Here is a 144,179-nt window from a genome sequence, read left to right on the forward strand (position 1 = left end):
CTGTAAATGGAACTGTATTTGGCACTCTCTAGGCCTTTAAAGATTTAATACAATGATGCAGAGACAAACCACACTTAAAACTCAAAGTGCTGCATGCATAAACAGCTTAAAAAGAACAGATAAAAGAGATGTGATAGATACAGGCATACTTTGAGCATATTGTGGATTCATTTCCCAACCACTGCAATAAAGCAAATATTGCAATAAAATGAATCAGACAAACTTTTTGGTTTCCTAATGCATGTGAAAATTTGTGTTTACATTCTGCTGGTGTCTACCAAATGTGCAATAGCATTATGTCTTAAAAATGCCACAATGTACATACCTTAATTAAAAAATACTTTGTTACTAAAAATACTAATCATCATTTATGCTTTCAGCAAGTCAGAGTAGTAACATCAAAGATCTGAATCACAGATCACCATAACAAATATGATAATAATGAAAAAATGGAAATGTTGCCAGAATTACTGAAGTGTGACACAGAGAAACAAATTCAGCAAATGCTATTGGGAAATGGTGCCAACAGGCTTGTGTGATGCAGGATTGTCACAAACCTTCAATTTTTTTTTTTTTTTAAGCAGTATCTGTGAAGCACAATAAAGCGAAGTAAAATAAGGTTTGCCTGTATATACAATGGAATTTTATTCATGAAAACGAAGAAAATCATGCTATTTGCAGCAACATGAATTGACCTTGAGGGAAGTGTGTTAAGTGAAATAAATCAGACAGAGAAAGAAGATTACTGTATGGTATCATTATATGTGAAATCTTGAAAAGCCAAACTCATAAAAACAGAGGCTAGAATGGTGGTTAGCAGGGGCTGGGGGTAGAGGGGAGAGGAGGATTGCTATTGGTCAAATGTACAAACTTTCACTTCAGTTCAGTTTAGTTCAGTTGCTCAGTCATGTCCGACTCTTTGCAACCCATGGACTACAGCATGCCAGGCTTCGCTGTCCATCACCAACTCCCAGAGCTTCCTCAAACTCATGTCCATCGAGTTGGTGATGCCATCCAACAATCTCATCCTCTGTCGTCCCCTTCTCCCCCTGCCTTCAATCTTTCCTAGCATCAGGGTCTTTTCCAAAATAAGTCAGCTCTTCACATCAAGTGGCCAAAGTATTGGAGCTTCAGCTTCAGCATCAGTCCTTCCAATGAACACCCAGGACTGATCTCCTTTAGGATGGACTGGTTTGACCTCCTTGCAGTCCAAGGGACTCTCAAGAGTCTTCTCCAACACCACGGTTCAAAAGCATCAATTCTTTGGCACTCAGTTTTCTTTATAGTCCAACTCTCACATCCATACATGACTACTGGAAAAACCATAGCTTTGACTAGATGGACCTTTGTTGGCAAAGTAAAGTCTCTGCTTGGACTTCCCTGGTGGCTCAGACGGTAAAGCATCTGTCTACAATAAGGGAGACCTGGGTTTGATCCCTGGGTCGGGAAGATCCGCTGGAGAAGGACATGGCAATCCACTCCAGCACTATTGCCTGGAAAATCCCATGGACAGAGGAGTCTGGTAGGCTACAGCCCATGGGGTTGCAAAGAGTCGGACATGACTGAGCGACTTCACTTCACTTCAGGTTGGTCATAGCTTTTCTTGCAAGAAGCAAGCATGAGTAACTTCCACCTACAGGGTGAATAAGTTTTGGGATCTAATGGTTATTATAGCTAATAATAATGGAGAAGGCAATGGTACCCCACTCCAGTACTCTTGCCTGGAAAATCTCATGGACAGAGAAGCCTGGTGGGCTGCAGTCCATGGGGTCACTAAGAGTCGGGCACGACTGAGCGACTTCACTTTCCCTTTTCACTTTCATGCGTTGGAGAAGGAAATGGCAACCCACTCCAGTGTTCTTGCCTGGAGAATCCCAGGGATGGGGGAGCCTGGTGGGCTGCCGTCTATGGGGTTGCACAGAGTTGGACATGACTGAAGCGACTTAGCAGCAGCAGCAGCAGCAGCAGCATAGCTAATAATACTGTATTATATACTTGAAAGTTGTGAAGAGAGATTTTAAATGTTCTTATAATAGAAAAGAAATGGTAGGACTCTCTGGTGGTACAGTGGATAAGAATGCACCTGCCAATGCAGGGGACACGGGTTCCTTCCCTGATTCAGGAAGATTCCACATGCCACTGAGCAACTAAGCCCAAGCACCACTACTACTGAACCTGTGCTCTAGAGCTGGGCAGCCACAACTACTGAGTCTGCGTGTTGCAGCTGCTGAAGCCTGCATGCCTAGAACCTGTGCTCTGCAATAAGAGAAGCCACTGCAATGAGAAGCCCATGCACCGCAGCAAAGAGTAGCCCCCACTCACCACAACTGGAGAAAGCCCACACACAGCAAGAAAGACCCAGCACAACCAAAAATAAATAAGTAAATATTATATAAAAAGAGAAATAATAATTATACACCCGCTGGAGGTATTAACTAACTCTATGGTGGTAATCATTTTGCAACATACGTGTATCAAATCAACACACTGTACACCTTAAACAATGCTGTATGTCAGTTAAATCTCAATAAAGCTGAAAAAAATGAAAAATGCTGCATATGAAATTATATTTTTCTTCCAATTTATCTACATAAACATTTTGAGTCCATGTAGATAATATAGACAGAGGTAAATATAACTATACAAGTATATGCATTATATAGGTAAAAGAAAAGATGTCGAGAAACACGATAGCTGCCAAATATTTGAAGGGCTGTTATGCAGAAGAAAAGTGAAAATTAATCTGTGTAGTTACTGGGCAGAACTAGGACTAGGGGTGAAACAGATGGAAATTTCAGGGTGGCATGTATCATTTTATCTTTAGGAAGAACTTTTTGACAATTAGAATTCTTGGAAATAAATGGGCACCCTCACTGTAGTTACTGTACAGGGAATTCCAGAAGATTATCCTAGATGACCTCTGAGGTTCTTTCCAACCCTATGACATTGAGCCACGTGTCAAAATTAAACACATTTGGGGGATATGTGTGCATGTGTGCTAAATCACTTCAGTTGTGTCCGACTCTGTGCGACCCCAAGGACGGTAACCTGCCAGGCTCCTCTGGCCATGGGATTCTCCAGGCAAGAATACTGGAGTGGGTTGCCATGCCCTCTTCCAGGGGATCTCTTCCCCACCCAGGGATCGAACTCATAACCTGCATCTCTCACATCTCTGGCACTGGCAGGCGGGTTCTTTATCCACTAGTGCCACTTGGGAAACACTCGGGGGAATGTAGAAGAAGGTAATTGAATTTTACAGGCAAATAATCATTATCAGCTGTGGCTGTTTTAGGTATAGGCTGAGTAGAGTATAGGGGAACTATAGTGTGTCTATGGATAAGTCTGAGATTTTCCTAAGAAGGAGGCAACATCTGAGTAGATTTTGAAGCTTGTAAATTCAAGTCCTGAATACTGTAAAGGGAGTCACTTCAGTACCATATTGGGGAGAATCTGAGTATTGCAAAAGTGAAGTGAAAGTCAGTCATGTCCAGCTCTTTGTAACCCCATGGACTTTACATTCCATGGGGAATGTAGGCCAGAATACTGGAGCGGAGAGCCTTTCCCTTCTCCAGGGGGTCTTCTCAACCCAGGGATTGAAACCAGGTCTCCCGCATTGCAGGTAGATTCTTTACCAGCTGAGCCATAACGGAAACCCAAGATGAGTAAAGCTTATCCCTTCTCCAGGGAATCTTCCCAACCCAGAGATCCAACTAGGGTATCCTGCATGGCAGGCAGATTCTTTACTAACTGAGCTATTAGAGAAACCCTGAGCATTGCAAAAATCAGAGCTAAAAAGGAAGAAATCCTAAAGTAGGCTTATTGAATAAAATATACATGCCTACCATAGAAGGGGTGAGGGTTTGAGGAACATTAGGCAATTATAACCCAGGGTATCCTGGGAAATAATTTTGAAACATCAGGTGAAAATTTTAGACCTTGTACATTATGAAGGGTAGGGGAAGCACAGTCAAAGCAATGACAGGAAGAGGTATTTTTGTTTTAGTGAATTGTTTGGTGCTAAAGGTGAGGAATCTCAAAAGAAAAGGCTAGTAGCAGGAGAATCCAGCAGAAAGATGACCCGGATATCCATACAAATGTAGAGTAAGAAATATGGACTAAGATGGGAGATAATATAAGACTGGCAATACCCTGGAAATCCAGATCAGTCAAGACAGGGATCAGTGAAGCACTGCTTACCTGTTCCTTGCTTCTGAAAATTGTGCTATTACTTCTATTACAGGGAAGGTAAAGATGATGACTATCTTTGTCTTCAATGTGCCTTGTTGATGATGATGGGTTTGATTTTTCCTGCCATCCCCTGGCCATTGCTCAGGTGAGGCTGTCCCTATGCTACTGTGCACCATGCACTCTACTTTTTTTTTCATCTGGTTTCTATACCTGCCTGGTCTTCATCTGGTTTTTGTACCTGCCTGGAGTTCACAGCTGCCCTCAATTTAGGTTGAGCTAGGGTACCCCACTCCAGTACTCTCGCATGGAAAATCCCATGGACGGAGGAGCCTGGTAGGCTGCAGTCCATGGGGTCTCTAGGAGTTGGACACGACTGAGCAACTTGACTTTCACTTTTCAGTTTCATGCATTGGAGAAGGAAATGGCAACCCACTCCAGTGTTCTTGCCTGGAGAATCCCAGGGACGGGGGAGCCTGGTGAGCTGCCGTCTATGGGATCGCACAGAGTTGGATACGACTGAAGTGACTTAGCAGCAGCGGCAGCAGTACTGCCTGGAATAATTTTAAGTGTTTCAATTGTTTCAAGTGTGTAATTCTCAGGTGAGTCACTTGGGCTTGATTTTATTGAGATGAAATAGTGTCCCACACCTAAGTAGGTAGGTTTCTCCCTGGTCTATTGCCCCTCACCCCCATTCTGAAAATTCCCATTTCACTTTGAAAAATATCTCTTATATTTGCCTTAGTTTTGTGCTCCATCGTGTCTGACTTTTTGCAATCCCATGGACTATAGCCCACTAGGCTCCTCTGTCCATGGGATTCTCCAGGCAAGAATACTGGAGTGGGTTGCCCACTCTTCCACCCGCATCTTCCCAACCCAAGGATCGAACCCACATCTCATGCATCTCCTGCATTAACAGGCAGATTCTTGACCACTGGGAAGCCCTTGCCTAAGTCTAGGCAGGATCTTAAGAATCCATGGTAGAGGAATTTTCATATGCTAAACAAAAGTAGTATTTCGCATGTAATAGTTCGCATGTGCAGGTATTAGTGATGACCAGGTAGGGATGCCTAATAAAGTGATATATGATTCCATGTGTTTTTATTGGTAGATTGGTGTTTTTGTTTTTAGTTAAATGCAAGGTATCAGGTGGTGGTGGTGGGTGGCTGACCTGAATAAATACTGTAGAATTTGTTCCATGATCTAAGCATATAGCATTTGAAAAAATTAGGCCTGGAAATTTGATGAACTTCTGAAAACATTACATTTCTTTTGTACTAATAGTGCTTTTATATGCCAAATACTGTTTTAAGTGACTTATTTTACATTAACCAATTTAATTCTCACAACAGCCCTATAAGGTAGGTACTATTGCTATCACCATCACGTCACAGATGAGGAACTGATGCACAAAGAGGTTAAATATTTGCCTAGGAACAAACAGCTAACAAGTAATCAGAGCTCAGTTTTGAACTTAAGCAGTCTGGCTTAAGTGCCTGTCCTTAACCATTGCACTATACTATACCCATCCATTGCATACTGTTAAAGAATTAGCAGAGAACCCAGATCCGTTTCCAAGTGACATTCTCTCAGATAATAAAAATCAAACAACAAAACCAGTTCTGTCTCTATGATCACCTTTATCCTTTATCAGTGATTTCTTTTTTTGTTTTGCAAACACTTTGGGAATTAAAAGGAAAAAAACTATTTAAACACAGGAAAACTTTGATCCAAATGAAAAACTCATATTGTATCCAGCGCAAAAGCACACTGTTTCTTTTGCCATTTGGTGGGCAATTTCAGTTATTTCTGGTGATACCCTGGACGGCAATGGAATAATTTCATAGAGCTTTTATTGTAGTGAATATTAATGGTTCATCTTTCATCCTGTTCTTGGAAAGATGTGCAAAGAAGAGCTCATCCACCTTTTCTCCTGGACCTTATCTTCCCAATGGTTGTTTTGTTGGTTTTTGCAATGGCTCCTATACTCTGCTTTCAAGCAAATTTTTAGTAAGGTAACTCCAATAACTGATATTTTTAATAAAGGACATAGGGAAGCTAATTGAATACCTAAAAATAATTATCAAGTTCTTTAAAATGTAAAAAACTGAATATTAAGATGCAAGAGTGTGCAGTGAGGGGGAGATAAGTGAATATCCAAATATATGTCTGCGTGCCTGCGCTTTAAAAACATTTCTCTTTTCTGCCTGAGTCACTCTCTTTAGACAATACAGGCAAAATATAAGTAAGTTCTGACTCAGAAACAGGGTCAAAGGTAATTTTATTTTTCTCCTTTGTCATCAAAAGAAGACCTGACCGCGTGCACTGTATATAAAGCATGCCGGTGTAAAGATTAGCTTTACTGACAAGCGACATAAGGGTAACAGAAACACATACGTGGTCAGATGGTAAAGAAGTTCAAGAGGACTTCATGATAATACAATAGGAGGAATCGGGTTATAACTGTTTCCCCAATGAGATTGTAAAGTACAGACAACCAAGGTGAGTGCAATTTCCCATCATGAAATAATTTCAAAAAATTACAATGAAATAATGTACTTTATTATGTTCATGTAAACTTTATATCATTTAATTTTGACTGTATGTCTGCTGCTGACAAGGGTGTTTAAAGGAATCCTCCAGGGTATTTTAGACAGCCTCACCTGGATGGCAAGCACCAAACTTCTTGTGCTTTTCCGTCCCAGCTGAGTCGGCTAAAGAACTGTGCACCTGGGGCGCTCAGCGCAACTGATTGATTTGACAGGTGGAGGGGTGACAGGGAAACCTTTAAACCGACCGACCCCCCAAAAGGCGGTAAGCGCGTTGAACCGAACTTGGGAGGGGTGGGCTAAGGTGGATTCGGAGGTGGGAGGCCGAGCTGCCGCGAAGGAACAGAAGGACCTGAAGCAGCTGTACACGTGCCAAAGAGGTGGGTACCGGGGGTGGCGGCGGGGGTGGCCCCACCCTGAGAGGAGGCGGGGGCGCGCGGGAGGGGCGGGGCCGCCGGGAAGCCAGCCCTCTGAGTAGCGGAGATGACTGGTCGGGTTGCGGGCTGGAGACGCTCTGTCCCACGCTCTCCCAGTGCTCGGTGGTTTAAAGATGGCGGCGGCGGCGGCGGCGGCAGCATTGGGGGCGCGGAGCCGCGGGATGGGAAGGGAAAAGGAGAACCTGTGAGGCTTCGGGAGGCGGCGCGGCGCCTGCTGTGAGGAGTCGGGTGCGGAGCCGCAGGCGGCCGGACCGCTCAGGGCCGGGGCCTGGGTTGGGAAGGAGAGGCCGGAGCAGCGCCTGGAACCCCGAGGCCGGAGCCGAGGAGGAATGTGACCAGGGGTCGTCGGGGGCGCGGGAGTAAGCGAGCGCAGGGATGGGGCAGCAGGTGGGCCGCGTCGGGGAGGCTCCGGGGCTTCAGCAGTCGCAACCCCGTGGGATCCGGGGCAGCAGCGCAGCCAGGCCCTCCGGGCGCAGGCGGGACTTGGTGGGGCGCACCGCAGAGGCCGGCTTCAATATCTTCACCCAGCATGGTGAGTGTGTCCGGGAGCCGGCGTGAGGACGTGGGTGAGGCCGGAGGTGGAGTTGGGGCGGGGTGGGAGGCAGACAGGCAGCCCTAGGGGGTCGAGCGGGTGGAGGGGTGCCCGAGAGTGGGGGCGGAATCGGCTGCCATCTGGGCCAGTCACGGGAGGCGAGTCACACCCCTCCCCCCTCCCGTCTCCAGCCTGGCTGGCAGCTCCCGGGGGCGGAGGAGGAAAGAGAAGTGGTCTTAGGGATCTTGGATGGACTGTCGTCTACACTGGACACGACTGTGTGGCTCGGGGGGGACGGTGCCTGGTATCCTCAGGGGAGAGGAGACTGAGGGAGGTGTGAGCTTAATCCAGGTGTTAGCATAAATCGGTTGTTATCGAAGGGACGGTGAATTGTGCCTCGAGGGATTGGTAAATAGGAACTGAATCTCAGGACGTAGTGGCCTGTGAAGTAGACGAACAAGCCAGGCAATGAGCGGTGTTAGGATAGTGAACAGTGCCCTGAAATCCCCTTCTATGGGAAAGGTAAGGATAGTAACTCAGCATTTGAATTTTTTTTTTTTTTCAAAGTGGAAGTTAAGGGTTTTGCCAAACCATCCTCTGTTCTGCTCCTTTTGAAGTGAAAATGAAGTGGCTCAGTCGTGTCCGATTCTTTGCGACCCCATGGACTGTATAGCCTACCAGGCTTCTCAGTCCATGGGATTTTCCAGGCAAGAGTACTGGAGTAGGTTGCCATTTCCTTCTCCAGGGAATCTTCCCGACCCAGGGATCGAATCCGGGTCTCCCACATGTGTAGGCAGATGCTTTACCCTCTGAGCCACCAGGGAAGTCCTTGGTGGGGCTTTTGAGTAGGACACAATTCTGAGATGGCTGGCAGGGGTTTGACGTTGGTGGGCATAGTTAGGACTTCGGGTAGGAACAAGAGTTTTTCTGCCAATCATGTGTACATGTATACAAACATATATCCTCTCTATGGTCTGGAAACTATTACTTTGGCCTCATATAATTGGTATTTTTAGTTGTCTCCAACTCCAGTTTTTAACATCTCTTGATCATATAATACTCCAAGAATTTATGTATATTATATATATACTTGTCCCACTATACTAATGTGTAACGTACAGATGTACACAGAAGCAGAATTTAAGAAAGGATGAGATGAAAAAATAAATATAACGAGTTCTAATATATTCTTTCCTGCAGTCCAGGGAAGAATGGACTTTTTGTACTCTTCTTAGCTGCACCCACACCTTTTGAGGCCACTTGTCTAAAGGAAGAAGGAAAAAAACTGACCTTCATGGAGTTGAGACACTCTAAAATCTGAGGGAAGCTGAAGAAATAGATGTAACTTCTATATAAAGGACTGGATAGTTGAGGTTGGCTGAGCAGCAGCAAACTGGACTTTCACTGAAGAGGCATAAGGAAAATAGTAGAAAAGAGGGTGTTCTTTTCTGCATAGTGTAGGGAAGAAGAGGAAGGAAATGTGAACTGTTCCTTAGAGATGGAGTTTTGGAGGAAGTTAAGACAAATGGTCTTAGGCAGAGAAAGAGATGGTGAGTTATATCAGAGTTCTGTGTTTGGACTTTGTGAACAAGCTGAGTTTCTTAATGGAAGAGAGATAGGTGATTTGGGCCATTCGAGTGTTATATGTCTACTCTTAAAGATGCTAGTGAGCCTCTCTTCCAGAGATATGAACATTTTATGAAGCTGCCATATAAGTTAGTCTTTATTGAAATCACTTCCTGCATTGCGGGAGGAAAGAATGGGTAGTTTTCAGGGAAGAAATTATCTAAGTAGCTTTGCATTATGGAAGGTGTTAGTATGTATTAAACTTGGCCCGGTAGGCAGTGGTGATCCTCTTTGTTTAGTCTCTATTCAAGACCTAAGATTTTCTGAGGAGGAGGAGGTCATGAAGGGAATAGGAAGAGATTTTGAAGGGTGGATAGGATTTGGATCTATGGAGCAAGAAAAAGGGCAGGCTGTGCAGGAGAAACAACTTAAGTGTGGACAATTGAACTTATTTTGTTGATGAAATAGTGAGCAGACGTCTGTCATGAATGAAGTAAATCTTCCAGGAGTGAATCCTTGAACACAAATTGCGGGAATCAAGTTCTGATCCTGGCTTCACCTGGCTCCGTGATTTAGCTGCTTACTGTCTTTGGGTTTCTTGTTAAATGTTAGATTGGATGATCTCTAAGGTACCTTCTGACTCTTAAGATATTATGGTTCTAACTGAGAAGCAGTAGGAAGAAAACTTTGATTACGTTGGGTTATGGACTGAGTTATCGAAAATGTGGCAGAGGAGTTTATATCTTTTCCCTTGATTTGTTAGTAAATAGGATATGTAAAGAAACCTAAGTATGAGGTGCTCAGAGACTTGGCCTTGAGTGGAGGCAATGAAAACAGGTGGGGTGAGCTTGAGAGATACTTCATTAACAGACAAGTTTTTTGAGCACCTATTATGTACTGGACTCTGGGGATGCTGCTGTGAACATAACAAGGTCCCTGTCCTTTGTGGATTTTAAGGAGCTGATCTTAAGGATCAGATCTTTATGATCTGATGTAGAGGATGAAGGAAGAGAGATGACTCTGGAATACTTAAGGTTATGAACTGGAGCCATTCTGTCTGGATTTGAAACCAGACTTGACTGCTTATTATCTGTAACCCTGGGCAAGTTATTTAATCTTTTTGTGCCTTGGATTCTTCATTTGTAAAATGAGGATAATAAGAATACCTGGTAATAATAGTACCTAGATTAATGAGTTAATATATGCAAGGCACTTAGAATATGCTTGGCATGTAGTAAGGGCTGGATATGTTTTGGTCTGGCCATTACTCCTCCTCCTATTATTAAAAATAAGGATGAATCAAAGACAAAAGATTTTGAAATTGGTTTTATTGACAAGTTTGGAAGTTAGAAGTTGATTGAAAAGATGGGAAACATGTTAAGTTTGTTGCCAGAGACTAGTATGTAAAGAACAGAATTGGCAAATAATACCTAAACAAAGGAGAAGTGAGTACTATTTTTAGACAGATGGGTATTTATAAACTTCTATAGCTCAGAGTTTCAACTTCTGCAGTATTGACATTTTGAGGTGGATAATCCTTTGTTATGGGAGCTGTCCTGTGCTTTGTAACATGTTTAGCATCATTCTTGGCGTCTACTATCTAGATGCCAGTAGCACCTCTTTCTGGTAATCCCCACCCTCTCCTGTCGTAACAACCAGAAATGTTTCCAGACACTGCTAGATTGCCCCTAGGTGAGAACCAGTGCTTAGAAACACATGATAAATTCTGGTTTGAATGAATAAATTGAGTTAGCTTCAGAAGCTTCTTAGTGGACCTATTGTTTGACATTTACACACAAAACCTGGCAACTAGTGTGCAAATCACTGTCTTGAATTTCAGTATTGATGTATTAGCACATAATTTCATATATGAAGGCTAGGCCTGACAGACTGTTGAGTTTACATGTAGGTTTCAATGTAGATTAAATATTGTATGTAGTCAGAAATGTGTGTACGTTATAGAAATGCTTTATCAGAATCCATGATTTTTTGGTATTTTCTCATTGAAAATGAGAATAGTATTTTTTATTAAAATGTAAGTTGTTATAACTTGCCAAAAAAGCTTTTTGTGAATGTAATGTAGAAGGAATCAAAATAGTTGGGCTGTTTTTGGTATGAAAGAGGTGAGTGCTGTGACTTTTCTGAACTCTGTTATTGAAAGTTTTCGGTGAGCTGACATTTCATGATTGGTAATCTAGGGTTGAATACTTTCTTTGTCTTTTTAATATCTGACATACCTCACAACAGTTGAGTGATTTCACTTCAACTTTACTTTCTGCTCTCACTTATTTGCTGTAAATGCTATTAAAAATAAACCTTAAGTTGTGATTTTGAATAATAAAATTTTTCCCTTTTTAAATCAAGCTCATCATTTTAAGTGGTCTCATTTACTTATTTAGGATCTGTAGTTCATGTTTTAATATTGCAGAATGAAAGACATAGGCACCACAGGTTGAAAATGATGCCCTAGGAAAGAACAGGAAGGCTGTTTGCAAGGGAATTTTAATTATGGTGACCTAGTCACTGATTCTTACGAGAACTAAACTTTTAAAAGTAAGTCAGCTGTTACATTTTTATTAACCTCCATATCTATGTAAGATACAAGTATATAGTTGTGTGTGTGTGTATTTTTAGAAAAGTAACAATAATTTGTGGCACAGATTCTTTTATTACAGCCCAGTTGACAGTAAGGTCACAGGTAAATTTTGAAAGCTGAAGTTTCTCCTTAAGGGTCTTCAACTTGCTTTAATAAGGAAGTAAAAGCCAAACAAAAGAAAAACTAGTATCTTTACCCCTTCCTATCCCTATACTGTATCGTTGTTTTCTTTCCTCTCTTCACTCTTTCCTATCAATGTCAGTAATGATGATGATAATTTATATTTGTGTAGTTTTTTAAAGAGCTTATGAACATCTTTTATGTCCTTTATCTTATTTTGATCTTTACAATTATAATTGACCCTTGAGCTCCATGGGTTTGAACTTTGAGAGTCCACATGTTGGCAGATTTTTTTCAATAAATATGTACTGTAGTTTTATTGTGAGAGGTTGGATCCACAGATGCCAGCCCCCGATGTGGAGGACCCACCTGTAAAGTTATAAGTGGATTTTGACTTCTTGGAGGGTAGGCACTCCAACCCCCAAGTTGTTCAAGGGTGAACTGTACTCTGAAATAGGTGAGCACAGATACTAATCTTCTCATTTTATACATGCAGAGTAAAGAGAATTGAGTGACTTCCCAAGTATTTCAGCACACAGCTCTTTAAGTTATGGTGCTGAAACTTAAGCCTTTGTCTCCACATCTTGCCATTGTGTAGAGATTTAAAGAACATAAGTTTTAAAATTAGGTAGAGTTGGATTCAGATGTTGCCGTGTCTTACATTAGTAAATGGTTATAACTCTAACCTCAACAGTTGAATTAAATAATAAAATTTTGTAAGGCTTGTAAGTAATAAATAGTAGTTTTGTTGTTGGCACTGTTATTTACCTCAAAATGATTGTGAAAATTCCGAGTCTCATATGAAAATGTTGTAAGCTATCGTAAAGCATTCTGAAGTGTGGCATTTTCTTAGCATTTACATTTTAAATCTGTTTTCTCTGTTTTTCTCTCAAGCTACTCTTAATTATTAAGGGACTTTAAGAAAGCAGCAAAAAGATAGGGAAATTTTGGGACTCTGAAATCACCTTAGGCCTGCCTTCCTTGGGGTTAAATGTTATCCTCTTAGGATGATTGGTTTTATGGTTCTTTTTGTACTGGTGTTTTTCTTCCTTCAGAGAAGCTGAACCAGAAACACTAGCCAAGGCAAATGTAAAGTTTAGGTTGAGACCTCATTTTAAGCTGGCACATTTATTTGCTAGTTAGTATAATAATGACTTTTTATGTTGTAATGTCGTTCATTTAACATCCTTTAAGACCTTTTTGTGTCTCCTTACTTAATGTTAACCTCATGAATCTTAACAGATTTCTTCTGCAGTAGATAAATTTGAAGTTTCACTGTTGATACTTCACCTACTTATATAGAGCTGTTCTCAGATTTTCATGTGGAGACCCAGATTGCTGGGTCCCACTCTGAGTTTCTTACTTAGGTCCGAGGCGGGATTTGAGCATTTGCATTTCTAACAAATTTCCGGTGTTGCTGGATGCTGCTGGTTGGGGCCCCACGTTGGGAAGTGTTGGTAATGTGAGAGTAAGAGGAGTGGGGGATCAAAAGCAGTTCACAGATTGTCAGTTGTCAGAGGGCATAATGTATTGACCCTTCTACTTAAAATTGGTTTATAAATCCCTTTGTTCCAAGTCTGGTGACCGCATGCAAGTGTCCACTGGTCTTATACCACCTTTTTGTGTCAGGAAAAGATGCTTTGGCCTCAACCTTTTTTTTTTTTTTTTTTTAATCTCTAAAAGTTTATATGTTGAAATTCTGTTGAGAGATGCACTTTTGAAAGAATTTTGTGTCAGGAAAAACGGAGGGAAGAGACATCGGGTTCTGCTGACAGACCTAGAGTGGGCCCTAGTCGCTGGAAGAAGCCATGAAGAAATAATTGCCACTTATTGAGTGCTGCTGTGTGGCAAGCATGTTCTAAGTACTTAATGTCAGGGTGTTTTGTTTTTTTTTTCACTTAAACTCCATAAAATCCTGCTTGTCCAAATTGAAAAAGATTTGAGGCCAAAAACAGGATACCTATTTGTGATTCTACAGTTATGGTATAATGGTGCCTAGTTTCCTTTTGAGGTTTGTGTTTATGTACATATGTATTTGTATGTGTGTGTATATGGGAAGATTATTAGTTTTTTTCTTTTTACCCCATCTCTCTTGAGACCAATGATGAGGTTTTCAGTATGGTAGACAAGGGTTGGGCTTCCCAAGTGGCTCAGTGGTAAAGAATCCACCTGCCAGTGCAGGAGACAAGGATTCGATTCCTGGGTCAGGAGGATCCCCTGGAGAAGGGAATGGCAACCGATCCCAGTATTCTTGCCTGGAAAATCAGAGGAACAGAGGAGTCTGGCAGGCTGTAGTCCATGGGGTTGCAGAGTCGTATTCGACTGAGCACAGAGGAGACCAGCACTGGATCTGTATCTTGACTCTGTGACTACGGATTGAGACTTAGGTATCACGGTCTAACACAGTGAGCAGTAGGCAATCACAGTGCGGTTTGAAATCTCATGATAATGTTGAACTTACTACTGGCCTGAGCTCTAGATTTAGTATTACTAACAATTTCTTATTTAAAGACTGACACCCCCACCCCCGTTGATGGATTATCCCTTTCCTTTTCTCTTTGTATTGGTATGTTTATAGCCACTTAAAGTGATCGGTTTATCATTGCAATATGCAACTTATAAGGATGTTTCTCCTTTTTAGGTAACGTGACAATCTTTTTGAAAAAATTAATGTGATATTCCAGAGTATTTTCTATATTTCTATGTTCAGTTAATAGTAATTGCCTGTGTTAATGTTGCAAAGAGAATTTTAGGTACAAGTTAGGCAGAATTGCTGTCTCAAAGAATGATGCTGCTTTAGATCCTGATGAAGATTCTGATGAAACAGTTAAAAAACTAGCCTTGTTTTGTGTGTCTATGTGTGGAGAAGTACATATTTTGTATAATAACTCTTGGTTATTAATCTCTGCATTTTGGGGTTGAGAGCATAACTAGTCTATAAATTTGTGATTATTATACTAATTATAGTGATTACTCAGTTCAGTTATTTTCAATTGAACTTTCACTCAAATGTACAGATTAATATACCCATTAAATATAATACCATGCCAAGTATAATTTTGGTTGCTTAAAAAAAGAACTCTGTTGAGCCTTTTCTGTCTCTTTGCTTCATGGTATAAATGTGCTGAGTCTATGGTGGTGGTACTTCAGGCTCCTCTGTAGTGAACTCTGCCAGTATTGGCTTTTGATCCAGCAGAACACAAAGCTCACCAGCAGGCCCAGGCAATTTATATTCCCTGACTTGCTTTCCAAGGAAAGGGAGGGTCTAGAAACCTTTCAGTTGATGTGGTCAAGGTCAAAGAAAATGTTCTGTTCTGGCTTAATATACAGTATGTACACAGACAATTTTGTTAACATATTCCTTTCTCTATGCTAATTCCAGCAAATTAAAATAATACTTAGTTAGGACTAAAGAGTGCCACTTAGCATCTTGTGGTTCCAAGTAATTACTAAGAAAACATTTTCTAAAACTAACAGTGCTAACCAGCACAATTCTTATCACTCATCTGTTTCTTATGGGGAAGAAAGGTTGATACTTGAAGGTTTTTGTTATATAGTAGCTTGCTTTTATTTTGAAATTTGCATTTTTAATTGTATAAAAATCTGTAAAGAGGTACGTGTGCGTGCTCAGTCACTTAGTTGTGTCTGACTCTTTGTGACCCCATGGACTATAATGTGCCAGACTCTTCTGTTTGTGGGATTTCCCAGGCAAGAATACTGGAGTGGGTTGCCATTTCCTTCTCCAGGGGATCTTCCCAACTCAGGGATTGAACCTGTGTCTCCTGCATTGGCAGTTGGATACTTTACCAGTGAGTCACCAGGGAAGCCTATATATAGTACATATATCTAAAGCATATATAGGTGTTATTTCACACTGTTATTTCTCCATGTTTTGCAGAAAGAAATGTCATTTGTGACTAGCATCTAGAATAAAGCGTGTAATTTATTGTATATTTATGCACTGAGGGAGATATTAAGTTTGGTAAATACATTCCTAATGTTGACAATTCATAGTCAGTGCTACATCAGTAGTTGAAACCTCTGAGCATTGATTTTTGGTAAATGTAAACCTTTTTGCTGTGAAAAAGATGTGTTCTATGGATACTACAGAGCAGTTCCAGATTCTCTCCAGATTGCATTGGGACTTGTGTTTAGCTTCTGAATCAATATTTGCATTTTTAATTTTGATACTCCATTAGCTAACTAGAAGACCAGATTCTTGTGCTATGTTTAATTCTGTGAAACTGAGATTTAACTTTTAAGGAGGTATGAGGAAAGAATATTTTCTTTGATAAATATGTATTTTTATCAGAAGTTAACTTTCTGATACCAATAAACTCTGGTCTATTCAGAAATAGAAATAAAATGTGAAGAAAGCATTTTTTTTTAAAGGAAGTATTTCAAATATACAGAAAAGTTCATATAGCAGAATGTCCAGGTACCCATCCCCCGGATTTAACAATTGTTATGTTACATTAAAAAAAAATTATAGAGACAGTTGAATACGCTTTTCAGACCTTCTCAAACCCATTCTTCTCTCCTTATCCTGAGGTTAACACTACCCTGATGGTGTTTATCCTTCCCTTCCACATAGTTGGATTTTATTCCACTTGTAATTATCTATAGAGTGTATGTGTGTATGAACACCAGTTTGTAACTTTGTATGTTTGAAAATTTACATAAATGCTATGCCAGACATATCATCTTGCAGCTTTATTTTTTATCCTGTGTGATTCTGAGATATATCCGTGTTGAAATAATATAGTTCAGTATTCCATTGTATACCACAGTTTATTCAGTTTTCATATTGATGGTAGGTTGTTTCCAGTTTTGCATAAAATAGATGGTTGGAGCTGCTATTTGTTCTGACCAGAAAGCTCTTTTTAGTTATTTTTATCAGAGAAATATATGCAGACAATTTATAAATAGTCAAAGAATATTGCAAGTTTTGGCGGGGTGTGGGGGGGAACAGCCCCACCCCTCTTCACAGGTCGTCAGTGTCCAGTATGGCAGCTACTAGCCACATGTGACTGTTCAGCCAATGTTCTTTGTCCTAATTGGGAAGAGCTATGTTAAAATAACACTACATTTTGAAAACTCAGTATATAAACAAGAATATAAAATATCACAATATTTTTATGTTCATTACATGTTGACATGATAGTGTTTTATATGCCAGATTAAATAGATTATTAAAATTTAATGATTAAAAAATTTAACTTCGCTGCCATAATATGTAAAGTGACATATTTTTGCTTACATTTGTGGCTCCCATTTCTGTTGGACAGTCTTGCTTTAAATTATAAGCTCTGTGAGAGCAGGAACTTGATCTTGCCCACCACGAGAGCAGTGACAGGCACAAAGCTGATGCTCGATAAATTTAAATGAGTTGATGCATTCAGCAGGTAGAGAGAGGCATTTTTTTTTTTGCATTGTTCACTTAGGGTGCTTTGAGTTTTCTTTGCAGTTACTGATTGGTATAAAAGTTACTTTGAATTTGGCTTCATTATCCAGTGTATGTTTTTCCTTTTACTACCCTATTTTTAGCTTAACTACACTTTCAAGTCTTAGGATATCATAATGTTTTCATTCTGTCTTTATGATTATATTTTTAATTTTCTATTTTGAAGTGAAGTGAAAGTCGCTCAGTTGTGTCCGACTCTTTGTGACCCCATGAACTATATAGTCCATGGAATTCTCCAGGCCAGAATACTGGAGTGGGTGGTCTTTCCCTCCTCCAGGGGATCTTCCCAACCCAGGGATCGAACTCAGGTCTCCCACATTGCAGGCGGATTCTTTACCAGCTGAGCCACAGGGAAGTTAACCCTGTTGTTTGAGAAAATTCTAATGGATTTGTAAGTTCTTTGATTTAATTATTTCAAGTTGTCAGTTTCTTGAGATTATTAGGTGTCTTCAAAGAGAAAAGTCATCTTGGCCATGGCGTGTGTCAGGATGGCTTTAGCTCTGTTAAATTTTCTACCAAGCTGTTACTTTCTCAAGTCTGGGGTCATGGTTATCCTTTTATATTTATCTGTTTATTCTTTCTTCTTAGCATATAAAATCTTTTTATTTTAAAAATTCTTCCTCTTTTTTTTTCCCTCTAGCTTACTGGGATATAATTAACATAATATTGTATAAGTTTAAGGTACATTACAGCTGTTGATACTTTTATGTATTGTAATGTGATTACCATTATAGCATTATCTAACAACACTTCCATCAAGTCACATAATTACTATTTCTTTTTTGTGGTGAGAACATGTAAAATCTACTCTTAGCAGTTTTCAAATATATAGTATGGTGTTATTATAATCACTATGCTGCTGTATATTAGATCTTCAAAACTTGTTAATTTTATAACTGGAAGTTCGTACCCTTTGACCAGTGTCTCCTCATTCCCCTACTTCTTAGGACCTGTTAACCATCACTTTCCTCTCTTGCGTCTCTGAGTGCAGCTTTTTTAGATTTCCACATATAAGGGATATCATATAATATTTGCCTTTTTCTGTTCAGACATATTTCACTTAGTGTAATGCCCTCAAAATTCATCCAAGTTGTTGCAAATGGCCAGGTTTCCTTCTTTCTCATGGCTGAAGTATTCCGTTGTGTGAATATATATACACACGTATTTATCCATTCATCTCTTGATGGACACTTAGGTTGTATTCTGTCTTGGCTCTTGTGACTAATGCTTAGTGAACATGGGAGTGCAGATGTACCTTCAAAATCTTGTTTTCAGTTCCTTTGGATATAAACCCAGAAGTCAGGTCATTGGCTCATATGGGACTTCTGGTTTTAGTTTTTGAGGAACCTGTATACTGTTTTCTGTGGTGGTTGCACCAGTTTACATTCCCACTAACAGTGCAGAACAGCTCCTTTTTCTCCACATTCTGGCCAATCCTTGATATCTCTTGAGCTTTTTTCGGTGGCTTCCCCCCCCCCCCCCGCCCGCTTTGGTTAAATGATAGCCATTCTAACCAGAATGGGGTGATAGCTCTTTGTGGTTTTGATTTGCATTTCCCTGGTGACAGTGATGTTGAGCACCTTTTCATATACCTGTTGGTCACTTGTATGTCTCCTTTGAAAAAGTGTGTATTCAGATTCTCTGCCCATTTTTAATTTATTTATTTTTTTCTTTCTTTCTTTTTTGGCCTCATGGTGCAGCTTGTGGGATCTTAGTTCCAGGGATTGAACCCATGCTGTCATCAGTGAAGCACAAAGTCCTAACCACTGGGACCACCAGGGAATTCCCTGCCCATTTTCAATTTTTTTACTTTCTTTCTTTTTTTGGTTGTGCTGCATGCATGTTATAGCATGCGGGCTTTCTCTGGTGGCAGAGAATAGGTGCCACCCTCTGGTTGTGGTGCACGGGCTTCTCATGGAGGTGGCTTCTCTTGTTGCGGAGCACAGACCAGCTTCAGTAGCTGCAGCACTCGGGCTCATTAGTTAAGGCACACAGGCTCAGTAGTTGTGGCACGGCAGCTTAGTTGCTCTGAGGCATGTAGAATCTTCCTGGACGAGAGATTGAGCCCGTGTTCCCTGCATTGCCAGGTGGATTCTCATCCTCTGTGCCACCAGGGAAGGCCTCTGCCCATCTTTTTAGTTGAACTGTTTTTATGCTATTGAGTTCTATAAAATTCTTGCTCCTAAAGATTAAGAGCTTGGTACATAGATGCTTGAGAAGTCTGTCTTAAATGATTACTTCTCAATTTTTATGTAATGTACTATGTGTCTGTGGTTTTTGGTTGTCCTTCTAGTTTAGGAAATTTTGACTCTTTTCGCTGGTTTCCACATTATTTGCCCTATTTTCCCTGTTTTCCTTATATTTATAGATTGGTCCTTACTGATCTTTTTTCAGTACCTCACCATTTTTTTTTTACTATTATAAAGTTTCATCAAATTTATTTTTAATTTACTTATGTTGAATTATAGGTATTACATACTCTCTGTAGTTACTTCTTGTCCCTTAGTTTTCTGTGGGTAATATGTGTGAGTAGGACTCTTGGTTACAAGTGGGAAAGACCAACTGCAGATTATGTAATACACAGAAAATTTGTGTGGAGATAGTGGAGACTCAAGGACAGGAATGTAGTTAGGCCGGCCCAGAAACAGGAAGTAGAAGGCTGCTAAAATCTCAGGCAGTATTTATTCTGTCTCCTGTTTTGTCTTCTGTTTGCTTACTTTATTATCTCTTAGACATTTAATTCATACCACGATTTCCTTTTTTGTTTTTTGGTAATCTTTTCTGGTCAAAAGGATGGTCCATATTAAACTAAGACTTCTTAGTCTCAGTTGCAGATTCTCAGAATTGGAATCACCACTGTGATTGGTGGTCAGATCACCTCTGTAACATTGACATTTTAGATTGAATGATCCTTTGTGGAAGTTGTCCTGTGCATTGAATTTAGCAGTGTCTTTGGCCCTATCAGCTAAATGCCAGTAGCACTCACCATCTAACTGTAACAACCAAAAAATGTCTCTAGATATTGCCAAAATTCCCTTGGAGGTAAAATCACCCCTGATTGAGAACTTTGATCTAGAGTGTAATTTGACTGCTCTGGGCCTACTACTGTGTGAGAAGGATGTTTCAGAAAAGCCTTGTGAGCTAGACAGGTCCTCAAAATGTCTGAAAAGTATTTGCAGTTTTTTGTAGCAACTATGAATTTAACACTGTTTTTCATTATTTTAGGTGTTTCTTTTTAAAATATTTTTTCTCATTTAAAGTATTTACTATTAATATGTTTCTTACTAAAATCTTAAACTGGCACTGTAGAACTTGCTGTTTTGGTCATTACTCTGAATCTCTAAATTTCTCAATCTCCTGCTGATTTGTTTCTTTTCCTTGAGGGTGAGTGTATATATCTGTGAGGGTGTTGGTTGTTTTAAGATAAAATTTATGAATTTGGTAGCCAGATAGGCATAGGTAGAATATACTTTTTTTTGAGGGGGGGAGGGGACGCTGCACGGCTTGCATGATCTTAGTTCCCTTGTCAGGGATTTAAACCTGGAGTTCTAACCACTGGACTGCCAGGGAATTCTCAGTATTCTGATGTATTTAATTTACAGGTAGATAAACTAATGCTTAGGTACATGAAACAAGTTGATCATGGACTTGTAGCTTAGTAGAAGAGCACAAAAAATTAGGGTCTAGTTTTTATTATCTTTCTAGGTTTAGTTGCTAGTTAATCTTTGCTTTTGGTAGTATTATTTATGTAATAATATTCAGTATTTATGTGCCAAACTCCATGCTTCAGATGTTATCTCATTAGTCCTTGGCAAATAATGAAAATGGGTCTCATAGTAAGAGATGTCTAACTCTTAATGTTATTCTAACCATTGTGCTTTAATAGTAACATAATAGCATTGGGAAAGGATTGGGTGCTTGTGTCCCAGACCCTTTATTCTATGATATCACTTAATCCTCAACACAACCTTGGAAGCTATACATATTTCCTGGTTTTACATATGAAGGGATTTAGCTGAGACGGAGTAAGTATCTTACTTACCTTAAGGCCACATAACTGATAGGAAGCAGAGCCTGACTTTTGTGGTTTTCTCAAGTTTTTGCTGCAGTAGGAGGAAATACTCTTACACTGATGCTCCACTGTCTTCACAGAGCTTTCATGATAATAAAATAGAAGGAAAAATACAATATAATGTGTATAGTTCACTTTATTAAGGATTAATACATATTACCATTTTGTTTATTTTGAGGCTAGTCTTCGTGTACTTGTTTGTGCCTCCTTAGGTATTTTATAGAATTGAGTTTAAAAGAAACACTAATAAAAGTGAGCTAGATAATTACTGTTTACAGGAAATTTTTTTTTAAAAAATCATATTTAAGAGATTATTATTTATCCTACCAGGAATGACTTTTTGTTTGCTCCCTCATTTGATATAAACAGTTTTCACACTTGTAGTTCTTAAAGCTTTTGGATTTTCTAGTTGAGTGCTTTCGATTATAACAGCAGTCAGTGCCATTTGTAAGTATGCTGTTAATATTGTGGTTGCTGGTGTTAGACTATGTAGGTTTAAATCCTGGATTAAATTTATGATTTAACTTACCAATATTTTGATGTGAGTGGAAAATAGCTTGCTGGGGTAATACATAGTTTCTAAGGTCTCTTAGGGTTCTGAATTTTTTATATGTATCTGTTTCCTCATCTGTAAAATAGTCATGTGAAATAGTCCCTGCCTCATAGAGTTATGAGAATTATTATATGTAAAATCCCCAGAGGGTACGTGATAAATCTTAAGTCCTCAAAAACTGGGTTTCCGGGGCCTCCCTGGTGGCTCAGTGGTAAAGAATCCACCTCCCAATGCAGGAGACACAGATTCAATCCCTGATCCAGGAAGATCCCACATGCCTTGGAGCAGCTGAGCCCTTAGGCCATAATCATTGAGCACGTGCTCTGGAGCCTGGGAACAACTACGGAAGCCCAGATGCCCTAGAGCCTGTGCTCCACAACAAGAGAAGCCACCGCAGTAAGCCCATACACCACAACTAGAGAGTAGCCCCTGCTTGCTGCAACTAAAGCAAAGCCCTCGCAGCAATGAAGACCCAACACAGCCAAAAATAAATAAATAAATAAAAATTATTAAAAAAAAAAATTGGGTGTCCCTGATGGCTCAGATGGTAAAGAATCCGCCTGCAATGCAGGAGACTTGAGTTTGATCCCTAGGCTGGGACCTGGTGGGCTGCAGTCCATGTGGTCGCGAAGAGTCGGACACGACTGAGAGACTCCACTTTCACTTTTCACTTTCATGCATTGGAGAAGGAAATGGCACCCCACTCCAGTGTTCTTGCCTGGAGAATCCCAGGGGCGGGGGAGCCTGGTGGGCTGCCATCTATGGGGTCGCACAGAGTCGGACATGACTGAAGTGACTTAGCAGTAGCAGCAGCAGGCTGGGAAGATCCTCTGGAGGAGGGCGTGGCAACCCACTCCAGTATTCTTGCCTGAAGAATCCCCATGGACAGAGGAGCCTGGCAGGCTACAGTCCATGGAGGTACAAAGAGTCGAACACGACTGAGTGACTAAGCATAGCATAGTATGTTTTTTTAAAGTTGCCTTTCTAACATGTTTGTTGGTTAATGTACTTAACAATTATGGTAATGTTAAGACTGAGATAATTTTGATACCTTAATACCAAGCAGTATATTATATTTAGATTTCTTCTGTGTCTAAGTGTAATTCTCAGATTTCAGTGCTTCTGAATATATAGGTAAGTATAATGTATAGTTTTATTTTGGTACAGTTATCGGCATTCTGATTGGATATTTCTAGCTCTTCAGTTAGATCAGTCTTTCTTTCCTCTTTCACAAAGGGCACTTCAAAAGTATCCTGAAATGCCTTCTCATTCATATGAATAGAATAGTTGTAGGGTCCTTAAGAAAAAAAAAAAATGGTGAAGCAGTGGAGTGAACGCCAGTGGAAGCATGTGTTGTATGTGGGTACTCTGGGGATCGTGACACTCCATTGATAGGAATCATTGTAGATCTGGGCCTAATGGAAACTGGAGCTAGTAAACCATTAGAAATCAAGACTGCATACTCCATCTTTCTCTTTTAGGGGCTGTAAGGTTTTGACAACTTTTTTTTTGCTCTGTACATCTGTTCGGTTTTTCTTTCTTCCAGCTGGCTTTCTCTGTTTCAGCTTGTGGTATACAGAGTGTAATGGCTGCTCAGCTTCTTCATCATAACAGCACTCAGTGTATTCTTTTGGCATTTATCCCTGCTGCTAAATGGCTCAGTCTTTTTCTCTTGTAAAATTTGTCATTTATTTATTTATTGAATGCTTAGTACCTTTGTATAGTTCAAAAATCAAATGGTGCAGAAGTGTTTCTGTGACCATGTTTTCCTTGGGCAGTCAGATTTTGGCAATCCAAGCCAGTTTCTTGTGTATACTTTCGGGTGTGTGTGTGTGTGTGTGTGTGTCTGTGTGTCTGTGTGTGTCTGTGTGTGTGTCTGTGTGTGTGTGTGTGTGTCTGTGTCTGTGTGTCTGTGTGTGTGTCTGTGTGTGTCTGTGTCTGTGTGTGTCTGTGTGTGTCTGTGTCTGTGTGTCTGTGTGTCTGTGTGTGTCTCTGTGTGTGTGTGTACATGTGTGCATGTATGTGTATCCCACCAGTCCTTTTTTTCTTTAAGACCAATGGAAGCATATTGTGTAGACTGTTTTGCATCTCACTCCTACCCCTCCTGCTTAATTTGCCTTAGAGATTCTTCCATGCTAATAAATAAAGAACTTGCTTTTTTTTTTTTTTTAAATGCATGGCTTTTCATTGTATGGATGAATTATTTGTTTTCAAATGGTAAGTGAAAAATATTTATCATTTTAAACATATGCTAGGAATAGCTATAGAATAAAAGCCTTGAATTGGAATTGCTGACAGGATATAGGGATTTCAGAATAGCCACTTATTGAATAACTGTCTTTACCTCTTTGTATACTAAAATTCTGTGTGCATTTGGTTTTGTTTCTGGATTTTCTGTTCTTTCTGATTTGCCTACTTATGTGTCAGTATCACACTGTTTTAATTGTGTTTTTATGATGTGCATTATAGCATGGTGGTTAATAATATATAGACTTTTGTGCTAAACTGCCTTGCTTTAAACCTTTACTTCCTTAGCTGTGTGATCTTGGGCAAGTTACTTAATATCCCTGTAATTCAGTGTCCTTATTTGTAAAATAGAGATGATAATACCTATCTAATAAGGTTGTTATAAAGAATAAATGAATTAATAAAGTGCTTACAGATATATAAGCAAAGTGCTTAGGAATAATGTTTGCATGTTATTAGTGCTATGTAAGTATTAGCTTTTTATTGTTTCTACCATCCAGTCTGGCTAGTTCATTTCTCTGTATTTGCAGAATATTACTGGCTATTCCTCCTTGCTTATTATTATTATTATTATTTTGTATTAACTTTAGAGTCAGTTGGTTTGTCTAGTTAGGGTAGAATAGGTTATGGGTTAGTAACAAGCTCCTCCCCACCCCAGTCTTAGGGGATTAACACGTCAAAAGTTTGTCATTCACACTACCTGTTCAGTGAAGATCACTGCGTGTATTGGGGGAGGGGGGTCTTGGCAGAGGTGGGAGAGGGATTCTGCCTGTTTGGAGCTTCCCTGGTGGCTCAGACAGTAAAGCGTCTGCCTGCAATGCAGGAGACCTGGGTTTGATCCCTGGGTTGGGAAGATCCTCTGGAGAAGGAAATGGCAACCTACTCCAGAACAGAACATGTGTCCCATGGATGGAGGAGCCTGATAGGCTACAGTCCATGGGGTCGCAAAGAGTTGGACATGACTGAGTGACTTCACTTTTGTCACCCAGAGACCCAGGCTGACAGTCTTACACCATCATTCTAGAATGCTAGTAATTGCATTGCAGAGGGAAGGAGAGATTGTTAAATCAAGTGCTAGTGGAACTTTAAAAACCAGAAGAGGCATGCATCATTTCTTATATTTCATTGACCAGAGCAAGTCGTTTGTCATCACATCATGCCATGGGGATGAGGAAGGTACAGTTTTGCTGTGTGCCTGGGAAAATGGAAAGTGATAATTAACTACCTTAGTTTGCTTTGTTGGTTGCTAAGTATTCGGTCATTCTTTGTGTTATATGCAACACAGTTTTTGTTGTTTAGTCGCTAAGTCGTGTCCGACTCTTTTGCAACCCCATGGACTATATCTTGCCAAGCTCCTCTGTCCGTGGGATTTCCTAGGCAAGAATATAATGCAATACACTAAGCCATTCCTTTAGAGAGAAGACCCAAATTCTATCAAGTAACTATGCTGAGCTCAAAATCTTTAATCTCTGAGTCTGTCAGTCAGATTCAGGGGAGTTTCCTTTAGTCCAGACAGATGTGAATAAAAGATGTTATCAGCTGGTCTGTTAGAAAAGCATCTTAGTATCTTCTCAGGCTCTTTGGTTGTGGGAATGGAGATGTAAAAAGAACTTCCACCTTCAACTCTATATATGTCTATATTATTTGACAAAATTTTTTTTACAGTTAGCAGATACTGTGTAAAGAGAAATATCTTAAAGACAACCTACCACAAAAGAATCCTCTTATATTCTATTTACATTAATTAAATAATGTTTAAGTGACACAGCCAGAGCTGGACTGTAATGTAAGACTTATTCTAGCCCACTGTGCTTTCCAGTGTACCAAGCTGTCTCTTAATGCATGGACTTTGGTGTTAGAGCTTTTTAACAATAATATGAATAGTTTTTTTTGTTGTTATTTGCAATGAATACAGAAAGGAAAAAAGTTTACTTTGAGGAGGATAATTTTGGGGAAGATAATGAAAGTGAAGAATGATATAAGACAGTTCCCTGTGTTATTTGTACAACTATAAAATGTTCATTTATTACAGAGATCTTGCTTCATCTTTAAACTAGAAAAGGGGGTGAAAAGCCATATATTTACTACCCATTTCCTTCATTTCTCTAAGGGGAAAGGAAAAAAATTAGTTTGTTTTTTTACTGTAAAAGTGGCATATTTCATTATAGAAAAGAAAGAACATGAGCAAAAAGTAAAACAAACCCCAAACCCACCTTCCTGTTCTGGTGTGTATCCTTTTAAACTTTGTTTTCATAGTTTGTGTTGTTAACTAAAAAGTATATAAAATGTGTGTGTCTGACTTTTCTGTGACCCCATGAACTGTAGTCCACCAGGCTTTTCTGTCCATGGGATTTCCCAGGCAAGAATATAGGAGTGGGTTGCCATTTCCTTTTCCAGTGAATCTTCCCGACCTAGGGATAGAACCTGGGTTTCCTGCATTGGCAGGCAGATTCTGTACCACTGAGCCACCAGGAAAACTCTGTATAAAACATTAATGAAGTTTTTTTGTTAATTATTTTTTTACTTTATATATTTCAAAACTTGTAAATTTGTTTCTCTTTCTAGAACTTATGTTTTATTTATCCTCATTAAATTATTTAACTTTCATGCTTTTGTCTTAGATTTTTGTTATTCCTGTTTCTTTAGATAAGTTCTTCATTGAAGCCCTCTTCTTTATTCTTTGGAGCTCATATTAAGTATATTTAAGGCCAGGAAACATTAATGGGAGAGACTAGAGAAAAAAGCAGAAGGCATTTCAGCAACTATTTCGGGGTACTGATCAGGATACAGATCAGTCACTAAATCACTTACAGTCCAGCGTTGCTTAATTTGCTGATATAAACCCAAACTAAGAAAGTGTAACTTTCTATATGTGTACTTAAAAACCTTTCCCCTTTTTAAGCTGAAGTGAGATGTTCCTGTGGTCTTAATTTTACTTTGAATAGCACATACTTAGTCTGAGGAACTGGCTCGAAAATAAAAATGTGGGGGAGGACAGCAAGGTTATGTTCTATTCCCTTTAAAATGTCATGAGTCGTTTAACTTCTTTCAAGAAGAAGGAAGCGTGGGTTTACTGTCTAGTTTTTAGGTGATGATTTATAAAAGAATGGAGAAGGCAATGAAGCACTCCTACAGGGTTAACAGTTAATTTGCAGCTAACTTGTTACTATACATAGCAATGTGTAGAAATGTAATGGAACCGAGGCTTCCTTTTTTCTTTTCCTTTTTAAAGTATTACAGTTTACTGGGTCTGTTGCAGTATAAACAATCAACAATATCAAATTGCATCGAATAATTTTATCCCAATGTGCTAAGATTTAACTGTCTTTAAGTCTTAAAAGGATTTTTTTCTCACAGATATTCTTCTTTAGGATAGATACAGAATTTAATCATAACATTGTGTATCTAGTATGCCTGTGGCTTGTGAAAGAATTTTAAAAGTTGGGCATAGGTAGCTGATGTTATTAAAAAATATAAATCTCAGGAAAGGAAATTTTAGTTAAAATGATAGGAAATGGGGACATACTTTGGATAGAAAGCAGGGATCACCAAAAACAAAACAGCAACATATTGTTTCTAAAGAGAACATCTAAGTGGTACAGAAAAAACTGAACATAGCCGACTTGAGATGATAATCCTTAGAACCCCCTGCTTACAAGGTTGGCTCTTGACTGGCGTCTGGTAACTTGGATTTTGAGAGGGTTTATTTCCACCATTCCCAGAACTGTGAAGAGTAGTCCACTGTCTAACTGTTAGCACAAACAATGTGGTTTATGCTAAACACCTACTTTCCTTCTGGGAGTCCTACGAAGTAGGTAGAGGTTGTCTACGTGACCAGTCCTAAGAAAAACCTTGGATACTGAACCTCTAAGGAGCTTATTGGGAGAAGGCAGTGGCACCCCACTCCAGTACTCTTGCCTGGAAAATCCCATGGATGGAGGAGCCTGGTAGGCTGCAGTCTTCGGGGTTGCTAAGAGTCAGACACGACTGAGCGACTTCACTTTCCCTTTTCACTTTCATGCATTGGAGAAGGAAATGGCAACCCACTCCAGTGTTCTTGCCTGGAGAATCCCAGGGATGGGGGAGCCTGGTGGGCTGCCATCTGTGGGGTCGCAGAGAGTTGGACACGACTGAAGTGACTGAGCAGCAAGGAGCATATTACTTTGTGGACAATATTTTCACATATTGTTAAAACTCATGACTGGAAGAAGTGTGTGTCTTTTGTGACTCCCCTGGGAGAAGACTCTTGGAAACTTGTCCCTGGTTTCCTGCAGCCTTCACTGCATCTGAATTCCCTTTGTTGATTTAGCTCTGTATCCATTCACTTCAATAAATCATTACTATAAGCACAACTGTGTGCTGAGTCATCCTTGTGAATCATTAAACCTGGGAGTGATCTTGGGTACCACTGCCCACCCTCCAACACAGCAGTGGATCCGAGAAATTTAAACTGAATTGTACCGTGCTCATGGAAAAAGCTTCTACATGGAAGCGAGCAATAATTTTTTTTTTTTTTTTTTAAATGTCTAAGTAGGGCTTCCCCAGTGGCTCAGTGGTAAAGAATCTGCCTGCCGATGCAGGAGATGTGGATTTGATCCCTGGGTCAGGAGGATCCCCTGGGGAAGGAAATGGCAACCCACGCCAGTGTTCTTACCTGGAAAATCCCATGTACAGAGGATCCTGTGGGGTCACAAAGAGTTGGACACTGAACAACTGAGCACACATGTCTAAATAAATAAGTGAAATTAAAAGTAATTTGGGGGTCTGCAGGAGAGGGAAAAAACTCTTAATCTATGACTGAGAAACTTCTGTCCAAGGTTCTGTTATTGTGAAAATGGATCTTGATGGCAGGCTGTCTGCTAAGGTTCTGTACCTCATAGAAATTTTATTCTAAAAGGAGAGCTTAAAATGAGACAAGTATGATGCAATGCACTAAGATATAAAAAGCACAGGGATTTTGGAGCTAGACAGATTTCAGTCAGAATTGTGGTTTATTAATTGTGTGAATTGTTTGAACTTGCTTATTTCCTCATTATAAAATGATGATAATACTGGCTGTGTGGGTGGCTTGACTGTTAAACAAGATAATGTATACAAATCTTCTACCACTATGTGTTGCACATAAATGACTTTAAAAATTGTTAGTCTTTTTCTGTTTTTCAAGATTTAGAGAGACTGGAGAAATTTAAAGGGGAGAAAGGAGAGAGTGAAGTGAAAGGTGAAGCTTGTTTTTCTCTTATTGGTTTGATGGAAAATTGGGTAGGAACGTTGGTGAGGAGAGAAGAATCATTAAGTTTTAGAACATGGAATTTTAAATTTATCTTCAAAATCACCCAGGAACTTTTTATAGTTTAAAAACTAAGAATATTTTAAGTGCAAACTCAAGAAGGGATGAGGGGAGGCATAGCAACTTGATGAATGTTTTTCTGTACCTTTGTGGTGAGATTGTTATGAATTAGTTGACACTCGAGTGTTAGCAGGTTTCAGTAACTGATTAAACACATCCAGTCTCTAATCTCTCATGATGAATACTCCCTGGTGATAATGGGACAGTTTTGTTTAATTTATAGGCATGATTTCCTATTAGAATTTTTAGAACCAGTGTTTAAAAATAATGGCATCTTAAAATAGAATTGTGTAATTCTGGTATATATGTGTTTTTGTTCTTTTTATAACTTTATTTTGAAAGTTATGATTATAGAATAATTACAAGAAAAAATGAAGAACTCTTTTACTCTTTGCACTGTTTCCCTTGTTGTTAATGTTTTCTGTTTTTTTTTTAAAAAAAACTATTTATTTTTGGATGTGCTGGATCCTCACTGCTGCTCAGACCTTTCTCCAGTTGTGGAGAGTGGGGGCTACTCTCCAGTTGTGGTCCTTGGGCTTCTCATTGAGGTGATTTCTCTTATTGTGGGCTCTAGGGCACACAGGCTTCAGTGGTTATGACACATAGGTTCAGTAGTTGTGGCTCCAGGGCTCTAGAGCGCAGGCTCGTTAGTTGTGGCACACGGGCTTAGTTGCTCCATGCATGTGGGATCTCCCCAGATCAGGGCTCGAACCTGTGTCTTCTGCATTGGCAGGCAGATTCTTTACCACTGAGCCACCAGGGAAGTCCATCCCAGGTTGTTAATGTTATATCTCGTTTGTTTTATTATATTGCCTCCTTCCTTTTCTGCCTTTTCCTCCTTTGCTTCCTCTGCTTAACTAGAAGTATGTATCAAAATCACCTATAGAATATTAAAAAGAGAAAAATGTGTTCCTGCTAAACCAAGGAAAAACACCCCGCCTGGTAATTTGGGATAGGTACATTAGATTAACAATTAGTTCACTGTAATATGATAATGGGGGCTTCCCTGGTGGCTCAGTGGTAAAGAATCCTGGCAGTGCAGAAGATGCAGGTTCAGTCCCTGGGTTAGGAAGATTCCCCTGGAGAAGGAAATGGCAACCCACTCTAGTATTCTTACCTGGAAAATCCCATAGAGAGGAGGCTGGTCAGCTAGAGTCCATGGGGTTGCAAAGAGTGACACATCTTGAAGTGACTGAGGACAGCACAGCCATCGAAATAGATGTGAGGTGCTAATGTCATTGTGGTTTCAGTTTGCACTTACCTAGTGATTAATGGTGTTGAGCATCTTTGCATGTGCTTATTGTTCATTTATATATCTTCTGAGGAGAAATGTCTATTCAAGTCTTTTGCCCAAAAATAAAACAGGTGTTTTTGTTGAATTGTTGGCCTTAAAAAAAAATTAATTACTTAATTTATTTTTGGCTGCACTGGATCTCAATTACTGTGCATGGGCTTTCTGTAGTTGTGGCAGGTGGGGGCCACTCTTCATTGTGATGTGTGGAGTTTTCATTGTGGTGTCTTCTCTTGTTGCAGAGTGTAGGCTCAGTAGTTGTGGTGCATGGGCTTAGTTTCTCCAAGGCATCTGGGATCTTCCCAGGCCAGGTATTGAACCTCTGTCCCCTATGTTGACAGGTGAATTCTTAACCACTGGACCACCAGGGAAATCTCTGTTGGTCTTTTTTTTTTTTTTTTTTTCTGTTGATCTTTTTTGAAATGTCTTTTGTTTCTTCATTTAGAGTCATTAGTCTCACTCACTGGAAAAGAGCCTGATGCTGGGAAAGATTGAAGGCAAAAGGATAAGATGAGATGGTTAGATAGCATCACTGACAGAGCCTTCTGAGTTCTTTGAGCATCTTTATGATCATTACTCTGAACTCTTTCTCTGGTCGATTGTCCCTTAATTCTTGGGGTTTTTCTCTTGTTCCTTTATCTGAAACATATTCCTCTGTTGCCTCATTTTGTCTAAATTGTTTTGTATTTTTATGTGTGTAACAGGTTAGTTATTACATACATGTGTATGTAATAGGCATGTAATAGGCTTGTAACCTGTGTAGTAGGTTTCTCGACCTTGGAAAGGTGACCCTCTGTGGGAGATGTCCTAAGTGTCCTAGCAGTGCACGTCCCTAGCAGTGTCACCCAAGGACCAGGCACCAGCTGGTTTCAGGCTATTGTCTGGCTTGAGTTTATGGATTTGGTCTGCAGGCTGCTGAACTGTAGTTTTCTTGGCTCTAGTGTCTGCCCCCTGGTGAGCGAAGCTGGTTTGGTGCAGGCTTCCTGGCAGGAGGGGCTGGTGCCTGCCCACTGGTGGGTGGAGCTGGGTCTTGGCCTTCTGGTGGGTAGGGCCATGTCGAAGGGTGTGTCTCGAGGCAGTTGTGGCCTTAGGAAGTCTTAGGCAGCCTGTCTGATGATGGGTGAGACTGTGTGCCTGCCCAGTTTGTTTGGCCTGAGGTGTTCTAGCACTGGAACCTAAAGGCTGTTGGGTGGGGCCACGTCTTGGTGCCAAGGTGTCAGCCTCCAGGAGAGCTCACTCAGGTGAATTCTCCCTGGTATGTTTACTACCAGTGTCTATGTCCCTAGGAGGAGCCACAGCTGGCTCTCCTGCCTCTCCAGGGGACCCTCCAAGACCAGCAGGTACGTCTGGTCCAGGCTCCTATCAATTTACTGCTTTTGCTCTTGGTTCCGGTGCATGAGATATTTTATGAGTGAAGTGTTAATTTCCTCTAATTCTGTGGAGCTCCTGCAATCAAGCCCTGCTGGCCTTCAAAGCTGTATGCTCTGGGAGCTCCTTTTCCTGGTGCTGAACCCTTGGGATGTGCTGTCTGATACGGGACTCAGAATTCTCTTTTGTGGGAGACCCTCTTTGTTCTCCAGGTTGTGCGTCCCCCACCCAGGGCTGGGAGGGTATGGGATTTAATTATATTGCAGGCCCGTCCTTCCTACTTGTCTTGCTGTGGGTTCCTTCTTTATGTCTTTAGTTGTAGAGGATCTTTCCTGGCGGGTTCCTGTTTTTGTCATTAATGGTTGTTCTGCAGTTGTGATTTTGCTGTGCTCCTGAAAGGAGATGAGCTTAGGGTCCTTCTACCTTGCCATCTTGGCTGCTCTCCTTTTTACGATATCTTGAATTATATTTGTTGTATGTTGAAATCAAGCTGGAATCAAGATTGCCAGGAGAAATATCAATAACCTCATATATGCAGATGACACCACCCTTATGGCAGAAAGTGAAGAGGAACTAAAAAGCCTCTTGATGAAAGTGAAAGAGGAGAGTGAAAAAGTTGGCTTAAAGCTCAACATTCAGAAAACGAAGATCATGGCATCTGGTCCCATCACTTCATGGGAAATAGATGGGGAAACAGTGGAAACAGTGTCAGACTATTTTTTGGGCTCGAAAATCACTGCAGATGGTGACTGCAGCCATGAAATTAAAAGACGCTTACTCCTTGGAAGAAAAGTTATGACCAACCTAGATAGCATATTCAAAAGCAGAGACATTACTTTGCCCAACAAAGGTCCGTCTAGTCAAGGCTGTGGTTTTTCCAGTGGTCATGTATGGATGTAAGAGTTGGATTGTGAAGAAGGCTGATCGCCGAAGAATTGATGCTTTTGAACTGTGGTGTTGGAGAAGACTCTTGAGAGTCCCTTGGACTGCAAGGAGATCCAACCAGTCCATTCTAAAGGAGATCAGCCCTGGGTGTTCTTAGGAAGGAATGATGCTAAAGCTGAAGCTCCAGTACTTTGGCCACCTCATGCGAAGAGTTGACTCATTGGAAAAGACTCTGATGCTGGGAGGGATTGGGGGCAGGAGGAGAAGGGGACGACAGAGGATGAGATGGCTGGATGGCATCACCGACTGGATGGACATGAGTTTGAGTGAACTCCGGGAGTTGGTGATGGACAGGGAGGCCTGGCGTGCTGCGATTCATGGGGTCGCAAAGAGTCGGACACGACTGAACGACTGAATTGAACTGACTGATGTTGAAATGCCCCATGAACACTTCGGCTATATTATGGGTTACTCCCATGAAATCACTGCAGAATACTGCTGAACCCAAAGCCTGAGGCTTCAGATACTCTGCTTGGCCATGGGCTTGGCAGTCTCCTTCCAAGTACTTTTCCTAATAAACTTCCTTTGCATTAAATTGTATTATTAGAAAACTGTTAAAGGAGATTGATTTTGAATTTTTAAATTGATGCTCATTTTATGTAACAGTTCTTGGAGGAAACTGTACTTGAAATAGTGGAAACAATGTTTTATCAAGAAACAAATTTGATTCTTGCAGGGCCCCCGTTGAATTCACAATTATGAAATTTACAAAAAAGTTAAAAAGTTTTGCTTTGACCATGGGAAAAAATACGCTTTTCAGGTAGGATTGTTAGTGAATTTGTTATGATCAACTATGTAAAAATTCAATTTAATAACCAAAAAAAAAACCTGTTCCTCACCAGTCCACTAGGGGATACTACAGTACTTAAGAAAATTGAGTTGCTATGATAGTTTGAAAATGATCTCTTAATAAAATTATTACTTATCTGGTTGCTTACATTTAAAAAGAATACACTGGTTTGGGTTATTAATTTGACAGTAATAATCATCTTTCGGAGAATTTGCAGCATTTCCGCTTTATTAAAGTATAATTGACAAATGGAACTTGTGCATATTTAATTAAGGCATCAAATTGTATGTTTGCTATGTTTTAGTGTATGTTCGTGATACAACGTGCATGATGTTTTGATGTTTACATTGTAAAATAAGCACTGCAGTCGAGCTAATTAACAGATCCAGCACCTCACGAGGTTCTTTCTTTCTTTTTTTGTAGTGAGGACACTAAAGACCTACTGTCCTAGCAGATTTCAAGTATACAAATACATTTTTAACTCCAGTCCCTATGCTGTACATTAGATCTCCAGAGTTTATTCACCTTCCATAATTGAAATGTTGTACTCTTTGACCAACATCTCCCTATTCCCTCCACCTTGCCTGCACAACAACCATTCTGTTCTCTGCTTCTGAGTTTGACTATTTTAGACTCCATGTATAATTGAGATTATGGAATTTCCTGCATTTTTTATAGTGTGGAAATTCATAATGTGATTTGTCAGCTGCTTTTTCAGATAGTGTTCTCTTAGACTTCGAGCATTTTAGAAAAACTGGTTATTTTTTCATCCTTAGTACAGGAAAGTAATGGTTCTAATTTATTTTGTAAGTTGTGTTCTTCCTTGGAAGGTCAGAAAAGCTGATACGTGGTTTTAATTTGTTACAGTTTCCTCCATTATATCATTATAATAACATACATCTTAGCAAGTATAAAATATGACCTTGCTGCTGCTGCTGCTGCTAAGTCTCTTCAGTTGTGTCCAACTCTGTGCGACCCCACAGACGCCCATTGGGCTCCGCCATCCCTGGGATTCTCCAGGCAAGAACACTGGAGTGGGTTGCCATTTCCTTCTCCAGTGCATGAAAGTGAAAAGTGAAAGCGAAGTCACTCAGTCATGTCTGACTCAGCGACCCCATGGACTGCAGCCTACCAGGCTCCTCCGTCCATGGGAGTTTCCAGGCAAGAGTACTGGAGTGGGATGCCATTGCCTTCTCCGAAATATGACCTTAGTTGCATGTAATGCAGAGGATAATTTATGCTAAAGGAATTCAGCAGAGTTTAATATTACCTTGATTTCTTTTTAGTAATTTGAGGAGACTGGATGCAATTACTTATTGCCTTAAAGAAAAATGTATAAAAAGTTGAGTTCCATTTTTAAGTTAGCAAAGACTTAAGAAAATAATTTAGACTCTTTTGTGTTTATTAGGAAAAGGTTATCACACTTAGTATTTCAGAAAATACTTTAGTTAACCAAAAATTTATTGTTTTTCCTAAGCCATTTTTTGATTTTTATGTGATATGATTGTATGAGTTTTCTATAAAGCATGAAATTCATTCCTATGTACCTTGAACATAGATTCTTTTTTTATAGTTTTTTTCAAAGTTTTTTTTTTTTTGGATGTGGACTCTTTTTAAAGTCTTTATTGAGTTTGTTACAATATTGCTTCTGTTTTATGTTTTGCTTTTTTCACCCTGGAGGCCTGTGGCATCTTAGTTCCCTGACTAGGAATCGAACCTCCACCTCCTGCATTGGAAGGTGAAGTCTTAACACCTGAACCACCAGGGAAGTCCCTGAACAGAGATTCTTTAAAGTGACTTGTCAGATTTAACTCATCAATTCATCTGATTTCTGCTATTTATAACAAATGGGTCAAATCGTGATAGCATGATTTGAGAATAGAAAGTCAGGCAATCTGGAATAAGAGCAAGTATATGTATTTCTCCAATGAAATTGAAAGTGGTGTAGGAATTACTGAGGATTTGTTTTAATATGAGCTTGGGTGATAATTTGATAGGATATTATGATGATAACAGTGTTGTATAGAAGGATTGCACTGTATTTTCTCTTTATACCCCTGGCAAAATGGGGAGAGAGCTAGAGAGTGTTGGGATGATCCAGCCTTTTAGTTATGCATCTGGTTAGGTTTCCATGGTGGTTCAGTGGTAAAGAATCCGTCTGCCACTGCAGGAGACATAAGAGACACAGGTTCGATCCCTGGGTTGGGAAGATTTCCAGGAGAAGGAAAGGGTAACCCACTCCAGTATTCTTGCCTGGGAAATCCCATGGACAGAGGAGCCTGGTGGGCTGTAGTCCATGGAGTGGCAAAGGAGTCTGACATGACTTAGGCTCCAGTATTGTTATTTAGTTGCTATCTTAGAATATTCTTTGTTACTGCTGTCCTGGTGACAGAATTTCTGGTAACAGTGTCCTTGGCAAACAACCTCATAGTTACTTAGTAAAGATGTTACCACACTTGGTGGTTTGATGGCTGTTTTACCCTGTCTGTCTGAATGAACTAGTGAATGTAGTTAACAGCTTGCTAGTGATACTAGAGTAAGAGAATTAGTTAATATGATTCAAGAGTAAGGGAACATTTAAGAAGGAACATAACACTTCTTGTTGTGCTCGGAGAAATTCCAGAAGAATCTTATTAAACTATCCTAGGAATGTCATACTTTTACCATTAGTATTCCACATCTTGAAAATACAGAATGAACTGGGAAGATTATGTTATTCCAGCATTAATATATATTTTTTTAGTTAATTTATTTTTTAAGTGAAGGATAATTACAGACTGTTAATTTCTGCCAAACATCAACATGAATCAGCCATAGGTATACATATGTCCCCTTCCTCTTGAACTTCCTTTCCATCTCCTTCTACCTTCCACCCCTCTAGGCTGTTACCCAACATTAGTAGTATTATCAACTTTTTAAATGTTTTTAAAATTTATAGAAAGTTAACATATTAATATAGTTCAAGTTGAAATTAATGCATTAATATAATAAATGAAAAGTTAACATACTAATATAGTGTTAACACGTTAATACAGTTCAAGACTTAAGAGATATACATTCAATCGTCCTGTATCTCTCTCTCTTCAGCCATCCAGTTCTCTTCTCTAGAGGCAATCAATATTCCCAGTTTAAATACACTTTTAACATTTATTATTTAAAGGACTCCTTTGGCATGCATGAATAATTAAAGTCGATAGCCTGGATTTTAGACTCAGATGTTTAAATTTTTCATTTACAGTTATCCCTCGGTATCTGCAGGGTTTTAGGGCCCTCTGCAGATGACAAAATATGAGGATGCTTAAGTTTCTTTTATAAAATGGTGTAGTATTTGCATATAACCTACACATGTCCTCTATATACTTTAAATTATTTTGTGATTAGTTACAATACTTAGTACATTGTAGATGTTGTGTAGGTAGTTGTAACTACTGTGTACAATATTTTCACCCTAAAAGTCTTTGCTGCAGAGAGTTTTGCTGCAGTTTTACCACACAACAACTTGATCATAAAATAATTTTGCCTCAAATGATAAAATAGCAAATAAAGAAAAGACATTAAAAAGGGCCTAATGAAATGTGAAAAATTGAAAACAAATTTAAAAGCAGTAATACTCTTATTATGAAATGTGAAAATAGAAAAATACTTGAATATTATGTGAAATGAGATAAGATTCATTGTTATAGTTGTATTCAGATGTATTGGGAAGAAAGCAATACCTCTTTCTCGAAGTCAGTCATTAAGGATATAGGATATAATGTTTACACTATAAAAAAATTTGCTGTTAAATCTCTTCAGGGCTCTCTGGAAGTAAAATGGACAAGGGAGATGGCTATTCCTTTACAGTACATGTAACATAGAACTGGTAGTATTCGTCTGTAATGGTTAGTAATCTAACTATTCCATCACATGTCCATCCTTATATTTTACCAGATCATTTAAGCTAGATTAAGTGCCAAATATCAAAATTCTGTCTGCATCACATTCTTCACTATTAAATAACAAGAAATTTTCACCATTTCAAGAAACTTACACTCATCAAGAATCACGTAACCATTTCTTTTTGGGAGGATAGGAGTAACTTGAGTCTTCTTTTGTCTCCAGCTTCTAATATCAAGTGATAAATTGGTAAAGATGGTATTACAGAACAAGCTGTTGTGTCTAAATTAGCTGAAGAGTCAATAGTTAATGCTCTTGAAGACTGATGTGAATTATTAACCGCCCCTTTTGTATTTGCCATAGCTTGGTAAACTTTTGGTTTTGTTGGGTGGAAAGGATGACTGTGCCCACCAAAAGATTTGGAGGAACTGATAGGTTATCATTTTCTAGTGTAATAAATCCAGAACTGTTGATCAGTTACCTTTTAATGCAAAATGGCCTTATGGCCAATAGGTTGTTTGGCCAAACTGCTTGCCACAAAGTGTGTCATGGTGAAAATACCTAGAACCTGTAAAGACAGTGTAAATGCTGTGTAAATAGATGCTGGCATGTTGCAGATTCAAGTTTTACTTTTTTGGAACTGTATGGTTCACCCTTTTCATTTGAAAAGACCCTGATGCTCTGAAACATTGAAGGCAGGAGGAGAAGGGGACAACAGAGGATGAGATGGTTAGATGGCATCACCAACTCAATGGACATGATTTTGAGGAAACTCTGGGAGTTGGTGATGGACAGGGAGGCCTGGCATGCTGCAGTCCATGGGGTCGCAAAGAGTCGGACACGACTGAGTAACTGAACTGATGGCTCTTCCCTCCCCCCTAAATATTTCCATCCATGGTTGGTTGAATCTTGTCAATGTCTAACCCATGGCTATGTGGGCCGACTACATTTAATATTTGCACTATCTTGGTACTGGTAATACGGCATTGAACAAGTGAAACTACCTGCCTTCTTGGAGACCCTGTTGTAGTGGGTAGAGACAGGCTCTAAATATTTATTTACTATATCATGAGTTCTGAGAGAAAAATAAAGCTGGGTAAAAGGACAGAGTGATAGGGGAGATGCAGGTTTGGATAGAGTGATCAGAGAAAGCTTCTAGTAGTGTTGATAGCAACCAGAGTTCTTGGCCTTCCTCTATCAAAAGAAATCATCTAGAGAGGCCAGACCAGAGCCTTTGTTGAGGGCTCTGTTGCAGCAAGGGGGGATGAAAACACAAAAGGTTTCCTTGCTTGGTTACTCACTGGTGGTGGTGGTGGTGGGACGGTGGCAAGAGCATAGGGATTTGTCCAAGGATTGGGTCAGAGGGGTGACTTAGGTGTTTTGCCCACCCCTCTGATGTTGTTGAGTGCAGGGGGGCATGCTCAGTCCCCTGCTTTTGCTCCCAACATGTTCTTTTAGCTCTTGGTTCTTCAGAAGTTGCAGTAGGGATTTGGGGCCGTTTTGCATCTTTTGTCCAGAGTGTGCCCCCCACTGGGCATGAGTGCAGTTATTGATTTGTCCACGTACAAGCATTGCAGCACTGCAGCAAAGGGTCGCAGGTCCCAGCCTGTCTAAAGATGACATTTCAGTAGAGAATTGAATGATCTGAAGGACTATGACTTAGGACTTACAGGAGAAGTATTCCAGAAAGAAGACCATCAGAGACAAAATTCTGAAGGATATTTGTAAACCAGAGGTTTTTGTCCATCAAGTATGGCAGAGGAGGCTAAACTGGCTAGAGAGGAGTGGCGTTGGGGGAGAATGCTAGGAGATACGTAGAGGGAGAAGGGAGGTAAAAATTATGTGCAGGATGGGAATCTGTTGTGGTAGGGGGGTTAGATTTTAAAAGATTCAGTCTGGGGACATCCCTGGTAGTCCAGTGTTTAAGGCTCTGTGCTCCCAATGCAGGGGGCCCAGGTTTGATCCCTGATCAGGGAACTAGATCCTATATGCTGCAACTAAGATCTGGCACAGTCAAATAAATAAAAATAAATAATTTTTTTTTAAAGGTTCAGTCTGTCTGCTCTGTGGAGAATAAACTTGGGGGCAGAGGTGAAAACAGAGAGACTAGTTATGAGTCTGAAATAGCTGTAGAATATGTGGCAGTGTGCTAGATACAGTGACCTTTATCAAATTTAGTTTGGTATCATTTCTGTCTAGGATTTGACTTTAGGTTGAATAATAGGGTAAGAAAAGAAAAGTGAATTCATAATGAATAGCTATCTTTAAATAGTAACTTTAGATATTATAGTTAAACTCTGTAATAATTTAAATTTGTTTGTATAGATCCCCAAGCATCACTTGCATCTTAAATATGTAAGATTCCCCAAAGAACCTCCAATACCTTTTATAGTAATATTACAGTATATACTAAGTTTTTTTCTTAGGTCTTCCAAAAAAGGTTGTGTTGCAGAGTTTTGCCAAATATTGAGTGCTATTTTTTCCTCCAATTTGACTAGGTGACATTTTGAATTTGAAGCTGTTTTGGTTTCTTTAGCATGTATCAATACGCTGAAAAGTATTAAGTCAAAATTCTTAGACTTTAAGCAAGTAGGTTGCTGGTGGTGAAAATAAATGGAGTATAAAAATGTCAACTTGTAAAATTTAAACTTTCAAGTGACTGAGAAATATATCTCAATTTGTTGGCAAACCTGCTGTGTTTGATATTATGGAAAGGAGTTGCATCAGAGGAGATTTGAGGATCTCAGAACACTTAATATCCAACTGGATGAATAAAGGCACTTTGAATCGGAAATGAAATCGTGGATAAGGGAGACGTAAAGATCAGACATGGTAAAGATGTAGGAAATACAAAAGCAAACAGACATTGTGAAGCCTACATAAATAGTTATTGTTGGAAGGAGAAGAGGACTAGAGTATGAGAGTTAAAGGGAAAGCCAGTATATTGAGAGTTTATGAAAACTTTTAAATAAGGAATTGCTAGATCCAGTCAAGTTTAGGGACTATGTTGAAATTGAGATATGAGATAGATGGAGCCGCTGGGCTAGATAGCTGGTGTTTGGCATGTGGAATAAAACTGAAACTTTGTTCTCACAGGTTCCTCAGGTTCAGTTCCTGGCCAGGGAACAAAGCTCTCTCTTCGGGACAGCTCACTGCTGTCTCTCCGAATGATCTCTGTTTGTTTCCAAGGCAAACCATTCAGTATTACAGTAATCCAAGTCTATGCCACGACCAGTGAGGCTGAAGTTGAACGGTGCTATGAAGACCTATAAGACCTTCTAGAACTAACACACAAAAAAGAGGTCCTCTTCATTAGAGGGAACTGGAATGCACAAGTAGGAAGTCAGGAGCTACCTGGAGTAACAGGCAAATTTTGCCTTGGAGTGCAGAATGAAGCAGGTCAAAAGCTAACAAGAGTTTTGCCAAGAGAATGCACTGGTCATAGCAAACACCCTTTTCCAACAACACAAGACTCTACACATGGACATCACCAGATGGTCAATACTGAAATCAGATTGATTATACTTTTTGTAGCCAAAGATGGAGAAGCTCTATACAGTCAGCAAAAACAAGACTGGGCACGGACTGTGGCTCAAATCATGAACTCCTTATTGCCACATTCAAACTTAAATGGAAGAAAGTGGGGAAAACCACTAGACCATTCAGGTATGACCTAAATCAAATCCCTTACAATTATACAGTGGAAGTGACAAATAGATTGAAGGGATTAGATCTGAAGGGATTAGAGTGCCTGATGAACTGTGGATGGGGGTTTGTGACATTGTACAGGAGGCAAGGATCAAGACCATCCCCAAGAAAAAGAAATGCAAAAAGGCAAAACAGTTGTCTGAGGAGCCCTTATAATAGCTGTGAAAAAAAGAGAAGCTAAAGGCAAAGGAGAAAAGGAAAGATATGTCCATTTGAATGTAGAGTTCCGAAGAATAGCAAGGAGAGATAAGAAAGCCTTCCTCAGCGATCAGTGCAAAGAAATAGAGGAAAACAATAGAATGGGAAAGACTAGAGATCTCTTCAAGAAAATTAGAGATACCAAGGGAACATCTCATGCAAAGATGGGCACAATAAAGGACAGAGGTGGTATAGACCTAACAGAAACAGAAGATATTATGAAGAGGTAGCAAGAATACACAGAAGAACTATACAATAAAGATCTTCATGACCCATATAACCACGATAGTGTGATCAGTCCTGTAGAGCCAGACATCCTGGAATACAAAGCCAGGTGGGCCTTAGGAAGCATCACTACAACAAAGCTAGTGGAGGTGATGGAATTTCAGCTGAGCTATTTCGAATCCTAAAAGATGATGCTGTGAACATGCTGCACTCAGTATGCCAGGAAATTTGGAAAACTCAGCAGTGGCCACAACACTGGAAAAGGTCAGTTTTCATTCCAATCCCAAAGGAAGGCAATGCCAAAGAATGTTCAAACTACCGCACAGTTGCACTCATCTCACACTCTATCAAATAATGCTCAAAATTCTCCAAGCCAGGCTTCAACATTGTGTGAATTGTGAACTTCCATATATTCAAGCTGGATTTAGAAAAGGCAGAGGGACCAGAGATCAAATTCCCAGCATGTGTTGGATCATCAAAAAAGCAAGAGAGTTCCAGAAAAACATCTACTTTTGCTTTATTGACTATGCCAAAGCCTCTGGCTGTGTGGATCACAATAAACTGTGGAAAATTCTGAAAGAGATGGGAATACCAGACCACCTGACCTGGCTCCTGAGAAATCTGTATGCAGGGCAAGAAGCAACAGTTAGAACTGGACATGGAACAACAGACTGGTTCCAAATCAGGAAAGGAATAGGTCCAGGCTGTATATTGTCACCCTGCTTATTTAACTTATATGCAGAGTACATCATGAGAAATGCTGGACTGGTTGAAGCACAAGCTGAAATCAAGATTGTCAAGAGAAATATCAAAACTCAGATACGCAGATGACACCACCCTTACAGCAGAAAGTGAAGAAGAACTAAAGAGCCTCTTGATTAAAGTGAAAGAGGAGTGTGAGAATTTTGCTTAAAACTCAACATTCAGGAAACTAAGATTAGGGCATCCAGTCCCATCACTTCATGGCAAATAGATAGGGAAACAATGGAAACAGTGACTGACTTTATTTTCTTGGGCTCCAAAATCACTGCAGATGGTGACTGCAGCCATGAAATTAAAAGACGCTTGCTCCTTGGAAGAAAAGCTATGACCAACCTAGACAGCATATTTAAAAGCAGAGACATTACTTTGCCAACAAATGTCCATCTAGTCAAAGCTATGATTTTTCCAGTAGTCATGTATGGATGTGAGAGTTGGGCTGTATAGAAAGCTGAGCACCGAAGAATTGATGCTTTTGAACTGTGGCGTTGGAGAAGACTCTTGAGGGTCCCTTGGACTGCAGGGAGATCCAACAGTCCATCCTAAAGGAAATCAGTCCTGACTACTCATTGGAAGGACTGATGCTGAAGCTGAAGCTTCGATACTTTGGCCACTTGATGTGAAGAACCGACTCATTGGAAAAGACCCTGGGAAGATGGAAGGCGAGAGGAGAAGGGAGAAAGGGATGGCAGAGGATGAGATGGTCGGATGGCCTCACCGACTCAGTAGACGTGAGTTTGAACAAGCTCTGGGAGTTAGTTGATGATGGACAAGGAAGCCTGGCGGGCTTGGGGTCCATGGGGTCGCCAAGAGTTGGACACGACTGAGCAACTTCACTTTCACTTCTCACTTACATGCATTGGAGAAGGAAATGGCAACCCACTTCAGTGTTCTTGCGTGGAGAATCCCAGGGACAGAGGAGCCTGGTGGGCTGCCCTCTCTGGGGTCACACAGAGTCAGACACGACTGAGGCAACTTAGCAGCAGCGAGCAGAGCGACTGAACTGACTGACAAACACTCAAAAAAAGATCTCTGTGAGTTCCAAAACTGTTACATTACACATTATGTAGTTATAGCCTAGAAAGACATTGATAAGTTTCTCTATTCTTAATTTCTAGTAATTTCATCTCCTTGTATAAGTTTCCTACAGTAACTTCATCTCCTTATATAAAGGGTTTCCTTTGAGAAACCCACTCAGGCATTCTTGCCTGGAGAATCCCATGGACAGAGGCAGCCTGGCTGGTTACAGTCCATGGGGTCGCAAAGAGTTGGATATGACTGAAGCGACTTAGCAGTGTAGGATTCCTAAGACTTATAAAGTAGCTATTGAGAGTTTCAAGTTGATGTTTTAGAAGATAACTTCAGATTTTTTATAAGTACTTACAGAAGGAACTTTATCCAGAAAAGTAGTGTATATTTTTATTAATAAGTTCTCACTTGTTTTTATGAGTTTTTCTTTTTGACATAGTCTTTATCAACAGCTACTATCTTTCAGATAGTAAAAGGCTACCCTAACTCCAATTATGTAATAATTTATTTTTATTTCTGTTTAAGTTAAAATAAGACATAGCTTCATTTGGTTCATGGTATTAATAAGGTTTGAGCTGAATATAACCTTAGGATGATCTCTTCCTTTGCCAACCTTAATTTTGCAAATGGGGAAATGGAAATAGTAGATTTTCATATGTATGATGGAGAAAAGATTATACCTTAGGTTTTCTGATTTTTGATTTAGTGCTCTTCTGTAAGTTTTACTTCTGTTTGTTTTACATTACGGTTTTTGACTATTTCAATTGTACATTAATAAAGACGAGTTACTTTTTGTTGTTAAATTGCTGCTTTATGATTATCTTGAGTGGTTTGTGCATACATACAAAAGTGCTCTCTTTACATTGAGATGCTAACAGCCTTAATTATCTTCCTCCAAGTGGAAGTCAGTTGGACTTTCTAGGAATATAGTATCCAAACCATTTAATCTTAATTTCCAGCTTTCTGGTTGTGTTTATTGCTTTCTTACTTATTTTTATTTGAATTACATTTTGCATTGCTAAATTTATTTAGAAGAGTTCAATTTGTAGTGTATAAGTAGAATTTTTTTTTGTTAAAAGCTTAGAAGGCCTTACTAATTTTAATAAGAAGGATCAGTTTAGCTTTATAGGTGGATTTATGGCATATTTTAGGAGATTCATTATTATTTTTTTGAGGTACAGATAACTGCAAGTAGATTCAATGGTTTGGCTCATAAGAATCATTGAAACACTTGATTTGACAAGTAGCTAAGGATGTTTTTAGTAGCATTTTAATGTGCTAATTGTTTAAAAAATTAAATGGAGAATGTATTTTATAATTTAAAATTTTAAATACCTTTATCCTTAAAATTTTGTTGATATTATTTAGCAAGCCAAATATTTGTAGATATGTAGAAACAAACTGTTAATTCCTAAAAAAATATTTACAGTTTCCAAAACTTTGAGGTAATGAGGCTGTTAAAATATGCATAAATATTGAACCCTAAAGCCACCTGTTGGTATGTAAAATGGTATATCTAATGATTTGAGCCAAAGTGGAGGAAAAAATGGAAGCTGGTTATAACTGAAATGTGCTCTTTGTGGAAGTGTTGTGAATGAAATTACTTTCTTGAGCAATGTTTGCATAGCCAACTATACTCAACATTGGTTATAAAATTAATGATTGGTAGGAAAAGTCACAACTATTAAGTGGAAAGGAATGATCGCCTCACTCCTTGAGCACCTACCACCCGAGTCTTTAGTGATGCACAGTGTTTTCCTTGATTGTGAATTTTAACCAACGGCTGTATGTAATGGGCTTCCCAGCCGGCTCAGTGGTAAAGAATCTGCCCGCAATGCAGGAGGCTCGGGTTTGATCCCTGGGCCCGAAAGATCCCCTGGAGAAGGAAATGGCAACCCACTCTAGTATTCTTGACTGTGAAATCCCTTGGACAGGGGATCCTGGCGGGCTACAGTCCATGAAGTTGCAAGAGAGTCGGAAATGAGTTAGTGACTAAACAACAACAGTAAATTCTTTGTGATATAATTGTGTTCCTTGATTAGTTGTATCCAGTTTGAGTTTTGAAAACTGCTGTAGGAGAAACACCTGTGCCTGTCACTTTTACTTGAAAGATTTTAACTGGAAAGTACCCTACAACAATAAGTTGGAATTATTAGTAGAGTCACATATTGCTCTGTAGGTAGTTTCCAGTAAAAACAACACTTAACAAATACGTAGTCAAAAAGTTTCTGAAACTAAAAAACGGATTGTTTCTTACACAGTAAATCAGTTTAATGGCAGAGTGGTTACATTTAGCATTAGTGGTATTATTAAACTAATATCAGTTTTAATGGTTTAAAAATATAGTCATTCTGTTACTTTCTTACTTTTGAAACATCTTTCCTGGCCCTTACTTAAACATTTTGATGCAGTGGTTTTCTTATAGTAGTGTATTTAAGAAGCTGACTTAAATGTAATTTATATCTTTTTTGGTTTGTAAGTTTTATCTTCTCAATTCTGAATGTAGTGTAGTGGGAACAGTGACTTGGGTTCCAAAATCACTGTGGATAGTGATTGCAGCCATGAAATTAAAAGACACTACTCCTTGGAAGGAAAGCTATGACAAACCTAGACAGCATATTAAAAAGCAGAGACATCACTTTGCCAACAAAGGTCCATCTAGTCAGAACTATGGGTTTCCCAGTAGTCATGTACAGATGTGAGAGTTGGACCATAAAGAAGGCTGAGTGCCAAAGAACTGATGCTTTTGAAATGTGGTGCTGGAGAAGACTCTTGATTGTCCCTTGGACAGCAGGGAGATCAAACCAGTCAATCCTAAAGGAAATCAGTCCTGAATATTCATTGGAAGAACTGATGCTGAAGCTGAAACTCCAATACTTTAATCACCTGATGGGAAGTGCCGACTCATTGGAAAAGACCCTGATGCTGGCATAGATTGAAGGCAGGAGGAGAAGGGGATGACAGAGGATGAGATGGTTGGATGGCATCACCGACTCAATGGACATGAGTTTGAGCAAACTCTGGGAGACAGTGAAGGACAGGGAAGCCTGGCATGCTGCAGTCCATGGGGTTGCAAAGAGCTGGACATGACTTAGGGAACAACAACCGGAAGGAACAAGTTAAGAAGGTAGAATCTGTATTCAGAAGTGGTTGCATGAAATTGAGATTGCTGAGAAGGGTGCATTGTAGGGTGTGACTGAGGTAAGGTTACATTTAGTTCTTTGATCTTCACAGCAGCCCTGATGTGGATAGTGTAAGCATGTTATATAGATGAACAAACTGAAGTTCAGAGAGGTTGGACAATTTACCCAAGGTCACAAAGCCAGTCAGTTGGCTACCTAAGACTTAGACTGTATTACTCTGACTCTCACTCAGTACTCTCTCCTCTACCATACTGTATCAGTTTTCTGAAAGTTGACTTGTTGTTTTCTCTTTGAACGTAAATGGCAGTCTTGAGTGAAGATTTTTGAGAAATACACATAAAAAATTATTTTCCTCTTCAGGAATCTTCAGAGACTAACTTAGGCATAAGGGTGATGTTAGAGGGGTTCATTGCTACTGTTATTGCCTAACTGATGTTATGGAGCACACACACATACATTAAACACTTAAATAAGACACTTTTTGTTTAAACTCCCTTTTGTAAGGGGGTTTAAGGTGGGTGGGGGACAGGACAAAGAGGAATGTGCTGTTCTTTCAGCAGCATGCCTGGATAGACAGCTGTGCTGTTAGAATGCGTCTGCCCAAATCCATGTGCATTCCTTATGGTGGCAGTTTGCACCATGGCAAGTCTCTAGGAAAGCATAGTGGGCTATTGGATGGGGTCCGTTTGCAATATGATTCTCTTCTCTTTTGCAGTAAGATAGTAAATATCGTATTTTTTTCCTTTGTGGTCTTACACATTTAGCTTTGTGGTGGGGTCCAGACTTTGAAGATTTCCTAAACTTTGAAGGAAGAATGAGGGAATTAAATGTAATATGAACTCATACATTTATACGTTTTTGTAAAAACGTTTGCCAGAGTAGAAAAAATTGGGTGTCTAAATTGCAGATGTTTTTTTTTTTTCTCTTCTTTAAAAAGTTGTTTTAAATTGTGGCAAAATACAATGTAAAATCTACCATTTTATAAATGTTTTCATATGCTCTGGTTTTATTTTGTTAATATGAAATTCTGTTTAAAATGAATAGTTCTCTGTGGATGACTCTTAATGCACTTGGGCCAGAGGGCCTCCGCTTTCCTCTGTCACCACTCTCTATCTGCTGCTGGTATGGAAGCTTTTTACCCTGTCAGAGTGGAGTCTGGCGGCAGAACAAAGAGAAGAGGTAGACCTTAGTTAGCTCTTGATGTTCATATGGTACCTTTGAAATGTGGATCATACTGGCTCCTTTTTGCCCCATGAAGCCTTCATGCCAGCTCTTCAGAGAGATTGTATAGGAAAGCCTGAATCAGAGTATAGCGAAGTCTGATCTTGTCCATTCCTTAGCAGCTTTTTTTCATTTCTTACCGTCTTCAAGATGAGGTCTAAACTCTTTAGCAGAGCATCCAAGGCTTTCATAATCTCGCGCCTGCCAGGTTTCATGCATGCTCTCTAGGTTTCAGCCATACTAAGGTACATGTTGTTCTTTAAACATGGTCTATGCCTGGCAAGTAGTAGGTAGTCTAAAAATACTTCTTGAAAGAATGGAAAAAATACATGTATGTGTACATATGTACACATGCATGTATCTCAGTTGTACTTTTTTACATGTACTTTCATTCCAGGGCTGACTCGGCTTTCCTTTTAAGACTTGGGCTAAGAATCCTCTTTTAAGAGGCTTTCTCTGCTTTTGGCTACACTAGCCAGCACTCTTGCTCTGAGGTACCAAAAATTCAGGCCACATCTCTGTATATAGCCACTAGTTACTTTTTTATTTCTCCCACTAATGTGAGATTCTTGAGGGCCAGGGATCATGTCTTATTTATCTTATTACTCCCTAGCTCTTTACTTAATCTTCACAGGTACTTTCTGTTACAAAAAGTGTTTAAGATAGCTATTGCTCTTGTTTCCTAATATTTACATTTTGTAGCATTATATATTGAATATTCCTGGCCTTTAAATTTGCCTTCCCAAAGTGAAAGTTGCTTCGACACTTGACTTGTGAAATAATCAGTATTCCAGTGAGTATATATCTTTAAGTCACAATTAGTATAATATGATTGCTTATTATGGGATGAGATGTTAGGAAGATTAGAATTGCAGACTTCATCTTCATGTGGAGGAATTATTTGAGCTGTTTAAATCATTGAACAAGACTATGTAAGCCTTACCCATCTAGATCAGTACATCTGAGTTTGTGAATTTTAAATTGTTGACTCATTAAATTATTCCTAATTAATATGTAACTTTTAATGCATTTGTATTTCTTAATTTCCACCCTCTTTTTGTCAGTGTTGCTTTCCTTTCTATTCTTGATGTCAAAAGTTGTGTCATCTGGATATTCCTTAGCATTTAAGACTTAGTGGGTGATAACATCATGTGTTCTTTCAAGAAGGCTTTACTGGGACTTCTCTGGTGGTCCGGTGGCTAAGTCTCTGTGCTCCCAATGCAGGGGGCCCAGGTTTGTTCCCTGGCCAGGGAACTAGATCCCACACACTGCAACTAAGACCCAGCGCAGTCAAATAAAAATAATTTTTTTTAAAAAAAAGCTTTACTTTAGATGTTTTTCCTTTTTTAGAGTCCAGAATCTTAATCATTCTACCATAAATTTTGACTCTGTTCCTAAATTTAGTTGTGAAATCATTAGGTGAAACAATATTCAAGGAGACTATGAGCATACTAAAAATGTCTTGGAATTTTTGGCATGAATCTAGGTACCATAAATATTTATTATATAAATAGCAACTGTGAAGCCCCAAATTTATTTAGATTTATTTGGGTAATTAAAAGGGCTTCCCAGGTGGCGGTAGTGGTAAAGAACCCGCCTGGTGATGCAGGATGCATACGAGACGTGGGTTTGATCGCTGGGTCAGGAAGGTTCCCTGGAGGAGAGTGTGGCAAACCATTCCACAGGGAGTGGAATTGCTGGGACATGTGATAAATCAACGTTAAGCTTATTGAAGAACCACCAAAATGTTTTATTCGGAAGCTGACCATTTTGTATCTCTTCCTGTAGTGTACTGGGATTCATTCTTAGGAGATAGTTCTCCCTATGAGGCCTTTGCTGTGCCATTCCTGCTGCTGTGTCATGTCTGACTCTTTGTGACCCCATGGACTGTAGCCCACCAGACTCCTCTGTCCATGGGATTTTCCAGGCAAGAATACTGGAGTGGGTTGCCATTTCCTTCTCCAGGGGATTTTCCTGACCCAGGGATTGAACCCATGTCTCTTGTGTCTCCTGCACTGGCAGGCATATTCTTTACCATTGCACCACCTGGGTATCCCATTTAACTAGTAATATATTACCTTGGATGAGTCTGTTAATTTCTGTTTGTATTTCAGTTCCTTCATCCTTGAAAATGGGGCTTGAGTTAGATAATCTTTAAAGTTTCTCCTGGGGATTCTCAGATGGCTCAGTTGTAGAGAATCCACCTGCCAGTGTAGGAGACCCGGGTTCTATCTGGGTCTTAGATACTTCTCGCTGTATTGAGTATTTTATAAGTATTTTTTATCACTGATAAGGAAGTAGATTGCTTTTAAGAATGTAGCAGCATTTGCATGTAGATAATTATCTCTGGATGCCTAATAGAAGCTTGAAATAAAGGGGAGAAAGGTACCAAGGAAAACTGAACTGAAAACACACACAACTATGGTTACACATAACACTGCAGTTACACCAGAGTGTATCACACACATAATGAGTAGGGAGGCCAGGAGTCTTGGATCCTCTGTGAGGGACATTCTGTTAGAAGGCCATAACGCTCTAATGGACCATAATGAGTTAAGGTGAAGTTTTAGGAAGAATTTTTCCTTGGTTACTGATGATTGAACTGGGAGAACAGTCTGAGTAGCTCTTGTAATCTGAGTATCCCTGATCAATAGCTCACTTTTAAAGTGGTTATGTAACCTGTTAATATACAGTTTACTCCAACTTTGCAGTAAAAGGGCTGTCTTGCATACTTAAGTATTTTACAAGTTGATTTTTAGTATCTATTTTCCAGGTAGCCCCAGAAAAATAAGATTTGTGAGAGAGATAACAGTTTTACTCTATTCTTGCTTCCCCCAGTGAATTACATGAAGTAATTGCTATTCAATTAGATGAACTAGGAATTCCCTGGTTGGTCAGTGGTTAGGACTCCATACTTGCATTGCTTAGGGCACAGGTTCGATCCCTGGTTGGGAAACTAAGGTCTTCCAAGCCACATGGCGCAGCCAAAAAAAGAAAGAAAGAAAAATAAATTAAATGAATTAATTGCTATTAAATCCAAGGTTCCTTATTTTCCTGTTTATTTGGGTTTCAGTGGATAAAGAAGGAAGCAGTGTTAACAGCTCATTGCCCTTCTGATAATGCCTTTAGTCCCAGGACAAGATACCCTCAAAGACTGTAGTTGGAAGGGGATAATATGTCATGACTATTCTTGGAACTTGACTTGGCTGTTTCTGTGCTGCTTTGGCAGAAGCCAAAGGGTTGGGTTGGATCTCAGGGCATCTTTGAAATAATCAAGATGCTTAGTATAGCACCCCAGCCTGCAGCCACTTTTTATTTGTTTGTTTGTTTTCAAATCTCTCTAAATCCTTGTTCTTCTTGATAGTAACATAAACCTGCACGTCACTGCTGCTGCTACTGCTAAGTCACTTCAGTCCGTGTCTGACTCTGTGCGACCCCATAGACGGCAGCCCACTAGTCCCTGCCTTTTCCCTAGGGTGTTTAGTTACAGATTTTTTTTTTCCTTATTGCTCTACTCACTCCTAAATTTGGTTCATCAAAATCTAGAGTTTTACTTTGAAAAAATGATCAACTACTTGTATTTTTTTTTGAATAGGAAAATGTAGCAACATTAAAAATGAGGTGCTTTTAATAATAGCTTAATAAGGGTTTTGTGAATAGCACTTGGTTATCCAGATATTTGCCTTCATCTCCCAAAGTAACAGATTCAGAATTTTAAGAACTCTTTAATGCATGTAGGTAAAAAGGAGCTATGATTGATTTTAGTCTGTTTCTTATAACCTCTTTTGATTGTGCAGACTGGTAAGAATTTTTCTAGCCTGTAATCTCCTTTATTAATTTGATTCATCATTTCTTTCATCAGCTTTTATGTTTTACTGGCTAGGGCATGAGCTCACATTCTCATTTATTAGACTTACAGGAGAGCATGCCAGAGAGGTGTAAAGCTTCCTAGGATGTTTGTCTGCTAGGAGATTGAAATTAAGAGCTAGATTCCTTAAGGACATCCATCTAGGGAGAGTACCTCCCCCCTCCCATCAAATAACTAATTTATTTCTTTTAGGTAGCTTCAGATTTGTCTGTTCTTATGTTCTAAGTAAGCCACCAGATATTCGCTAAGCTTTTACTACTGAAATATCCTTGGCTGTGGAAATCTAGCCTTTACCAGCTCCAAGTGACTGGTAGTGGCTTTTCTTTTCTAAGGCTAGTCAGGAAACAGAAGGCTAATTTCAAGGAGTAAAGGGAATAGGGTAAAGAAGCTGGCTCAACATCTAGTATCAGTCTGGCCTAGCATTCTGTCCTTTTTCTCTCTGGTTTTGGCAGCCCTAACTTCCTGTTGTTGCTGTGGCCTTGCATGTTTTCTGCTTTGCCTATTTGTGCCAAAACCCACAAACAGACAAATCCCCCAAGAAGCCCCTATCCTTTATATTTTCTAAAAGTGCTCTAAGAAATTTCACAGGGAGTAGCCAAAGGGAAAGGCACTAAGAGACGGTTGAGAGATAATCTCTCTTTACTTCTCTGCTGTCTCCTTTTTGCTTAGAGTCAATAGAAAAGTTGAAGGACATTAAAAAAGAAAATTGTAGAAGGTTATAAGACTCTATGTGGACTGAATAAAGTGTAATATTTATATATATTTAAAAAATTTTCAAACTGATTCTCAGGTGTACATAAGCAGAGGATTTCAGGGGGGAATATCAAAGAAACAAACTATAGTACTTGATATTGATACAGAAATATCAATAACCTCATATATGCAGATGATACCATCCTAATGGCAGAAAGCAAAGAGGAACTAAAGAGCCTCTTGATGCAGGTGAAAGAGGAGAGTGAAAAGCTGGTTTGAAATGCAACATCCAGAAAACTAAGATCATGGCATCTGGTCTCATCACTTCATGGCAAATAGATGGGGAAAAAATGGAAGCAGTGACAGACTTTATTTTCTTGGGCTCCAAAATCACTGCAGATGGTGACTGCAGGGCTGAAGTTAAAAGACAGTTGCTTCTTGGAAGGATGACTAATCTAAACAGCGTATTAAAAAGCAGAGGCATCGCTTTGCCGACTAAGGTTCATCTAGTCAAAGCTATGATTTTTTCAGTCATGTACTTCTGTGAGAGTTGGGCCATAAGGAAGGCTGAGCACCAAAGAACTGATGCTTTTGAATTGTGGTGCTGAAGGAGAAGACTCTTGAGAGTCCCTTGGACAGCAAAGAGATCCAACCAGTGAATCCTAAAGGAAATCAGTCCTGAATATTCATTGGAAGGACTGATGCGGAAGCTGAAACTCCAATACTTTGGCCACCTGATGCAAAGAACTGACTCACTGGAAAAGACCCTGAAGCTGGGAAAGATTGAAGGCAGGAGGAGAAGGGGACGACGTAGAATGAGATGGTTGCATGGCATCGTCCACTCAGTGGACATGAGTCTGAGTAAACGCTGGGAGATAGTGATACAGGGAAGCCTGGAGTGCTGCAGTCCATGGGGTCGCAAACAGTCAGACGTGACTGAGTGACTAAACAAAAAAACTATAGCACCAGAAAGGTTTTGGGTGTCTGCGAGTAGTAGAGATGGGCTACGTACCTTACTCCTTGATCCAAGATGAGGAGGGTGGGAGTAGGGGAGTAGGTATGATCCCAGGGGAGGGGAGGGAAAGCCAGAGACAGAGGGAGAGAGCGTGTTGGCAGCAAAGAGGTGCGCCACAGCTGTGTCTAAGGCATATACCTAGGTCAGAATACAAAACAAAACAACAAAGAAAGGGTATTTTTTCATATTTATCTGAAATTTGATACGAATACATACATGCACACACACAAACGATTACTAAAGGGAAACTAATAAAAATTCCATTTTACTAATATATTTGAATCTTTTATCCCCTTGTAAATAACAGTATCATGCTTCAGGGTGTTTTTGAGTGTCATTGTAATTTATTCTTTTGAAAAACATTTGGTTTGCTTCTGTATAGTCAGTCACATATCCCCTTAGGTTCAGATGTCATTCTTTTTTTAATTAGTATCCAGATAAGACCTATTTATCTCAAGGATATTTTAAATAATTGATAGAACATATCATATCTAATGTAATTGCTATGTGTCTTTAATCTTCTCATGATTTATAGGTTCTCTGCCTTCATTCTTAATATTATTTTGTGCAAAGGAAAAGGTTATTTCTAAAAAGACATTGAAGGCTTTTGTAGCTTTAAACTTTTTTATGTTACTCTGATTATATTAGCTGGTTTCTAGACTATGCGTCAAACTAGTTCTTGATGGTTTTGAAAGAATGCGTGTGGAAGTTTAACTAAATATTTTATTTATAATTTATCATTTTTTTAAGTTATTTATGATTTTTAATACGAGTTGCTAAAAGTCCAGATGGGGCTTGTTATATACTTATTTTACAGTGTAGAGTTCTCCATAATATTCTGAGTAGACATTTGTCTGACCCAGTGTTTTTAGAAGAGATTTGCTTGCTTTTTGGCCAAAGTTAAAACAGAGCTAGTCCGTGTGTACTGAATATTTTTTAAAAGGGACAGGTGACTAGGCTTTATGACATGATTTTAGGAACACCAGCAGTCTCTTTCTGTCTGCCAATTAACGGCTAAAATTCTTTGGGGGAATTTCTTTCATTTTTAACTGTGTAACCTATTAAGATGTAGATATCACTATTTAGGGAGGTGGTGGAATTCAGTGCCATTATTTGTGCATTAGCATCTTAATAGAAGTTACTTATTATATGATCTTTAAATTCTAATTTTTCTAGAGGCTTTGCCTGGGGGAGTGAAAAAAGTGAGAGTGAAGTTGCTCAGTCATGTCCTGACTCTTTGAGACCCCGTGGACTGTAGCCTACCAGGCTCCTCTGTCCATGGGATTCTCCAGGCAAGAGTACTGGAGTGGGTTGCCATTTCTTTCTCCAGGGGATCTTCCCTGACCCAGGGATCGAAACCTGGTCTCCCGCATTGCAGGCAGACACTTTAACCTCTGAGCCACCAGGGAAACCTGGGGGAGTAAACACCCTTAAGTTGTTGTTTAGTGAAAATAAATGGAGGCCATTCTCTTCCCCTAATACCACTCTCCAATCGAAGATAAAAGCACTGCAGTCCTTCAAACAGAAAGAGATTGACCTGGCACAGTCTATGTGCATTCATGTATGTGTGCATACAGAAAATAGAAGAAGTATTGTAGGGGTTAAAGTCCTTGGGAAAGAAGGAGACATTCATAAGGGGAGTCAGGAAAGGGGTGTCAAGGGCTACTTTATGACTGCTTAGAATGAGACCTGGTTAAGGAGTTAGCTTCTCTTGAAGTGCAGCATATACTAACTTTTAATTCAGTCTTTGCTTGGTCTTTGAAAATGCTGATAACATTTATTATTTTTAAGGTGAGTTGATTTGCTTTTTGCTTTGTCATGAATTGTTTTAAGCCTTTGCTCTATGATTACTTTGAGTGAGGAGAAAGGAATCTATGTGTGGTCTGTGTTGTGATTTCCCCCACTGTGGGGAGGTTTCTTAGCATCAACAACGAACATTTGTGACCAGGAGTCGTTAGTTGGTGACTTTATTGTTCTTTTTTTGGGCACATAAAAACTCATTCTGTGAAGTTTGACAGAGTTCCTTATTGAATTCTATGTGCATTTCTTTGTTTGTAGGTGTAGTACTATTAAGTACATGTACTTCATTTCCTAACAGTGTAAAATGAACCTATTCTAACCAGATCTCTAGCTTAGATTTAAGTTCCTTGAGCAGTCTATATCTTTCATCTTTGTATACCCCTTAGTATCTTCCCAATGGTAAAACCTGCTGTAAGTGGGTCCAAAATGTGTGTTATGAAGAGGATAGTAGAATTATCAATGAGCTTCTGCACACATTGCCAGTCAGCACTTATATCACAATTATAGTCCCTTGAACAGAATAGTACAAAAATTTGAGTGAATGAGGATTTCTGTACGTATTAATTAATGCTAACAGATTACTGAAGTTTCTACTTTCTACTTAATTCTTTGTTCTCAAATACAATTATGTTGGGGATTTGTATTGTGTATTTTTTTTTTTAAAGAGGTACTATTTAATGTTTGGTCTTAATGAATAAAATAATTACCTTATTACCAGATTTTTCTATAGAGTTAGGATGAAATCAGTGTTCTTAAGTAATTCAACAGGAACTACTTTTTTTTTTCTATATTTGACTTGTCCCTGCTTATATTTTTCATAATTGTTTAAAGTCCCTTGTTTTTGGCTTTTGATCCTTCTCCTGAAATGCTTGGTGTTTTGAGAGACTGGTTGGATTCCATATGTGTGCAAAAGGGTTTATTCTCATTTGTATTATACTTTGATTTTCATCTGAAATCGCTGAAGTGATATTTTAAGTCTGAATTTTCTGAAAAATTAAGGCAAGCAGAAAATAGAAAATTTCCTAACTCAGAGGTATTTTAATACTTAGTATAAGCAAGCAAACCTGTTTAAAGATAAGAATAGTTTCCAGATTAAGTTGACCTGTGTCATCCACTTGTGACTATGTGGAAAAATTTGTCTCAACTGTAGTGAACCTTGAGTCAGTTTATTAACCAGCTCAGTTTTGACTGCTTGATTATTTGGTCCCCAGAGTAGTTTTTACCGTTACTTATTGGATATTTTTGGCATGGTTAATATTACTAAATGAACTAGAATTTGGCTGAAAATTTGAGTTTTCAAAAATTTTACTGGATGAATAAGTCATGCTACTGCTGCTGCTAAGTCGCTTCAGTCGTGTCCGACTCTGCGATCCCATAGACGGCAGCCCACCAGGCTCCCCCGTCCCTGGGGTTCTCCAGGCAAGAACACTGGAGTGGAGTGCCGTTGCTTTCTCCAGTCATGCTAGTTAGTGTCTACAGCAGTCTTTTCATACTGTTTTGTTCACATGTTTCCTAAAAGGACTTTTGGAGAATCTAGGTTAGAGAATGTAACTGTAAAGGAATAATATGAGGGAGATTTATGTATCTAATACAAACAGACGTTGGTCACATGAATCTATACGTGTATTAAATTAATAGAACTGTACCCCAAAAGAAAGGAAAGTAGATGTGTACTCTCTTGCACATGTTTTGGGTGACATCTAAAAAACTTTTTTCATCTCAAGTTTAAATAGTTGCTGATTATATGATTTTTGATGTGTTATAAATAATGATATTTTAAAATAAAACTTACATTATTTTAAAAAAAAGTAAGAATCTAAATATCACAGTGATTTATCACTTACCATTACCATCTAACAGCTGAAAGGTGTTGGTTATTCTTGTTTTCTTTGGATTTGTGTTTCTGTCCTACTTACCTCATTGAATTTTATCCTAATGTTGCATTTTATTGACCATCCAAAATCATATCATAGTTCTCTGCATCTAAGATAGGTATATAAATTGAAATTGAATGTTTTTTAGTTTCTCTGTGTTTAAAAAGTTGTATGCTTGATTTAGGATTCTAACCTGTTAGTACATAAGTCTGTTAGTTGCTCAGTCATGTCCAGCTCTTTGTGACCCCATGGACAGTAGCTTCTCAGGCTCCTTTGTCCGTGGAATTTTCCAGGCAAGAATTCTGAAGTGGTTTGTCATTCTCTTCACCAGGGGATCTTCCTGACCCAGGGATCGAACCTAGGTCTCCTGCAGGAGGATTCTTTGCCACTGAACCATGGGGGAAGCCTGTTAGTACATAATCAAAACAATATACATTTTTGATATTTAAAAGTAAGATTTTATTCGAAATACATTATATCAGCTATTGCTGCAAAAATGCTGTGTAGCAAATAATCTGAAATTTTCAGTGGTTGAAAACAGCGTTTCTTTTTCTCTCATGAGTCTCTGGACTAGCTGGGCTTTGGTTGATCTCAGCTGAGTTTTACTAGGTTCAGCTGGATTTGGCTCCAAACTCCGAGGTCTGCTCTGCATGTCTCAATCTTGTCGTGAGGATAGTGAAAACACCAGAGGGGTGAGAAGCACGCATGAAGGCTGTTAAGGCTCTTAATTCACAGTTGGCATACTGCCCACACAGTTGGGCCAAGAAAGTCGTATGACCAAGCCCAACCTCAGTGGGGCAGAGAAATATTCTTTCTCTATTGTAGTGGAAGAAAACCTGTGCCAAACCTAGACAGCATATTTAAAAGCAGAGACACTACTTTGCCAACAAAGGTCCATATAGTCAAAGCTGTGGTTTTTCAGTAGTCATGTATGGTTGTGAGAGTTGGACCATAAAGAAAGCTGAGTGCCGAAGAATTGATGCTTTTCAACTGTGATATTGGAGAAGACTCTTGAGAGTCCTTTGGATTGCAAGGAGATCAAACTAGTCAATCCTAAAGGAAGTCTCTCCTATTCATTGGAAGGACTGATGATGAGGCTGAAACTCCAATACTTTGGCCACCTGATGTGAAGAGCTGACTCACTGGGAAAATCCCTGATGCTGGGAAAGATTGAAGGCGGGAGGAAAAGGGGACGACAGAGGGTTCGATGGTTGGATGGCATCACTGACTCAGTGGACATGGGTTTGAGCAAGCTCTGGGAGATGGTGGAGGACAGGTAAGCCTGGTGTGCTGCAGTCCATGGGGCAGAAAAGAGTCGGGCATGACTGAGTGACTGAGCAGCAACAACCTTCTAGTGGTACATAACTGCCAAGTCTTTGGGCCAGAGATTCGGATGTATATTTTTGTAACAGGGAGGAACTGAAAAATTGGGAATAATAGTCCAGCCTGTTTCGTGCATTAAACAAAGATAACTTTAATTTATTAAAGTTTTATTATAACTTTTATTAACTATAATTAATTTTTGGCTGTGCTGGGTCTTTGTTGCTGCATGGGCTTTTCTCTAGGAGCGGAGAGTGGGGGCTTCTCTAGTTGTGGTACGTGCACTCTTCACTGAGGTGGCTTCTCTTGTTGCAGAGCGTGGGCTCTGGAGTGCACAGGCTTCAGTAGTTGCAGTTCCCAGGCTGTAGAGCACAGGCTTAATAGTTGTGGCACATGGACATAGTTGCTCATGGCATGTGGGATCCTCCCAAACCATTGATCTTGCATTGGCAGGTGGATTCTTTTCCACTGAGCCACCAGGGAAGCCCTATTTTGTGTATCTTTTAATGAGATACTTTCTGTCATGTCCATGGATTTTATTTACTAGAATTTCTGAGATATCTAAATTGAGATTGGAACTTGTAGAAGTTAGCCAGGCAAAATCTGGGTAGAGGCGGTGGGCCACAGTATTAGGGGGTGAGGGAATAATATTTGACAAAATAAAAGAGGGTTTGGGGAATTAGAGAGTTGGGTATGTCACAAGCATAAGATGAGAGGCCGGCTATTTACCAAAAGGAGAATGGGTAGTAGAATAAGGCCCAGGTCCCCACAGAAGAACCTTTTATGCCATGTGAGGGATATTAGACTTTAACTTGATGCAGTGTGGGGAAATCATTGGAAGGTTTTAAGCAGAGCGGTTATGTGATCAGATTTTCCTGTGCTCTAGAAGAAAAAATCATCTTTGTCTATTTGTGCATTTTAGATAGATGTTAGGGAGACCATGGCAAAAACTTAGGTGAAGAATGAAGGTGGCCTAAACTCAGGTTGTGGAATTAGAGCCTGAAAGAGATGATGTTGAGGCACAGAGAATTAGTTTAAAGTATTTTTATCTAGGGAGTACATTGGTCATTCTCTCATTTATATGTAATTTGAATGTTAGAATAAGGGCAGTTTTTCAGTTAACATCAGTCCTTAGTCTTTAATTTTTAAAACGGTATGAATGCTAGCCTGCTTGCATGCACGCTAAGTTGCTTCAGTCATGTACGACTCTCTGTGATCCTATGGACTGTAGCCCGCCAGGCTCCTCTGACCATGAAATTCTCCAGGCATGAATACTGGAGTTGGTTGCCGTGCCCTCCTCATGGGGATCTTCCCGTCCCAGGGATCAAACCTGTGTCTCTTGAGTGTCTTGCATTGCAGGCAGGTTCTTTACCAGTGGTGCCACCTGGGAAGCCCAACAATGCGTGTTAAAAAGGATTTTACTATTTACTACTTGTAAATTTTTTTGTTGTTCAGTCGCCAAGTCGTGTCTGACTCTCTGTGACCCCATGAACTGCAGCATGCTAAGCTTCCCTGTCCTTCACTCTCTCTCTTGAGTTTGCTCAAACTCAATGCCATCCAACTATTTCATCCACTGTTGCCCCCTTCACCTCTTGCCCTCAATCTTTCCCAGCATCAGGGTTTTTCCAGTGAGTAAATAGTAAAGGATGTTTTTTTGAATCCCTTGGGAAAAAGAGTTAATATATGAATATGTCTTATTGAAGCTAGAAAAACACTATTTAGCAGTTTGTTCAGTGACCTAGTGTATATTAACTATTTCCTTGGTTTAACTGTTCCTTCCTCCATAATTCATAATATTCAGAATACATATTTGGGGGCTTCTCTGATTCCAGGGACAGGGGAGCCTGGTGGGCTGCCGTCTGTGGGGTCGCACAGAGTTGGACACGACTGAAGTGACTTAGCAGCAGCTGGTGGCTCAGTGGTTGAGAATCCACGTGCCAGTAAAGTAGATACAGGTTTGATCCCTCATCTGGGAAGACCCCACATGCCACAGAGCAGCTAAGCCCGTGTGCTACAACTATTGAGCCAGTTCTCTAAAGCCTGGGAGCTGCAGCTACTGCAGCCTGCATGCCCTAGAGCCTGTGCTCAGCAGCAAGAAAAACCACTGCAGTGAGAAGCCCCTGTACTGGAACTAGAGAGTAGCCTCCACTTCCCGCAACTAGAGAAAAGCCTGTGCAGCAGCGAAGACCCAGCACAGCCAAAAAATAAATGAATGAAATTATTTGTCTGGAAGAAAAATTCTTGAAATCGTTACTGCTAGGACATGACTGAGTAACTGAACTGAATTGCCAACAAGATAAATCTGAAATTCTTGGTATGGCATTCAGTGTTCTCCAAGATTTGGTTCTTGCTTACTTTTCCTACTTGAGTTTTCTTAGCACTTCATTTGATGCATATATACCCTCCTCCGCACAGAGAATAAGTGGAAACCCTGGGGTCACACTAATTTTTTTTTTTCAGTTTCTATCATGTGATAACGCAGTTTGCTGTCATTAATTCCTTTATTTTTAATACCTTCATCCTCATTCACTTTACTTCAGATGGTTGATAGAAGACTTGTATGTCTTTAAACTGGAGGTAATAGATGAGGCCCAGATTTCATTTTTCCAGTTTACAGATATATCTCAGGTACTTTTTATTGTGCTTGGTACAAAGTGGATGTTTGATAAATATTTGAATAATTAATACATTGATGAATTAATATTGAGAGTTAGGCATTTTAGAATCTCCTGTGGATTGAATTATTTTATGTGGGCACAGATATCATATACATTCCATGCAGAAGTGTGTGTGTGTGTGTATATGTATGTATGTGAGTGTATGTAAGCAGTTGTTGCATGCTTCCCTAGTCTCAGTGAAACAGCTGACTCCTTGGATTACAGAGGATTGTATTGTAGATCTTTAGGAATGATCTAGGTTTGTTTTTGAGTCCCTCCCTAGGAATGTTAGCTCTGAGCTTGCATTCAAGTCATTGTACCAGGTGTTAGTTGCACTGACTTTGAGAATTCCATGAGGGAAAGAGGATTGGCACATTCCTTTCATCCCTCAGATATTTCATTATCTTCTGCTTACGTTGGCAGTGACACAGTTCTGTTAACATGCAAAGATCTTAGAATGCTGAATTCCACAAATTTTGTGTGTTTAGGCAGGTTGTTACTTTCCTCTAAACTTTTATCACAATTCTTAACAGAAAGGTATTTATTTATATCTAGAATAAGTGTGGAAATTTTAGATTCTCAAGTTAAGATGCAAATTCTCATTTGTAGGTATTTCTAAAATTGAGTGTTCTGTGATATGACATGACTTTTTATTTTCCTAACTGGTGTGAAAATGTATATGCTTCAGCTCCATTTTTTTTTTCCTTTTTTCTCTTTATTTTAAAAATCATCACATAGTAAAGTTTTTTGTTTTTTTTTTTGGTTTCTTTTACAGTTCTGTGATTTTAATCTCTGCAGATTTGTGTAATCCAATAATTAGAGCAATTACATCATTTCAAAAAACTTTCTTGTGCAGTCTCTCTGTAGTCATGTCTTTCTTCCAGTCCTGTACCCTGGCAACCACTGGTCTGTTCTCTATCATTATGCAGTTGACCTTTAAATATTAGGTTGGTGCAAATGTAATTCAGGAAGACTGCAAGGTAATACTCAGTTAGAAAAACAATCTGAAATGGCAAATTTTGAAGGGATAGGTTGAGTTCCCACCATGTTTTTGAAATATAGATTATTTAAAGTGTTGTGTTAATTCCCAATGTATAGCAAAGTGATTCTTTGTGTATGTATATATCAATATGTGTGTGTGTGTGTGTGTATATATGTATTCATATATATTTTCAGGTTCTTTTCCATAAGCCATTTTGAGTTTATTCTTATGCCATTTTGAGTTTATTCTTGTATATGATATGAGGGAGTGTTCTATCTTCGTTGATTTACAGATGTCCGTTTAGCTTTCCCAACTCCACTTGCCAAAGAGACCATCTTTTCATCATTGTATATTCTTGCCTCTTTTGTTGAAGATTGATTTTAGGTGTGTGAATTTATTTCCAGGGTCTCTGTTAGGTTCCATTGATCTATATGTCTATTTTTGTGCCAATATCATGCTGTTTTGACTATTGTAGCTTTGTAGTATTGTCTGAAGTCTGGGAGGGTTATGCCTCCAGCTTTGTTCTTTATCCTCAGGGTTACTTTGGCAATTTTGGGTCATTTGTAGTGCCATATAAATTTTAGTATTATTTGTTCTAGTTCTGTGAAAAATGGCATGGACAATTTGATAGAGATCACATTAAATCTATAGATTGCTTTGAATAGTATTGCCATTTTAACAGTATTCTTCCAATCTCAGAGTATGGGATGCCTTTCCATTTCTTGACTCATCTTCATTTTCTTTAATCTGTGTTTTATACAGCATATAAGTCTTTTACCACTTTGGTCAGGTTGGTTCCTGGATATTTAATTTTTTATATTTGATTGTAAAAGAGATTATGTTTTTAGTTTTTCTTTCTGATATTTCATTGTTAATGTAAAGAAATACAGCCAATTTCTGTATGTTAATCTTGTATTCTGCTACCTTGCTGAATTAGTTTATTAGTTCTTGTAGTTTTTGTATGAAATCTTTAGGGTTTTCTATGTATAGTATGTCATCTGCATAAAATGACAATTTTACCTCTTACCTTCCAATTTGGATACCTTTTATTTCTTTTTCTTGTCTGATTACCGTGGCTAGGACTTCCAATACTATGTTGAATAGAAATGGTGAGAGTGGACATCCTTTTCTTCTAGATTTTAGTGGGAAGTCTAGCCTCTTTTCTAAACAGACTGATCTCTTAAACTCATAGGGAGAACATCAAGAAATCATCTGAATCAGAAATCCCATTATAAACAGCTGTTGCTGATAATTTGTGACTCTGTTAGTACATTTGAGTCGCTATTTTGTATAGGACTACTTGCCACTCCTTCACTAGCAAGGTGTGATAATCTTCGTGTGCTCTGTTACTGTTACACCATCCATTAGTTTAGTTATGAGAAAAGAAGTTAGCAGAGACCCTCTCTGTGTTTTGGAAAATTAATTGGTTTTGGACATCAGGTTCTAAGGATCACAGCAAAAAAGGGATTATCTGTCCTTAGAGTATGCATTTTAACCACATTAACCTGGATGAAACCAGTTTTCATTGGAGCATCCAGTATAGTCTGATAGAAAAGGCAGAAACTTCATTGCCAAGGTCTGAAAATAGGGCTTGGTATACATTCCTTCTGATCAGCATTTTCATCTTCATCAACCAAATAACTAACTTCTTACGTAGCTCTTATTTTGTATCAGACACTGTTTTAGCATCTTTACATAGAATAACATTTAATTCTTCTGCCACTTCTATTAAGAGTCGGTACTATCATACTGTCCTTTTTGGATGTGGAAACTGAGGCATAGAAATGTTAGCTTGACGAAGGTCACACAGTTAAGTGTAGAACTAGTATTCAAACACAGAGAATCTGGCTTGAGAGTCTGTGCTCTTTACTATGCTCAGTCAGTTCATTCAGTTGTGTCGGACTCTGCAACCCCATGGACTGCAGCACACCAGGCTTTCCTGTCCATCACCAACTCGTGGAGCCTGCTCAGACTCATGTCCATCAAGTTGGTGATGCCGTACAACCATCTCATCCTCCATCGTCCCCTTCTGCTGCTTTCAGTCTTTCCCAGCATCAAGGTTTTTTCCAGTGAGTCAGTTCTTTGCATCAAGTGGCCAAAGTGTTGGAGCTTCAGCATCAGACCTTCTAACGAATGTTCAGGACTGGTTTCCTTAAGGATTGACTGGTTTGATCTTCTTGCAGTCCAAGGGCCTCTCAAGAGTCTTCTCCAACACCACAGTTCAAAAGCATCCATTCTTTGGCACTCAGCTTTCTTTATGGTCCAACTCTCACATCCATACATGACTACTGGAAAAACCGTAGCTTTGACTAGATGGACATTTGTTGGTAAGTAATGACTTTGCTTTTTAATATGCTGTCTAGGTTGGTCATAGCTTTTCTTCCAAGGAGCAAGTGTCTTTTAATTTCATGGCTGCAGTCACCATTTGCAGTGATTTTGGAGCCCAAGAAAATTAAGGCTGTCACTGTTTCCATTTTTTCCCCATCTATTTGCCATGAAGTGATGGGACCAGATTCCATAATCTTAGTTTTCTGAATGTTGAGTTTTAAGCCAACTTTTTCACTCTCTTCTTTCACTTTCATCAAGAGCCTCTTTAGTTCCTCTTCTCTTTCAGCCATAAAGTTGGTGTCATCTGCATATCTGAGGTTATTGATATTTCTCCCAGCAATCTTGATTCTAGCTTGTGCTTCATCCAGCCCAACATTTCTCATGATGTACTCTGCATATAAATTAAATGGTGACAATATACAGCCTTGACATACTCCTTTTCTATTTGGAACCAGTCTGTTGTTCCATGTCCAGTTCTAACTGTTGCTTGTTGTTGTTGCTGTAAATAGGGTGGCTTTGTTTGTTTTCAGAGTTATTAATTGTTCAGTTTCCAGGCTCATAAGTGCCAGAGGTAGGATTTCAATCTCACTCCAAAATTGTCTGTTTGAGTATAGTCATACATTAGAATTAAAAAGGCATATAGTTTGCATTATGTAGTCTGTTTATCTGAGAAATTGAACATTTCTATCAGAGTTAAGACAAGGAGTAATAGTGGTAATAGATGTAAGTGGTTGGTTTAGATAAGCAAGTAGTTATCAACTGTTAGATGTTAATTTTCTCCTATTCCCTATTTTCTAAATTGCTCCTAAATGATGTGGTGCTCAAAAGTCCAGAATTTAAGTTTTGTTTCTATGGGTTTGGTATAACATTGCTTTTTTCAGCCTCTTATTTTTTCTTCCCTGTCCTTTATTTCTTTTTCTCACAGTCTGGCTCAGAATTTAGAAAATGTTTTGATATCTGATTTGTATTCTTCCTCAATCTATCCTATAAATGTTGTTCAGTTGCTAAGTCATGTCTGACCCTTCGTGATCCTGTGGACTGTTTGTAACCTGCCAGGCTCCTCTGTCCATTGGATTCTCCAGGTAAAAATGCTGGAGTGGGTTGCCATTTCTTTCTCCAGAGAATCTTTCCCATCCAGGGATCAAACCTTTGTCTCCTGCATTCACAGGTGAATTCTTTACTACTGAACTACCAGGGAGGCCCATAAATGTTATTAGTGAGCACGATATTCTGTCCTTCTACCATCAAGGTAGAATTAGTGGAAATCTAGCAAAACTGATCAGGGAAATGGATATTAGTCATACTTTTGGGTTAATCTAAATACCCAAAGCCACTACTCTTGACCTGGGCCTGGTATTCTGGTGAAGAAATGCTGCTAGCTCCTGCTTGTAAGAATTACATGTTTTTATCTTTTATATTTTTACCTCTAAAGTATTCTTTTTCCTTCCTTTCTGCTCTTCCTCCCCTCTTTCCTTTTTCCGCCGCCTCTTTCTTCCTTTTTCCTCTACAGCTCTCACCTGATCTTTGATCTTGTAACCTGGAAGGACCTTATTGGTAGTGGTGGTAGTGGTGTTAAAGCAGAGTTTTTTTGCTACACCATGTTGTAAATTAAGCTAGATGAAGTTTGAAGAAAAAAATGAAGTTTGAGTCATAGTAGACAGTCATGTAATACATAGTATTTATGTAGTACTTATAAGTACTGTGTATTTTCAGACCGATCTTCTAGTAAAAATAACTTTAATAGAGAGCTTTATTAACTAAGATTATCATTAAAATTTTTCAGTGATTTTGTAATTTTATTGATATCTTGTTTTAAGCTGGAGAGTTTAGCAATGAAATTGTAGGGATTGAATTCTGAGTGTGTTTTTATAGATTATATGAACAAATATGTGTATATGTATTTATTTATTTATTGTATTTATTTATTAATATGAGTCCTTAAACCAAAAGAACTTTGTAATTTGAAGTATGTTTTTTCCCTTCTTACCTCTAATCATTCATGCTTTAGGGAGAGTTCTATTGGTTTGGACAGCCAGCGCTGCTGAAATAAGGATAATGAATAAGGTCTTTGTTTCTTTTAGTTAAGGCCATTGGAAATATGAGTTCAGCCAGCAGGAAATAGCTTGCAGCCAGGACTCAAGTATAGGGAGTGTAGTATATACACACACACACACGCCTCTTCTAGCTCCACCAGTCTGAAAGAGGAGAAGTCAGCTTTTTTGATTTTTAACATCACATGAAAGGATAACATACCAAGTTACCTGCAGGGCAGTGACAAGTGTCCTAAAAGGTAAGGTTCGAGGATCTTTAGAGCTCGAAGAAATATTTCCTAATGTTACCCACATATACAGTTCTTTTTGTTGTTTGGGATGTTTGTGAGATGAACTGTGCGTTAAGGGAAAACTTTTGTTCAGCTCTTTCTTTCATATTTGAGGACAAATCAGAAGTAAAGACACCGTCTATTTTGGCCTGAATAGAAGATTCTTCAAAGAAGAAATGAAAGTTCTTAGTTAATTAGAGAAAAGGTTATATTTTTTAAATGCATTTTGAGTTCTGGCATGACTTATACAAATTTTTAAAACTCTTCTCTGAGTTATTGTGCCTTGACTATGGAAAAATTTGTAATTGCTCTGCTGCTGGAAGTAAATTCCAGAAATTTCCAGTTTCTTTTGTTGGAGTAGACTGGTTGGTGAGCACACGTATGTCATTCTGATTCGTCTCTTAGGTTTGACTTTAAATGTCATTCTATGTATAGATAGATGAATTGAGGTCATTCCACTTGCGGAGTCTGGCTGTCTTAAAATTCTTTTCCAGGAGGTAAGAAGAAAACATTTCTCAGTAGTTTTTGTACCACTCTCTATTGAGGCAGCCTCAAATAGTAAAAGGAGCATGGACTTTGGAGTTATAGAAGACCTACACTTTCGAATCCTGGCTTCACCAGCTTACTTTGGAGCTTGAAAAAGATACTTAGCATTTCTGAGCATTTGTACATTGGTGATAACAAAAACCTGTCCTTCAGGGCTATAGTTAATATAAATTGTAAAATATCAATGAAGATGTGTAAAAGTGTGTAGTTTATAATGGGTGTTCCACAAATGGTAGCTATTATTATAATCATACTATAGAGAGAGCTAGCATTGCTTTGAGTTGTTTCAAATTTGCATGGAAAACATGCTGGTGGGAGTTTTGTGAATATTAATTAAAAAATACTTGACTGCCTGCTATGTGCACAGTGCAGTCAGTTGTTAGTACAGAGAAACATTAGTGATCATATTGTTGAATGCAAACAGGTATCTGTTTAAAGAATCTTATCTGCAAATGGCCAGGTGACTGTTTCCCAAATGCAAATACCTTAATACTATCTCACAACAACTATACCTTCAAAAAAAGGACAAATGATAAAGTGAGAAATACTGAGAAGGGGATGCTATTAGGGAGATATTAAAGAGTTCTCTTAGAGACAACACAATCCCTGACTTCTGCTTACATCACTCCTTTAAACGCTCTTGAAAGAATTCTCTTTCAAGAATGACATCTGCTTGTGGAACTAATTAAGCAAGGCAGATACACTTTCTGTTAATAGAAAGAGTTTTGCCCTCAAGCCCATTGAAGAAATAGTTAGCTAGGACCAAACTGTAGATCATACCTCAACAGTTGCATGAAAAGACCACACCTTCTAATAAAAAATAGGAGAAAAACACAGTAGATAGAGAAAATGTGGCCCAATCAAAAATCTCTGAATATAATAAATTATAGCAAGTTTTTTTTGGCAAGGTTTTGACAATTTTTTGGACTCCAGAATCAATACAGGTGGTGACTGCAGCCATGAAATTAAAGGATGGTTGCTTCATGAAAGAAAAAGCTATGACCAACCTAGACAGCATATTAAAAAGTAGAGACATTACTTTGCTGACAAAGGTCCATCTAGTCAAAGCTATGGTTTTTCCAGTAGTCATGTATGGATGTAAGAGTTAGACTGTAGAGAAAGCTGAGTGCCGAAGAACTGATGCTTTTGAACTGTGGTGTTGGAGAAGACTCTTGAGAGTCCCTTGGACTGCAGGGAGATCCAACCAGTCCATCCTAAAGGAAATCAGTCCTGAATATTCACTGGAAGGACTGATGCTGAAGCTGAAGCTCCAGTACTTTGGCTAACTGATGTGAAGAACTGACTCATTTTGGAAAAGACCCTGATGCTAGGAAAGATTGTAGGCAGGGGGAGAAGGGGACAACAGAGAGGATGAGATGGTTGGATGGCATAACCGACTGGATGGATCTGAGTTTGAGCAAACTCCAGGAGTTGGTTTTGGACAGGGAAGCCTGGCGTGCTGCAGTCCATGGGATCGCAAAGAATTGGACATGACTGAGCAACTGAACTGAACTGATAGCAAGTTCTCCATTTCCTTGAAGGTGAAGTTGATAGTCAAGATTTGAATTCTGTTTTGTGAGGAAAATGAAGATCTGTGAAGGGAGAGAGGAGACCTCAACATCTCTTTCACAGAGACCAATACATAATTAAGTATGACATTTAAAAATAAAACTATAAGCTCATTAATTTCTGAAATAGACTTTGAAAACTTTGCTATTTGGTTTTAAGAACATATGATGGCTACTTTTACTTTTGGGTAGTTGATGTTTTGCCCACAAAATGAGTAAAATGCTTTAAGAATGGATTATAACATGTTTCATTTTAAACTTTGTTCATCCTTGAAAATTGAAATTGTTTATGCTTTATAAAGGTATAAAAACTACTTACCTTTTGATAAAGTTGCTTTGAATTTCTTTCTAAAAAGCATATCGTGGGACTTTGCTGGTGGTCCAGTAGGGTAAGACTCCAGCTTTCCAATGCAAGGGGCCCAGGTTTGATCCCTGGTTAAGGGCTTGATCCCACATGCAACAACTAGAGACCTGGCATGAGTGAGTGAAGTCGCTCAGTCGTGTCTGACTCTTTGCGACCCCGTGGACTGTAGCCCACCAGGTTCCTCCGTCCATGGGATTCTCCAGGCAAGAATACTGGAGTGAGTAGCCTGTCCCTCGCCAGAAGATTTTCCCAACCCAGGAATTGAACAGGGGTCCCCTGCATTGCAGGTGGATTCTTTACCAGCTGAGCTATCAGGGATTACTTACTGACCTAAAGAGAGTTAACCTTGTACAAGTTTAGGGGCTCATCAGTTGTTTGTTTTTATTTCTGTACCTTTGACTTCTTGTCAGTCATGCAAGTCTTCCCGCTTGAGCTCAGCATGTTTATTCTTTCAATGAATTTATTTTCAAGGAAGGGACCACTTTTTGACTACAGAGGAACTAAAATTTTAAATTATGGTGTCAAGTTCACTAAGCACTTTACATGCATTTAATCTCATTTAAGAATGCTGTAGAGTACTTGCCATTATTTTCCTGTTTTACAAATGAAATTTGTAAGATATTTAAATAACTTAATGAAGGACACCTCACTTTTTAACTGGCAGAGCACAAGGTTTCTTAATACAGAGTCTGAAGTCTTGGGTTTAAAAAAACAAAAAACTTGTTAACATTAGGGATTGAGGTCTTTTTATAATCAGAGGACAATGTTTATTCCTAAAGACTTGACGTCACAAAAGGAAAGATGAAGATGTGAGTGTTGAGAGTAAAGTAGTATAGTGTGAAATTGATGCTCTTTCTTCTTAGAATGCTGGGTTAGCTGCTCTGTTGGGAGATTGAGGGTTAATAACAGGCACGGTATGGCCACTTTAGAGATCATTTAGTTTTTACATAGCTTTGTTCCTTTGTCTCAATAATAATGGAATGGAACATATTTTAAGGACTGCCATTAGATAAATATTAGTGAAAGTATCCCTGTCTTAAAAGGGGAAAAAGTGGAAGCAGTGAAATTTTATTTTCTTGGGCACCAAAATCACTGTGGATGGTGCCATGAAATTAAAAAGATGCTTGTTCCTTGGAAGGCAAGCTATGACAAACCTAGACAGTGTATTAAAAAGCAGAGACATCACTTTGCCGACAAAGGTCTGTCTAGTCAAAGCTATGATTTTTCCAGTTGTCATGTATGATGGATGTGAGAGTTGGATCATAAAGAAGGCTGAGCGCTGAAGAATTGATGTTTTTGAATTATGGTGCTGGAGAAGACTCTTGAGAGTCTCTTGGACAGCACAGAGATCAAGGCAGTCAGTTGTAAAGGAAATCGACCCTTAACATTCATTGGAAGGACTGATACCGAAGCTCATTTAACCTACTTAAATGATTATATTTGAAATGAGTTGCCTGTAGCTGGATCATATATCTGTGTTTAGGCTGTTGTCATATAATGTAATTATTAATATGTGGATTTAGGTCTGCCTTTTTTTTTTTTCCTGTTTGTTCCTCTGTTTCCCTTTTCTTGCCCTCTTGGATTATTAACACTTTTTTTTTTTTTTAGTTTTGCTTTTTTAATCTGTTTTGTTTTGGGCTATATCTCTTTGCATAGGTTTTCTAGTGGTTGCTGTATGGGTTTCAGTATACATATTGAACTTTTCACACTCAGATTCATCATTTTACCACCTCAAGTAAAATATGGAAGCCTTACTGTCACACAGTTTTCTCTTCCCTCTTTATGTTACAGTTGTTACATTTACATGCATTGAAAAGTCCCTGCAATGGTGTTAACGTTTTTTTGCTTCTAACCATCAAGCATATTTTAAAGAACTCAAGAAGAGAAGAGTAGTCTATATGCTATTTACTATTTTTGTTTCTCTTTCTTTACTCCTAATGAATAGTTTCCTTCTGGTATTTCCATTCTGTCTGAAGAGCTTCCTTTAACAGTTCTTTTAGAGGAGGTCTGCTGGTCACGAGTTCTTCCCTTCAACTGAGAAGTCTTTATTTCATCTTAATTTCTGAATATTTTCTGTGATTATGGAATTTGGGGATGACAGCTTTTTTTCCTCAGCACTTGAGATCATGTTTTTTCATTTCTTTTTGGCCTTCAAGGTTTGAAATTCAAAGTTGTCAATATTCCAGTTCTCTTGTAAGTGTGATCCTGCAGTGAAGTAGTGAAACTCACCACCTGACCTCAGTCTCTTAATGGATTTTACTTCTGGCCTAGCACCTGATGTATCCTGCCTAGTAGATACTTTGCACATCATATCCACTCAGTAATTAACTGGATAAATGAAACATAATATAGATTAAAAGAGCCAATATTTTAATAATTTAACAAGTGTGGATGTAGAGTGGGTAGTGTGTTATTGTTTGTTTATATATAGTTCTCAGATTTTCAATGAGTATATATTACTTTTATGAAACAATTCAGAACATATCATACTAATAACTTTGTTGTGTTTAGTCTTATTGGCTTTCATTTATCATTTTTTGATGATTACTTTTTCATGTGCACTTTCATTTTATTCTCTAAAATGTTAAAGGTGGTATTAGTGGCTTAGGTCATTAAAAACAGCATAGAATGAAGTTTTTAAAAAAATATTTTTAGAGTGTCTTTTGTTAATTTTTATAGTTTTCCAACTTAGATGGCTGTCGTCATTTAAATTCATTCCCCACAGAGCTGTTTGCATATCCTTTCAGGGCCCTTAATGACTTGATGAACCTTACCTAATTTGTATTGTGGGAGTTGTGTAGGCTTTTTCCTTTTCCTTTTTTCTTTGAGCTGTGTGACTACAGACAAGCAATATTTAATGTAAGCTGCTGAATGTCCTGTCATTGTAGCTATTCTTTTCTTATAAATTAATTATTGTCTGAACAATAGTTGCTTTTGTACAAAAGTGTTGAATTATTGAGAATTTTTTTTAGGGGTCCCTTATTCAGTGCTGGATAGTGCAATTTAGAGGGGGTTGACATGCTTTAGCAAAAAATGTTTGTGTGCGTAAGTTTATTACATAAATGGAAGTGTCTAGTTGCTAATTAGGAACTGAACAACATAAACAGTACTGATTATATTTTTTTCCAACTTCACGAATCAACCACTTAATTGGCATTTTTTTCACGTTCATGATCCAGAATTTAAAAACTTACTGTTTATTCTCAGTTGTCCTCATTTAAGAGTGTGGCATTTGGCATGAAATATTATGCAGCTGTACATAGGAAAAGAACTATTTCTATGTGCTACTGTGGTGTGATCTTACAGTTAAGTGAGAAGAGCAGAGTGGAGAAAGAGTGTGAAATATCCTGCTGTTTAAGAAGAAGGGCATGGATGTGAGCGTGTATCCATTTACATTAAAACAGTGTAAGAATAAAGCATAGACTGCAGCCATGAAATTAAAAGACTCTTACTCCTTGGAAGAAAAGTTATGACCAACCTAGATTGCATATTGAAAAGCAGAGACATTACTTTGCCGACTAAGGTCCGTCTAGTCAAGACTATGGTTTTTCCAGTGGTCATGTATGGGTGTGAGAGTTGGACTGTGAAGAGAGCTGAGCGCTGAATTGACGCTTTTGAACTGTGGTGTTGGAGAATACTCTTGAGGTCCCTTGGACTGCAAGGAGATCCAACCAGTCCATTCTGAAGGAGATCAGCCCTGGGGTTTCTTTGGAGGGAATGATGCTGAAGCTGAAACTCCAGTACTTTGGCCACCTCATGAGAAGAGTTGACTCACTGGAAAAGACTGATGCTGGGAGGGATTGGGGGCAGGAGGAGAAGGGGCCGACAGAGGATGAGATGGCTGGATGTCATCACCGACTCGATGGAGATGAGTTTGGGTAAACTCCTGGAGTTGGTGATGGACAGGGAGGCCTGGCGTGCTGCGATTCATGGGGTTGCAAAGAGTCGGACACACCTGAGCGACTGGGCTGAAGGAAGGAGTGACTAGGATAGAGGGAAAGGTGCCTCAGTCTGTAGATTCAACTTTGGAACCGTGTAAATATTTTATGTAATGAAAAATAAAACACACAAAGCAGAACTGAAAAATTGAAAATAAAATGAAGCAAATTAACTCATGTGGATATCCTTGTAGCAGCAGTTCTCAAAATTTGATAGTGTTCAACAGATCCCTCTGTTGACATTTGCACTGATGGTGCCAAAGCACTATTGATAAAACTGCTTAGTCCTTAGTAGAAATCAAGGTCGTGATATTAAACTGTACCTAGCCATCATCGCATTGTCACCGCCACACTCTTGCTAAGAATTTCCTGGACGAAGCAGTTAGAATGCTATGTTTATAAAACATCTTGATTCTCAGCTACATGTCTCTCTAGTATCTGTCCTGTGCGACAGAATGGAAAGCGTGCAGAAAGCAGCTCTGTCGCTCACCGGGTGCTGTGGCTGTTCTGAGAGAGACCCGCGTCCCGGTGTGCTGTGTTTCTAACTGAGCTGGCTGCTTTTTTCTGGGAACACTGTTTTCACTTAAAAGATTGAATGACCCACCATTCAGAATTGGGATTTGGTAGACAGTGTCTCAAAAATGAATGAAGTAAATTTGCTATTTCAAAGAAAACAGGAATTGTTGGAAATGGTAGAATTTGGGCTCTTAAACAAAAATTAGAATTTTATAAAATTAGTAACAACCATTGTGATTGTGAGAACTTACCTGGTACTCAAAACTTTTGTGGTGAGATTGATGGTGATAGTAATGAACAGGATATATCAAAGTTACATAATAGAATATATCAACATTTAGTGGATATATTTCCAGATGATCAATACATGATGTTAAAAAATGCAGAGTACAAGATAGACTTATTTCAAGTACAAGATAAAACAATAAATTTTAGTTTGACAGATTATAAAAATTTTATCTATTTGGTTTCAGATTTCAGTATGCAGTTAGCCTTTAAAGAACTACTATTTGTTGAGTTTTGGTGTAGTATCAGAGAAGAATATCCATCATCATCTGAAAGATTGTTAAAATATCTTTTCCTTTTATACCTCCATGTCTGTGCACAGTTAGATTTTCATATACTTCAACATAAAGAACATCACAGTGGATCAAATGCAGAATGAAGGTTCATCCATCTTGTTTTCAGATGGATATTAAAGATATTTGCAAAAAATGACAGTGTTACTATTACCTCTTAATTCTTTTCAAGAGTAATTATTTTTAATAAAATGTTCACATATAAGTTTATTGTTATTTTGAAATTAATATTACAATTTGTCAGTTTTAATTTCAAATACGGTAGATAATGGTAGATACAACCTACATAACAGAGGTCTTTGGAGAGTCAATACTAATTTTTTAATAAGTTTTTAAGAAATATTTATTTATTTATGGCTGTGCTGGGTCTTTGCAGTGCACAGGCTCTCCGTTGCTGCTCATGGACTTTTCTCTAGTTGCGGCAGGCTCTCTAGTTGCGGTGCATGGGCTTCTCATTGTGATGGCTTCTTCTGTGGCAGAGCACAGGCCCTAGGGTATGCGGGCTTCAGTAATTGTGGCTCACAGGCTTAGTTGCTCCTCGACAAGTGGGATCTTCCTGCACCAGGCATCGAACCCTTGTCCCCTGCATTGGCAGGTGGATTCTTGACCACTGTACCATGAGGGAAGTCAAAACTTATTTTTTTACTTTAAAAACTTTAATTAGAAAATATACATAGCATAAAACTTACCTTTTATACTGTTTCAAGGTATACAGTTTAGTAGCCTTAAGTACATTCAGTGTTACATAGCCACCCAAGTGCAGAGCTAGATTTCCAGAGCTAGAATAGCTTCTACATATTTCATATAAGTGGCATTGTACAGTATTTGTTCTTCTGTGTCTGACTTATTTCACTTAGCATAATGTTTTCAAGGACCATCTATATTGTAGCATGTATATAAATTTTATTCCTTTTTATCATTGAATAAATTCCATTGTGTGTACCATATTTTGTTTATTTGTTCATCCTCTATACTCCTGGTTACAATATAGGAGGATTAAAAAATGTAACTTCATTATTGATAATTTAAATAGCAGATTTACTGATTAAAATAGTAAATCATATGGTATAGAATATAGATATCTATAGAACATGAATTATGGAGCCTCTTTCCCTTTTATTTTTTGTAATTCAGGGAAGGAGAAATTCAACCTGGTATTTGAAATTCTGAGTCATTGATTTGAGGTAACCCGTTAGTCATTTGACTCTTACTTTCCTCATTATGTTACCAGTACTGGCTTCATAAAAGGTTAATTTCTTTGAGTGCATAAGCTTTGTTTTTTAAAAAACGGTTAATTATCTCCTACAGCAGAGTTACTCTTCTTTAAGCTTGCATTATACCTTTAGTAACGTCTTCTTTCAAGGCTGTGTCAGTTTTACTGTCAATCATTTTACCCTGTTACTTCTGTCGACCGGGAACCTGGCACAGTGGCTGGTACATAACGACTACTTAACAAATACTTGTATAACAGACATTCTAGAATTATTTTTGTAGGTTATATCCCTAAAGTCATCCATCATTGGTAGATTTCACTAGTTTCATTCTTATAAGGCTCTTGAGTTTTATTTAACTTTGTTGCTATATATTCACAAAGATTAGGGTTTTATTTTCAAAACTTGAAGTTTTCAGTGCTATCATGCCATGTTTTTAACCTTTATTAAGCAATAGAGCCAAACTTTTACTGAAGGCCGTCATTTCCTGGCTTCTGTGTTTATGAGTCAGATTGCAACTATTTCTTTAACTTTGGATTTGTGGTTTCTTGAACTACTTTAAGTGATGCAAAAGATGACTCTTGTTAGGCGTTTCCTCTCTTTTAAAAGTGTATTTGGTGTTTTATTGTAAACACGTTTTCTCCAAGGAAACTTCTGTACAATCTCACTTCATCATCACCTAGAAATGAAATCCCATCTACATGCACTGACGCCTGTGTATTTTATCATTTGTTACTCATGTGTGTTGGTTTTTACTTATTTAGTTTTTCAAAATGTTCCAGAGTTTTTGAAGTAACTGCATTCTGACTCAATGTTTTGCTGATTACTAGACATTTCCCTTTAGGTAACTCTCCACCCACACTGGACTTGTAACTGTCACCCTGCCATTGGTCCCCTCTGGCCACAGAGTACATGAATAAGTGTCACACGCATGCGGTATTGCTTGTCAGAGAGTAGAATTCCAAGACTTCCTCTGTACAAAGAACAGTTAAACTTGCGTGCTTCTGGGCAGAGGAATGGTGTTTGGGACAGTTCTGCTTCCACCTAATTGTTATGGCAGAGATCAGGACACATCGATTTGCTGTCTATGCAGTGAGGCCTCAGAAACGGCTCTCCCCAGCTTGACAGGTATGATAACAGGGGTCATCATTTGGGGGAGGGTAGATAACCACAGTAATCAAGCATGAAAGAGAGTCCAAAAAATTTGTACTGCTATTGTTGTTAACATCTTTATTCTTGGCCAGTGAAGCTTCATGTGTTTTTTCCCTGGTAGGGCCTTGGTAATGAAAGAATAAATGAATAAACGAATAATGTGCAGTATTTTTTAGTTTTAAGATATGTGTGCCTTGACATTGAGAACAATTGAATGATTTATCCAACCACCCTACATAGTTTTTAAAAGCACTATTAAGAAGTATTAGCTTCCTTAGGGACTTGCCTGGTGGTTTAGTGGTTAGACTCCATAGTTTCACTTCCATGGGCACATCTGGGTTTAACTCCTGCTTGGGGAACTAAGATCCTTCAAGCCACGTGGCATGGCAAAAAAAAAAAAAAGTATTAGTTTTTAAGAATATGTAGTCAGTAGAATTCTGACAAGGTAAATGTTTATAAAAATGCCTGGAAATGCCTGCTAAACTGAAAATTTTTATTAATTTCTCCAATTAATAACTGACAAATTTCTACTTAAACTGATAAAATTTATTGAATGACTAATTGGTAAAAGTATTTTTATTTTTATTTTTATTTTTTTTTTTTTTGGTAAAAGTATTTTTAATAAAATTAAACATTAAATTTAGGAATTATCTGTGAATTTGAGTTTGAGTCTTATTTAATCCTGATAATTTTCTGTACAAGCTACTCTTTCTAGTTTTACCTTATTTTTATTGTATCCTACAGGCATATCAGTAGAAAAAAATGACCTTTTCTTAATAGTCATAATATATTTCTGCTGGGACCTATTTCTGGGTTCCATATTCCATAAGTAAAAATTATGTAAAAGTCTCTACTGCCTCATCGTGTGTCCATGATGTGCCTCCATAATAGTGATTAATGAAGGATAACTCGCTATCTAAGGTACCTTATATATAGTAGTCACTTAACATTGTTCAAAAATGAAACATTCCCAGCCTGCGCACTTGTATTTGGGCGGATGCAGTGGATCTGAATCATCCAGATTTGTCTGTCTTAAGCTGACAAGGAAAGGAGCATAGGCTGGATCTACTGGATAACACTGTGGCATTTACTTTCTATAGGCCCCCCCTCTTCTTTTTGTCTTCATTCCTTAGCTTTTTCACCTCCATTTAGCTCTTTTAACTCCTTCTGATTTAAAACATGTTCATTCACAAGAAAATGTTAGGATGTTTCTTGTCTTTGGAAAATTTGCTCTTTTGTTTGGTGCCAGTGGGTAAGATGGTGTTTAAGTGGGTATCCTGTGCAGGCAGATTGTACAGGAAACTGACCCTTAGCTCTATGAGAACAAAAGAGTGAGCGGCAAGAAAGAAGAAAGGAAGGAAATAAGATCTTTTGACTTGACCAAAAAGACTGTAAAAACCAGAGATGGGAAGAAGGGGATTGGAGAATAAAAAGGATTGTTTTCCAAGTTACGGTTCTTTTTGTCCTTTGGCCTCTGAAATGATTGTCTTCCTGTATTTATTATTTTGTATATTTGAGAAATGTACAGTATTGTTTGGCATGTGTATATGTTTTAAGTTTTCATAAAATTGTGCTGAAGGTCTCATTCTCTTTTCTCCTTTTGTCACTTAACATGGTTTTAAGAGGCTGACTTGCCTTTAGAAATCCTCCTTTGAGTTTGATGGAGTTCCTCGCCAGTACAGATGAATCACATGTCACAGACGTATCCTTGCATTTTGACAGTCTGTCATTCTACTGGCATCAGTGCAAAATCCAGTTTAAATGTGCTCGTCTAATTTAAATGCTTTCTTTTCTCTGAAACCTTTTCTGACTGCAGAGTTTTGTCTTCTGTCCTCTCAGTGTATACTCTGTAAGTATAGCAGAATGTGTGATTCATTTATTCAATAAATTGTTTTTGAGACCTCTCATATGCAGTAACTGTTCGGGGTGCTTGGAATTTATCAGTGTACAAAGCAGAAAAAAATTACCTGTCCCCATAAAACTAATATTCTGGTGGGGTGGGATAATAGCTCACATGAATAGCCACGTGGGAAGCCCATATATATGATGATAGACAAGTAAATTGCATTTTGGGGCGTGATAAGATCAATGGAGAGAAATTAGTAAAGGAGACATAGGGGATGTGGAAGTGTTGTCAGGAACAGATGCATTTTTAAGTAGGATGGTTAGAGAATGCCATACCAAGAGGGGAACATTTGAGTGAAGGGTCGTGTCCGTGGCTTAGGGAAGGATGTTTTGGGCAGGTGGAAAAGCCAGTACAAAGGTCCTGAGGTGGGAGTGTGCCTGCCTTGTTCAGGTGATGGCAGGGAGGCCAGTAGTCAGGATGAAGTAAAGGAGGGAAGGAAGAGTAGGAAGATGAATTGGCCAAAGGCCCTCGTAAGGACTTCAGCTTTTTATTCTAAGATAGGGAGCTGTCAAAGAGTTTCAAGTTTGGTCATCCTAGTTTATTTCAGTGTATAATACAGCTGTTCCTATTCACTATGATTATGTGCTTAAACAAGAAGCAAGATACCTGTTTTAGATTATCTTTTCAGGACATTTGGTTTCAGGTTTGTTGTAACTTTCTTAATGTAAATGTAAAATAATTAGCCGTGAAACTTAAAAGACATATTCTTTTTAAGAGGAAGAAGGAATGTGAACAAGTGGAATAAACTGTTAGGAAAGCATCCGACCTACAAGAGGAATTTTTGTCTATAGGATATAGACAGCTATGAAGCCATTTAAAAAACACTGGTTAATGCTATTTTAAAAGATACCTCATTGTTTCCTGTCATTTATATTTTTATGAAACTTATCCATTCAGTTAAAATTACTGAACATATATTATGTGACTCTTGCTAGAAAAAAAGATAAAGTTCTTATGCCAAGAAGCACATTGTAAAGTTGGGGAAATCAACATAAGTTGTGGATAAAAATAAGAGGTATTACTGTAGCAAGTATAATGTATGTGCGGCTTCCAAGGGGAGGTTACATTGAAGTTGAGTGTTTTTAAAATGAATAGAAGTCAACTTGGCAAAAAAAAAGAAAAAAGAGGGATGAGTTCACACTCTGGGAAGATGGGACTATGTGAACAAAGGCAGAAAGGTAGGAAGCATCATGGTGTTTGTTCAAATTTAAAATTCAAGGCGTGGAATGGGAGAGAAGGGAAGCTGGAGAAGTATTAATAGGTGGAGATCTGATTATGAGACATCTTGAAGGCCTTGTTAAAAGAGATTTTTCGCTTGATGGTGAACTATTGAAGTATCTTAAGAAGAGTGACATGGTCAAATTTTTGTCTTAAATAGATCACTTTGCCAGCTGTTTGGAGGATGGATTTGAGGGAGACAAGACTGGAGGCAGTAGTCCAGGTGAGAGATGTTGGGAATCTAAACTAAGACATTGGCAGTACAGGTGGAGAGGAGAGAGTGGATTGGAAAATAAAACCACAGATTCAAGGGTTTTTCTTCTTCATATATGATAAAACCAAGTTTAAAAATGAGCGGAAAAGGGAGACATATTAGAAAAGAATTGTTATACGACAGAGGCAGTTGTATAGTGGCAGAGTGCCACTGAAACCCATTTTTAGTGACTGAGAAAATTGCTGCTGAAAGAACAGTGTGTTTTTGGTATGATTATCCTGAACTGTGAGAAGCAGGTGATCTTTAACTAACATGGCATAAGGATCACCTCTTTGTTTAGTGTCACTAAATTTAGGAACCACAAAGCCTTGAAGAAGAAACCAGGTCTTACAAGGCTTCAGCCATTACAGGTGATAGAAACAATAAATCATGCCCATTGCCTGCAGTGTTTTCTAGAGTCCTAATTAAGTTACAGTATTTTATTAAAAATGTATGAAAAGAAAAGGAAAAAAAATTTTTTTATTAAAACAATTTACATTGGAAAGCTGTTGCATTATAGACTATACAGGGTAGTACAAAGGTATCTTGGGATGCCAAGAATATTTTGTATTAAACCAAAATACTTTTCTGCTTAGTAGATAATTTTAGGATTTTTTTTTTCTAAAAGCAGTATTTCTATAATTTTCTATATGTAAATGGAGGGCCTGGATTAATACAATCTATATATATTTCTTAAAATCCCTGTTATCTTTTCTGAAATTTGTTTTATATGAAGATAGTAAGGGGAGAAAGGTACTTTGGGAGGACTTCACTTATAAAACATAACTATTCCTTCTTAAAACCACCATCATCTAGACAAAATATCTTGTATGTTTTACAAAATGAACTGGAATTTTTTTTTTTTTTTTTTAAGGAAACTGTGTTTCCTATTCATTTACCTCTGATTTTGGTTCGTGTATAAACATCACAGCTAAATGCTCATTTTGTGTTCTTTCCTCTATCTTATTATGTTTTCAACAAGTAGATTTCTCTCCTGCTTAGGAGACATGCCATCTGCTCTTTCTTCATGACTCCACAACCACGTGTACAGTTTTGTTCCTTGCTGGAGGCATCAGTATAATGCCAACAGCTAAAATACTGTCTATGTACTGAATTCAAATGAATTTCCAACTGTTGGACTTCGTGGAAATTCCTTTCTCTTTATGTCTTTCAGAAGCCTTGCACCGCCCCTACGGTTGTGATGTTGAACCCCAGGCCCTGAACGAAGCCATCAGGTGGAGCTCCAAGGAGAACCTGCTCGGAGCCACCGAGAGTGACCCTAATCTCTTTGTTGCACTTTATGATTTTGTAGCAAGTGGTGATAACACACTCAGCATCACTAAAGGTGAGCTTCTACGTAACATCCTCTCACGTTTCAGTTTTTATTAGTGGTTAAGAAATAATGGGATCTATTCTGGGTTCTGCCTCTGACTGGAATTAGGTAGGTAACTTGGGCCCAGGTACCTCTGGTTCATTCTCTTTTTAAAACCTTTATAGGGGATAATGCCACCTTATCTAATTCATAGGGTTTTTATTAAGGCTAAAATGAGACAAAGTACATTAGAAAAAAAACACCGCACAATATATACATAAACTCGACTCCTTCTCAAGAGTCTGTTCTATAGGTAATATGCCAGCCTCTGTCTGCCACAAAGGTGAGGTTTACCGTACACCTCTCTGCAGTGGACTGTGGCTCCCTAAGCGGAGGCAGGTTTCCAGGCCCCAGTGCTACTCTTAAGGGTCATTCATGGGCTGACTTCCTGTGAGAACCATTCATTACCAGTCTACGCTGAGATTAAGAACTTGTGCTCAAAATGTAAAACAACTACATTGCTAAGTACACTTACTATATTTAGTTCAGCTGACACTTCTTTTTTTCTAACAACTGAAGAAAGTGGTCCAGTGATTCACACTCTGGCACAAGCATCTTGCCTTGCTGTGGACCTGCTTTGGGCAGCACTGGCCTAGACAACTTATCTCTCATTGGTGTTTATATGCGTTAGTGACAGGACGAGCAGGAAGGGTTTTTATTGCAGTAACGCTCACAACAGAGTAGTAGTACTGTTTTCAGTAGTAAATTCTTAACAAAGAGAACACCAAGAACATATCATGTAAAAACCATCCATTATTGGTTTTCTGAACGAGGACAGAAAATGTGGAATTTTTATGAGAAAGAAATAGGAGTGTGGGGCATTGTCATTGTATACATGAGTTGGATTGCTAATCTGCTTATATTTTTCTTGTCTTTTGAATTTATGAAAGCTTCCTACTAGGAAAAAATAAGATTCTGGATAATTTTTAGCTACGTGAAAGTGTAAAATAAATGATTCTTTGTCAAACAATACTTCTCTAATTTGTAAGGTTTGAAATGAGATAGTAAATGAGAGTGGATCACCAGATTAAGAAGACAGGTCTCCACTCAAGGAATGTTACCCTGAAATAAAATATTTTTATACATCAATTTTTAAAATCCAGCCAGATTCATCAAAAGCAGAAATCCTTAAAACTGAGTTTCTGGGGTATATGTATGTCCCAGAGTGGGGATGATGGTATGTATACATGCATTTGATGGTATTTGTTTGTGTGTGGAACTGTGTTTTATGATGGGAGGAAAATTTTACACAGTTTTAGGATACAGGACTTGAGAAATATGTTATACTTTGTGTGGTAGGTAGTCTCTTTGGGCTACAACACAGTCTTTTGCTTTAGGTGCTTCAGTGGGAAAGTTGGTGAAGGTGACTCAGAACATTCTTTCCTAGATACAGTTTTCATGTCAGTATTTTCCAAGATTGCTCAGTCACCATGACTGCATTGATAAAGAAAGCCTTTTGATTCATCAGTTACCACTTATGGCAACTACTAGTATGCATCTCAAAAAGTGGGATTTCATTTATCTTATAATCAACAGTGATTTCTTTTAAGGGCTTCCCTGGTGTGGCTCAGCTGATAAACATTCTGCCTGCAGTGCAGTAAACCTGGGTTTGATCCCTGAGTTGGGAAGATCCCCTGGAGAAGGGAGTGGCTACCTGCTCCAGTATTCTGGCCAGGAGAATTCCATGGACTGTATAGTCCAAAACCTATGAAATGCCAGGTTTTTATCCAGGTTCTTATTTTTAATTTAATATAAAATGTTGTCATGTTAAAGCTGATTTTTTATTTTAAAAGACAAAATATTTATTTTTAGTTAAATAACAATACTTATTTTAGTTCTTTCTTTGAAGGCAATATTTTGCTTGAATTAAAAAATTAGATTTCCTCTGGCAATGTTTATTCCATTGTTAATCTTCATGGTACTCAAAACTTCCAGAGTGGAAAATTCTCCTAACTGCCAAAAAAGAGAAAAACAAATAGCCCAAAACCTAGCGTGTTCGACTATATCCTGATTATGATGACCTGTCATTATCAGTTCTTTGTAAGGAAGAAAAATGTATAATAATGTACTTGGTAAAGAACTTAGTCTTCTCATTTTCTTAAGAGTATTAGAGAAAAGCTGCAGACTGACAAGTCTTATATAGCTTTTCTGACAGCACTGAGATTTGTTTTCCCTGCAGATATGATTGGGGAGTATTTATCAGCACACTTGTGCATTTCCACCGCCACATGTACACACACTATCTACCTATACATGTGTATATTTCCTGTGTGTGTGTGTGTGCGTGTGCGCGTGCGCACGTGCACATACCCATGTTTTTTCTCACTGAATGTCTCACAACCCAGGATCTTGAGTGAGATAGTAGGGGCAAGTAGAAAGTCATACTATGGCAAACATTTCTGTAGACCACTGAAAAAAGATGACTGGCAGAATAATAATTTTGAGTTGTTCCCCCAACAGTCTTTGCTTGATAAGTACTGGGCCACGTGCTTTTGATTGCTGTGGCTTTCTTCTGTTCTCTGACACTGAGGGGTGGATGTGAACTCTACAAGAAGGCTTGCATCTCTCAGATATGGGGGTGTAAGGCCTTATAAGGATTTATATTTTTTTATGACCTTGCCATGCAGCATGTGGGATCTTAGATCAGGGATCAAATCCATGCCCCCATGTATTGGGAGCATGGAGTCCTAACCACGGAACTGCCAAGAAGTCCCAGGATTCTTTAATTTAACGTTTACTGATAATGATATCTCTCACCTTTCCTATTTTGCCTGGGCTGCAAGTACAGGGGAAGGGTGCATGTTTAGAGAGGATGAAGTTGATACACATAACTTTATTCGAGAAATCAAGGACATTGAAATTGATAGCAAAGATACTCTGAGTAATTTGAGTCTTAGGCTCCAACTTTAGACTCAGCTTCTCTTTGCCACACACTAATTTGAGAGGAGCAGATGGGGGATTCATTCGTTATGGGGAATGGGAGGGAAATTATTTTAAAACTTGAGTCCTGGAAAAGATTGTGCTTTTGAGGTCCTGACTGCCGACCCCTACTTCCTCACTTTTCTTTCTGAAATATTGCTGATAGCTCTGCGGTCTGTGCTTTTTTGTTTTTTGTTTTTGCATTGATGGTTTTTGTAGCCTTGTTGCCAACTGAAATTTAGAAGTAACTTTGTGTTTTACATGTCTAATCCCTAATCCTTGATTGCTTTTAGCATTGAACCATATATATGTTCTGTGACAGACTCTTTTGAGGAAAAAGTTAATTTCTTTTTTTTTTTTTTTTGAGGAGTGAGACCATGTCCTATTCCAGACATTTGAGTGACCTTTTAATCTTTGTGTGCTACCTTAGTTACGTATATGGAGTTTCCTATAGTATAAAAGCTTTTGAAACCCTATTGATAATGACAGAAAAACATTTCTAAGTATGCTTCTTTTGTTTAAGCTACAAGCTAAAAATATCAATGAGGCTATGGTGATAGCAAAGTTCATTTTCATTATCTTTAAAAAAAGATAATGGTTGGTTTAAAAGTTCTTGATTCATTTTTTCACTGAATTTCAAGCTTGACAGTAGACTGCTTCTGTTTCAGATAAAATCTTACATCTTTTCTTTCCCTCTGTGATGATCTTCTGGCTAGGTGAAAAGCTCCGAGTCCTTGGTTACAACCAGAATGGTGAGTGGAGCGAAGTTCGCTCTAAGAATGGCCAAGGCTGGGTGCCAAGCAACTACATCACCCCTGTGAACAGCCTGGAAAAACATTCCTGGTACCATGGACCTGTGTCTCGCAGTGCAGCAGAGTACCTACTCAGCAGTCTCATCAATGGCAGCTTCCTGGTGCGAGAGAGTGAGAGCAGCCCCGGGCAGCTGTCAATCTCGCTCAGGTACGAGGGGCGTGTGTATCACTACAGGATCAATACCACCACAGATGGCAAGGTAAGACTGGCCGGCAGCCACCTCTCAGTGTGAATGGGCCTGCTCTTTAGAAACAATATTCAGAATGACGAAAGAATACAATTTTTATGTCTGATATGAAGGAAACTAATCACTGATGTGAGTTTGAGCTGTTTGGCACATGAGAGCGAGCTTACTCTTTTCAAAACAATATGGTAATAGAAATTAAAAACAGTATTACATTAAGAGTTTAAAGATGAGCTAGATTTGAAGGTGAAAGATGAAGGAAACAGCTGTATAAGTTAACTGTTATCATCAGTATACAGATATGCACATATACATCCAATACATTGTGTGGAATTTTATAAATTAAACCTTTTATCTATGAAAATTATAATAATCTCTACCAGAAAGTTTGAAGAGTAAAACTTTAAGCTTTTGAGACTGATATTGGTCATTAATGTATGTTAATGTAAATAGGTCAGTCAGTCATTTAGCACTTTGCAGGTTAGAAAGACCAACCGTATAAGAATGGCTGTGTTAGAATGGAACTGTCTTACTTTATAAATGGTAAAGAGTAGATTTATGTCAGTTCTTCTATTGAACAGTAAATTTATAGTTATGATGTGCAGGCTAAGTTGCTCTGTGGCCTGTGGGATCTTAGTTCCCCGACCAGGGATTGAGCCTGCATTGCCTGCACTGCAAGTAGATTCTTAAGTGTTGGACCACCAGGGACGTCCTTGAATAATAAATTTAGGTTGAATTGTTTCTTCCACTCTTTCTCTCTTTATGATATGCATAGTAGGGGAAAAGCATAGGCTTTAGAGCAAGCAAATCTGGTTTGCTGGGTAACTCCATCATTTATTCACGTTGTGACCTTACTTAAGCCTCAGTTTCCCATCCCATTTTATTGGAAGCATTCAGTGAGGTGATTTCCATAAAAGATAATGGCTGGTAAAAAGTAGGAAACAGTAAATTATTAATTTTCTTTGCATCACCCTATAAGACATATTTTTTTCTTCATGAAACCAACTAGAATCAGGTAAGTGCCGTTATCAGGGCCACTCAGCAGAATCTATTTCTGGTTGTCCTCCCAACAGAAGTGAGTGCATGTGCTCAGCAGACATGTACAGGAATGTTCATGGCAGCGTTACGTGTAGTAGCCAGAGACTAGAAACATTCAGCTGTCTGACGGAAGTGGACTGAATTAATAAACTGTGGTATATTTGTAAAATGGAATCTCACACAAAGTGAACGCAGCACTACTACACACGTTACTAGGAAAAACTATGACCCACTGGCTGCCTACTCTTGCAGACAAAATTGCACTGGAATGCAGATGCACCCATTTGTGTATGTGTTGTCTATGGCTGCCCTCTCAGTATTATGGCAGACTTGAGTAATGACAGAAATGCTGTGGCCGCAAACCAAAACTGCTTAGTATCCGGCCCGCTAGAACAGTCGTAGATGAATCTCTTACACATAAAGTTGAGTAGAAGGGATTAGTGATTACTGAGGAATGGGCTGAGGGGAGTGGGAATGACCTCTAATGGGTCTGGGGTTTCTTTGTAGGGTGATGAAAATGTCCCGAAATTAGATAGTGCTAATGGTTGGACAATCAATGCATTTATTAAAAGTCACTGTATTGCACAATTGAAATTATGAATTTTGTGGTGAAATATATGAATTATATCACAGTAAAAAAAAAGTTGGGTGAAAGAAAACAGACACAAAACAATACTTATTGTGTGGTTCCATTTGCATAGGTACAGTTCACAATCTAAGCTAATCTAAGGTGTTAGAAGTCAGCAGAGTGGTTACCTTTGTGGGGTCAGTAGCTGGGAGGGCAGGAGGGAGGCTGCTAGGTGCTGGGAATACTATGATTCTCTTGTGTGGGAGATGTTTATCATGGGTGAGTTCACTTTACAGAACTCATCGGTTCTCCATTTATTAATTGTATGTTCTTCTGTATACACTAGAATCTCTTTTTAAAAAAATAAACAAGCTCCCTTGGAAGATAAGGCTCAGAGACTGCTATCCTATTTTATCCTTCTTCTTGCTTATCACAAATTAACTACTGTTTTGTTTGCTTTCTGAAATAAAATTGTGGCTCTTTTTAAAAAATAGCTTGGACACTCAAAAGTGCCTCTTAATGAAATAAAAATCATAAAATATTTGAATATCCTCTCTCTACCAAAAAAATTAAAATCAGTGGTTTTCAAATTATGTTCTGTGTAAGATTCTGAGGTGGGAGTTCATAAACTTTTACAGGAAGCCAGTCCCTTCTTACCTACTTTAATCAGTGCTTCTCTTCCTTTATCTTCCATATTTGGGTTCCTTAGTCGTCTAGCTTAAAAATATTTGAAGACCAGTGAACTTGATGATCCAGAGAGAGAGAAGCTTTTCCCCTCCAAACTCGAGCTACTTTAGGAATCATAAGAAGAGTAGTTTAAATCAGATTAAAGTGAAGTTCTCTGCCCGCCCCCCACCCCACCCCAACATCATGGTTAAATTCTTCCGTAATTCTTCCATTTATCTCAGTAAGATAATGCCTTATTTTCATCTTTTTTTAAATCAGCATTTTAAAAATTGAAGTATAGTTGGTTTACAATGTTGTGTTAATGTGTGCTATACAGCACAGTGATTCAGTTATACGTATATCTATGTTCATTTTATATTATTTTCTATTGTGATTTATCATGGAATATTGAATATAGTAGGACCTTGTTGTTTATCCACTCTGTATATGATATTTTTCACCTGCTGTCCGCAGTGCCCATTTTATCCCTTCCCCAACCCCCTCCCTCTGGGCAACCACCAGTCTGTTCACTCTGTTTGTGATTTTCTGTTTCATTGTGTCATATTTTAGATTCCACATATAAGTGAAATCATATGGTGTTTGTCTTTTTCTGACTGTCTTCACTTAGTATGATCATCTCTAGTTGCATTCATGTCGCTGTGAATGGCCTTATTTTGTTCTTTTTTATGGCTGAGTAATATTCCATTGCCACACACACACACACCACATCTTCCTTATCCACTCACCTGTCGATGGACATTTAGGTTGTCTCCATGTTTTGGCTGTTGTGACTAGTGCTGCTTATTTTCATATCTTGAGAGCAGTGAGATAATGACCCCTTTTCAGTTGGTTTATTTTTCTCCACTCTGCTCACCAGGTATATGTAACTGCCGAGAGCCGCTTCAGCACCTTGGCCGAGCTTGTTCACCATCACTCCACGGTGGCTGATGGGCTGGTGACAACCCTACACTATCCGGCTCCCAAGTGTAATAAGCCTACAGTCTACGGTGTATCCCCCATCCACGACAAGTGGGAAATGGAACGAACAGATATTACCATGAAGCACAAACTTGGGGGTGGTCAGTATGGAGAGGTTTACGTTGGCGTCTGGAAGAAATACAGCCTTACAGTTGCTGTGAAAACGTTGAAGGTGGGTTGCTGAGAATGACAGTTTTCAGGCATCTTTTTCTTTTGTGCTGAATCACTTGGAAATACCAGCGTGCCCTTCTTTAACTTTGGAACACTTTCCACCCACTGGTGCCAAGCACATCAGCAAATTGTGATGATTAACCCTGGTGCCATTGCTGACAATGCAGGGACAGATTATTCACTGCAATGCAGTGAAACCCACATGTGGGGAAGGTTTGTCTCTGGAGGCTGTTGATAGAGATCTTGGTGGGAGGTTAGAAGCAAATTATAACTTGTAAAAGCAAAGCAAGCTGTTTTCCTTCCTCAGAACAACCCCTGCTGGGCAGAATTCTCCAGGCATTGTTGGAGAATCACTCTCTCGTTCGGTCCTTTGTCTCCCTGTTGCTTGCTTCTCCCATCTCCCTGAGATTAGATCACCTTATTCTTCATATTCACAGAAATCTTCCTGATGCCAGCCTGTCTCTCCTTTAAGCATCCTGGTAGCGAATTACAAGTTTTGTCACTCCTCCCATTCTCTGAAGTAACTCTAGAGGACTCCTAAGGACTGCTCTTCACCTCTGAGTAGTAGTCAGTTCTTTTACCAAGCGTTTATTAAGTGCTTGTTCTGAGTGTGAACCAGTATGCACAGCCTTGCAGACATATCTTGCTCCTTAAGGAATTTGTCAGGAAGACAAATATGTAAACAGCTAATTGTCCTGGCACCTCTTTCAAAAGCTTAAGATGTCTGGAAAGAAACTTTCAGAGAATAGAATTGTTTATCCAGGTCTTTTGTGTTTCAGTTGTGCTAGGACACGATTGCTAAATTTTACTTACCCTACTAAATTTTACTTCAGTTTCAAATGCTGAATAAATTAAAGGAGACCTTTTTCTTTCTTAATTGGACTTATACAGAGCACACTATGCGGTGATAAAATTTCTTGAAGTAAGTGCAAAAATATCCAAAAGATACCCCCCTTTTAGAACTGAGGTTTTAGGAGTGTGAGTTGACTCAAATGATTAAGATGGGGGCTTGTCCCTCTCCTCTTTTTCTTTCTTACCTTCCCCCCTTTCCAGGAAGATACTATGGAGGTGGAGGAGTTTCTCAAGGAAGCTGCAGTGATGAAGGAAATCAAGCATCCTAACCTGGTGCAGCTATTAGGTGAGGGAGCTCGTCTGAACCATAGGTTTCCTCGAAGATGCTTGTCCCGCAACCCCCTGTTGTCCCCCAGTCCTCCTTTGTATCACCATGGCAGAAGCTCTCAGTATAAATCTATTTCAATAAATGGTTGTTGTTTTAATCAGAAGTCTCTGTGTTTTAAAATTACCCAAGAAACAGTGACCTGGATTGATTGCAATGTATGAAACTGCCCAGCTTGTGCTGATTGCCCCAGATCCAAAGTTTAGAATCATTCAAAATGATACTAAACTACAAACTATTCCAAATATTTTTTACAAAATAAAGAGACATTAACCAAAGGACTGTTGCAACAGATTAAAAATTGTGACCACCCAAGTGCTTTGCAGTGATCGATAGGCTTCTCACCTATTCAGGTCACAGAGAAATCTTTGACTGAAACAATTGCCCTTTTCAAAATAGGGCCAGTTTCTTTGGGTGTTCATTGAGCCAAACTACCCCAAAGGAAATAGCTTCTTTTGTATTTTTACTGGGAGTCTGCTGTGTAGTAATGAAATCCTAGCAGTCAGGGCTCATATAGTCTTTACAGTGTGCACAATTGCTGTTACTTTTAGATAAACATTGTCAGCAGGAGGCAGTTGAGGATGTGAAATCATGGGCTCATACAGAACTCTAGAGGTATTGGTGGTCCTGACCCCTTATGGAATTAATACAAGTGACTCTACCTTTGTTCAAACAGGCACATTCTCAAAATGCATGTGAGTTTCCAAAGCATGGTATCATTGGAAGTAGAAACTCACTATCAACCAGCTTCTTAACGCTGCTGTGTTCTTTTCAGAGAATGAAATGGCAAGAAAGGAAAAGATTACTGCTGGACTAGATTAAAAAAAAAATGGCAGTTATTTTTGCCAAAGTGGTTGGAGTGTTTAAATATATACTAACAAAACAAGCTCTCTTTGAACCATCAGGTGTGTGTACCTTGGAGCCACCATTTTACATTGTGACTGAATACATGCCTTATGGGAACTTGCTTGATTATCTCCGAGAATGCAACCGAGAAGAGGTGACTGCAGTCGTGCTGCTTTACATGGCCACTCAGATCTCGTCTGCAATGGAGTATTTAGAGAAGAAGAATTTCATCCATAGGTGTGTAAAACCCGATTTCATCTGTGACTAACCAGGAAGCTGACATGCATTTCAGATAACTCAGGAAAGCAGTTTTCTCTTTCACAGGGACCATTATAATGTCATTTCCAACTTAGAAACCTGCTGTGTCCTCTGGTTAAAGTACTAATGCAGGGCCTTTGCTGTTCTCAGAACAGAAGGCGCTTTATTTTGCCCAGGACTAAGTCCAAGATCATTTTGCTCCATCTAGTGGCTTGATTTTAAAAACAGTTTTCTGCCTTAGTAAAGAAACTAAAACCTCTGTTACCTACCTCTGAAACTTATCCCAATGTACTTATAAATGGGAACTGGTTTTCTGAAGCCTGCTTTATTGTGGCATCACATAACTGCCTCTTGGTGAGTATTCTACAAGAGATGTATAATTAGTGGCTTTCTACCATGTTAGCAGTTTTCATGAAATACTACCATACCTGTCAGCACTTACTTATCAAACCCTGCTTGTAGCACAAAGAGCTGGTACGAGAGCATTCATGAGCATTTTCCAGGACCATCTGAATAGAATCACAGTAGGGCTTCTTTTCCACAGGGATCTTGCAGCTCGGAACTGCCTGGTGGGAGAAAACCATGTGGTGAAAGTGGCTGACTTTGGCTTAAGTAGATTGATGACTGGAGACACCTATACTGCTCACGCTGGAGCCAAATTTCCTATTAAATGGACAGCACCAGAGAGTCTTGCCTACAATACCTTCTCAATCAAATCTGACGTCTGGGGTAAGGTTGGAAGGGACGTTTCTCTGTGTATCATCATTTATTTTATACTTAAATGCTTAATTCTTTAGAGCTGCTTTTTTTTTGGTATATGATCAATATCCTCTGCCTTTACACCCATCCTTCTTAAGTTATTCGGCAAGCATTTATTATTAATAAATACTATCTGCTGGGCATTTGCAGGGTACTTACTATAGAAAGAAACTATAAAGAATAAAGTTTAAAAAAAACCAAAGTCCCTGCCTTGGGAGCACTCACAGTCTAGCTACTATATTGCACTGAAGTTCTAACGATCCTCTCTATAAAGCTCTGTGTTTTCCACATTAGACTTTATTGCTTGTGTCTAGAGCCCTATGACACAGAGTGGTAACCTCTTTTCAAGGAAGGCATGGTGAAGTTTTATCTAGAATTTGTCTTTGTAACTGATCTTGTTTCTACTTCCCTGAAAAGGATTATTATTTAGTAGCAACTTGGGGGACAGAACGGGTCAGGATGTTTGGATTTGGGGCGGTAGAAATAGTCGAGAATTCTAGATCATGTTTTACCAGCAATCTCAAACTTCAGAGTAACCTGTGACAGAATCAAGCAAATTCTTTCTTCACATGTGAATTTTATATGATTTCATATGTGTCCATTTTTATATTCTTCCTTTAGTATCAGTGACTTAAAAATTGTGCAACTCATTAAATAGATTGTAAGTTGCTTTAAGAATAGTTTTGATTATACCCCAAACTTCTTATATGGTCCTAGTTTATTCTCCCTCGTTGTAAAGGAAATCCAAATAAAAATTGGGAAACTTATTTATGTATTTATTCTGGTCGCATCTTGTGTGACCCTTAGTTCCCTGACTAGGGATTGAACCTGTACTGCCTGCTGTGAAAGCATGGAGTCTTAACTGCTGGACCTCTAGGGAAGTCCCCAAAATTGGGAAATTTAAAGAAAACTGTCTTTAGATTATACCTAAACTTTTCCTGTGGAAAATATCTTGAAGAACAAGTCATGTTTTAAGAATTATGAGTATACTAATATTGTAACATTGTGAAAATTTGAAAGAGAAGTTACCTAATGGTATAAAATAAATAATAAATCAGAAGAGACATAAAAGCTCTTTTTTTGCAATCCCTTCTGCAGCGTTTGGGGTGCTCTTATGGGAAATTGCTACATATGGAATGTCACCGTATCCAGGTATTGACCTGTCTCAGGTCTACGATCTATTGGAAAAAGGATACCGAATGGAGCAGCCTGAAGGATGTCCCCCTAAAGTGTATGAACTTATGAGAGCATGTGAGTATTCTTGCAGATTTTAATTTTGAAGTAGTTTAAGTTAGCAATTCTGGATGATTAACAACATAGAAAACATTTTTCCTATCAGTGTTGTAAGATTGTATTCAGCCTCGTGACATAGAGTTGGTCACTGATCAGCCAGCTGGGATACTGTATGCTCTACTACTGAGTCATACTGGAATCCTAAAAATCATTGTCCATGGCCAAATACTCGGTTTCCCAAAACATTTGCCTGTATAATACAGTAATAAAAAATGGATTTGGAGATTAGGTTGGGGAGGGTTGCTCTCAGCTACACAGAATGAGTATTGAAGACTGGAGAATGCATGAAAATGACTAATGTGATATGTAAACAAGGGCATCTGACTTCTTAAAGATGAAGAAGTAGGGAGGTGAGTAGTGAATTAAACTGCAAGGTATTTGAGTCTCATTATTTTCTCATTGAGCATTGATTGCCTACTGCTCTCATCAAATGTGAATTCCAGACTCCCCTTTTCTGATATACTGTTATGTTTTGGAATGTGTGCAACTAATTGTGAGTGAGTGAGTGAGTGAGTGAGTTTGAAGACAAGTTTTACTACTTTTCATTTTTCCAATGGAAGAAAACTTCTAAACCATCTCCCCACCCTCTCTGCATCCCTCTAGTGGAGGGAACAGGGGCTGAGACTGCATAGAAGGACTGGCCCTAGGAAGTGGGTTCATCACACCTCTGGGGCTGAGACTAAGAAATAGCTGCCTCACTGTCACTGCAGACTTGCTGTAACTGCTTTAGCTAGCACATGTCCCAGTGCATGGAACTCACCCTCAGATGTGCCCTGAATATTTAATTTCTGCCAAGAAGCTTTTACTACTGTTCTCTTTTGGTTACGTAGGCTGGAAGTGGAGCCCTGCCGACAGGCCCTCTTTTGCAGAAACACATCAAGCTTTTGAAACCATGTTCCACGACTCCAGCATTTCTGAAGGTGAGAACCTGGTGATTTACTGTTGGTGGGGGCTAGTTCTGGGTGCTGGGGATGATAACATTCCAAAAATGATAGTGTCTTATAATTTGGGACTCCATTTCAGGATATTGAATTAATTCTTGGCCTTTATTATTGTTTTCTTTTTTCTTTTTTTTCTTTCGCTGTTTTAAAATGTATCTTTGTCTCTCTAGTTCATATTTTTAATGAGTATGAACAAAGATTTAGCTGTAAGGGTGCTACATCAGAGTGTAGTTTATAATACTGAAAAATTAAGAACATTTAAGTATCCAGTATGTTAATTATTACATCCCTATAATTGAGTAGTTAAAATGATATTCTTACATATGTTGACACAGAAAGGAGTTTAGAAAGAGAATGTTAAATAAGCTAAGCTATGAACAGTGAGAATCTTTTTCTTATGTAAAAAACAAGTATATGGACACATACAGGAAGTTTCCTACTTTTGTATATAATGTCTCTTTAAAATTATATGCAAAAAGTCAAACAGTAAATGTACTTGTTGGAACTTCCCTGCTGGTCTAGTGGCTAAGACTGTGAGCTTCCAATGCAGGGGACCCGAGTTGGATCCCTGGTCAGGAAACTAGATCCGTCGTGCCACACCTAAGAATTTGCATGCTGTAATAAAAGATCCCACATGTCTCACTGAAGATCAAAGATCCTGCATACTGCACCTAAGACCCGGTGAGGCTAAATAAAAATAAATACTGAACAGATTAAATGCCCAGTCAGAAAATAAATAAACTTACTTCTTAGGAAGAGAGACACTGGACTTCCCAGGTGGTCAAGTGGTTGAGAATCTGCCTCCCAGTGCAGAGGGCGAGTTCGATCCCTGGTCTGGGAAGATTCCACATGTTGGGGGGCAGCTGAGCCTATGCGTTGTAACTAGTAAGGCCTGTGTGCTCTAGAGCCCATGCTCTGCAATAAGAGAGCCACCACAGCAAGAGGCCCACACACTGCAGCTGGAGAGTGGCCGCCGCTCACCACAACAGAGAATGCCTAGAGCAGCAGCAAAGGCCCCACGCAGCCAACACTAAATACATACGTGAATAAATGAAATTTAAGAGATAGAAAGGCTATTCCTCGAGAGCTAAAAACACAGAATTCTGAGTTATACTTGCCTATTAGACATTTTGGTGTAGTTCCAGAGTTGTATACATATTTTTTCAAATTTTTCTTTATAATTGAACAAAGCACTCACTACTTAAGTTCAAGTTAAAAAATGTTTGAAGAAGAAATTAGGCAAGTTGATTTTTTTTCTGCTTCCTTTAGTGATTTATTGTGTTTTGCTAAGAAGAAAGGAAAAAGTACACCACCAGAGTTTAATGACAAGTATTTCCATCTTCGACCTTCTATATATGGAACTTCTACAGGTTGGGGAGGGCACAGCTCGTCCTCTGGGCCATAAGCAGCTCCCTATCAGAGCACTTTCTCTGTACCCTTTTGTTCATGTGGAGGCAAATCCTGAATATCATTGGAATCTCATTGGCATGGCTTGAATTATGTGCTATGTACCCACACTTGTGGGGGATCAATTTTGAAAAATAATTACCAAGAATGTTGTAAATTACAAAATTCCAAAGTTTGACTGATCCATACTTCATTTTTATTCAGGAATGATTAGCAAAGTGAGTCTTTGCCTTATTATTAAAAGCCACAAACCTGATGGCCACTTTTAATCAGCTGAGGCTTACTTATAGGGTGAACACGTTTTCAGGAGCCTCATTTGCTTCATCAGCATGAAATGTATCTAGCCTCCTTTTTTTTGCAAGGCACAACCTGAAAATAAAAATATCTGCAAATAGCTGTTTGCTTTGTTCAACCTCTGAATAAGTTAGTAAATAAGCATATCCAGTTGACCAGTGAACATATGAAATCACCCATCATCAGAGATGTACAAAATAAAACAATGAATGGCCACTACACACCTACCTCCGAAACGCTAAAATTAAAATCAGACAAACAAACGTCAGACTTTGGCAAGCATGCGTAGTAAGCAGACCTTTCCTATAAGTTAGTGGGGATGGAGATTGGGACAGCCAGTTTGGCCCTGTGACCTACCGGTCCTGCTCCTGTATCTAGCAGACGTGCATACCATTGTTGCAGTCAAAGACACATAGTAGGATGTTTCTAGCAGTGTTAATAACCCCGAACTGGAAACAACAAATATTCATCAAGAGGAGAATGGATGAATTTTGGTGTATTCACATATTTGAACAATACACAGCAACAAGAAAACCCCCTGCTACATTGAGTAACGTGGATGAATCTACAGCTAGAATGCTGAGCAAAAGGAAGCCCAGACCCAAGGGTGCATACTTTGCACTTACACATGTTTCAGTACTCGTCCTTCAGGTCCTCTCAGTTGTCTGCCTGTTCTGAAAAGAGAAAACTCCCTTTTCTCTCTTTTGTCATGAAATTGTTCTTTTTCTCATTGCCCTGTCCTCCACACAGAGGTTGCTGAGGAGCTTGGGAGGGCCGCCGCCGCCTCGTCTGTGGTTCCGTATCTGCCCCGACTGCCTCTGCTCCCTTCCAAGACCCGGACGCTGAAGAAGCAGGGGGAGAACAAGGAGAACATCGAGGGGGCACAAGATGCCACAGAAAATTCTGCTTCCAGTTCAGCACCAGGTACGAGTCCCTGGGGAGGCAGAGGCAAACTGCCTTGTTTAAAGAGCCATGGGGCATGAAGCTTTTATTTCCACTTTCCTGCCCGTCTTCCTCAAGGAAAAGTGTGGCGGGCATCTGTTTCATTTACCACTCTACTCCACGGCTCTGTGTTGCCAGTGTTTGCATTCGTGATCTGTCCATTCAGCACACAACTCTGCCGCCCACTCCATTTCTTAAACTCCTGATTCTCAGATAGTTGCAGTCCTTATGATTCTGGCAAAAATTTCTTCACTGAGTCTGATAGGTGAAGCCAGGTTGTGCTGTAGTTGCTAGAGAAAAGATGGATGTGGTGGTAAAAACCAGCAGGTTTATATCTTTCCATTTATATCTCACATTACATTTGGAACAGCAGTGTGACATGATAATGTATTTATTAGTTTCCTCCAAGTCCTGCTAACACTTGACTTTTAATAGATACCAACAACACTCTTCACAGTCCAGCCTTAGTAACTCAGGCGAGTCACTTACTCTTCACAATGCTGATTGGCTGTTCTTTTTTTTTAAAAATCAGGGTTCATTAGAAGTGCACAGGCCCCCAGTGGGTCCCCAGCACTGCCTCGAAAGCAGAGAGACAAGTCACCCAGCAGCCTCTTGGAAGATGCCAAAGAGACATGCTTCACCAGAGATAGGAAGGGAGGCTTCTTCAGCTCCTTTATGAAAAAGAGAAACGCTCCCACACCCCCCAAACGCAGCAGCTCCTTCCGAGAAATGGAGAACCAGCCCCACAAGAAATACGAACTGACGGGTAACTTCTCATCTGTTGCTTCTCTGCAGCATGCTGAAGGGTTCTCTCTCACTCCTGCCCAGCAAGAAGCGAGTCTGGTGCCACCCAAGTGCTATGGGGGTAGCTTTGCACAGAGGAACCTCTGTAATGACGACGGTGGTGGGGGTGGGGGCAGTGGCGCTGCTGGGGGTGGGTGGTCTGGCATCACAGGCTTCTTTACACCACGCTTAATCAAAAAGACACTGGGCTTACGAGCAGGTAAACCCACAGCCAGTGATGACACGTCCAAGCCTTTTCCAAGGTCAAACTCTACATCTTCCGTGTCCTCAGGGCTTCCAGAGCAGGATAGGATGGCAATGACCCTTCCCAGGAACTGCCAGAGGTCCAAACTCCAGCTGGAAAGGACAGTGTCCACCTCTTCTCAGCCAGAAGAGAATGTGGACAGGGCCAATGACACGCTTCCAAAAAAATCAGAGGAAGGTGCCGCTCCGACCAGGGAGAGACCAAAAGCCAAACTTTTGCCCAGAGGAGGCACCGCTCTTCCTCTCAGAACCCCCTCTGGGGATCCAGCCACTACAGAGAAGGATTCTCCAGGGTTGGGGGTGGCTGGAGTGGCAGTTGCCCCCAAGAGCAAGGAGAGGAATGGTGGGGCACGACTTGGCATGGCTGGAGTCCCAGAGGATGGCGAGCAGACCGCCTGGGCTTCTCCAGCCAAGACTGCCGCGGTCCTCCCAACCACTCATAACCACAAAGTGCCCGTCCTTATCTCACCCACTCTGAAGCACACTCCAGCTGACGTGCAGCTCATTGGCACAGACTCTCAGGGGAATAAATTCAAGCTCTTATCAGAGCATCAGGTCACTTCCTCTGGAGACAAGGACCGACCCCGCCGGGTAAAACCAAAGTGTGCCCCACCCCCACCACCAGTGATGAGACTACTGCAGCATCCGTCCGTGTGCTCAGACTCCACGGAAGAGCCAGTCGCCCCGACTGCAGTCCAGCCCAAGTCAGAAACACAGGAGGGAGGGAAAAAGGCGGCTCCAGGGGCGGTGCCCATCAGTGGGAAAGCTGGGAGGCCTGTGATGCCTCCACCTCAAGTGCCTCTGCCCACATCTTCCATCTCGCCAGCCAAAATGGCCAACGGCACAGCAGGTACTAAAGTGGCTCTGAGAAAAACCAAACAGGCGGCCGAGAAAATCTCAGCCGACAAAATCAGCAAGGAGGCCCTGCTGGAATGTGCTGACCTACTGTCCAGTGCAATCACGGAACCTGTGCCCAACAGCCAGCTGGTGGACACTGGCCACCAGCTGCTCGACTACTGCTCAGGCTATGTGGACTGCATCCCCCAAACTCGCAACAAATTTGCCTTCCGAGAGGCTGTGAGCAAACTGGAACTCAGCCTGCAGGAGCTGCAGGTGTCTTCTGCAGCCGCTGGCGTGCCCGGGGCAAACCCTGTCCTTAACAACTTGTTGTCGTGTGTACAGGAAATCAGTGATGTGGTCCAGAGGTAGCCACCGGTAGCCAAGCGGGAAGATGCACACGTTTCTGAGGGGAGAGGGGAGGGGACTTGTTCTACTTGTGTTCTCGTTTCAGAAAATGGAAGACTGATACTTGAGTGTGTTTCTGTGAAGTACCTCAGATCTCTGAGTTCTCACGTTTACAGGTTCATCTCAAAAATAACAAAAAGCAAAATCCATAAGAGAGAGGGAAAATAGATGGGGGGCAGGGCAGTCGTGGGCCGAATCAGAAGCTGCACTGAGGCATCAGGGACACGTGCCTGTCGAGCCACGAAGGACCGAGTCCAGCCCGTCCTTAGCTGGAGTGACGTGAGCTGGCCAAACAGGGCTGTCCAGCGAGGCCGCTGGGTCCATGCCCAGACAACGGGGTGGCTGTGGCTCTTACTTTGCACCACATGGAAGGGAATTGACTAGGGGCTCCAGTAGGTACTAGTGGTACTGAACTCAGTGAGTGGGTGGGGACGAGGCCAAGAAGTTTTGTTCAAGGCTGTTGCAAGCTGCTTGTTAGCCTGGCTCCCACAAGGTCACGGCTGCAGTAAGAGCTGCAGCTCAGATGGCTAGATGCAAAACTGGGGAACGTGGCCCTATCTGTACATACCTGTCCTTTTGTCTGTTGGTGTGTTAGTGGTGCCGGAGGTAAAGAACGCTAGGATGTGTGTTCAGGGAGATTGAAACCTCCTCCTACATTGTATACTGCCTAGCAGAAATCACTTCTCCCAGGCTAGTGTCTGATTTCATAATGGGTGAGGGTGGGCTTTGTGCTCATTGGTGCCTGTCTGTGATCCATAGGCATAGGGGGTGTCTGGTGGTTTTTCTCTGCCCCCTGCTGGGCAGGCTGTCTTCCTCTGTCCTGGCAGCATTCAGGGCATTAACCAGCATTGAACACTATTGAAAATAACAGTCCTGGACAGGGCTCTCAGGAGAGTCCCTCCATACTGACATACTGGCCAAGGACTTGAGCAGCTATGTATGTTTCTTTATCAACTAAAGTGCCAGGGAAAGGGTGTCTTCTTGAAACCCAGCATTCAGCCAAGGAGCCTGTGACTGAAGGGAAAAGCTGGCTTGGTCCTAATGACTCTTTCTCTGAACCTTTCCTCTCCCTTATCACTTTAGACCCAATCCAGGTAGACAGTGGGGAGAAGCATTCTCTCACTCTGTGTGGATTTCAAATGAATCACCCTAAGTTATTGTTACATGCTTTTCTTCTTTCACTGACTCCCCCTGCCAATTGTTGTGCTTGTTGTAAAGATCATATTGGAAATACTCTTTGATATTTATTTTTTCATTTCACCTCTATTTAAAAATGCATAATTGAAGGAGCAGATCATTTTCAGGGGACACCAATTAGATCTTGGAGACCTAATGGTTCCCTTTCCTTCCCTATTCAATTATTGTTACAGAAGTTAATTAGGATCACTTCTGAATTTAGAACCAATTCTAATTGGTTAGATGTTATTAATACTCTCGATACCAGGTCTAAGTCCAGTGACCACTTCATTCTCTTTTTAAAACTTTATGCCCCCTCCATTCCTGCCTCCAAAGAGAATGCAATATTTTTTAAAAACTCATTATTTTTTTCTCCCAAAGGAATATTAACTTAGGAAGATAGGAATTCAGCACTGGTGGACAGTGAGTTTTCTTCCTGGCTCTGTCATTGATCCACTGTCAGCCCCATTGCCCCTTCTTTTAATCTATTAAATGGAGGTAATGATACATGTTCTCAAGGATGTTTTGCAAATAAATGTATAATTATTCCTTTGAGAGCCTCTCTGGAAAGCTCTTTAGTGTAGTATTGTTATGTATGAATACACGTTTTTCATTCTCCTTTTTCATCATCTTTGCTTGGTAGCAGATGATGAAATTTAAAACTGCTGTGATTATACTAATCAGGCTAAGGGGAAAAATGGTTTTGGACAGAGTTTGGCATCTTTGACCAAGAAGAAATTTTAGTTTTCATTAGAAAGAAAGGAATTGATTCTTCCTATGGGTGTTCCAGAGGAGTGCCAGGCAAAAAGAAGAAAAAGCAGGGAAGAGACAGTATTGGGCATTCCTTTCAGGGCTTGGGTTATCCTTCTGACTGTTACTTGCAGGTGGAACGCAGGCAACCAGAGATCTGGCTAATCTCTTTGTAATGTTTAGAAGAGTTCACTTTAACTTGGATTTGAAAACCAACAGTCCTCTGGCCACCTTCTTCTTTGCCACTCTCCATCATATACTTCCATAAACTTGAAATTGTTTTAGCAATTAGCCTTTTGAGGGTGGGGCAGGGAAAGCTAAAACTTTAGAATATTATTATGCTGCTTTTTAAGTTTATCCCTGTCATTGTGGATGCAAGTTGAGGGATTAGAATCGTTTTTCAGGGGATTTTCTTTCTTTCTTTCTTTTTTTTTTTTTTTTTTAAAGCAAGGGGTCTTTTCTTGAGAGCTCTGAAAATAAGCCTTGGAGGAACACTACTGAGTGTATTTAAGCTCCCTGGTTTTCTCACCGAAGAGCAGTCTTTGAGGGTGAGGGCTGGGTCTTACTCAGGGGTAGCACCTGGCTCTGTCTCATTCATAGTAGGTGCTCAGTATGTCCATGCGTGGATTTTCATTTTTCCCTCAACACTGTCAAGAGTAGCATTGACTGTGGCAGCATACTCCATCCATGTGATGCTTTAACTGCAACTTCAGGAGTTGAGGGCTCAGGGTTCAGGTTAAAGAGACACTGTCAACTTACTATGAAAATGTAACTTAGGTTTTTTTCCTTTTTCTACTTGAAAGGGACCAGATTTTTAAAAAAACTAACCATATATAAATTTAAACATTTGAATTCAAAGCAGAGAAAATTACTTTTAGAAACTAAAAATGTAGTTTAATTCTGTCTAGTTTAAAAACAAAGCAGACAGCAGGAGCAAAAGCCCTTCTACAAGGTGTTGAAAACTTTCTAAAGTGGTTACATGGGTGCGTCCCTTTGGGGTTGCCACAGACGGAGTCTTCTCATGTACAGATCATACGATTTCAGTTTAGATTTACTACCTTGCAATGCAGTGTTGTGTAAAATGCATCTTGTTTGTGCTTTACATGAAGTATTTTCTTAAAAGGCTTTGTGTACAATTAAAATGTGTATATTTTCCTACAGATCTCCATTGTGACTTTCAGAGATATAGCCTTAAAAAAAAATTGGTCCTGAGAAATTTATTCAGTGTTCTTCCAGATGACCTCTATACATTGAAGTTATTAGGTCTCCACTAGACCCAGTGGCACCCCACTCCAGTACTCTTGCCTGGAAAATCCCATGGGCGGAGGAGCCTGGTAGGCTGTAGTCCATGGGGTCGCCAAGAGTTGGACACAACTGAGCGACTTCACTTTCACTTTTGACTTTCATGCATTGGAGAAGGAAATGGCACCCCACTCCAGTGTTCTTGCCTGGAGAATCCCAGGGACGGGGGAGCCTGGTGGGCTGCTGTCTCTGGGGTCTCACAGAGTCGGACACGACTGAAGCGACTTAGCAGCAGCAGCAACAGCAGACCCTTTTTTAGCTGAATTATGGGGTTTAAGTTAGAATTTTTGTACACTTCAGCTGAAAGTTGACTGGTAAAATAGTGCCCAGTTAATAAAATGCTGACTTTGCTAAGGCACCACCCATATTTATTTAACAAAGTCATGCTTTAAGGCTTTTAAAGCTTTTGGGCTTTAAGGATACAGTTTAGATAAGTGATTAAGAGTTCAGACTCTAAAGCCAGTCTAGAAGGCAAGTCACAGTTAAACTTCCTCAGCCTTAGTTTCTTCATTGGAAAACAGGGATAATAATAGTAACTACCTCAGGGTTGTTGTAAGGATTAAATGAGATAATGTGTGTAAGATACTTAGCTTGAGTGGCTGGCATGTAATGAGTACTCCACAAATGTTAACTACTACTGTTATTAACACTTAATACAATGAGCTTTTGCCAAGGATGTGCAACAAAATTTCCTGGAGTTTTTAAAAAAAATCCTGATTCATTGGCCTCACCCTGTGGAATTCCCTGTGGGGCCAGGTCTCAACCAGTGTGTTTTCCAAGAATCTCTCCAGCACTGTGAGCAGTAGCAACACTCCAGCTTTTTTCTTCACAGCTTAAGAAATGGGAAGAGAGGATGTTGAAGTTACTTGCCCATGAGCTCAGAGCAGTTACTTAGTGGCAGAGCCAAGGCTAGAGTGTGGTTCTTAATTCACTTTCTCACTTTGGGGTCTTGCCACCGTTCCTGTTGCCCTGTGAGACACTGCAAAAAAAGTGACTCAGACAATCCGTCTGCACGGGTGCTGCACACTTTCTAAAGCACACGTTCCTGGCACTCTCTGACCTTAAGGGCCTGGAATGTTAAGTAATGGCTACACTAGCAAAGCAGGCATTCAGTAGAACTCAGTAATTTAAAAAATTATATGGGGTCATTGTTTTGGACAGACTTGAGCGACACAGCAATCTGTACTTTGTAATGAAGTAGCAACTTAAAGAAAAACCTAGTCCTACATTCCTTTTTCTTAAACAGAAACAAAAAACTTTATTGTTTCGTATCATTTTAATAATTGACATAATATATGAAAGCACTTTGAGAAAAAGTAATATAACTATAAAGTGGTGTTATTAATGTCTATTTAGACATAGACATCTATAATGTCTATATAGATGTCTATAATTTAGACATCTAAATGTCTGTTTAGGTGATGATTGACTTATAAGTTTTGTGTGCAGGGGACCCGAAAATAGAGATATATAAACAATCAGCTCTGTGATTTATCACATTTATAAGTATGAAACTGCTAAATGAGTATGTGCAGGTGTAGCAACTCTTTTGCTAAAATGGTAACTCAGTGCCGAATAACTTCCCAAAACTAGGGACCAACTTTCTAGCTTAATTATAAAACTTCAGTAACATGTACTCACTCTAGAACAAAGAAGCTCTTCTAGGGACCTTGACTCAAGAGTGAGGCGCTCTCACCCCCGAACATTTGTCCACCACATGCTCAGCCATTTCATGTCCTAAATATAGATGGTGGGAGCAGACTTGTTACCTGTTCATGTTGACAGTGTCTTTTTTAACCTATGTCCTGTATAGTTTTGTTTTTGGGGGGCGGGGGGGATGGCTGTAGAACCAGTGCACTTTGGGAATTACTTTTCTAGGATTTCCTACCAATTATAGATGAGCTTGACATTTACCATCCCCTCCCCCCCTTTTTTTTGTCTCCTAAGAGGAGTAGCGGAACATAACTCACCTCTTTATTACAAAGATACTCAAGAGGAAGTTGTGTTGGTGGCCACTTCAGAGTTGTAGCTCACTGCTTTTGGGCCTCTCCTACTTCCTTCCATTTTTGCTACTGATGTCACTGTTACCATCAGGCTCTGCATCCAACCCCCCACGCCCCAAGGCATTCACGTTGAGCTGACAGGGTTGTCTATGTTTTTATTCTTGATGATTTTGAGGTTTCATCACCTTGCTTGCATTAACTCATTCTACCTGGATTTGGGGCCATCTCTGTGTCCCAAGCATCTGTTATGACCAGTCATCTTAAGGTAAGTGTCTCTGGACATAAATTTCTTCTTATATATTAATAGACTTCAGCTGTCTGTATCTCTGTGTCAGCTTCTGTCAAGCCAGTAGCTCAGTTCTTTGGTAATCTCCTGCTTCAGTTGGGGACGTGTGGGAACAGGTGAGAAATAGGGAAAGGCAGCCCTGGGGTTGCCCATACCTTCCATGTGACTGCTCAGCGACATCTAGCCAGAGCCTCACCAGTCAGAGAAGAGGCCTTGGGCTGGTTCGGAAACTTGTCCCACTCTTTAACAGTGGGGAATTTATATTCTTTGGAGGGAGTTCAAGTTTTTCCAGCTACCAAACTTTTAAAAGTAAAGGCTGGCTTTTCTTTGGCAAGCCAGCATTGTTGCCTGGAGTGACAATTACCATTACCTGCTTTGTTGCAGCTCCATGACAGCCAGACGTTCACTGCCATCCTCTGCCCTCCCGTGTGACTTGGGGGAGGGGGTGGGGAGGATCTCAGGGCTGGGGAATGGGCGGAGCCCTGCTCCCGAGCATCTGAGCCCCAGTGGCCCCAGCCTGTCCTCTGTGACGTTTACTGAAGAGTCCCAGAAGACAGTCTCTGCCCTGGGGCTGCTGCTTTTCACACCACCCGCCTGAGCTGTGTGTGTTCTGTCTTGAGATAACAAGGGTGCAAGAGATTTCCTTCACTTCTGACTCGACATCCTAGACCCACATCTCCCTTGGAAGTTAGGGAAGAGTCCACCCTGTGATCACCCAGGTGATCACCAGTGTTTTTCTCCAGGTGAGGAGGCCAGCGTGGGGCATCTTGATTCCGGGCTGACTTGGAGTGGCAGAGGTCATTCCTAGAGAACTGTGCCTTCGGAGATGGGTTTTGTTTGTTTTGCAGAGGAAAGGGTTTGTCAGCGAGGTTGATGTTGCATGGTTATTGAACTAAAACTGGGGGAAGCGAGCTTCCTGGTGGCGGTGGCTTGGAGCCACATGGGCTGTTCTCGCCACATGGGCTGCTGGCTAGGTAGACGCTGCATGTTTCTCCCCCTGCTTGGTGAGCTGGCGGGGAGACGCTCTCAACTGGGCCCTTTCCACCCTCCAAGTGCACTATTACAAATTTGAAACAGTTGACCTCTCCTAGAAAATTTACATCCTTTCCCTTCCCCATTGCTCTGTGATCTGAACACAGCAGCAGGGCCTGTGACCTCAGCCCGCCGTCACGGGTGACGTGTGTGCAGATCTTCAAACCTGCAGCCCATGTATGGGAAAGGATGTCTCCTTTTAAGTTGAAGGGCCGTGGCGCGCCCCTCACCCCTCCCCACCCCCCCAACACACACTGTCTGTGTCTGTTCTCTGAGATTCTCTGTTCATCATTGTACTCAAAGCAGCAAGTTTCCAGATTCTTCCTGTCATTCAAGCTGCTGAGCTATTGTACACACAGGGCTTGAGGTCTCGGTGAATTCTCGCTAACTCTTTAGGACATGGGGGAGGTAGACTGTGAAATGCCAGCAGGCTTTTAGAAAGGAAATGCAGTTTGTCTGGTTGGTGCTTGCTTAGATTTGCCTCTGAGCCTCAGGATAGGCATTTTGAGTCATGTAATTAAGCAGTATAAACTCTTAATTGGAGAATGGGACTTCTGGCTAGTAAAGTTTTCACATCAAAAGGTAATTTTCAGCATTTCTAACACAGTAATAACATAGGTAGGCCAAACAAATTTATTCTTGGTTCAGAAGATATTGGTGGAGAATCCAAATACTGTTCTGTACAATTCAGAAGTAGCGTACCATGTGTTATGAGTGGCAAGAATGCCACGAGACAGATGTTTCCAATAGATGAGGGCCAGACAGCCAGCCTTCCTCTGTTCTGACAAACCGGTTTTCACTGTGACCGCTCTTGGAACTCCATCATGAAAGACATTTGCTGAGACTTTGAGAAGTCACCTTGATTAGACTGTCCTTCAGAGAAATTAGTATTCAGCAGCTGGAAGGACCCATGAGGTACTCATCTCATCGTTCTTTAGGGCGTATGTTTGGACACCACCATATTTCAGATCTGCGCTGAAGGGTACATGTGATTCCGCATTGTGTACATACACTGTTGTTGTGCTAAGGAGGAGGGGCGCGGGAGGAACTACTCAGATTTCCCTGTGGTGACTGGAAGCTGTGCCCTGGTTAGTGGGTGTGCTGTGAACAGGCTGACTGAGCTCTCTGTGCATGCTCAGAGCCCTGTCCCCTGGGTAGACCCCACACTTTTCTTTCTCTGCAATCTTAATTCTGTAGTGACTATCAGTGGAGAAACTCCAGTGTTGTGCTCGCTTGGCAAATAAGTTTGAACATTTCATGGTGGTTGATAGAACTTTGTCCTTAAACCATATGATTCAGATTCTTTAAAACTTGTTTAATGTTTATACCAAAGGTCACGCTCTGCAGGTATATGTGTGAGGGGTGGAGAGGAGCACGTCTGGAGGGCCTACCCCTGGGTGCGTTGCTAAGGGGACACGGTGAGACAGTATGGGATTTAACTGAAAACACATCCGTCCTGGGTCACATTACCAGTGTTGTCAGGTATTGGTTCTTAATTGTTATTGTAATATATTTTCAGGTGTTTCGTTTTTCTAATTTAATACTTTCACCCTGTTGTCTGACTGTGAACTGCTAACAGTGTTAAACTTGATGTAAATAATGAGACCCTTGAAAGGGGAATGCTGTCTGCCTGTTGTCTCACAAGGCTTGCCAACTTGTGTTTTATTTTAAATAAAGGTTGCAATATTTTATTGTCAATATAGGCTTGTGATTGGAGTGTTTACCCAATAATTTTAATTGATAGGTAATTTAAGCATAATTTCTCTTTATATAATGGTATCTGTAAGGTAAAGAAGCTGATTTTAGCAAGCATCCCCTGAACATTCTTTTGAGTGGTTCTTTATTATGAGTGTGGCTACTAATCCTCTGATGGATTAGTTTTGGAAATGGCCAGAGGATCACCTGTAGCCCAGCTGATACATAAGGTGAGTGATGTGTGTGAGTCTGTCCATCCATCCATCCAACATGAGCTGACTATAAAATGAAACTTCATGCTCTCAAAGTTCATTCTGAGGACAGCTCCAAATGAAGTTCTAAAAATATTTGGGGCCAAAGCAGCATTAATGGAGTAAGTATAGAACCTCACAGGGAACATTCTAGTCTTCGACTTGGTCTTCAATTTTTAAGAAATGAGTGATTTCATTGCTTTTAGAAGTAACATTTGAATTTTATTAATTGGAGGCTAATTACTTCACAATATTGTGGTTTTTGCCATACGTTGACATGAATCAGCCATGGGTGTCCATGTGTCCCCCAGCCCACACCCCCCTCCCACACTCCTCCCCATCCCTTCCCTCTGGTTTTGAATTTTTAATATGTATATTTTATGAAGTGTAGTTGACTTACAGCGTTTCAGGTGCACAGCAAGGTGGTTCAGTTGGGTGTGTGTGCGTGCTCAGTCATGTCCCACTTTTTGGGACCCCCAGGACTGTAGCCCACCATGTTCCTCTCATCATGGGACTCTCCAGGCAAGGATACTGGAGTGGGTTGCCATGCCCTCCTCCAGGGGATCTTCCCGATCCAGGGATCAAACCCACATCTTCTGTGGTTCCTGCACTGCAAACAGTCTTTACCGCTGAGCCCCTGGGAAAGCCCCCACTCAATATATGTGTATATATCGAGTCAGTTATACATATACACACATGCTATTTTTTTATTATTTTCTGTTATGGGTTATTACAAGATATTAACGGTAGTTTCCCGTGCTGTGCAGTAAACGTTTGTTGCTTGTGGCATATCCGTGTTTTTCAATTAGAAATCTAGTACTCGTATCTAGTCTGTTTCACTTTTTCTGTTTCATATTCAGTGCTCCCATTTCATTTGTTTTTCAATTTCTCCTTTTCTTTTTGATATTCTTAAGCCTTTATAAAGTGTAGTAGAAAATTTTTTGTACATATAAATAGTATATTTTAGAAAACTTACGAATTTCTTCCTAGCTAAGAAATTTATGACATTTTGATTCCACTGTTTGACTTAATATGAATAGACTGCTCATTTCTAATAGAAGTGACATTTTGCTGAAGGATGACTAGCATATACTCAAGTGATGTGTGTATAAGGTTCAATTAGAATGGCTGTTGTAGGGGAGCAGAATTTGCCACCCCAAAATGTGCTTCTTTAGCATAAGGATTATTTTAAGTTAGTTATCTATAAGAAATTGCAGACACAGGTGAAGCTCTGAAAACTGAGTAAAAGTTAATCCTTTTGAAAGAGATTTACATTTGTGAGGGAGCTCTCCATTTGTTAGGGTATCTCCCTTTGCTGTTCCTGGAAGAGGAGGATCAAATCTCTAGAAACTTAACAACAGAGAAGGTGGTGAATTATCAGTAAATTGCAGAACCACCTCACATTGGTTTACTGTGCTCTTCCTGGTAACCGTCCGTAACTGACCGCCGGCCTGCACCTCCCCGCCCCGCTGGACCCAATATCTGCTTTTGTCTTTAGCTGAAAATAGTAGTTAAGGTGATAATTTCTGCCATTTCGAAGTTAGTTTTCCTGTGTCTCTCCCATGTATACATTTTATTAAACTTTTATTTTCCTTCTCTTAATCTATGTCAACTTAATTACTAGGCCAGCCAAAGACTCTAAAAAGGGAAAGAGGAAAAATTTTCCTCCTCGATGCTGTTAAGCATCGGTTTATACACCTCTGTACCCTCCACTGTCAGTCCTTTTCTCCCACACATTTTTAGTTTAGAAATTCTTGTTTCAGATTTTTCTGAGGAGAACCTCCCATTGTTATCTTTTCCCTCTTCGTATTGCTTGCAATACTTTCCAAACCTGAGGCTATGGCATTCGCCAAAAAAAAAAAAAAACAAACACATTTTAGAAACAAGTCATTAAAGCGTTGGAGTTGGACTCCCTGAGTTGAATTCCATTTCTCCACTGACGAGCTCTGTAAAGATAATTAAACCTCTTGGAGCCCCAGTTTCCTCAGTCATTAAATGGTGATTACATTGATCCCTAAGTCGTAACGTTAAGGATTAGATGAGGTGGTCTAACCCTCAGTGTTAAGAATGCCATGCGGTTAGGCATCACGTGGTACATGATGTGTTGGCAAACGTCAAGTTACCTGGAACCAACCAGGAGTCAGAGAATGGCAGCCCTTCCTGGGCTTTGAGTATGGTGCCAAAGTTCTGTGTCCTGAGTACTTGATAAATACTAACTCACTTAATTCTCACAGCCCTATGAGGTAAGCACAGTCATTACCAAGGTTAAACTGAAGTTATCAGCAGCTTCCTGTGGTCTCACCAGCGGGAGGTAAGTGGCTGAGCCGCTGAGCAGTTTCTGGCTCCAGGGGAGAGTGTGGAATTACTGCAGCCTGTTGCTCGTTCTGGTCCCGAGGTATGAGGTTCTGACCCAGTGTTTATGACATCAGATATGGCTGACCTGTGCTGAAAGGGTCAGCTGTTCGTGGCTTTGAGACCTAAAGCTGTACAACGTGCCTTTTAAAGTGTGTGTCTACAGAGTTTAGATGCAGGTATGTTATAGGGCTGCAGACTGTTCCCGAGATGCTCCAGACTGAGACAGGCGCTTAAGACTGACCCCCCATTTCATTGTGCAGTTAGGCCAAGTTTACTTCTGTCCCATGGATGGTGCAAAACTAAGCTCCTTTCATTCGTTTGTGTATTGATTGGGTATCTAATGTGGCTCAGGCTAGGTGCTCCTAACCTTGGGGCAGCTATTGGAGTAAATTAATGTAATTGTTAAGTGGGAGAGAACCAGAAGTGTTTTCTTTTTACTCGCACTACTGGTAAGAGGGTGGGGAGGACTGTAAATAAAAGGGCCACCTGAGGTGATGACACGAAAGCAGAGCCGTGTGTGACTCCAGAACTGTGGTAGAAGGGGAGAACCAAGGGGAGGGGCAAAACCGTGAGCAACTCCTGTGTATCTGGAGGCACAACGCCCACATCCACACGTGGCCATTCGGTCCTCAAGGACAGCTTTAGAGCTGGGAACACAGGAGTGCTGTTTTCACATATAAGGGCAAGATGCTGTGGAGGCCTCTTCAGTAAGAGGCGGAAATAGCCTGGCTTAGTTGATGCGGTCCCGCAGCAAACAGAGCTAAGTTGGCAGAGCAGGTGACCCCACTGTCAGCTCTGGGTGCCAGCACACACCCCGTCTCCACCAGTCCCCATCCGTACCACCTGGCGCATGGAATTTTGCTGTGGGAGCATGATTACTAGGTCTCAATAAGAAGGTAAGTAAGCCGAGGGTTTTAGAAAAAAATACAAAATTTTAATCTTTACATATGTTAAGGTCACTAATTTAAGTCTTGAAAATCTGCAGAGCAGAAGAAATCTTCACCTACACTGATTAAAAAAAAAAAAACAAAAACAAACTTCCCCTGTGTCCTTTATCCTGAGCTCTGGCCTGAGCTCACAGATAGAAGCTGCTCAGCCTCCCTCTGGGAATAACAACTTGAAAGCTCACCCACCAGCCTGCAAACGTGAGGTCAGCCCCTGCCACTGGTAAGCAGAAGTTGGTCTTTCCCTTCTCTGTCACTGCGCATACTGCAGCCTCAGGCCCAACACCAAGGCCAGGCATCTGCGGGCAGATGCTAATAAATCCTTGAGATGTCTCTCCTGCAGGACCTCCCCCAACCAGCTGGCTCACATTTCAGAATGTGGCTCTTTAAGGCACCAAGTGATTTTAAGCATTGGCTCTATCTCTGATCTAAGGCCTCCCCTCTACACACTGCTTGTGTGCTCGTGACTGCCAGTTGCTAGCCTGCCCTCCCAACCCCTTATGTCCTGGACAGTGTGCTGCCACGACAGCCCAGGGTCCATTAGTGGAAGGAAGGCAGCTTCGGAAAGTTTTCATCTAGCCCTCAGGCAGGACATAGCTAATTCTCTGGGAAATAGATTTGCATCCCTGAGACGAGAAGAGCTGTTCCTCCTTGGGGACGTACACCATCATCCTAGCAATTTCATCGAGGGCCTCTTCTGTATACAGGAGGTCCTGGCTCAGGAAAGCGTCACGTGCGCACAGCCTCACGTGACGGAACTCCAGTGGCAGGAAGGGGATGAAGAGGTCAATCAGGTTTTCCTTCACAAGACGGCTGTGCCCAAAACCACTGTCTGAAATCAAGAGCAGGGTTACATGAGGTCTGACCTGGGGCTGAGCCCATCTGGAGTCGAGGTGTTCCCCCACCCTAAGGGCAACTCCGGGAAGGCTGTCGTCTGTGTCAAGAACTATGCAACTGTGTCTCCCTTCAGGGAGAGAGGGCCAAGAGGAACTAGGCGTGTGAGAGGGAGAGACAGTGCGTGTGCCTGCCAGGCTATGGTTTCATCTGATGGCAGAAGGCAGAGGCGCAGCGGCCCTGCCTACAACTGGAGGCTGAGCCACTGAGACTCACATAGTGAGACTTTTCTTCTTCAAGGGTCTGTATGGCCAAGGCCAACTATTCCCTTTTTAAGGAATAGTTTTCAGAAAAGGACTTTTCTCATGCCTACAGCAAGCTGACAACAAGAATAGTATATGGCGCCGCCTCTGTGGTCCTGAGTACCCTGTCTGTCTCATGAGCACAACTTCCAGCACATACACGTTCTTCTCTACCTCCCCTCTCACCAGAGGCTTATGTTCTGCAAGGCTGGCAGTCACCTACCTGTGGATGCCACAATCTCAGCTTGGAGGCGGGACTCCAAGTGTCCCATCCTGACTTCCTCCCGGGGCTGCCCAGCCTTAAGCAGGTTCAGGACCACCTCGTTGATGATATTGCCCCCAAGGTTACTGAAAGAGACAAGTCCTGTTAATAGATTCTGTTGGTGGTGGTTTTGTAAAAATTGGAGTTGATAAATAATGTTGGGTTAGTTTCAGGTGAAACTAAGTGATTCAAACTAATCACTTTGAATAACAAAGTGATTCAGTTCTATATATATATTTTTTTCAGATTGTCCATTTTGGTTATTATAAGATATTGAATATCGACTGTTGTGTTATACAGTGAATCCTTGTTGCTTAACTATTTTATTTATACTAGTGTGTATCTGTAAATCCTATACTCCTAATTTATTCCCTACCTCCTGCTTTCCCTTCGGTAACCACATCTTTGTTTTCTGCATCTATAGATCTGTTTGTTTTGTATATAGAATAATTCTTATAGATTCCACTTATAAGTGATATGATATTTGTCTGTCTCTGACTGACTTCACTTAGTGTGATCTTCTCTAAGTCCATCCTGCAAATGGCAATATTTCTTCATTATGGGTGAGTAATGTGCCACTGTGTGTGTGTGTTCCTCACATCTTCTTAAGACAATCATCTGTTGATGGGCATTTGGATTGTTTCATATCTTGGCTTTTGTAAAGACTGCTGCTGTGAGCTCTGGGGTGTATGTATCTTTTTGAAACAATTTTCATCATTTCTGGATATGTGCCTAGGAGTGGGACTGCTGGATCAGATGGTAGCTCTATTTTTAATTTTATAAGGAACCTCCAGACTTTTCCATAGTGACTGCACCAATTTACATTCCTACCAACAGTGTAGGAAGGTTCGTTTTTTCCATACTCTCTCCTGCATTTGTTATTTGTAGACTTTAATGCTAGCCATTCTGACCAATATGAGGTGATATCTCATTGTGGTTTTGATTTGCATTTCTCTCATAATTAGTGATGTTGAGCATCTTTTCATGTGGTTTGTTGGCTATCTGTATGTCTTTGGAGGAAGGTCAGTTTAGGTATTCTGCCCATTTCGGGGGGCTTCCCAGGAGGCTCAGTGACAACTCTCCTGGAATGCAGGAGATGCAGATTTGGTCCCTAGGTCTTGGCAACCCACTCTAGTACTCTTGCCTGGGAAATCCCTTGGACAGAGGAGCCTGGCGGGCTACAGTCCCTGGGGTTGCAAAGAGCTGGACACAACTGAGCATGCACACATGCCAGTTTTCGGGGGGCGGAGTTATTGAGTTGTATGAACTGTTCATATATTTTGGAAATTAATTCCTTGTTACATTGTTTACAAATTATTTTCTTTTCTGTAGCAGGTTGTCTTTTCATTTTGTTGATGGGTTCCTTTGCTGTGCAAAAGCTCTTAATTTTGATTAGGTCCCATTTGTTTATTTTTGCTTTTATTTCTTTTGCTTTGGGAGACTGATCCAAGAATATATTACCACAATTTATGTTGGAAAACGTATCACTTATGTTCTCTTCAAGGAGTTTCAATGGTCTCATGTCTTGATTTCATTATTTTTATATTTGGCTTCCAAGTGCACAGTCTGACCACTGGAGCCGTTGGTGACTGGAAGAAAGGAGGTTGAGGGGCCTGGGCCTCCCATCCTCCAGGAAATCTTGTCACAACACAAGTCTGTACAGAAAAGGCACTGTCCTGCTTGGTCATCCATTTTCCCTGCCTTGCTCTCTTTTGACCAACACTGAGACTGTACTATATGCAGAGTGCACAAAGATGGTAGGATGTCGGTCTTTCCCTGGACTTCTGTATGGAAGGAGAGGCCCATGTGTATGATTCCAGGGCAGCTGGGGCCCAGGGATAAGACTTCAGAGGGCAGAGGAGGGTTCTGGGCACACACAGATCCTGCAGTGCTCATCAGACATGAGGCAGGAAGAGCACAAGTCCAGGCATGGGGGTCAGGAGCTACAAGCTGCTTGGAGAGGCGTGTGGAGCAGAGGCATGGAAGGCAGGCTGAGGCTGGCATGGCGCCTTTGTCAGCCAGTCACGTGGATTTTAGCTTATAGGCCACGGAGAGCCGTTGAAGGGTTGTGAACTTGGGAGTACAGGGTAATAAGGTGGTCTGATTGGCTTTACTTTCTAATAAGATTGTTCCTGGGCCACAGTGGTTGGATTGAAGAGAAAGCTAGTCAGGGAGCTTTGTGCCATAGTGCATGTTTAGAGATGATAAAGGCAATGGAGAAGGGTTTAAAGTTAGTGTAGGAGGCACAACTGAGAGGACCCTGTAACTGATGGACGTGAGAAGTAAGACAGAGGAGGTCACCAAAGAGAAACAAGTGTCTGCCTGGAGTGGCCCGCAGCCCGCTCAGCGGAAGTGCGGTTTAAGAGAAGAGTGGAGACGCCAGCTTGGATTTGCACACGGTTGAGTGTTGTGCCCTTGAGTGTTGTGTAATTTCACTGGAATTGTGGGTCTAAAACACAGGAAAGAGGACTGAGAGTGATGAGAGGTAGAGGAGATCTTAGAGCGGGGAAGCTGGGAAGGAGGAAGTGGAGCCAGGAGCTGGCGGCAGGTCATGCTTCCCGCTCCTGGCACCCTCCTCTCTGCCTCACAGTACTCAGGTCCCCTCCCAGGCCTTCTGCTAGCTCCTTAAACAAACCGAGCTCTGCCCTGCTTTTCCCTCCAGCCCAGTACAGTGAGGGAGTATGAGTGACGGAAGCAGGGAGGCAAGGGAAGGAACAAAGAGCCAATATTTCCATTCTGTCCTCATCAAGCTCTGAGTGGCTGACACTCAGGTACGTTAGCTCATCTGTCTGCTCATTCAGCGTTTTGAGTGTGTCCTGGGGGCTGGGTTTGGGACACAGAGGAGGAGCGGGGTGGTTCTCTGCCTGCCTGCCTGCCTCCACGATGGACAAGGAGGACACCTCCTGGGGCAGGCATCCTTTCCTGCCAAGGGATGCAGTCTTCCTTCCTGTAGGGGCCAGTGTGCCCCTTACAGCTCCATTTTACTCCCGAGGCCAGGGGCCCCCAGCTGGAGGGCCTGGCACGGATGAGGGGAGTCCCTACCCCTTGTCTCCTGCTCAGCCAGACTTCCTCTGACCTCTGCAGGTGGGAAAGCTGCTTACGTCGACTCTCCTCTACTTCCTGAAGCTGCGGTCCTCCTCTTCCTGTAGGAAGGCCTACTGGGCAGGTCATCTGTGTACACACCAGACCACAACTGCGTCAGCTGAGGCGAGACCTGCCCATCCTGCATTACTCATGGGAGGTAAAGACAGGTCTACACGTGCACAGGCTACAGGGCAGGCATCCAGGGTGAAGGGGAGAGGACCAGGATTCACTCACTCAGCGCCAGGGGCACAGACTCCAGTGCCGTCCCCATTTGCACCCAGAGGGCCACCTGACGTGACGTCTGAGATCTCCACCTCCCTTCTGACTTTTCTCCTGTAGTCCCACAGCCAAGGGTCTCTCTTCTCCCTCCATGTTTCTGGCTTCATCTCACCCACCAGTACATAACTGGGGCCCCTTTTCTATTCTAACCCAAGCCCAACGTTATACTTTTTAATAGAGCTTGCCCTCGCAGAGTGCTTCAGTTCCCTTGCACATCCTCCCAGGTCACCTGCGGACTGGGAGTTCTGAAGGGACGAGGGACGGAAGGCCCCCCTAGTGATGTGCCCTCTGCCCTGGCTCTGGGAGGGGACAACCTGTGGTCTTACCAGTCCTACGACCACAGAGGACGGGACTCAAAGGATTCTCCAGAACCGTGCTCACCAACCCCAGCCTGGACTGCTAAGTCTTCCCTAAAGAACAGCCACAAACTCCACTCGAGTATCATCTCCTCGAGCCTTCGTTTCCTAATTTGTAAAAGGACAGACCTGAGCAGACGATTTAAGAAGCCCTCCTTAGGTCACCTTAGATACGATGGTCAGTCAACAGACATTTCCACGAGTACCTTCTGTGTGCTGGGGTACAAGGCCTTTGATTCCATGAACAATTTACACTTGTATAGTTCTTTTAATTTTAAAGCCCTTTCTATCCATTCGCCTGATAACAGCCCAAAGAGAACAGGTATTAACTCTCTCTTCACTTTATAGCTTCAATGGGAGGACTGTGGCTCTGATCTGCAGAGTTCCATGTGCCCGACCAGCCCTGTGACACCATTCCCAGAGCCTCTATACTTGGTAGAAATGGGCAAAAGTAGTCAATGTTAGTTTTCTGGTACCCAACCAGGGGCCCTGATTTCCTCAGGCCCAGAGGCCAGACTTGTTCTGAGGGTTGGGGTGACTCTAGCTGCACCCACACTCCCCACTACACTCCCTGCTTCAACTGCCACCTCCTTTCTACATTCAGACACCATCACGTTGCAGGGGGCCCAGCAAAGCCACTCGCACTTCAAACAGCACGCTCAGGATTTGTTTCAGGGTTAAACCACCAGCCTTACACCAGTGATTTGTTTACATCATCAGTGCTTTCCTTTCAAATGTAAGAGTCCTCACCACATAGGTAAGGTCACTGTAGAAATCAAGTCCAGAGACACAGTCTTCCCCCATCCATCACCAGAACATCCGATGGGGTCTAGAGGTGCTGCTTTGAGGCCGCCTGGGGCAGCGAGGTGCTGAGCCTCAGGGTCAGTCTGGCTGGCCTCCGGCTCCAGACAGTCCACCCAGGCCTGCTGGGCACCACTGGCTCTCAGAGGCTGGGCCCACATCAGAGTCAATGGAACTGGAGGCCATGGCCTCACCTCCTGTCACCACTGTGCATCCTCCTTCCCCAAGGGGCTCAGAGCCTCCTCCAGGGCCAGCAGGGTCTCTGCATCCCCTGCCAGAGTAGCCTTGGTGGGGGCAGCTTCTCCCCAGACCCTGCCCACGCTCTGCCATCTGTCTGCTCATTGGGACCCTCTGGCCTCGGACAGGGCACAGAGGTCGGGGTAATGGGGGGAAGGGCAGGCGGTGGGTTAGACGAGGGCAGTGCTGGCAGGTCAATGACTAAAATACGATGACGTCTGCCTAGAGATAGCAGGGTCACCTGGGTCACGTTAGGAAATCCTGCCACCAGTGAGGGTGAGGTTTTTCTATGCCAAGAACGGGTGGGAAAGCCAGCGTCTGGGCACCTTGGGCTAAGTTGGGGAAAGGTTGGCCACAGCCATTGCCAGGAGGCAGGAGTGGGCTCAGCCAAGGAGGAGGAAGGCACCAGGCAGCGGAGGGGGAAGAAGCCACACACAATGGCAAAGGATCACTGCAACAGGAAAGGGCACCCGAGGAGGCTGGGCTCCAGGCTCCCTTCCATTCTGAAGGAAGAACTTCCTGCAGCGGTGGCTCTGGGTCCCCACCCCGGTCAGGGCTTGGGGGGAGAAGCCTTGGGGAACCAAGATGACTCCTTACCTGACCCTGCATCAGAACAGGAAGAGATCCATACTTCCGGGCTACCTCAAAAGGGGGTGAGTAATATACAGCTGAGAAGGAGAGCTAATTCAAAGAATTTACTGTCCTTGCCTCCTAATTCTGAACCACTCAAACCACAGCAGAAAATCTTTCCCTGCTTTCCTCTTAAAATAACCTTGGAGGCTCCTCCGCCCTCCTTCACAATGCACTGCAGGTCCTGTCAGCCTTACTTATATCTATTGAGATTATCATATGGTTTTTATCTTTCAATGTTAGTAACAGACCAAAATCCCAGCTCACTCCTTCATACTTGCCAAGCCTTGAGGGAAAACCAGACCCCTTAATTCTCTTCACAGTGAAAGTTGCTCAGTTGTGTCTGACTCTTTGTGACCCCATGGACTATACAGTCCATGGAATTCTCCAGGCCAGAATACTGGAGTGGGTAGCTGGTCCTTTCTCCAGGGGATCTTCCCAACCCAGGGATCAAACCCAGGTCTCCTGCACTGCAGGCAGATTCTTTACCAGCTGAGTCACCAGAGGGGTACCCTAAAGCTGGGAAAAATCCCCGAGTGAACATGTACTGGCCTGTGGGGGGAGGGTGATGGCAGGGAGGAGTGGTTTGGCTTCCACTGAATGCAAGACGCTGCTTGTGGCACTGAATCGAAACTGATCAAAAATTTCCCCCAAAGCAAAAGCCCAGGGCCAGATGGCTTCATAGATGAATTCTAGCAAATATTTAGAAAAGAGCTAATGCCTGTCCTTCTAAAACTCTTCCAAAAATTGCACAGGGAGGAACACTTTCAAACTCATTCTATGGGGTCACCATCACCCGGATACCAAAACCAAACAAAGACAACACAAAAAAAGAAAATTACAGGCCAGTATCACTGATAACATGTAAAAATCCCCACAAAATTCTAGCAAACACAATTCAACACATTCAAAAGATCAAAAACCATGATCAAGTCAGGTGTATCCCAGGGATGCAAGGATTCTTCAATATATACAAGTCAGTGTGATATACTAACACTGAAAGATAAAAACCATATGATAATCTCAATAGATGCAGAAAAAGCTTTTGACAAAATTAGACATCTGTTTATGATAAAAAAAAATTCAAAAAGGCATAGAAAGTACATACCTCAACTTAATAAAGACCATGTACAATAAACCCACAGCAAACATTATTCTCAATGGTGAGAAACTGAAAGCATTCCCTATAAGATTAGGGACAAGGGTGCCTACTCTCACCACTATTAAACATAGTTTTGGAAGTTCCTAGCTATGGCAATCAGAAGAAAAACAAAAGGAATCCAGATTGGAAAAGAAGTAAAACTCTCATTGTTTGCAGACGACATGATACTGTACATAGAAAACCCTAAAGAAACCATCAGAAAATTACTAGAGCTAATCAATGATAGAAAATCAATACACAGAAATCACTTGCATTCCTATATACTAACAATGAAAAATCAGAGAAACTAAGGAATCAATCCCCTTTACCATTGCAACAAAAAGAATAAAATACCTAGCAATAAACCTACCTACGGAGACAAAACTGTAAGACACTGATGAAAGAAATCAAATATGACAAACAGATGGAGAGAGAGTCCATGTTCCTGGGTTGGAAAAATCAATACTGTGAAAGTGACTATACTACCAAATGTAAGCTACAGATTAAAAAAATTCATATGTTCCAACAGACCAATGAAACGAGATAGAAAGCCCAAACCCATGCACCTATGGATACCTTATTTTTTACAAAGGAGGCAAGAATATACAATGGGGCAAAGATAGTCTCTTCAATAAGTGCTTCTGGGAAAACTGGACAGCTATGCATAAAAGAAAGTAGAACACTGCCTAACACCATACACAAAGATAAAGTGGATTAAAGATCTAAATGTAAGACCAGAAACACTATGACATAAATCACAGCAAGATCTATTACCTACCTCCTAGAGTAATGGAAATAAACAAGTGGGACCGAATTAAAAGCTTTTGTGCAGCAAAGGAAACTATAAACAAGGTGAAAAGACAACCCTCGGAATGGGAGAAAATAATAGCAAATGAAACAACTGACAAAGGATTAATTTCCAAAATATACGAGCAGCTCATACAACTCAATACCAGAAAAACAACCCAATCAAAAAGTTGGCAAAAGACCTAAACAGACATTTCTCCAAAGAAGATATACAGATGGCTAACAAATACATGAAAAGATGCTTAACATCACTCATTATCAGAGAAATGCAAATCAAAACCACAGTGAGGTACCATCTCACGCTGGTCAGAATAGCTCCTATCCAAAAGTCTACCAACAGTAAATGCTGGAGAGGGTATGGAGAAAAGGGAACCAACCCTCTTAAACTGTTGGTGGGAATGCAAACTAGTACAGCCACTGTGGAGAACAGTGTGGAGATGTCTTAAAGAACTAGAATTAAAACCATCATAGAACCCAGCAATCCCACTACTAGGCTTATACCCTGAGGAAACCAAAATTGAAAAAGAAACATGTACCCCAATGTTCACTGCAGCTCTATTTACAACTAGGACATGGAAGCACCTTAGATGTCCATTGACAGATAAATGGATAAAGAAATGTGGCACATATATACAATGGGATATTACTTGGCCATGAAAAGAACACATTTGAGTCAGTCCTAATGAGGTGGATGAACATAAAGCCTATTATACAGAGTGGAGTAAGTCAAAAACATATCATATACTAATGCATATATACGGAATCTAGAGAGAGGGTGCTGATGAACCTATCTGAAGAGCAGCAATGGAGACAGAGAACAGACGTATGGACACGGCTGGCAGGGGAGGAAGGAGAGGGTAGGATGTATGGAGAGGGTAACATGGAAACATAGATTACCGTATCTAAAATAGATTACCAATGGGAATTTGCTGTATGACTGAGGGAACTCAAACCAGGGCTCGGCAACAACGTAGAGGGGTGGGATGGGGAGGGAGGTGAAGGGATGTTCAAGTGGGAGGGGACATGGGTCAACCTATGGCTGATTCATGTTGATGTTTGGTAAAAACCAACATGATACTGTAAAGCAATCATCCTTAAATTAAAAATAATTTTTAAAAAAGAAGCTGCTTGTGATGCATTCAAGTTGGGCCAAGAGGGACCCAAACTTGACTGCTAATAGAACTTGGGGAGGACTTTCTGTTGGAACTGCCATAAAAAGATACAGATGGACCCTTGATTTCAAAATTCACTTTCTGCAAAGCCATTTCCAGAACCTGTGGCACACAGTAGAGCAAAACAGGAAATGGAGTGCAGTGTTTATAAGGTGATCAGTCCTACATTGTGAGGCTGCAAATCTCAACACAGGAGCTGGAAAGCTTTTCATCGACATTATACCCTGAATTCCAGGCCAGTGACTTCCTCTCATGATCAGTGAAGAAACAGACTTTCCAAGGCTAGAGAAAGAATTGGCCATGTTGGACTTCATGGGCAACTATCCTCCAACTGTTTATACTTTGGGAATTTTTAAGGGTAGTTTGTACTTAAATTTCAACTAATATGCTGACTTGAAAACTTAACGCCCTTCTAAGAGTCCCTTGGACTGCAAGGAGATCCAACCAGTCCATCCTAAAGGAGATCAGTCCTGGGTGTTCACTGGAAGGAATGATGCTGAAGCTGAAACTCCAATACTTTGGCCACCTCATGCGAAGAGTTGACTCATTGGAAAAGACCCTGATGCTGGGAGGGATTCAGGGCAGGAGGAGAAGGGGACGACAGAGGATGAGATGGCTGGATGGCATCACTGACTCGATGGACATGAATTTGGGTAAACTCTGGGAGTTGGTGATGGACAGGGTTGGCCTGGTATGCTGAGATTCATGGGGTCACAAAGTCAGACACGACTGAGCGACTGAATTGAAGAGGGGACTCCCAGCACGTGAACTACATTTCCGACTATATTACAGAGCTTTAGCAATCAAAGCAGTATGGTACTGGCATATAAACAGACACATAGATAAATGGAACAGAGTGGAGAGCCTAGAAATAAACCCATGCATATATGGTTAATTTACAAAAGAGGAGCTAAGAATATGCAGAGGGGAAAGGACAGTCTCTTCAATAAATTTATTAGGAAACCACATGCAAAAGAATGAAACTGGACCACTGTCTTATACCATACACAAAAATTAACTCAAAATCGACTAAAGATGGAGATAAGATGGTAGAGTAGAAGGACATGAGCTCACTTATGACAACTAACTGCTGAACAACTGTTGATGAAAAATGCTGGAACCTACCAAAAAAGGTATCTTACATCCAAAGATGAAGAAGACACAGTGAGATGGTCGGAGGAACAAAACTGTGATAAAATCAAATCTCATACTGGTTGAATGGATGACCCACAAACTGGAAAATAATTATATCACTGAAGTTCTCCCGCAGGAAAGTTCTGAGCCTCAGGTCAGGCTCCCTAGCCCGGGGACAAGGAGACACGAGATAATCTGTCTTTAATGCCAGTGGCATTTGGGCACAGGAATTGGCAACCCACTCTAGTATTCTTGCCTGGAAAATTCCACGGATGGAGGAGCCTGGGAGGCTACAGTGCATGGGGTCGAAAGGAGTTGGACTTGACTGAGCGACTTAAATGTTAAATGTTAATGAGGGAAACAGAAGCTGGGTCTTATCCTCTGGTGGGCAGGGCCATGTCAAAGTGTCAAGGTGTTTAGCAGGTAGCTCTATGCTCAGGAAAGACTTTAAGAAGTCTGTCTGCTGATGAGTGGGGCAGTGTTCCCACCCTATCAGCCTGAGATGTCCCAGCATTGGAGCCTATAGCCAGTTGGGTGGAGCCAGGTCTTGGTGAGAAAATGGCAGCCTCCAGCAGGGCTCACACCAATGAATACTCCCCAGAACTACCACTGCAATGGTCTTTGTCCCTGCAATGAGCCCCAGCCACCCTCCGCCTCTACAGGAGGCCCTCCAATATCAGCTAATAGGTCTTGCCCAGGCTTTTATGAAGTCCCTGCTTTTTTCCTTGGGTCCTGGTGCACATGAAACCTTGTGTGTGACCTCCAAGAGTAGGGCACAAGCCTCAAACCTACACAAGCCTATTAGCCTCATCCACCAGGGGGCAGACAGCAGAAGCAAGAACTACAACCCTGCAGTCTGTGGATGGAAACTGCAATCACAGAAAGTTAGGCAAGATGAGATGACAGAGGAATGTGTCCCAGATGAAGAAACATGATTAAAACCCTTGAACAACAACTAAGTGACATGAAGAGAGGCAACCTATCTGAAAAAGAATTCAGAGAAATGACAGTAAGGATGATCCAAGAAAAAGAATCACTAGAAAGAGCATGGAGTCACAGATCTAGAAGATACATGACATGTTTAGCAAAGACCTAGAAGAAGTAAAGAATAAACAGCACTTCCCCAGCGGTCCAGTGGCTGGGAATTCACCTGTCAATAGAGGGAACATAGGTTTGATCCCTGGTCCAGGAAGATCCCAACTGCCACAGCTGCTGAAGCCCATGCCTCTAGAGCCCTTGCTACGCAACAGGAGAAGCCACTGCTGTGAGCGCCCTGTGCACTGCAAAAACCAATACAGAATTGTAAAGTAAAAATTAAAAATAAAAAAAAAAAGAAGTTATAAAACTTCCCTATGAAATTTCCTCTAGAAATTTCTTAACTTTAAGAGAAAAAAATTCTAAGCTGTGTAGAAACCATATAACTGTCAATTAAATTTACTTTTTAAGTCATTAAAACTTTCGACTATGAGTAAAGCAATTAAAAAAAAAAAAAAGAAAGCCTGTGCACAGCTACAAAGACCTAGTGCAGCTTAAAATAAATAAAAGTTTAAAAAAGGATAAACTGATGAACAATATACAGTTACTGAAATAAAAATACACTAGAAGGAATCAATAGCAGAATAACTGAGACAGAAGAACAGATAACTGAGCTGTAAGACGGGATGGTGGAAATCACTGCCATCAAATATAATAAAGAAAAAAGAATGAAAAGAGGACAGTCTAAGAGACCTCTGGGACAATATTAAATGCAGCAACATTCGCGTTATAGGGGACCCAGAAGGATAAGAGGAAGAGAAAGGACCTGAGAAAATATTTGGAGAGAGAATATTAATAGCTGAAAGGTTCTCTAAGAGGAAAGGAAACAGTCACCCAATTCCAGGAAGTGCAGAGAATCCCAGGCAAGATAAACCCAAGGAGGAACATGCTGAGAAACACAGTAATCAAACAGACAAAAATTAAAGACAATGAAAAATATTAAAAGCAACAAGAGAAAAGTAACAAATAACATACAAGGGAATTCCCATAAGGTTATCAGCTCATTTCTCAGCAGAAATTCTGCAGGCCAGAAGGGAGTGAAACAATATATTTAAAGTATGAAAGGGAAGAACCTACAACCAAGAATACTCTACCCAACAAGCCGCTCATTCAAATTCAATGGAGAAATCAAAAGCTTTATAGACAAGCAAAAGCTAAGAATTCAGTCCACCAGACTAGCTTTGCAACTAATACTAAAGGAACTTCTCTAGCAGAAAATAAAAGGTGACAACTAGAAACAAGAAAATTACAAATGGAAAAAGCTCATTGGTAAAGGCAAACATGCAATAGAGGTAGGAAATCACCCACACACAAATATGTGATACCAAAACCATCAATCATGGGAAGAGGTGAGTACAAATGCAGGATATTGGAAATGCATATAAAAGCTAAAAGACCAGAACACTTAAAACACTCTTGTTTGTAAATATAACAAAACCTCATAGTAACCACAAACTGAAAATCTACAATAGATACACAGGGAAGGAAAAAAAATTCCAAGCGAAACACTAAAGTTAGTCACCAAATCACAAGAGAAGAGAACAAAAGAGGAAAGGAAGAAAAAAAGACCTACAAAACAAATCCAAAACAATTAACAAAATATAAGAACATATATATCAATAACCAAATTAAACGTGAATGGATTAAATGCTTCAACCGAGAGACTGAATGAATACAGAGCAAGACTCATACATATGCTGTCTACAAGAGACCCATTCACATCTGGGGAAGCATACAGACTGAAAATGAGGGTATAGAAAAAGGTATACCATGCCAATGTAAATCAAAAGAGAGCTGGAGTAGTTATACTCAGACAAAATAGACTTTAAAATAAAGACTGTTATAAGAGCAAAGAAAGATACTACGTAAAGATGAATGACAGCTCTATGAAGATCAGATCATAACTGTAAACATACATGCACCCAAATTCCTAAAATGGTTCTATGAAGACCTACAAGACCTTCTAGAACTAACACCCTAAAAAGATGTCTTTTTCATTATAGGGGACTGGAATGCAAAAGTAGGAAGTCAAGAAACACCTGGAGTAACAGGCAAATTTGGCCTTGGAGTACGGAATGAAGCAGGGCAAAGGCTAATAGAGTTTTGCCAAGAGAATGCACTGGTCATAGCAAACACCCTCTTCCAACAACACAAGAGAAGACTCTACACATGGACATCACCAGATGGTCAACACCGAAATCAGACTGATTATATTCTTTGCAGCCAAAGATGGAGCAGCTCTATGCAGTCAGCAAAAACAAGACTGGGAGCTGACTGTGGCTCAGATCATGAACTCCTTATTGCCAAATTCAGACTTACATTGAAGAAAGTAGGGAAAACCACTAGACCATCCAGGTATGACCTAAATCAAATCCTTTACGATTATACAGTAGAAGTGACAAATAGATTGAAGGGATTAGATCTGATAGACAGAGTGCCTGAAGAACTATGGACAGAGGTTTGTGACACTGTACAAGAGGCAGGGATCAAGACCATCCCCAAGAAAAAGAAATGCAAAAAGGCAAAATAGTTGTCTGAGGAGGCCTTACAAATAGCTGTGAAAAGAAGCTAAAGGCAAAGGAGAAAAGAAAAGATATGCCCATTTGAATGCAGAGTTCCAAAGAATAGCAAGAAGGATAAGAAAGCCTTCCCCAGCGATCAGTGCAGAGAAATAGAAGAACACAATAGAATGGGAAAGACTAGAGATCTCTTCAAGAAAATGAGAGATACCAAGGGAACATTTCATGCAAAGATGGGCACAACAAAGGACAGAGGTGGTATGGACCTAACAGAAGCAGAAGATATTAAGAAGAGGTGGCAAGAATACACAAAAGAACTATACAAAAAAGGCCTTCATGACGCAGATAACCACGATGGTGTGATCACTCACCTAGAGCCAGACATTCTGGAATGTGAAGTCAGGTGGGCCTTAGGAAGCATCACTACAACAAAGCTAGTGGAGGTGATAGAATTTCAGCTGAGCTATTTCAAATCCTAAAAGATGATGCTATGAACATGCTGCACTCAATATGCCAGCAAATTTGGAAAACTCAGCAGTGGCCACAGGACTGGAAAAGGTCAGTTTTCATTCCAATCCCAAAGAAAGGCAATGCCAAAGAATGCTCAAACTACTGCACAATTGCACTCATCTCACACACTAGTAAAGTAATGCTCAAAATTCTCCAAGCCAGGCTTCAACAGTTTATGAACTTAAACTTCCAGATGTTCAAACTGGATTTAGAAAAGCAGAGGAACCAGAGATCAAATTGCCAACATCTGTTGGATCACTGAAAAAGCGAGAGAGTTCCAGAAAAACACCTACTTCTGCTCTATTGACTATACCAAAGCCTTTGACGGTGTGGATCACAACAAACTGGAAAATTCTTCAAAAGATGGGACTATCAGACCACCTGAACTGCCTCCTGAGAAATCTGTATGCAGGTCAAGATGCAACAGTTAGAACTGGACATGGAACAACAGACTGGTTCCAAATCGGGAAAGGAGTACGTCCAGACATATATTGTCACCCTGCTTATTTAATTCATATGCAGAGTATGTCATGCCAAATGCTGGACTGGATGAAGCACAAGCTGAAATCAAGATTGCTGGGAGAAATATCAATAACTTCAGATACGCAGATGATACCACCCTTACAGCAAACAGTGAAGAAGAACTAAAGAGCCTCTTGATGAAAGTGAAAGAGGAGAGTGAAAAAGTTGGCTTAAAAACTCAACATTCAGGAAACTAAGATCATGGCATCTGGTCCCATCACTTCATGGCAAATAGATAGGGAAACAATGGAAACAGTGACTGACTTTATTTTCTTGGGCTCCAAAATAACTGCAGCCATGCAATTAAAAGACACTTCCTCCTTGGAAGAAAAGTTATGACCAACCTAGACAGCATATTAAAAAGCAGAGACATTACTTTGCCAACAAAGTTCTGTCTAGTCAAAGCTATGGTTTTTCCAGTAGTCATGTATGGATGTGAGAGTTGGACTATAAAGAAAGCTAAGTGCCAAAGAATTGATGCTTTTGAACTGTGGTGTTGGAGAAGACTCTTGAGAGTCCCTTGGACTGCAAGGAGATCCAACCAGTCCATCCTAAAGGAAATAAATCCTGAATACTCATTGGAAGGACTGATGCTGAAGCTGAAACTCCAATACTCTGGCCACCTGATGTGAAGAACTGACCTTTTTGAAAAGACTCTGATGCTGAGAAAGACTGAACATGGGAGGAGAAGGGGATGACAGAGGATGAGATGGTTGGATGGCATCACTGACACGATGGACATGAGTTTGAGTAAATTCCAGGAGTTGGTGATGGAGAGGGAAGCGTGGCATGCTGCAGTTCATGGGGTCACAAAGAGTTGGACATGACCAAGCGACTGAACTGAACTGGTGCACCCAACATAGAAGCTTCAATATATAAGGCAAATACTTTACTATATAAGGAAAATACTAACAGCCATAAAAAGAGAAACTGACAGTAACACAATAATAGTTGGGGACTTTAAAGCCCCACTTTCATCAATGGACATATCACCCAGACAGAAAAATCAATAAGGAAATATAGGCTTTAAATGATACATTGGACCAGATGGATTTAATTGATATTCATCGAGCATTCCAGATAAAAGCAGCATTCTTCTCAAGTGCACATGGAACATTCTCTAGGACTGATCGCATGCTGGGCTACAAACTGACCCCCAGTAAATTTAAGAAAACTGAAACCATATGAAGCCTCTTGTCTAAACAATGCTATGAGATTAGAAACCAACTATAAGAAAAAAACCTGTTTGAAAAAAAACCACAAACACATGGAGGCTAAACAATATATGCTACTAACCAACCTATGAATCACTGAAGAAATCAAAGAGGAAACGAAAAAATATCTAGAGAAAAATGAAAGCACTATAATCCAAAACCTAGAGGGATGTAGCAAAAGCAGCACAAAAAAAAAAGTTTATAGCAATACAATCTTACCTCAGGAAATAAGAAAAACCACAAACAACCTAACCTTACACCTAAAGCTGGAGAAAGAAGAACAAAACCCAAAGTTAGTAGAAGGAAATAAATCATAAAGATCAGAGCAGAAATAAATGAAAATAAAAGAGTACTACAAATAACTATGTGCTAATAAAATGGACAACCTAGAAGAAATGGAGAAATCCTTAGAAAGGTACAATCTCCCGAGACTGACTCAGGAAGAGAAAGAAAATGTGAATCAGTCACAAGTACTGAAATTGAAACTGGGATTGAAAACTCCCAAGAAACCAAAGTCCAGGATCAGATGGTGCACAGGCAAATGCTATCAAACATTTAGAGAAACAGTTTCTGAAACTATTCCAAAAAAAGAAAAATCTCAGAGAAAAGAACACTCCCAAACTCATTATGAGGCTCCATCACCTGATATCAAGACCAGAAAAGATACCACAAAAGAAGAATTACAGGCCAATATCACTGATGAACAGTCACAAAAATCCTCAACAAAACACTAGCAAATGAAGCCTAACAGTACATTAAAATGATGAAGGGGTATTTATCCCAGCGATGCAAGGATTTTTTAATATCTGCAAACCAGTGTGATACACCACATGAACAAACTGAAGAATAAAAACCATATGATCATCTTAACAGTTGCAGAATATGTTTCTGACAAAATTCAACACTCATTTATGTAAAAACTCTCCAGAAAGTGGGCAAAAAGGGAACATACCTCAACATAATAATAAGGCCATATATGACAAAGCTACAGGTAACATACTCAATGATGAAAAGCTGAAAGTACTTCCTTCGAGATGAGGAGCAAGACAAGGATGTCCTCTCTTGCCACTTTTATTCAACATAATTTTGGAAGTCCTACCCATGGTAATCAGAGAAGAAAAAGATATAAACAGAAATAAAAGGAATTAAAATTGGAAAAGAAGTAAAACTGTCACTGTGCAGATGATATACTATACACAGAAAACCCTAAAGATCGTACCAGAAAACTACTAGAGCTCATTAATGAATTCAGTAAAGTAGCAGGATACAAAATTAAGACACAGAAATCTGTTGCATTTCTATATACTAACAAAGAAAGATCAGAAAGGGAAATTAAACAATGCCACTTACCATTATATCAGAAAGAATAAAATACCTAGGAATAAACCTACCTAAGGAGGTAAAAGACCTGTACTCCAAAAATTATAAGACACTGATGAAAGAAAGTAAAGATGACACAGATGGAAGATATATCATGTTTTTATATTGGAAGAATCAACACTGTCAAAATAACTGTACCACTCAAGGCAAGCTACAGATTCAGTGCAATCCGTATCATATTACCAATGATATTTTTCACAGAAATAGAACTAAAATTTAAAAAATTTGTATGGAGACACAACAAAAGACTCCAGATAGCCAAAACAATTTTGAAAAAGAAAAACAGCTGGAGGAATTAGGCTCTCTGCCTTCAGACTATACTACAAAGCTACAGTAATCAAGACAGTATGGTACTGGCACAAAAATAGAAATACAGATCAATGAAAGAGGATAGTAACCCCAGAAATAAATCCATGCACCTAAATGTCCACTGGCAGAAGAATGGATAAAGAAGCTGCTGCTGCTGCTGCTGCTAAGTCGCTTCAGTCGTGACTGATACATATATACAATGGAATATTACTCATCCATTACATAATGAAATAATGCCATTTGCAGCAACTTGGATGGATCTGGAGATTAGTCAGATGAAGACAAATATCATATGATATTGCTTATATGTAGAATTTAAAAATGTTACAAATGAATTTATTACAAAACAGAAACAGACTCACAGACTTAGAAAACAAACTTAAGGTTACTAAACGGGAAAGGTGGGGGAGGGGCAGAATAAATTAGATGTTTGAGATTTTCATGTACACACTACTATATTTAAAATAGATAACCAACAAGGACTTACTGTATAACACAGGGTACTATGCTCAATACTCTGTAATAGCCTAAATGGGAAAAAGAATTTGAAAAAGGATGCATGTATAAAAGAGTCGGACACGACTGAGCGACTTGACTTTCACTTTTCATTTTCATGCATTGGAGAAGGAAATGGCAACCCATTCCAGTGTTCTTGCCTGGAGAATCCCAGGGATGGGGGAGCCTGGTTGGCTGCCATCTATGGGGTCGCAGAGAGTCAGACACGACTGAAGCGACTTAGCAGCAGCAGCAGCATAACTGAATTACTCTGCTGAACACCTGAAACTAACACAACATTGTTAATCAATTATACTCCAATATAAAATAAAATGAAGAAAAAAATGGATTAAAGACTTGAACCTAAGACCTGAAACCATAAAACTCCTAGAAGAAAGCATAAGTGGTAATTTCCTTGACAGTGGTCTTGGCTATTATGTTTTTGGATTTCACACTAAAAGCAAAGGCAACAAAAGCAAAAATAAACAAGTGGACTACATCAAACCAAAAGCTTCTGCATAGCAAAGGAAACCATCAACAATACAAAAAGGAAACCTACCAAATGGGAGAAAATACTTGCCAATCATATACCTGATAAGGGGTTAGTATTCAAAATCTATAAAGACCTCATACAACCTAGCAGCAAAAAATAATCTAATGAAAAAATGAACAAAGCTCTGAATAGACATCTTCCCAAAGAAGACACACAAGTGGTCAACGGAGACATGAAAAGGTACTAAACATCAGTGATCACGAGGGAAATGCAAATCAAAACTACAATGAGATACCACCTCATACCTGGGAGAATGCCTATTATCAAAGAGATCAGAAATAACCAGCGTTGTTAAGGCTTTGGAGAAAAGGGAACCTCTGTGTGTCACTGGTGGGAATGTAAACTGGTGCAGCCACTATGGAAAACAGTACGGAAGTTCCTCAAGAAATTAAAACTAGGAACGAGGACTACCACATGATCCAGCAATTCTACTTCTAGATATTTATCTGAAGAGAATGAAGATACTCAAGGAGATATCTGCACCCCCATGGTCACTGTAGCATTATCTACAATGGCCAAGATAAGAAATGAAGTGTGTCTATCGATAGATGAACGGAAAAAGGAAAAAAAATGCATAGATGGCGGAATATTATTCAGCCATTAAAAAGAAGGAAATCTTGCTATTTGCAACAACATGGGTGGGCCCTGAAGGTATTATGCTGAGTGAAATAGGTCAGAAAGAGAGAAATAAGATGAAGCCTGTACAAACTTCAACTAGTAGCTCGTGGGGATGTAATGTACAGCATGGTGGCTTTAGTAAAGAATACTGCATTGCATATTTGGAAGGTGCGGAGAAGAGTACACCTTGAAAGTTCTCATCACAGGATCAAAAAGGTTTTATAACTATGTATGGTGACCTGGAGTGCTGCAATTCACGGGGTCGCAAAGAGACACGACTGAGCGACTGAACTGAGCTGATGGTGACAGATGTTAACTAAACTTATTGTGATCAGCTCACAATATGAACAAATAACAAATCAATTATACACCTGAAACTAATATGTCAATCATACCTCAATTTAAAAAAACCACTTAATGTCCATCTGAGAGGGGACTCCCAGTATCCCTCCCTCAGGAGGCCATGTACTAACTGGGGAGTCTGAGGGAGCCTCCTGATCCTGAGAACCAGGGAGGAGGCCAGATAAGGGACAGCTGGGTCTTCCCCAGGCTGGTCCCGGGAGTTAGTTGGCCTGTGCTGGTGGTGGTGGTGGTGGGGTCAGAGTCCTTCAGAAGTGTTTGGTCGAATCAAAGCAGGAGACCTAAGGCTCCCCACCCTTGCTGCTACCCAAGCAGCTGGGCTTCTGTTTTCTCTCCTGGAGTTTGTGTTGGTTTCCTTTCCAGAAAAGGGTGGGCAGCCTAGGAGAGCATGAACCCCACCCCACCCCTCTCAGCTCCCAAGCTTGGCACATACACTGCCCGGACAGGGTTCTTCCTCCCCTCACCCAGTCCTTCTGACTTTTGTTTCTCAGGCCTCACCTGAGAAAAAGAAAGATGGTTCTCTTGGACTCGGCTCTGCGGTTGCTGGGGGGCTGGCGTTCCAGGTGTGGCCTGAGGGCCTCCAGCAGTCCTGGGTGCAGCTTCTCAGCCTCGTCTAGAATGAACAGGGTCTGGCGACAGTGTTCCTGCGTCTTCCTGATCTTGTCTGTCAGCTCCTCCTGCACAGAATACGGGGAGCTGCCAGGGAGCAGTGGGAGGCACCTCCTGGCCCTGAGGGCCCTAGTGAGGTTTTCCCAGGGTGTCTACAGTGGATCACCTGGAGCTGGTCTCCACCACAGAACCACCGATCTAAACCTCTGGGGATGGAGCTAGGCCGTCCTCCTTTAACAAGCCTCCCAGGTGACTCTCCTGCACCCTGAGATTTAAAAGCCAACTAGTGGAGCCAGCCTGGGGAAAGGGCCTTGGCAAATGGCCCCAGCCCTGCTTCTCCCACTCCAGGATGAGGTTCCATCCCAGAACTAACTGCTAACTCACCCTACCCAGGGGTAGCAGTCAGGCTGTCACACAGGGATGACAGGTAGAGACAGGCTCGGGTGCCCAGAGGCAGTCCTGTCTTGAACTCCCAGGAGCAGAGCACCCACCAGCTTCTTCCCTGAGATCTCAGCCCAGCCTGGTGCCCGAGGGACCCAACTCAAAACTGGGATGCCCCACCCCAGGCAGGATAGTAAGCCCTGGACTGAAAAGACGCTGCTCTGCAAGGTTTCCCAGGAGAACAGGGCCGGCTCCTGCCCCAGGGAGAGGTGTTTTTTTTTAAAAATTAATTTTTAATTGAAGGATAATTGATTTACAGTATTGTGTTGGTTTCTACCAAACATGAATTAGCCAGAGGTTTACCCACGTCCCCACCCACTTGAACATCCCTCCCACCTCCCTCCCCAAGGGAGAGGTGTTTGAGCAGCGCCCACAATCTCCATCTACCTCTAGCCTTCCTGGTTTTTGACTTCAGCCCCGTCTCCCCAGTGCGTGGGTGTGAGAGTGTGAATGTGTCGATTTCCACGGTGGGGAGGCTGAGTCACAGGTGTTTTACTGAAAAGCCAGGTAGCTCTTTCTTGGGGGGCCTGACCAGCAGCCTGCCCTGCCAGGCCACACTGAAACTGCCATGGCAATCTGTCCTCAAAGTTACATAATCTTCCCAGATTAACACACTCCAAATACTGAAACTAAAAGCCAAAGATAGACACAGTCACCTCTGGCAGGCTGCAGAGGGGTTTGGTCATTGCATGGCTAACATGTCTGAATGAACAAAACCCAAAATAGCAGAGCAGCAGAAACTCTTTGTATGTGAGTCCACCTGTTGGCACGAAATGAGTACTTTTGGGAAGCCGTGGAAAAACCACTTATGAGAAGGCTCTTTCAAAAAAAAATTGTGGAACATGCAACTTTCTGTCCAATATAAATTATAAAGACATTAAAGAGCACAGGGGAACAGCTTGAAGGAAGTACACCATGTGGGTTGATTACGATAAAGCTTTTGCTTGCTCTGTTTCACACTTCCTGAGGCACTTCCACTCCTTCTGTTTACAAATTGAACACATGGATTCTCTGGTTAAGCTCACACCCTCTTGGGCCTCACCTGTTGAATAGCTGTCTCTGAGGGTAACAGGTTTCTCTGCATCGTCCCCCCACCCTGCTGTCCTCCAACCCCCACACCCAGGGCTGGCTTCGGCCTCTCTCCTTGGGCCCAGGCCTCCGCCGGGCCCAAGCCCTCACCCAAGCTCCTCAGCACGGCCGGCCTCACCTTGTACAGGTCCACATTCCTGGGGTGAGGGAAGTGCAACGTGGAGATGAACACCTTGACACAGTCGCTCCTCAGCCCGTCCTGGTACAGGTTTTCTGCCAGCATCCGCGCCACGAAGTTCTTGCCTGTGCCAGACCAGCCGTGGAACGACAGAGCCAGGGCCTTGTCCGGCTGGGGCATCTCTAAGTAGCCCCTCACCGCCGTCAGGACCAGCTCCCGGGCCAGGTGCTGGCCGTGCAGGCGCACGCGCAGGTCCGCCTCGAGGCCTAGGGATGGGGAAGAGGCCACGCTGAGCAGGGGGACACAGATGCATCCCCCCCAGGCTTGGTGATGGCCGAGAGTGAGCACCGCTGACCATCTCTGAGGTGGGAGCCACCCTGTCTGGGGACTTCACGACAAGAAGCCACTGGGCAGACCTTGCAGTAGACCTTGAAGAGATTCAGTACTATTTTCTGAAGAGTTTGAGAAGTCCACGTGGATTTCACCGTTTCTGAAGGTTCTGAAGACACCCCCCTAGCAGGGTTGCAGAGTCCTGTCTGGAGGAGGAACCCAGCCCCCCACTACCATGAAGTTGCTCCTTCCTGGAAGTTTCAGGACCCCCTAAATATTTTATGGAGACCCCCTTATTTTATTCATTTCAATTCAATTCAGCCAACACCTACTGAAGCAGCTAACGTGGCCAAAGCCCTCTGCCAAGGCCTTTCTTTCAGCCATGAGGGTGCAGGGTATGGGAGGCATGGTGGAGACAGGGAGGGTCTCTACCACGCTGCCGGCTATGGGCAGACTGCGGTTGGAGCCCTACGCCTTGGCATTCTCCTGAATTGCCTCCCCCCCACTCCAAGATCCCTGGCCCTGAGGGCCACGTGAGGTCTAACCTGTGAAGTTGTTGAGGATCCTGCAGTCCCTTCTGTTGCAGCAGTCCCAGAAGCTGCAGGACCACGTGCTCAAGATATCCAGGTACTGCTGGCCCAGCAGGGCAAAGCTCCAGCCTGGAAAAGGGGGAGCTGTGAGACAGGAATGGAGCCCAGGGTGGGCTGAACACTGCCTCCCTTCAAACTACCAGAGCGGTTCTTCTGTCCTCTCTCCAGAACCACTCCCCAGTGCTCTGCCCTAGGCTTTCCTCTCACTGCACCTGGGAGTGGGCTCAGGTGGGCGTCTCCAGTATGAGAAAGTAGATGGCCTTGCTGTAGATGCAGCTCTAGTTGCAGCAAAAGCTCAATTTACTCAACAATATATCTTATTTTGTGCCAAAGTGTACGTTACCCATGTCCTGCCTGCAAGGAGTTTGCCGTCTCCGAGGGAGAAACAGTAACGTGATTGCCATGCTTCCTACTTGCTCTGGATTGCAGAATCATCTGATCACGCCCAACCCCAAGTGTCTCAATTCTTTTGCTGCTGTTCAGTCGCTAAGTTGTGACCCCATTGACAGTAGCCAGCCAGGCTCCATTCTTCTATCAGATGTCAATTTGAATATACTGAGCACTGGCAAAAACAAAGCAAAAACCATTCACTGGAATTTAGAACTTTTGATTTAGGGACTTCCCTGGTAGTCCAGTGGTTAAGACTCTGTACTTCCAACGCAGGAAGCATAGGGTGGATCTCTGGTTGGGGAACTAAGATCCCTCATGTCTGGAGGCCCTGCTCACCTCTCCACCGCCCAAAAAAAGAACTTTTAATTTAAATGAAAGATGTTTCTAGCACTACTGCAGGATTATCACTACAGAACCTAGAGTTAACGACAGCCACTGCAAGGAGTCTCAGAGACCACCAGGGCCAGGACGTTGATTTGACAACCCTGCCTCACAATTTATCAGTGACAGAATAAATCGGAACTCAGGTCTGGGGGACTCGTAGCCCAGCTTCGGCGTCAGAACTCAGGTCTGGGGGGGACTCGTAGCCCAGCTTCGGCTTCTGTAAGCAGCAGAGGAAGAGGACAAGGTATTTGGGGGTAGTGTCCAACTGGGGATTTTCCTTAAAGTCATCAAGAATGTGGGCAGGAGCAGCTCCTTGGAATAATGGCAGGGAAGGTTCGGAGACAGCAGGGAAGTGTAAGCCGTGTCTGGAGGAGCCAGGAACGGGCGGCGAGTGCAGCCAGGACCGCTTGTCTGCATAAGGACGCCGCGCCAGCGGCAGTGATGAGGGTTCCTGGTTCCGAAGAGGCTGCCCTGCTCTTAGCTCGGCCTAAAGGCTGGGCGGAACAGCAGAGCCGGCGGCTAAGGCGCTCGTCTGGTGATCCCGACGGCCCAGGACAGGCGCGAGGCTCTGAACGCCGCGGCCGGATCCCAGCGGGCCTCGCGCATCCCTCCCGCCTGCTCCCGCCCTCCTGAGCCTGAGGTCTTACCCGGGGGCCGCGCCGACGCCTCCTCATCCTTCCCACACCCCTCAGGCCACACGCGGCAGCTGAGGAGAGCCCAGTAGCGTCTGGAGAGCGCGCCGGCCGCCCTCAGTCGCTCGCGCAGGCCCTGGAAGGCCAGCCAAGCTCCGGCCGAGCCTGCCTCCTCGGTCCCCTCCCTCGGCCTCGCCTGGCCGCCGTGTCCCCACGCACTCGGGGGCGGCAGCAGCAGCGACAGAAGCAGGAGCCAGAGCAGACGCTCTGTGCCCCCAAACATGACCAGGCCGGCAGCAGGCCCCTCCACCGCTGGGCCTTCCCGGCCCTTTCAGGGTCCCGGCCTGAGGGCGGGCGCCCGAACTTCCGAGGCCCGGATTGGCCGGGGATTGACGTTGCTATGGGAACTGCGGGAGGGCCGAGCTCGTCTCCCAGGTGACCCAGGGAGAGACAGGTTCCGCCCGGAACCGAAACCGAGTGCTTCTGGAGACTGCAACCCGAGGCCACTTGCAGGCACCGCCCAGCCGACTGGGGCCTCGCTGCCAGGCAGCAGTCTATTCTGGGTGATCGTGGTTCCAAAGGAGTTGAAGTCAGGCCTTGAAATGGCCACTGTCAATCACCCAGTTACTTTCGTTCGGCTCCGGTGGCCCACCTGAGGGCTACGAAATACGGGCTCCCACTGATGCCCTGTCCTGCGTCTGCAGATCAACTTTCTGCCAACCTGTTAAGTGAAACCGGGCAACCGTCTCACCGGGAGCTTGAGTTAGCCAGGGGAAGTCAGCCCTGGGCCTGGCTTCGCTACAGAGGGAAATGAAACAGAGCAGCAAGCAAGCAGCAGGTTTCCACAGCTGGGGAAGCTAATGGGCTCCAGACTGGAGATTATTTCGATTTTTGGAAACTCCCGGAGAGTCATGGAAAAACCACGAGGTCTCATGTCAATGTAATCACAGCCTGTTGAAAACAAGCTAGGCTGAGTACTGAATGCACTTTCTGGGCTTAAATTTGCAATTTTGAAATGCTTGTGACTGAACAGCTTCTCAAGACACCGCTGGCAGACCTCTGGGCCTCTCTTCTCTGTAATGTGAGCATGTAACAAGCTTGCTGGATTTCCCAAGTGCTTACTGCATTTTTTTTTTCAAAGATCACCTGAGTTATTGAAGCTACTGACCTAAAAGCCATCTTGTCCTGGAAGAAACTGGTGAATTCATGCTGATAAAATGACTAGTATTTACCCTGGTTTCTTAAAAAAAAAAAAAAAAAATTCAAGTTTTAATACTGTGGAAATAATTCTATACTGGTAACTTTCATGGAGGGTTAACTGATAATATTTGAGATTAGACTTTGAGTTTTCATTTCACAGTATAAAGCAGGTCTCTTGGAAGTTCTTGGACAATTTGATTTCAAGACATCTTTTTCCTAAAAGACTCAACGTTTTTTTTTAACCAAAGTCAGTCTCCGGTAGAAACAATGAATCCAAACAGCAGTTCATGGGTAAGCCTCTATTTTCAGTAAATTTCCTATTTCGTTCTCAGGGCTTGGAGACTCCTGGTTGTAAAACTAGGAGCAAGATCTCATGGATGATGGAGACATCTAGTGGCTCTTGTGAAAACTACAGGCAGCTGTGTTTCCTTAGCAAGCAAACTCAATCCTACTCTAGAATAGCCCAAGAACCATTGGCTTTGGTACTGCCCTGAAGCTTGTTAGAAATGCAAACTCAGGCCCCAAACCTACTCTAATCAGAATATGCATTTTAGCAAACACTTTCAAAGAGCAAAAGGGCACATAGCACCTTTACTGAGGTCATCTGGATGGAACCTAGCTTTGCAACAGACAACCTCCCCACCTGCTGCAGGCCATCAAGAGCAGTATCTGCCTTGAAAACAATCTTTACAACTGTTAACTTTATTCTCTTAATTCCTGGGACTTATAAAGCAGCTTATCTTACAAAACTCACCCATGCTAAATCAGTGATTATGACCATACTTGTCTCTATTTTATAAAATGAGAGCTGCTAAAAATCATTTTTATAAGAAATACACTGGGTAAAAATAAGCCCATATTAACAGAACCACTCCTTCGCTACTCCCAGCTGCCTTTTTAGGCTTCCATACTGGTCTTTCTGGAATGCTTGCGAAGAAAACTAAGTCTGAAATCTCACCTAGAAAAGGATCATATAAGGTGAGTCAGTAAAGAACATGTTCTAGGCTTCAGCCTCCCTTTTGTATTCAAGCACAAGTGACTAAAACTGGCACAAACAAAAATGCTACAAATCAAGTCAAAATCTTGAGAACTCTACTCAGTTGTCTGGTTGAAGTTTATGATGTCGCAGTTCCATTGCAAAATTTAGAAGTCTGGTGTCCCAAGAATCACTATCAGGACCTGGTCTTGTCTTCCAGGCCTCTATGGTAATGTGCTGACAAGTTCTTTGGGATTCATAATTCTTTGAAGAAGCTGCAAGAATGGAGTTAAGTATTAAATAAAAAGCACCTAAGAGTTATCCTACTGAAAATCTTGGTTCTGTCACAACCTAACAGGCAACTTCTGAAGACTGAGAAGTGTAAAGAGAAGAAGTAAAGTGTAATGAACGTGTAAAGGTCTTATCTGTAGTTGATTCTATGAAACAACCCCTGTGGAAGTTTATGCAGATGCAGAAGATGTAATCTTCTGTCCCCTAACAAAAATGGAAATCTGAATTGAAAACAATAGAAATACCCTGAACCAGCAGGTGGGGTGGGGGGATAATAAGAGGAAATGATACGTTGGTACTTATTAAAATCTTTATTCATTGTCTTTTTTTTCAGAATTGAAACCCATAGAACACATTAGAAATTTAGGTGCATATCTGTCTTGTTTGATGTCTTACCAAGCACAACCTCTATTTGTGCAAGAGCTCTGAGAGAACCGAGGGTCATGGTTCTTAACACCTCTCTCTTAAGCAAATAAATTACTTCCCGGTAAATTATTCCCAGATTCCCCCCGCTAAACATTTTGTATTTTTGAGTAACACCTTAGTTCCTTAAAAACCTGTGGCAGTATAGTATCCAGCCAGCCCCCACGTTTTCGGCCCAGACTTGAGGAGTGGAAGGAGGAAAACTGGCCCTTCCTTGCTGTACAGCAGTCTTACGAAGCAGGTCTATCTGCTTCGGCACCGGCCCTGGCTAGCACAGTAGGTGTTTCCTGAATGGTTGGTCTTTATGTCACTTAGGTTCACGCTCAGAGACTGAGAACCTTTTACCAGCTTCAGGTTCTTCAGCAACATAAGTCAGTGTTTCCCTGTGTGAAAATAAATATTTTCTTGTTAGAATACATATAGGACTATATACATACATATACCTTGACTCATGTTTCCTGAAGCCCAAGCTCACAAAGTGACAGATGCTGTTTGCCATCATTTGAGGTGTGGTCATGGACTGGTCAAATGAGAATATGGAAGCCGTGGAGAAGAGAGGGTGAAGGAACATGCTGGATAGGAGGGAAAGGCCAAGAGCCTCTTTTTTTAAAAAGAAAAAAAAAAAGAAAAGATGGATTTCTTTGGAAGAACAGGTGGCTTTCAGGTGACACTGAAATTTTGCCATGTAGAGGATTCATCTTGCTCCAAACAGTATACAATGGATGTACCTGAATTCTCCCATTTCCTTATTACATATCATTTGACATATTAATCCTGAGAGCAAATACAGAGAAATGCCTTATTAATATATTATTAAACAATACTCTGAGCAAGTCAGATCCTATTAATTTGTTTTGCACAGAAAATTATTTACCCCAAACTAATAATACACTTTCATATTAAAGAACAATTTTAGGATGAAACCTCTATACCCATATTCCCCCAAACTCTGGAATAAATATATTTAAAACGTAGGAGAAGGAGTGCAGAAATGCTACTCAGTTCTGATTTTCTTAGTTTTAGAATACTGAAATGTATCCATGTTTGTCTTTAGATGTTAACTAGGCATACCCAACTTAAAGACTAACCAAAAACCCTTCCAATGACCTGATTATAACAACCCTCAATTCTAAAAGATAAACCATAAAAAGGACAGTGTTACAAAACTTTAAAAAACAATATCTACCTCTTTTTTGAATCAGAATATAGTTTATGAATTTTAGAACTAAGAGCTTATGGTTCGTTTTCTCCTAGATTTACCTAAACACACTTTTCTCAGCTTAATCCAATACTGACTTAGAACATAAATTTATATTCTAAGCATCAGTTCACACCACTCTCTTAGCACAATTCTAACTTTAACCACTATACATCTGAACACCTTTTAAGATATTAAAATAGGGAAGGAGAATGAAGCAGTGTTTGGAAAAAAGAATGAGACGTTTTCAAAGCAGCCTTCCCTCCTGCATTTTTCCTCAACAGAATCTTCTGCCTTCAGCATTATGAATAAAGTTCCAGAGTTTGAGAAGAGTTCTTACTCATTCCACTGGGGCATACCAAAGAACAATATCACGTGTTTGAAAGAATTAGTTCAACTAACATTTATCAAGCAAAGCAGCACTGACTACCTTCTTACTGGCTCCCTGATGCTTTGAGGTGAGCATCATCCAAGGTATTCTCAAGCTCAAATGTGTACTTCCCTGGATGCACACAGTACATGACTTTAAAACTGAAATCAATGCCTCTTCCTGTTAACACTAGCTCAGTGTTTTGATATGTCTGATATGTCTTCTTAAATCCAAAAGCTTTTAAAAAATAAGCCTATTCTGTGTACATCTTCAAATGTACAAACTATGTACAAAAGTATCCTAATTTCATGTTACTTTAAAGTAGTTACTGGGTACTCAGTTGACTTTTAATTTGAGAAAATCAGAGCATAAATTCTAAACCATTGTTGAAAGGGCGGTTACCTAAAATTGGTCTCCAGTGGCTGGCAGTAAATTTGTTCAACCACACTTTAAACATTAGTCTTTGCTCCACAGAAGTCAGAACCCGAAGAGTCCCCAGACAAAATTCAGGAGAGAAGCTTCCAGCTCTGAGGACGCACAAGTGGACTCACCGGGCCAGCTCTCCTTGCCCTGTATTTTAATGCAACTGGTTACATGTCAAAATCACTTTGCCAGAACACACAACTAAGCTTGTTTTAGCAACCTGATATTTGAAAGTGCTAATAGAAGACAGAAGGACACTACCTCATGGGTTCAGAACAAGACAGGGTATGACATAAATCAAAATCTTAAGGCTCTTCCTGGTAACCACCTTAATTTTAAGGCTCAGAAGGCTTAAAATCTGTGTTTCTAGCCTTCTGCGTGGCCCAAATCACTAGACAGGTCCAGCCACCAGCAGGATGTGAACTATTAGCTATAGGAGTGAGCTGGCTTTTCTCCAAGAAAGGCACAAATAGGATTGCCAGTCTCTCGGGAACAACAGCTTTAACAACTAAGTACCTTGAAGACAAAAGTGAAAATTCATTTTGGAAATCAGGATGGCAGGGATCGCAGGCAACCTAACTCTTACGCAAGGCGTTATTTTCAGTTTGCTTTGTTAATCTGCAAAGGATTTGCCTGTTTGGGGCAAAAAAGAAAGTAAACCTCCATTACAGAATTGTACTTGGGTTGTAACAGTAGGTTCTCTACAGACAATTTTTTTGGGTTAATTTGGACATAACCATGAGAATGCAAATCTTACTTAGGTAAAAGTCATGCTTGCTTTTATATATGTTAAGAACTTAAATACAGGGGAACCTGTTTTTCACTAATTCAATCACCTCCTTGATTCTGGTTCTACCAAGCAGGTCTCTCTCTCTTCTTCCCTCCTTTAAGAATCATCAAAAGCACTACCACCTTCTTACTTAAAAGCCCAAACATCCTTCCTGCTTTTGTCCTTCCTTCTAATTCTACCTTACAAGCTATAGTCCTTCCAACAGAGCATTCTACTTTGGCTCAACAGAATGCCGGGTTCCTTGCTGCCACTCCCCAGGAAGCAGTAAAATCCCCAATTTGACTAATCCTGGAAAAAAGGACTCAAGAGACTGTAAAGTGTTTTTGGAAGATCCACAAGTGTGGAGAAAGGACTATAAGGATGAACTCCAAATACACACTCCAGAACCAACCCCAGCATTAACCCAGTTGGATGTCACACCTCTCTTCATCCTTTGGCATGAGAAATTAAGACTGACCAACTGTGCCGCCCACTGCTAGGATGGGCAAACGCCGCGGAAGTCTGAAGGTGGTTCAGCAGGTACAGTTCCATGGTCTGAAGCTTGTAAGTCTTTGCTTTAGCTTCTACTACAGCAAACACCAAAGAAATCCAAGGCCACCCTATCCCCTATTACCAGAACGTGCTGCTGGCCATTTCCAATCCATCTCATACCATCTGGAATTGATTGTGCTGTTTCTCTATCTTTATAAAAAGCAGTTTCACTTATTTTGTGGAGAATTACAAGTGCGAGAGAGGCATCCTGTCTTCCACCAACACAGTGTCCATCCCAAACTGGTCAGTACACTGCTTGACGGTGGCCAGGATACTCAGGAGCCGCTGGTCCACAGCGTCCAGGTGAGGATCAGAGAGCACTGGGGAGATAGGGTCGTGGGCCATGGCGGATTTTAAGGCAGACTTCAGCACACCATTCTTCAAGGAATTCAGTCTGTTCCACGTGGAAACACGAATGCTGGGAGAAATAAGTTTTAGAACAGGTTACATAAAGCCTCTCACTGTCAAATGGAGACTGAAACTTGCTTGGCAGACAAATGTAAAGAAATAATTATCTAAAATATCTCAACTAGAAAAGCCATTTCTGTTTTAAAAGCAGCTCTATATTATGAGTGACATTACCACATTTTGATATTTCCTTCTTAGTAACTAATGAGATACACACAATATTTATACATGTTCACTGCAGTGCTCTTTTGAACAGGAAAAATGTGAATCTGAATGCCTGACAACTGAGAAATAGTTAAATAAACTATGGTTCATCCATTCAATGAAAAACCATGCAGCCATTTAAAGCAGTTATGAAAATTCAGTGGCATGAGGAAATGCCCATATAATATTGAATCAGGGGGGAAACTTGGAAGGAAAAACTGTTTTACTTCAAATCTGTGGGGAAAGAAAATGTGTGTATAAGCACACACACAAACATACACATACGGTTAGAATGAAGTCACTGGAGTGTTAACAGAAGGTATCCTTACATTTTAGCAAGTAATTTAATTTAAATTTCCTTCTTTTTATGTTTCTGAATTAAAAATTCTAGCATTAATCTTACAAATAGAAAAAGTTTATTTTAAGGGTATCTATTTTTCTTAATTATTTTTTGCCTAAAGAGGATCTTCTGTTTATTTTAGAAGAAAAGTATGAAGCCCCCTGTAGGTAATGCGGGAACTACTAGGTATGTGTTAAGGCCTGACTCTGCATGAGGCCAGCAGCTTGTTCTGCAGCCATCTGAACAGTAAGAAAGTAAGGATCTTTGGCTAAAGCGTGGAAGGGATGGACAAGCACAGAGGCAGTGTGGTTTTCCAATTCTGAAAAATATGAGTGCCTAGAGCATCAGAATTTCTCCTGCATGACCAAAGTATCACTTGACTTAAGCTCCAAATCCACTTTTCATGTATGCCCTGCTCTCATGGACAGAGGTCCTCTAATTATCTCTTCTCTTAGGCTTTCTTAGTACAGGATGCTGGAGGGAGATGCTTCTGGCTGCTGTACAGGGCAGGAGTGTTCGGGGAAGGTCATCAAATGAAGCTCTTCCCTGGCCGCATTCCCAGAGCAGGCAGGTCCTCCTTGACACTGCAGCTTCGGCCTGGCTTGGTAGTAACTTTCCTAAGGCCCTCTTGACATGGAAACCAGAGCCCCAAGGCCACCCACCCATGCTGGTATCCTTATTCCCTCCACAGGCCCACAAATAAGCCTTGCCTGTAGCCTGGAGGGTTCCTACTGAGTCATGGCTCTCTCTGTACAGGCCACGACCTGCGGATTGCCTGTTCCTTGCCTGCACTCTGGAGGGTTGCTTCCTGCACGCCCAGCATCTGCAAACTAGTGCACTTCTCTGCT

The 144,179-nt window shown here is 40.8% G+C and overlaps 3 protein-coding genes and 1 long non-coding RNA gene across 8 annotated transcripts in view; 2 read left to right on the top strand and 2 right to left on the bottom strand.

Moving 5' to 3' along the window:
- The first annotated feature begins 7,249 nt into the window (after positions 1-7,249).
- Positions 7,250-107,495, top strand: ABL2 (ABL proto-oncogene 2, non-receptor tyrosine kinase). 4 transcript variants are annotated; one of them, XM_040263894.1, is made up of 13 exons: positions 7,250-7,703; positions 80,236-80,298; positions 81,503-81,673; positions 85,336-85,631; positions 88,766-89,038; positions 90,091-90,175; positions 91,120-91,297; positions 91,863-92,047; positions 93,176-93,328; positions 94,201-94,290; positions 96,763-96,936; positions 97,487-97,720; positions 98,030-107,495. In XM_040263894.1, exons 1-13 carry the CDS (start codon positions 7,547-7,549, stop codon positions 99,208-99,210), a joined length of 3,240 nt encoding a protein of 1,079 aa, XP_040119828.1. In that variant the 5' UTR covers positions 7,250-7,546; the 3' UTR covers positions 99,211-107,495. The 4 variants fall into 4 exon arrangements, with proteins under 4 accessions (XP_040119828.1, XP_040119826.1, XP_040119827.1 ...); XM_040263895.1 differs by lacking the exon at positions 7,250-7,703 and adding an exon at positions 76,128-76,927; XM_040263892.1 differs by having other exon boundaries at positions 97,487-107,495.
- Positions 107,496-111,008: 3,513 nt separating this feature from the next.
- On the bottom strand, positions 111,009-136,552 carry TOR3A (torsin family 3 member A). Its single transcript, XM_040263896.1, has 6 exons — positions 136,193-136,552; positions 134,727-134,840; positions 133,852-134,117; positions 132,093-132,271; positions 112,400-112,524; positions 111,009-111,872 (listed from the first exon to the last, which is right to left on the bottom strand). The coding sequence occupies exons 1-6, from the start codon at positions 136,458-136,460 to the stop codon at positions 111,616-111,618; spliced, it is 1,209 nt and encodes a 402-aa protein (XP_040119830.1). The 5' UTR covers positions 136,461-136,552; the 3' UTR covers positions 111,009-111,615.
- LOC120880524 lies at positions 118,665-128,718 on the top strand. Its single transcript, XR_005725048.1, has 3 exons — positions 118,665-118,805; positions 119,671-119,675; positions 128,697-128,718. It is a non-coding gene; the product is annotated as an uncharacterized LOC120880524 (long non-coding RNA).
- Positions 136,553-138,940: 2,388 nt separating the features above from the next.
- Positions 138,941-144,179, bottom strand: part of FAM20B (FAM20B glycosaminoglycan xylosylkinase) — a 44,463-nt gene continuing 39,224 nt past the window's right edge. For both annotated transcript variants that reach the window (XM_040263897.1, XM_040263898.1), the window contains exon 8: positions 138,941-142,797. In XM_040263897.1, coding sequence (XP_040119831.1) covers positions 142,566-142,797 — 232 coding nt within the window. In that variant the 3' untranslated portion in view covers positions 138,941-142,565. The remainder of the gene's footprint in view (positions 142,798-144,179) is intronic.

Source organism: Oryx dammah, unplaced genomic scaffold (genome assembly GCF_014754425.2).
Source record: "Oryx dammah isolate SB20612 unplaced genomic scaffold, SCBI_Odam_1.1 HiC_scaffold_21, whole genome shotgun sequence".
NCBI classification, from domain to species: domain Eukaryota; kingdom Metazoa; phylum Chordata; class Mammalia; order Artiodactyla; family Bovidae; genus Oryx; species Oryx dammah.

Coding starts and splice junctions, on each gene's coding strand:
- ABL2 (XM_040263892.1), top strand. CDS start 7,547: ATGGGGCAGCAGGTGGGCCGCGTCGGGGAGGCTCCGGGGCTTCAGCAG. Junction 93,329..94,200: donor GTATGAACTTATGAGAGCAT/GTGAGTATTCTT, acceptor TTGGTTACGTAG/GCTGGAAGTGGAGCCCTGCC. Junction 94,291..96,762: donor CGACTCCAGCATTTCTGAAG/GTGAGAACCTGG, acceptor TCCTCCACACAG/AGGTTGCTGAGGAGCTTGGG.
- TOR3A (XM_040263896.1), bottom strand. CDS start 136,460: ATGTTTGGGGGCACAGAGCGTCTGCTCTGGCTCCTGCTTCTGTCGCTG. Junction 134,841..136,192: donor GGCGTCGGCGCGGCCCCCGG/GTAAGACCTCAG, acceptor CCCCTTTTCCAG/GCTGGAGCTTTGCCCTGCTG. Junction 112,525..132,092: donor ACCATCTTTCTTTTTCTCAG/GTGAGGCCTGAG, acceptor TGTCTCTTTCAG/TAACCTTGGGGGCAATATCA.